Source organism: Chiloscyllium punctatum, chromosome 9 (assembly GCF_047496795.1).
Source record: "Chiloscyllium punctatum isolate Juve2018m chromosome 9, sChiPun1.3, whole genome shotgun sequence".
NCBI classification, from domain to species: Eukaryota; Metazoa; Chordata; class Chondrichthyes; order Orectolobiformes; family Hemiscylliidae; genus Chiloscyllium; species Chiloscyllium punctatum.
Window position 1 is genome coordinate 3,899,306 of NC_092747.1, and position 144,179 is coordinate 4,043,484.

The window sequence follows — 144,179 nt, forward strand, 5'->3', positions numbered from 1 at the left end:
TAGGTTCTTGATTGGTAAGACAATCAAAGGTTACAGGGAGAAGGCAGGAGAGTGGGATTAAGAAACATAACAGTCATGACTGAACGGTGTCTGGACTCAGTGGTCTGAATTGCCTAATTTTGCTGATATATCTTATGTGCTTTTTCTCTCTCCATGCAGCCAGACCTGCTGAGTTTCTCCAGCAACTTCTGTTTTAGTTGAATAAGGCACCCAGCACTGATCCCTGTGGTACACCACTGGACACTGGGATCCAGCCACACAAATAGTGCTCTACCACCCTCCTCTATCTCCTACCCCAAAGTCAAGCCAATCTCATTGGAATAACTCTATGAATGACCAGTATTCTGTCACCAACTCACCCTTTATTTACATGTGCATAGTAAATTACACTGACCCAGCTCCCTCAGAGCCAGCTCTCAGAGTGAGCAGAACCCATGACACTCCTGTTTATATCTGTCAGTCAGGGCTCCCTGATTGAACCAGATTAACAACCACAACAGGGAGCTCATATTCAATGAGATCCACCTGGTTGACCTCATACCAGTCACTAATTTCCTCCCGTTCTATCAGACATATTCCTTTTCCTGTAGATCCTCCTGGGGTGTTTTCACACCAGGTCCGTTTCCTCTGACTCTGCCTTGGATATGGGCCATAACCCAACTCTTGTGCCCAGAGCATCTCAGCAAGAACTTCTGTTGTGTCCACTATACACTCAGAGGTTTCATCGATGCTTGGCAGAGGGAGAGAACTGATAGGTTCTTCAGCGTTGCCGGCTATACTGAGGGGCTGGGTATGTTTAGCTCCTGCCCAGTTTGTGACATTGCAGCTTTCATGTGGTCCTTGTGCTTGTTCAGATCTGCATCTCCGACCTGAACTTTGTATGTCACAGGACTTGACCTTGCATTGACCATGCCTTTTACTCATGCAGGGCCAGTCTCATGGTTTTAATGCTAAATTTCATTCCCTGAGGTAAACTGACTCTCTCGCTTAGAGCGGTCTTGTGTCCAGCATTGACATTCCTAAAGCTGCTTCAGTCTTACCCCTAGGTCCCAGAAGATCTGATTTAACCCTGGTGCAGGGTTTTCTCCCCATTAGCAACATTGCCGGACCTGTCCTAGTTGTGTGAGAGGTGATCCTATAATCAAACATGAACCAGGACAGTTTGGTATCTAGTGAAGCTGTAAGCTGTTTCCTTAAGCTTGCCTTCAAAGTTTGGACTGCTCTTTCTGCCAGACTAATGGACAATGGATGCCATTCGACTTTAGGAAATACTCAAAGTCGCTGCTGGTAAACGATACCCTGTGGTCTGTGGCCAATCCCTCTGGGAATATTGCACAAGATGCTCACAACTTTTCAATCACCATCCCTGTGTTTGACGAATGAACTGTATGCATGTCCAACCACTTTAAGAGTGGGCATCCATGACTAAAAACATAGAGCCCGTGAAAGGACTCGCATAGTTAACATGTGACCAGGTTGAGAATTTACCCAGCCATTCCCACAAATGTGGGAGAGCTGCTGGCAGCAATGTTTATTCTTGTTGGCACTCTGGGCACTGCCCCACCATCACGGCTATGTCAGCATCAAATCCTGGCTATCAGACAACTTCTTGCCAACATCTTCATTTTGGAAACTGCTGGATGACCCTGGTGGAGGTCAGCCAGTATCTGGCGGCGACCTTTGCTCAGGACAATCACTTTTGCTTCCCATAATAATATGCCTTCCTGTTTGGTGATCTGGTCTCACCGAATCCAGAAAGTTTTTAATTCTGGTCATGATAGCCCTTTTGATTTCCCATCACCACCAGAATTTCCCCAGTTGTTTTAGTTTTGCCAGGACAGGATTGTTGTATCCACAGTCTGATATTGTCAGCGATGACTGCAAGGGTCTCCAGAAAATTTAAAACCAGAACAGAGTCTTCCAGTGGGGGCACCACAGATGACATATTTGCGAGTGGGAGGCAGCTCACGGCATCCGCATTTGCCACTTGGTCGCCTAGACGGTGCTCCAACTTGTATGTGCTCAGAATTGGAGCCCTTCACTGAATTTGACCTGAAGCTATGGGCAACACGGCCCTGTCCTCTTTAAGTAGACCTAGCAGGGGTTTGTGATCCATTACTGTTACAAATTTACATTTGCAATTTGCTATTGGCCATTCTTCTCTGCGGAGCCATCAGTGAACCAACTCTATCCCAATACCATATGGAGAGGCGTCACATGTCAGGCCCACATCTCACTTGGGATTGTAGTGGGCAAACACCTTAGACAACAATTGCTGCTTCTTCACTTCCCTAAAGGCTACATCTATGAAACTATTTCCAAGACTGACCCTTTTTCTCTAGTAGATATAAAGGTACCAAAGATGGAGGCCAGGTTACGTATGAATTTTCCGTAATAATTCACCAACCCAAGGAAAGACCTAAGCTCTGGTACAGATGTGGGAGCTGGGACACCTTTGATCGCCCTTACTTTATCTTCCAATGGGTGTAACCTGCTCTTGTCGACTCTGTAGCCCAGGTAGGTCACTTGGAGTGCCTGAAACACACATTTCTCCCCCCTAGAATGTACCCCTGCTTAGGAGAAATGCCTAAAAATACTAAGTTCTCTCAATAGCATGTCATCCAGATATTTGGCAGCCTGGGGTAAATCTTGTAAAATGTTCTTCAGCATCCACTGGCACAGGCTGACGAAAGGACAGTTTCATATCGGTACAAATCCTTATGGGTAATAATTGTAACATACTCTGGGAATCCTAATTTAATCACAATTGCAGGTACACATGGCTCATGTCCAGCTTTGTGAAGGATCGCCCCTCTCACTAGTTTCACGTAAAAGTCCTCTATGTGAGGTCCCTCTGTTCAGGATATGTCCTGAATGAGGCTGCCTGAATGAGGCTGTGTATTTGCCTTCACTCAAGTGGTGTTCCTCAAGCTTAGTTAGCCTGGCAAGGGTATCCACTTCCATCAGCATACACTGCAATTCATAAGCTCCATTTTCTGATGACAAAGCCAGCTGTGGTGCCTGTTTGTAGTCCAGCTCGGCTTCAGCTATTAGGTGCTTTTGCAATGGTCACACCATTAATCCCACACAGCAGTCTCTCAGCGTCTTACTTAGGGTTAAACCAAAATCACATGCTTCTGCCAATCATCTTAACCTTATCAAAAATCCCAATACAGATTCTGCTGGTTATGATTAGATTCTCGAATTGCCGAGTAAAACCAATAGCATCTCAGAATTAGAGGAGACTTGGGTCACAATGTTCCTTAGCTAAATCTCTCAACTAGCGTCAGAGACATGTACAGCATGGAAACAGACCCTTCGGTCCAACCCGTCCATGCCGACCAGATATCCCAACCCAATCTAGTCCCACTTGCCAGCACCCGGCCCATATCCCTCCAAACCCTTCCTATTCATATACCCATCCAAATGCCTCTAAATGTTACAATTGTACCAACCTCCACCACATCCTCTGGCGGCTCATTCCATACACGTACCACCCTCTGCGTGAAAAAGTTCCCATTGGGTCTCATTTATATCTTTCCCCTCTCACCCTAAACCTATGCCCTCTAGTTCTGGACTCCCCGACCCCAGGGAAAAGACTTTGCCTATTTATCCTATCCATGCCCCTCATGATTTTGTTAACCTCTATAAGGTGACCCCTCAGCCTCCAACGCTCCAGGAAAAACAGCCCCAGCCTGTTCAGCCTCTCCCTGTAGCTCAAATCCTCCAACCCTGGCAACATCCTTGTAAATCTTTTCTGAACCCTTTCAAGTTTCACAACATCTTTCCGATAGGAAGGAGACCAGAATTGCATGCAATATTCCAACAGTGGCCTAACCAATGTCCTGTACAGCTGGAACAAGACCTCCCAACCCCTGTACTCAATACTCTGACCAATAAATGAAAGCATACCAAACACCTCCTTCACTATCCTATCTACCTGCGTCTTGAAAAGTTTTTAGTATCTGGTGCCTCTGGGAATGTTAGGCTACCAAAAACTGAAAAAGCTACCTACGCTGTCAGAAGAATTGTTGTTGCTTTTTGTCTTCTCCAATATTGTTTGCCCAGAAAAAATAACACATTATTTCCAAATACTAGCCCCACTCTTTGATGGCAGAATTGAACAAGTCAAGCTTCCCAAAATAGCTTAGAAATGCTTAGCCCATGGTGGCTTAGTAGTCAGCACTGCTGCCTAACAGCACAAGGGACCCAGATTCAATTCCACCCTTGGGCAGTTGTCTATTTGGAGTTTTCATGTTCTCCTGTTGTTTGAATGGATTTCCTCCGGGTACTCCGGTTTCCTCACATAGTCTAAAGATGTGCAGGCTGGGTGGATTGGCCATGCCACTTTTGCCCGAAACGTCGATTTCGAAGCTACTTGGATGCTGCCTGAACTGCTGTGCTCTTCCAGCACCACTAATCCAGAATCTGGTTTCCAGCATCTGCAGTCATTGTTTTTACCAAGTTACCTTTAGTGTCCAGGAATGTGTAGGTTAGGTGCATTTGCCGTGGTAAATGCACGGTTAGGGTAGTGGGGGACTGGGTGGGATGCTCTTTGGGCCTTATGGCCTGATTCCACACTATAGGGATTCTGTGCTTCTAACTCCAACTCAATGACAGCTGAGAGGCCAGTATTTGGTCACCAAGACACTCCAGCTTGTACCTGTCAGCCAGGGCTCCGTGACTGAATCAGGTTAACTGCCCCAATCAGGGACCTCAGATTCTTTGGGCTCCACCCACCTGCTGACGCTCCCTTTACAGCTTGGTTACCCCGGAAACATTCACGTTGCAACACCTGAACAGCACGTGACCTGCTAGCGCGTGACGGGGCGGGGCTTTGCCGCTCCGTGAGCGTGGTCAGTGACGTGTTCGCGTTCCCGCCCCCATCCCTTCCCGGTGTATCGTGACCGCCGATTGGACGGGCCGGCCGAGCCAATGGGAGGCGGCGTTCTTGGGTTACTAGGCTAAAGATGGCGGCGGTGATGGAGCTTCACGGCCACGGGCACGGGCCCGGGCCGCAAGGAGAGGGGCACCGGCTCCCGGGGGACGACGAGGACGAGCCGGTAAGGAAGGCAGGGCGGCTGATGGCCTCCCCGCCCACGCCCCAGCCTGTGGTCAGCTCCGTGAGGAGACTTCTCCCTGTAAGCGGCCGTGGGCCGGGGAGTCCTCCTCACCGACACTGACACGGACACGGACACGGATTCGGAGCAAAGCTGCGGCGCCCACCACCACTCGCCTGTCGTTAGAATGTTGTCACCCGCTGTGATGCCCCTGGTACCTACCACTTGTGATGGCGGCAGATGGTGCCACCATTCCTCCTGATCCTCTCAGGGGGGGGTCAGCAGGTGGTGGAGGAGTGACCACGGCCAAATCTCAGCTGCAGAGCCACTTTTCATGAATCAGAGGTTTACAGTTACATCTCAATAACCACATAAAAGCTGCCATACTCTCACCAGAGCACAGGGCTACCCCCTAATCAGAGGGAGGGATGACTGGTGGTGGTTTGGCCTGAGGGTCACCAAACCTCGAGCAGGGGGGGAGGTTGAGAAGGAGAATCCTTCAGTGGTAGCCTGACCTGATGTGGGAATTGAACCTGGACTGTTGGCATCACTCTGCATTTCAAACCAGCATGTAGGCATATTAATGATCAACAAAACATAGAGAAAATACATGTACCATCAGACCACAAGCCCAACTAACTGTGTCAGTGCTTCACTCAATACTACCCTCTGCTTCTTGCCACTCAGCAAATTGTGGATCTAGTTTGCCAAACTTGCTTAGATCCCATAGCTTTTACCTTTGTTATCAGTCTCAGGTGCTGGGCCTTATCAAGCACTTTGCTGAAATCCAAGTAGGCTACATCAAAAGCACTGCTGTGACACCTGGTTGCTTCTTAGAAAAATTCTGTCATGTATGGCCAACATAACTGCCACTGAACAACACCATGCTGACTGGTCTTGATTAGACCCAGACTCTCCAAATGTGGTGTAATTCTGTCCCTCAGAATTGCTTCCAATTGTTGCTGCTCTGCTGAACTCAGACCAATTGTTCTGTATTTTTCTGGTTCATTCCTTGCTGTTTTCCAGAATAATAATGGCACCAAACTGGCTCTCCTCCAGTTCTCTAGCACCTCTCATATTGACATAGAGGAATTGAAATTCTTTGCAAGCGCCTCTGCTATTTCTTCCCTTTCTTCACTCAACAGCCTGGAGTACATTTTATCTGGCTCTGGAGATTTATCTACTTTTCAGCCTGCCAGACCACTCAAATCATCCTCTGTCTGTGTAGGTGCAGAATTTAATACCTCAATGTGTAACTCTCCCTTTTGGTCTTTAATGGGCCACACTTCTTTTCAATCACTTTATATAAGCCTACAGAAGACTCCCTTTAAGTGAGCTGCCAGTCTCTTTTCACATGCACTCTGCTTTTATTTGTTTTTCACCACTTCTCCAAATCTTTTCCATTCAGTCTGAAACTCAGATTTTCTACTGATGTCTGTCCTAAGCACACTGTTGCTTCTTCATAATTTCTACATCTTTTTTCATCCAGGGAGCTCAGGATTTGTTTGCCCTCCCTTCCTTTACAAGGGAAAGCACCTCAACTGTGTCCAAACCATTTCTTCTTTGAAAGTAGCACATTGTTCAGCTGCTCATTTTTCCTGCCTACCTTGTCTGAGTTGCTGAGATGGTGCAGGAGGAAGGACTGTATTTTCTTGGGACAGAGGACCTGTGGAGGCTAGAAGATCTGGTCTTGAACAGATTTGAGGCCAATTTACATAGAAATGTATGAATTAGAAGCAGAAGTAGGTCATTTCACCTTTTAAGCTTTCTCTGCTAATCAGTAACATCATGGTTATCTATTATGTTCTGAATTCCACAGCCCATCTACCCCCGATTCACCTTTTATTTCCTTTAACTTAATTGTATTCTTATCCTTTGGCGCTCCCTTAAGACCATAAGAGCAAAAGGAGGCCACTTGGCCCATTGAATCCATTTATTCAATGAGATCATGGCTGATCTGATAATCCTCAACTCCACTTTTCCCCTTGGTTATTGATTCCCTTGCTGATTAATAATCTTTCCATCTCGGCCTTGAATATACTTACTGACCCAGCCTTGACAAGCCTCTGTGGTAAAGAATTCAACAAATTCATCACTCTGAGGTTATGCCCTCTGACCTTAGACTCTACTACAAGGAGGAACAACCTCTGTGCATCTATCCTTGTCAAGCTCCTAAGGCTTTGTATATTTCAATTAGGCCTCCTCCCATTCTTCTAAACTCCAAAGAGTGTAGACTCAACCTACTCAACTTCTCCTCATAAGACAGTCCCTCCATATCAAGGATCAACCGAATGAACCTTCTCTGGACTGTCTCCAACGCCAGGATAATTTTCCTTAGATAAAGGGATCAGAGCTGTTCACAGTATTCCAACCATGGGCTGACTCGCACCTTGTATAGCTTTAGCAAGATCTTTATTGGTCAGTGTATGGAGTATAGGAGTTGGCTATACAGGACATTGATTAGGCCACTTTTGGAATACTGCATTCAATTCTGTGTCCCTGTTTTAGGAAAGATATTGTGAAACTTGAAAAGGTTCAGAAAAGATTTTCAAGGATTTTGCCAGGGTTGGAGGGTTTGAGCTATGGGGAGAGGCTGAATAGGCTGACACTATTTTCTTTGGAGTGTCGGAGGCTGAGGGGTAAGCTTATAGAGGTTTATAAAATCAAGAGGGGTGACCAGCCGAGATCCTTTTCCCCATGGTTGGGGAGTTCAAAACTAGAGGGCATAGGTTTAAGGTGAGGGGGGAAAGAGTTTAAAAAGAATCTAAGGAGCAACATTTTTGTGCAGAGGATGGTACATGTTTGGAATGAGCTCCTAGAGGAAGTGGTGGCGGCTGATACAATGGTATTTAAAAGTCATCTGGATAGGAAGGGTTTAGAGGGATCTGGACCAAACGCTGGCAAATGGGGGCGGCACGGTGGCACAGTGGTTAGCACTGCTGCCTCACAGCGCCAGAGACCCGGGTTCAATTCCCGCCTCAGGCGACTGACTGTGTGGAGTTTGCACATTCTCCCCGTGTCTGCGTGGGTTTCCTCCCACAGTCCAAAGATGTGCAGGGCAGGTGAATTGGCCATGCTCAATTGTCCGTAGTGTTAGGTAAGGGGCAGATGTAGGGGTATGGGTGGGTTGCGCTTCGGCGGGGCTGTGTGGACTTGTTGGGCTGAAGGGCCTGTTTCCACACTGTAAGTAATCTAATCTAATCTAATGGTACTAGGTTAGTTTAGGATATCTGATTGGCACGGACAAGTTGGACCAAAGGGTCTGTTTCCGTGCTGTACATCTCTATAACTTTAACATATGAGAAAGGGTCGAGTGACAGGTCACCCCATAAATTAGCCTTTTGTTTCTATTACTTTGTACAATGTCTCTGACCCTCCTCTACCTCCCTCACAGGTATAGATTGAAGACGCTGGGACTGGCGCTGAACCTAGATTACTGAAATTCTCTTGCGTACTCTTTGGGAGCAGGAATAGGTCATATGGATCTTCAGGGAGAAAGTGAGGACTGCAGATTCTGGAGATCAAACTCAAGAGTGTGGTGCTGGAAAAGCACAGCAGGTCAGGCAGCATCTGTGGAGCAGGAGAATCGGCGTTTCAGGCAAGAGCCCTGCATCAGGAATGAATGACACAGCACTGATGAAGGGCTCTTGCCCGCAACGTCGGTTCTCCTGCTCCTCAGCTGCTGCCTGACCTCTGCTTTTCCAACACCACGCTTTCAACTCCATATGGATCTTCAAGCTTGTTTTGCCATTTGATAGCATCATGGTTAATTTGATCACTCCACATTCCTGCCAACCCCAATAACCTTTCACCCCCTTGGGTGTCAACAATCTGTCTGCCTTTGACCTGAAGATATTCAATGATTCAGTTGTAAAAAATGGGGTTTCAAAGACTTGGAACCCTCTGTTTTACCCGAAGGGCAGTGGAGACTGTGTTATTGACTGGCTGGCTAGGTAGGCTATTTGAGGCGATATTTATTGAACTCAAAATTGCTGGAAACATCTGGATGAGTACATAAATAGGAAGGGTTTAGAGGGATGTGGGCCAAGTGCTGGCAAATAGGATTAGATTAAAAATCACACAACACCAGGCTATAGTCCAACAGGTTTAATTGGAAGCACACTAGCTTTCGGAGCGAAGCTCCTTCATTGGTGATTTTTAACTTTGTACACCCCAGTCCAACACCGGCATCTCCAAATTAGGATTAGATTAGGTTGGGATATCTGATCGACATGGACAAGTTGGGCCGAAAAGGTCTGTTTCTGTGCTGTACATCACTATGACTCTATGAAAGTGAAATTAATACAGAGGGATGTTTGATTATCAATGTGGACATGGTGAACGAAGAGACTCCTTCCAAGCTGTAAAAATTGTGATACTTCATCTGGAAACACATGTATGCCTGCTAGGGCAAGGATGGCAAGTTTCCTTACCCAAAGGTCATTAGTAAACCGCATGGGTTTTTAGGACTATCAGTGATAGTTTCATGGCCAGAGTTATAAAGATTCTGTCTATAGAACAACATAGAACAATACAGCACAGAACAGGCCCTTCAGCCCACGATGTTGTGCCGATCACTGATCCTCATGTATGCACCCTCAAATTTCTGTGACCATATGCATGTCCAGTAGTCTCTTAAATGTCCCCAATGACCTCGCTTCCACAACTGCTGCTGGCAATGCATTCCATGCTCTCACAACTCTGTGTAAAGAACCCGCCTCTGACATCCCCTCTATACCTTCCTCCAACCAGCTTAAAACTATGACCCCTCGTGTTAGTCATTTCTGCCCTGGGAAATAGTCTCTGGCTATCGACTCTATCTATGCCTCTCATTATCTTGTATACCTCAATTAGGTCCCCCCTTCTCCTTTTCTCCGATGAAAAAAGTCCGAGCTCAGTCAACTTCTCCTCATAAGATAAGCCCTCCAGTCCAGGCAGCATCCTGGTAAACCTCCTCTGAACCCTCTCCAAAGCATCCACATCTTTCCTATAATAGGGCGACCAGAACTGGACACAGTATTCCAAGTGCGGTCTAACCAAAGTTTTATAGAGATCTCTCGGCTCTTAAACTCAATCCCCCTGTTAATGAAAGCCAAAACACCATATGCTTTCTTAACCCTGTCCACTTGGGTGGCAATTTTAAGGGATCTATGTACCTGCACACCAAGATCCCTCTGTTCCTCCACACTGCCAAGAATCTTATCCTTAATCCTGTACTCACCTTTCAAATTCGACCTTCCAAAATGCATCACCTCGCGTTTATCCAGGTTGAACTCCATCCGCCACCTCTCAGCCCATGTCTGCATCTATGCTCTCTATGCTGTCAGCCCTCTCTATGCTCTCAGCCCTCTATGCTGTCAACGACACCTCCAACCTTTGTGTCGTCTGCAAACTTGCTGACCCATCCTTCAATCCCCTCATCCAAGTCATTAATAAAAATTACAAACAGTAGAGGCCCAAGGACAGAGTCCTGTGGAACACCACTCACCACTGACTTCCAGGCAGAATATTTTCCTTCTACTACCACTCGCTGTCTTCTGTTGGCCAGCCAATTCTGTATCCAGACAGCTAAGTTTTCCTGTACCCCATTCCTCCTGACCTTCTGAATGAGCCTACCATGGGGAACCTTATCAAATTCCTTGCTGAAGTCCATATACACCACATCCATAGCTCAACCCTCATCAACATTTCTAGTCACATCCTCAAAGAACTCGATAAGATTTGTGAGGCATGACCTGCCCCTCAAAAAGCTGTGTTGACTGAATTTAATCAAGCCATGCTCTTCCAGATGGTCATAAATCCTATCCCTCAGAATCTTTTCTAACACCTTGCAGACGACAAACGTGAGACTTACTGGTCTGTAATTGCTGGGGATTTCCCTATTTCCTTTCTTGAAGAGAGGAATTACATTTGCCTCTCTCCAGTCCTCAGGTACAACTCCAGTGGAGAGCGAGGATGCAAAGATCTTCGCAAGTGGCGAAGCAATTGCATTTCTCGTTTCCCAAAGCAGCCGAGGACAAATCTGGTCTGGGCCTGGCGACTTGTCAATCTTAATGTTTGACACAATTTTCAGCACATCAGCTTCCTCTATCTCTATCCATTCCAGCATGCACACCTGCTCTTCAAAGGTTTCATTCACTACAAAGTTTGTTTCTTTCGTAAAGACAGAAGCAAAAAACTCATTTAGGGCTTCCCCTACCTCCTCAGACTCCACACACAAATTCCCTATGCTATGCCTGATCGGCCCTACTCTTTCTCTGACCATTCTCTTATTCCTCACATAAGTGTAAAATGCCTTTGTGTTCTCCCTAATCAGTTCTGCCAAGCCTTTCTCGTGCTCCCTCCTGGCTCTCCTCAGACCATTTTTGAGCTCCTTCCTCACCTGCCTGTAAAGCTCTAGAGCTGAGCTTGACCCTAGTTTCCTCCACCTTATGTAAGCTACCTTTTTCCTTTTGACGAGAAGCTCCACCGCTCTCGTCATCCAAGGTTCCTTTATCTTACCCCTTCTTGCCTGTCTCAGAGGGACATATTTATTCATCACTCGCAACAACTGTTCCTTAAACAGTCTCCACATGTCTATAGTGCCTTTACCATGGAACAATTGCTCCCAATCCATGCTTCCTAACTCATGTCTAATCGCATCATAGTTTCCTCTTCCCCAATTAAATATCCTCCCATTTTGCCTAATTCTCCTCTTCTCCATAGCTATGTAGAATGTGAGGCAGTTGTGGTCACTATCTCCAAAATGCTCACCCACCACAAGATCTGGCTCGTTTCCAAGCACCAAGTCTAGAAAGGCCTCTCCCCTCGTCGGCCTGTCAACGTACTGAGTTAGGAAACCCCCCCCCTGAACACACCTTACAAAAACAGCTCCATTCAAATCTTCTGCTCGAAGGAGGTTCCAATCAATATTGGGAAAGTTAGTCACCCATTACAACAACCCTACTATGTCCACACTTTTCCAAAATCTGCCGACCTATCCTTTCTTCCATCTCCCTGCTGCTATTGGGGGGGCCTGTAGTAAACCCTTAACGAGGTGACTGCTCCCTTGCTGTTCCTAATTTCCACCCATACTGACTCTGTAGGCAGATCTTCCTTGACAATGGAAGCTTCTGTAGCTGTGATACCCTCTCGGATTAGTAGTGCTACACCCCCTCATCTTTTTCCCCCCCCTCCTTATTCTTTTTAAATGCTCTAAACCCTGGGATATCCAGCAACCAACCCCTGAGAAACCCATGTCTCTGTTATAGCCACAACATCATAGCACCAGGTACTGATCAATGCTCTAAGTTCATCACTTTTATTCCTGATACTCCTTGCGTTAAAGCAAACATACTTTAACTGATCCCTTGGTTCCTTCCTAGGAAAATCCTTCCCACTAGCTGGTCTACCTCTTGCTATTGCTTCATCTGCATCAACTCTCACCTCTGGTATACAGCTCAGGTTCCTACCCCCCCTGCCATACTAGTTTAAACCCTCTCGAACTACTCAAGCAAACCTTCCACCCAGGACATTGGTCCCCTTCCAGTTCAGATGCAACCCGTCCTTCTTATACAGGTCCCACCTTCCCCAGAAGGCATCTCAATTATCTACATATCTGAAACCCTCCCTTCTACACCAGCTGCGCAGCCACGTGTTAAGCTGCGCCCGCTCCCTGTTCCTCGCCTCGCTATCTCATGGCACCGGTAGTAAACTAGAGAACACTACTCTGTTCGTCCTGCTTTGCAGCTTCCATCCTAACTCCCTGAAAGCACTTTTTATATCCTCTATCCTTTTCCTGACTATATCATTAGTGCCAATATGTAACACAATTTCTGGCTGTTCGCCCTCCCCTTTTAGAACCTTATTCTCTATTGTAGATTTATTAATTGAAATTAATTATATCCACTGCCTTGAGCTATATTTACATGCTGTTGTGGAGAGCCCACGTAGGTTCATGCAGATGTAATTGTTTAATGGTTTTACCAGTTTTTCAATCAGAATGCAGCCAGTTCCCTAACTGAATCCCCTTTCCTCCCCAGTAACTTGTAAAAGGATTTTCAGAACATGGCATCCGCTATGATTTATGCCTGACCACTTTAGCTTTAGTTCTTGAAAATTTTCTTTTGCTTGTGCACTGCTACTTTCTGTTGTTTTCTGGCTTCTATGTGCAGGCTTGAGTATAGCTGTATTGTGTTGGGGTTTTAAGGAGATTTCTTTGCTTTCACTGTTTATTGCTGACTTAGTTAAGAAGAACAAGGGAGGAGGCAGTGGTGTTGTAATAAGTGTCTGGACTAGTAACCCAGAAACTCAGATTAATATATTTTGAGACCGATTCAAGTCCTACCGTGACAACTGGAAGAACTTAAATTCAGTTAATAAATGTATGTATTTTTTTAAATTCTGGAGTTGGATACTAGTCTGTGGAGCTGTGAAACTGTCATCAAAATCCTGCAGGAAATCTGAAGCGAAAGCAGAAAGTGCTGGACAAACCTGGCAGGTCAGGCTGCAGTGAGTTGTGAGGAGGAGTCATATTTGATGCAAAGTTAATTATTGGTGCTAAGGTAGAGCATCAGCCATAATCTAATCGAATGGTAGGACAGATTCAAGGAGCTGAATGGCTGACTTCTCCTATTTTCTATGTCCCAATGTCTGTAATCTGCTTTGGTACCATAACGTCAACAATTGAGGGGGATGAAACACTGGGCTGGGTAATCTGGAGCCCAGACTATTGTTCAGGGACATGTGTCCAGGTCTCACCACGATGGCTTGTTGCATTTAATTTTATTTAATTAGATCTGTAATTAGCGACATTTACTGTGATTATTTTTTGTAAACCCCATCACTACTGTCCTCTCAGGAAAGAAATCTTTCTTCCTTAACTGGTCTGTCCTGCTTGTGACTTGAGACCCACAGCAATCTGGTTGACTGTTGACTGCCCTCAGTAATGGTCTAGTAACCCACTTAAAGTTCAAAGACAATTAAGGATGCCAACAACTCATGCATTCCATGAAAGGATAAAGAATAAATCCTCAAAGGTATCTGTTTTCTTGAAATTCTTGTATTTGCCCCCACTATTGGTGACTATGCTCTCAATGCTGAGACCCTGAGTTCTGGACTTCACTTCCTAAAGCTGTCCGTCTTCCAATCCCTCTCTGCTCCTTTTAGAGTAGATACTTGGTTGCCTTTACTCACATTGGCCTCATGCAGCTTGGTAGCCAATTTTGCTTTATGTTAAGAGAGCTATACAAATGCAACTTGTTTTGTAGAACTTATATGCATCTGCTGAGGGGGTCAGTTGGCTGGATGGCTGGTTTGGAATGTAGTGCAGTGGGTTCAATTCCCATACCAGCTGAGGTTACCATGAAAGATTCTCCTTCTCAACCCCATCTGAGGTGCGGTGATCCTCTGGTTAAACCACCACCAGTCATCTCTCTTACAAATGAGAAAGCAGCCCCATGGTCCCATAGGACAAGGGCGACTTTACCTTGCATCTGTCAAGGTCATTTTGTGACTGGTCTTTGGCACTGATGTGAAATGATGTTTGAGGTGATGATGTATACAGTCAGTGTTGGAAGTTTTGTTCAGAACCATATGGACTCTTTTATTCTTATCAAGCTTGGCAGCAGCACTGACATCATGGGTTACCACCCTAGCCTCTGGCAGGTTGGCAATCTTTTGTGTATACTGAGTAGTTAATTGGAAGTTTGGAGTCTTCAGTCTCACTGTTTTGAGTGAGGAAGTTGTAGTTTCCAACTGCTATACAGGATTTAATGCAGTAGAGCACTGAAATAGTGTTGCATTCAGAATTTTTTTGGGAAGAACACAGAGTTCTCCCACTGCCCTGTGAAACATAAAACTGATCATCCCATGCGATTGAAACTGACTAACTCATTCACCTCATTGCAGTTTATAGGATTTTATTGCGTCCATGAGCTGTCTACGTAACAGCTGTGAGTACGCTCACAAAGTAATTCATTGACTGTCAAATCTTTTGGAATGTCTTAAGGATGTAATTGACAGTATGCAAATTCAATGTCTTGCAACCTATTTTAAGTGAGAGAGTGGGTCTAACAAGGTTAGTAAATGTCATCTCCTAGAAGTAGCCCTTGACTCTCTTGATCTTCCAGCCTAAATGCTGGGTGTGTTTCTGGAATAGCCATCCCCATTTGGTTGATGGGGCATTGAGTATAGAAGTAGGGAAGTTACGTAGCACTTGTACAGCATGTTGGTGAGGCTGCACTTAGAGTATTGTATTCAGTTTTAGTCACTTTGCTATAGGAATGATATTATTAAAGTAAAAAAAGTGCAGAAGAAATTTACAAGGTGTTGCCAGAACTCAAGGGTCTGAGTTTAAGTGAAAGGTTGGACAAGTTTGGACTTTTTTTTAGAAGCATAGGAGACTGAGGAGGGAATCTTATAGAAGTGTATACAATCATGAGAGGCATGGATAGGGTGAATGCACTCAGTCTTTTTCCCAGAATTGGGGAATCGAAGACTAGAGGGCATCAATTTAAGATTCGAGGGGAAAGAATAAAAAGGAACCTCAGGGACAATGTTTTTACACATGGGGTGACACGCATGTGGAATGAGCTGCCAGCAGAAGTGGTTGAGGCGAGTACATTAACAACATTTAAAATGCATTTGGACAAATACATGGATAAGAAAGGTTTGGAAGGATATGGGCCAAGTGCAGGAAAATGGGGTTAGTGTGGTTGGGTGTTTTGGTCAGCATGGAGCATTTTGAGCCAAAGGGCCTGTCTCTTGCTGTAGGACTCTGACTCTGTGATAGAGAGTGAGATTTTCATTGTTTCTGGAGTCTTGCAAAGTTGCCTTAGAAGTACCTATAAAGTGCAGTCACCGCTGCAATGTAGGCAACATAACAGGCAGTCAGGTGATAATGATCATCTCTTTTTTGTGATGCTGACTGAAGGATAAACTGGGTGAAGAAGCCCTTTACATTTTTTTCAAGTTACTTTGGGCAATTTATTCACAAACCTCCAGTCGATATCATGATTGATTAATAAAACACTTGAAGGCCAGGGCTGTCCTTGGTTAATAGAGTCAGAATTCTAACCCCCACCCCAGACAGACACACACACAGACAAAGACCCACATGCACACATATATTTTGTGTGGTGAATTTGTACTTGCAGAGTTACATTGCACTTTGCTCAAAAGCTGCATGCATTCATGTAGGACTCTGAGCTTAAAAACTGCACGAATTTATGTAAAACTCGGTTATCTCACTTTTTAAACATCAGGTCATAGACAGAGAACACAAGGGGCTAATACCTTCAACATATTGTCTAGCTATCACAATTGTTAACAGCTAACCCACGAATGCAACTTTTAAAAAAAGGTTTTGGGATTTACACATGAAAGAAGTGAAACTATCACTGTATTCTAACAGTTGAAAGGCTGAACAGACAATCAATTTTTCAATGTATAATTTCAGTTACATCACACTGCAAATTTTTGCTATAAATTCTGTGTTACGATCGAGCCCTCCACAATCACCTGATGAAGGAGCGTCGCTCCGAAAGCTAGTGTGCTTCCAATTAAACCTGTTGGACTACAACCTAGTGTTGTGTGATTTTTAATGTCTAATAAGTGTGGGCAGAAACCTGAGCTTTATGGAATGTCACAGGCCAGCCCACTTAATTCTGTTGAAGAAATAAACCTGTGCTGGGACTATGGAGGCCTAACACAGACCCAAAGGGAAAAAGGTTGTGTTCTGTTCCATCTTTGGTTACCTCAGGTCATTCCCACCTTTTGAAGTCTAGTCATTTTTATAGAAAGCACAGCAACCTATTTGTACTGAGGATGTGATAATGACCAGATCTGTTGTTAGTGGATGTTAGTTCATGAATCCATATTGTCCAGAAGTATTCCTCTGAGTCATCCAAATAGTGCCGTGGGTCTTTCTGTATCCACTCGAGGGCAAATAGGGACTCTCGACTGAAAAACAGCAGTTCCAACTTTCTGAATTTTATTTGAATCTACATTCTTCTTACTCTACAGTGAGAGAGCTAGCTGTGAGCCAGGGTGGGACCCTGCTGTTTTAACAATTTAATATTTTAATAATACCATGAGACGTAGGTGTGGAAGTAGACTATTCAAGTTGACTCCACCAGATACTTCCAACTGGGCAAAAAAGCCAACCAAATGTTTGCACTCTGAGTCCTCTTGCTAGTGCTTGAGTGGGTGTTTAAGCTCACTCCAGCTCATGATCCCTAAATAGGTGAATTGTCTTTAACACTAAAACATCTTCTGTCCATAGAATTTTTCCTTTCTAACTATCAAAGAACTACTTGTGCAATTAATTAATTTTTCATATAGCCAGTGTTACTATGTTAACAGAAATGATAGTTATGTTGATCACAATGAGAACTCACGTAAAGAAACTAGATAAATGACCTTATGCATTCGGAGCACAGGAGATCATAAAGCATCTTGAAACTACTACTACGCCATTCAATCCGATCGTGGTAAATCTGATTATTCCACAGTCCTGCCTTTCTTCTGATAACCTTTCATCCTTTTGCTTATCCAGAATCTATTTAGTACTTCTGCCTTAAAAATATTGAAATACTTTGCTTCTGCCATCTTTTGTGGATGACGTTCCTTGCTTCACCTGTTTGTGGTGTGGCTTGAGGGAGGAATGTTAACAGTGCAGCATTTACTTCATATTTTCCTGAAGTGTCATTGTTGGAGCTACAGGGGAAAGATGCCAGAGGATGCATTAGGTAATAAAAAAAAGTCTGAACTTTAATAAATCCAAGAGGGTTAAAGGTTTGTAAATGGCACTGAGTTTACAACAAAAGTTTACATCATGCAGAGCATGTTTGTGTGTTTGTTTTTCCCAATTTGTTTATGACTAAATGTGATATTTGTCATACAAATGTTCTTAGTTTAGCTGAATGTTTGGGCCCTGGGATTAAAATTCAAGAGGTATAGATATCCGATTTTCCACGTCAGCTATGCAGTTATTGATAGAACTTTCACTTCCAAGTTTAGAGATCATTGGAATCCCTCTGCAAAGACTTGGGCACAGAAATCTAGGCTACCATTACATTGCAGTATTGAAGCAGTGCTGCATTGTCTGAGGTGCAGCTTTGCAGATGAGATACTAAGTCAAGGACTTCCTTGCCTTGTCAGGTGAATGAAAGCGATCTCATGGTTCCTAGCTAAAACATCCTGCCCCAAACTTGTATCATTTTGGAAAGCAAGGGAGCTGTGCTGAGTGGACCTGTCAATATTTATCCTTCAGTCAGTCGGTGGTCATTATTGCATTACTCTTTGCAACTCGTTATGTGCAAATTGTCGGTTACGTTGCTATGCTGCAATGGTGAGTACACTTCAGAAGTATTTCTAAGGAAATGCTACACTATCAGGAGTGCTATCTTTGGCTATAAAGTGTTTTGGGATGTTGTGAAACATGCTATGCAATTACAAGTCTTTACCCTATGTCACCCTGATTTATTGTACTGATATTCATACCCTGAAGATAGCAGGGCAGGTAGATGAGGTAGTTAAAAAGGCATATGGGATAGTTACCTTTACTAGCAAAAGCATAGAAGACAGGACCAAGGAGGTTGTGCTGGTACTACTGGTTTGGTCTCAACTGGAGTACTGCATGTAATTCCAGTCACCACATTATAGGAAGGATGTAATTGCATATGAAAGGGTGCAGACAGGATTTAACAGGATGCTGCTTGGATTGGAGGATCTGAGCTGTGAGGAAGGATTGGTTAGACTGGGATTGTTTTCCTTCAAGTAGCAAAGGTTGAAAGGAAAGCTAATAGAAGTGTATAAGATTGAGGGGCATAGGTAAAGTGAATAAGACATTTTCCATTAATAGAGAGGTCAGTACAGAATTGAGTGAATTAGAAGGCATTTTTTCATTAGTAGAGAGGTTAGTAACGAGGGACATAGTTTTGAAGGTTTGTAAGTTTGCAAATGACACCGAAGATTCTGGTATAATGCACAGTGAAGATTATCTAAGGTTACAAAGAAGATCTTTATCAATTGGGTCAATGGGCTGAGGAGTGGCAGATGGAGTTTAATTTGGATTATGTGAGGTATTACATTTTGGTAAAACGAACAAGGGCAGGACTTACACAATTAATGGTAGCGTCTTGGGTAATGTTGTCGAACAGAGACCTAGGAGTTCAGATACACAATTCTTCAAAAATTTACATTGCATGTAGACAGGGTGGTTATGAAGGTATTTAACACGCTTGCCTTCATTGCTCAGACTTTTGAGTATGGAATTTGAGATGTCATGTTGAGGTTGTACAGGATGTTGGTGAAGCCTCTTCTGCAGTACTTTGTCAGTTATCATTGGCAATCCCACACTGATGAGGATGATTCTCATCCAATCATGGTGAGTCTGTATGTGACTGTATAGACCAATGTGGCTTTGTTACATTTGGGACAGAAGGTGGTCATGGGAAAGGATAGCTTGGGTGTTGGTGTGGCAGTGCACTCCTTTCGCTGTTTTTGCCTGGTTTCAGCTTTTTCCCAACTGAAAGTCTTGAGGTGCTCAAAACTTTCCCAGGTGCTTCTCCTCCACTTTGAATGGTCTTGGGCCAGTGACTCCTAGGTGTCTGTGGGAATGCTGCATTTCACCAAAAGGTACTGAGTACAGCTCTGGTTGCCCAGCTGTAAGAATTGGAGAGGGTCCAGAAAATATTTACCAGAATGTTGTCAGGATTGGAAGGCCTTAGTTATAAAGATAGGCTGGGACATTTTTCTCTAGCGCATAGGGGGTTGAAGGGTTACCTTGAAGGTTTACAGGGAGAGTGCGGATAAGTGACGTTGAAATGCCCATTAGCCATGATTGAATGGCGGAGTGGACTCATTGGGCCGAATGGCCTTACTTCCACTCCTGTTTCTTAGGGTCTTATAAAGTGATTAGGGGCATAGCTAAGGTGAATAGCAAGGTTCTTTTCCCTAGGGTAGAGGAGTTCAAACTAGTGGGCATATTTTTAAAGTGAAAGGATAAAGATTTTAAAAAGATGTCTTGGAACGCATAAAGGTGAATAAATCCCCAGGACCTGATCAGGTGTACCCTAGAACTCTGTGGGAAGCTAAGGAAGTGATTGCTGGGCCTCTTGCTGAGATATTTGTTTCATCGATAGTCACAGGTGAGGTGCCAGAAGACTGGAGGTTGGCTAATGTGGTGCCACTGTTTAAGAAGGATGTTAAGGACAAGTCAGGGAACTATAGACCAGTGAGCCTGACATCATGTGGTGGGCAAGTTGTTGGAGGGAATCCTGAGGGACAGGATGTACATGTATTTGGAAAGGCAAGGACTGACTAGGGATCGTCAACATGGCTTTGTGCGTGGGAAATCATGTCTCACAAACTTGACTGGGTTTTTTTCAAGACCTAACAAAGAAGATTGATGATGGCAGGGCAGTAGATGTGATCTATATAGACTTCAGTAGGGTGTTCAACAAGGTTCCCATGGGAAACTGATTAGCAAGGTTAAATCTCACAGAATACAGGGAGAACTAGCCATTTGGATATAGATCTGGCTCAAAGGTAGAAGTCAGAGGGTGGTGGAGGGTTGTTTTTCAGACTGGAGGCCTGTGACCAGTGGAGTGCCACAAGGATCAGTGCTGGGTCCACTACTTTTCATCATTTATATGTAATATGGATGTGGGCATGAGAAGTATAGTTAGTAAGTTTGCAGATGACACCAAAATTGGAGGTCCATTGAATTACAGCAGGATCTTGATCAGATGGGCCAACGGGCTGAGATGTGGCAGATGGAGTTTAATTCAGATAAATGTGAGGTGCTGCGTTTTGGGAAAGCAAATCTTAGCAGAACTTATACACTTAATGGCAAGGATTTTGGATTAGTGGTGCTGGAAGAGCACAGCAGTTCAGCCAGCATCCGAGGAGCAGCAAAATCGACGTTTCGGGCAAAAGCCCTTCATCAGGAATAAAAGCTTGAAAAGCTGTTTGTTGAAATTATGAATTCTCTTTTATTCCTGATGAAGGGCTTTTGTCCGAAACGTCGATTTTGCTGCTCCTCCGATGCTGCCTGAACTGCTGTGCTCTTCCAGCACCACTAATCCAAAATCTGGTTTCCAGCATCAGCAGTCATTGTTTTTATCTACTTAATGGTAAGGTCCTAGGGAGTGTTGCTGAACAAAGAGACCTTGGAGTGCAGGTTCATAACTCCTTGAAAGTGGAGTCGCAGGTAGATAAGATAGTGAAGAAGGTGTTCGGTATGCTTTCCTTTATTGGTCAGAGTATTGATTACAGGAGTTGGGAGGTCATGTTGTGGCTGTACAGGACATTAGTTGGGCCACTGTTGGAATATTGCGGGCAATTGTGGTTTCCTTCCTATCGGAAAGGTGTTGTGAAACTTGAAAGGGTTCAGAAAAGATTTACAGGAATGTTGCTGGGATTGGAGGATTTGAGCTCTAGGGAGAGGCTGAATAAGCTGGGACTGTTTTCCCTGGAGCGTCGGAGGTTGTGGGGTGACCTTATAGAGGTTTACAAAGTTATGAGGGCCATAGATAGGATAAATAGACAAAGTCTTTTCCCTGGGGTGGGGAGTCCAGAACTAGAGGGCATAGGTTTAGAGTGAGAGGGGAAAGATATAAAAGAGACCTAAGGGGCAACTTTTTCACGCTGAGGGTGGTATGTGCATGGAATGAGCTGCTAGAGGAAGTGGTAGAGGCTGGTACAATTGCGACATTTAAAAGGCATTTGGATGGGTATTTGAATAGGAAGGGTTTGGAGGGATATGGGCCAGGTGCTGGCAGGTGGGACTAGATTGGATTGGGATATCTCGTTGGCATGGACGGGTTGGACCAAAGGGTCTGTTTCCATGCTGTACATCTCTATGACTCTATGATATAAGGGACAACATTTTTACAAAGCATGTTTCATATGTGGAATAGACTGCCAGAGGAAGTGGGGTTTCAAGTACAGTTAGAATGTTTAAAAGACATTTGGATGAATGCATGAATAGGAAAGGTTTGGAGGGATACCAGCCAAGCACAGGTGGGACCAATTTGGTTTGGGAACATGGTGGACTAGTTGGACCAAAGAGTCTGTTTCCAAGCTGTATGATTCTAATTTAGAGTATTTTAAATCATGAACGCACTAAAGGAATTATTTTGGTATCTTCTCATTCAAATGTACTAATTGATCACTTTATAGTCTTTGGGATGAAATCTTTGAATTCCCTACCTAATGTCAATGTAAAAGAAAAAGGTTTGCATTTCTCTAGTGCCTTTAACAACTTCAGGCTGGCCCATAGACGTCACAGACATTAAAATGAAGTCACTGGTAATATGAAATATTCTGGAAGCAATCTCATTGCACAAGCACACAGTGAATCATTATCGCCATCAGAAGGCACTGGAAATAAATGCTGACCATGCTATTGACACTCTCAGCCCCAAACTTAAAAAAAAGAACTTTTAAACATATGAGGACTTCAATGTCAACAAAGTAGCCAAGTCTTACACAGGGAGATACCATTATAGGAATGTTAGTTGAGAGGTGGAACTTTGATTGGGATATTTAGGAGAGGGTTTCGCAAAATCTCCCTGTCCTTTGAAACTATTGCTGTGTAAAAATACAATTTAACCTAAACAAATCTTTGCTACTAATATATTTCTGTATCTCTTTCAGATTGATCTCACAGGCCTATCACCAGAGGAGAGATGGAGGTGAGTGACATGTTTAGTTAAATGGGAGATAAAGGCAATGGTGAGGATGCAGAGGAGATCCACAAGGAAGTGGAGCTGTGAATTCCATAACTGCTATGAAAGACTGAATAGGGGGAAGGGCTCTTTTTTTTTTGATATATGAGTAGACTTTTGGTAGTGATCTCACTTCTCTCAATAATGGTGGATTTTGATTGGTACATTGGTAAAATGTTTTCACTTCTCAAAGAGTTAAGATGGCTTTCTTTCTGAATGTCAAGGTGCAGTTCCACAAATACTAGTGGTGCTCTGAAATCTCTGTCAGTTCAATACATCTACAATGAAATGTGAGTTTCGGTAATAGTGACGGGCAGCTATTGGATCATTTCTTAAAAGTATTAATAAAAACCCATCGGCTTTCCCTTTAGGGAAGGAAATCTGCCATCCTTACCGGGTCAAGCCTTGATGTGGCATTGGACCTGCTTGACTTTTACCTACCCTCTGAAATAGCTGAGAAATGCACTCATTTATATTTCAAGAAGCTGACCCGCCACCACTTCCTCAAGGCCATGTATAGGCTGTAAATCCTGGTCTAACCAGCAATGACCCCAGACTCTGGACAAAAAGAAATGCAGTAAATTTGCATTTTAGAGACTAGCTCTTAACCTTTTTCCAAAAAAACAAGTAATGATTGCTGTCAAAGTGGAGATCTGCCCATGCATTCTATTTGACTGTAGGACATCATGTCCTGTTACAGTGGTATGTCTACTCAATATTCACCCAAAATGCCCAAGTCCAGGCATGCTGCCTCATCACAATCCCCCAGCTAAGGCACTGACTCCGCACACGTCATCGGGGATCTTGGAGTCAGTGATTCCACATTGTTTAACCCACCAAGCCTTAATTTTTGTAATGTTATAGTACATTATGAAGTCTACCATGTGGTCAAGGAGGAACTAATTTTTCTCTTTTTGGTTTAGATATAAATAAAATGTTATATTACCTGCCGACAAAATACTCTTACATGAGATTTCTTACGGGAAGTGAGCGCTGTACTGTTTTTTACTTTCCAGAATCCATTAACAAATCTGAGTCCCCTTTTTCTCAACTAATCACTATCTGAATGTAACTCTATTAAAATGCTGCTCAAGTAAAACAATTATTAAACATTAAATTAACTTAATCTCTCAAATCTCATACAGTCTCTTATGCTGTCTTTTGAATCTAATGTCTTCTCACTGAGCTGTTGTCTTAAATTTTTTTTTACTGTTTTTCTATTGGAAAAGGTACCTTTGATAGTGTCTTCTGAGAGATTTCTTTGAGAGTCCTTTCACATTATATGTGCTGTCATGTTCAATGGCAGTTGTTGTGACTAATTTTCAAAATGGCCTTTTTAAATCCCCAAGACTTGTATTCTCTCATTGGTCTGATGTTGTCAATATGATCAAGTTAAAATTCAGTTGATTTTTGGTATCCTGGGCATAATTTTAAATTAATTGGTTAAATTCAAATCCAGTTGTCTTAACATCAAAATACAACCATATGCTGATTGTTACGTATTATCAATTCTCATCACTCTCTGCACCTGTCAAGCTAATCACAGATGCACGTGCTGTTACAATCTCTCCTCAGAAAAGGCACATCTCTCTTAAAGTGACCATTTAGTCTTTCAACTTCGTAACAAAAGGATTAAGAGACTGGGTTCTTTCCTCTTGAATATAGAAGGCAGCTGTGAGAGGGTGATCTATTATCTAACAATAATTAATGACTAACAATTCAAATTATTATATTTAAATAAAATAATATAAATTAAAGTTATTTTGATGCTAGGCACAGAAAGTTCCCACACGTGGAAAGAGCAATCCCAATAGCCATCAATATTATGTAATTTCTAAAACCTTTGTATGGTCATCACAGCAACCCTCTCATCTTTACTATAATGAGCATCCATTTTGCAAGTAGTTGTTACAACATTTTATTTATAAGAGGGAATGAATAGTTCCCCTAGACTATATGTTTGACTCCATAACATGACATCATAACTGTGTTAAGGCTGAGTGAGTTAAACTATGTGGAGCCACAGCTCCACCTAAAAGTAAAAAGAAACTTCTTTACACAGAAAATATTGAGAATACGTAACTGGCTGCCAAGGAATGGTTGAGGCAAATAAAATGTATTTAAAGGGACTCTAGATAAGCTGCTGATGGGGAAGGAACATGACTTTAAGCTGATAGAGTTGGATGGGTTGGGAGAAGACTCATAGGGTGCATAAATGTTAGCTTGGGTAGTTTGAGCTAAAACTGGCCTGTAATTTTGTTTTCATGTGATGTTATGTAATTCCAGCAATTGTGACTCTTCAGTAAGCATTTAATTCATTGCAAAGTTTTATTTTCATTCGTGGAATGTGGGTGTCAATGGCAAGGCCAACATTTAACTATACAAAATGGTGGTGCGGCCACACTTGGAATATTGTGTACAGTTCTGGTCGCCCCATTTCAGAAAGGATGTGGAAGCATTGGAAAAGGTACAGAGGAGATTTACCAGGATGTTGCTTGGTCTGGAGTGAAGGTCTTCTGGGGAAAGGCTGAGAGACTTGGGTCTTTTCTCATTGGAAAGAAAAAGGCTAAGGGGGGATTTGATATAGGCATACAAGATGATCAGAGGATTAGAAAGGGTAGACAGTGGAATACTTTTTCCTAGGATGATGACGTCAGCTTGTACGCGAGGGCATAACTACAAATTGAGGGGTGATATTTTAAGACAGATGTTAGAGGCAAGTTCTTTATGCAGAGAGTGGTAAAAGCATGGAATGCCCTACCTGCAGTCAACTCAGCCACGTTAGAGGGATTTAAACAATCCTTAGATAAGCACATGGATGATTTTGGGATAGTGTAGGGGGACGAGCTGAGAATAGTTCACAGGTCGGTACAACATTGAGGGCCGAAGGGCCTGTTCTGTGCTGTATTGTTCTATCTTCTATTTGTTGCTTATCCTGAATTGCCCTGGGGAAGGTTCGTGGTGAGCTGCCTTCTTAAGCAGCTGCAGTCCTTGAGATGTGTGGTCACCCGCTGAGACAAGTTTTTGATCCAGATTTGTCAATTAATTATATTTAAATTCCATCTGCTGCCATGGTCGGGTTTGAACTTGTGTTTCTGGATTACTGGCCCAGTGTTATTACCGCTGTGGTAGCATCTCTCAACTGCTTTAGGACAACCCGCGGCCACGAAAATGAAAAGAAAACTTGCATTGATGCAAGACCTTTCAAACATTGACATATCCTAATTGTCACTTTCTATTTACTGCGCTTTGTTTTATTGCAGGGTGGAACATGCACGGATGCATGCCAAGCACAGAGGGCACGAGGCGATGCATGCCGAGATGGTGCTCATTCTCATTGTTACCTTGGTGGTTGCACAGATTCTTCTCGTCCAGTGGAAGCAGAGACATGCCAAGTCCTACAATGTAAGGGTGTATTTATTTCATACAAGGCAGCATTAAAAGATGATTGGCAGGTCAGATGATTGGACAGAGCAGAAAGAATTCTAGAGAAAGAGTAAATAGTTGATTAGGAGCAAGTAATTAGTGTCTGTGAAAAAGCTGGCTAGAAGTATAATAACAAATACCAAAAGTTTCTATTGGTATTTTTAAAAAGTGAATGTTGATGATCTAGAGTGAGAATGGGAAATTAATTGTAGATAGATAAATTTTTGTTAGGCAAAGGTGTTAAGGGATATGCAAAAAATAGATCTGTGGAGTTAGGCCATAGATCAGCCATTGAATGATGGAACAGGCTCGAGATGCTGAATGACATACTCTTATTCCTGTTGTTCCTGTGAAATAGATGACGTGAGCAAATTTTTTTTTTCTGTCTTCACTCTTGAGGATGCAAAAATAATTCCAGTAATAGCTGTAAATCAGGAGATGGAAAGGAGAGGAAAGTGGTACTGAGCAACTGAATAACCTGTGAACTTGCAAGTCAGATGGAGCCAGATTAACAGAGATTTAAAATGAGATAGTGGTGTGTTTCTATTAATTTTTCAAAGTTTCTGTTTCTGGATGAGTTCCATGAAATTGAAAAAATTGACATGTCTACTCAAGGAGATAGTGAAACAGGAAAATATAGACCAGTTAGCTTGATATTTTTGAGAGAAGATGTTAATCGATCAATGAGGAGTTTATACCTTGCCATTTAGAATTACTCCAGGTTGTTGCTAAGAATTGTCATAGGGAATTGTGCAAGAAAAATTGCATTTAACCGATTTTTAAGGAGCTGTTTTGAAGGATTAACATGCTGTGGATATCAAAGAGCCAGTAGTTGCTCTGAACTTGGATTCCCAGAAGGCATTTGTAAAAGTGCCACAAAAGTTACAAACTTAGAGCTCATAAGATATAGGAGCAGAAATTAGGCCATTCAGCCCATCGAGTCTGCTCTGCCATTCAATCATGGCTGATAAGTTTCTCAGCCCCATTCACCTGCTTTGTCCCCATATCCCTTGATAATCAAGAACCTGTCTATCTCAGTTTTAAATATACTCAATGACCTGGCCTTCACAGCCTTCTGTGACAATGAATTCCATAAATTTCCCACTCTCTGGCTGAAGAATTTTCACCTTATGGTATAGGGAGTACAGATTAGCATGGATAAAAGCGTGGCCAGCTGGCAAAGGCACGGTAGCTAAATTTGCCAATGATCCAAAGATAGGTAAAGCAGATGTAAAGCAGTTGTAGATAGATATAGATAGGTTGGATGAGTGGGCAGAAATCTGGCAGGTGGTGTACAGTGTGGGAAAGTGTACCTCATTTGTTCAAGCGTTTGAAATATTTTGCCTTTCCAGGGTTATCTGAGGTGTATTGGGCACTTGACAGGACCAAATGAAGGAGTTTTGGGCCCTTTTATGATTTTGTACGATATTGAGTGAGAAATGATCTGATTAGGGTGATCGTTATCCCACAGGATATGAACAAGTTGCTTGGGCCCTATTTACAAGGTTGCTGATAAGACCAATCTTATAATGTATGGAGCTGTGGAAATTTGAACATGCATATTGACCAATGAAGGTAGGTTATTGGGGGTAGTTGGAATGTGAAATTCAAAGCACAAATAGATCAGCTATAACCTTAATGAATGGCAGAACAAGCTCTGTTATGTTGTGTGTTAGAGGTAGTACACAGCATACCTTTAAGAAAGATGCTCACGTCCTATTTAAACAGTGTGTGACCTGAAGGCAGAAAGGTCTCAGGCTTCACCTTAACTGGGAGCCACTTGAAGCATGATGTAATTAGCTTAATATTAACCTAATATTAACTTTTATATAATGACCTAATCTAAATTGTAATACTCATATATTATGAGTTGTGATAAACATCTGTTGAAGCTTTCAGTGCTAAGTTAGCCATGTCCAGTTCTTATGTTATGGGGTCTAGCATAAACATTGCCACATCAGGAACAAATATCCTCCTGGAGGCAAAGCCCACACCAAGGTGGCAGTTCACTAACTATGACATAGCACTATAGACTCAAAGGGTCAAATGGCCTGTTTCTGCTCTTAAGTCATTTGTGTATATGTTACTGAATGAATAACCTGAAGAACAAGAGTTCAAAACCCATCATAGGTAGTTTGAGAACTTAGATTTTAAGAAACCCCCATTCTCTTATTTCACGGGATTGGAGATACAAAAGAGTAGAAACAGCTTCAGTCATATAAACCAATATTGAGACTGCTTCTGAAATAACTGCATCGTTCTGGTCCCAGGCCTTCCGGAGATGTAATGCCCATGGAGTGGATGCATCGCAATTCATCAGAACATTGCTACATTCGTAATAAGGATCATGACTTGGAGGTGCTGGTGTTGGACTGGGGTGGACAAAGTTCAAAATCACCCAACACCAGGTTATCGTCCAACAGGTTTATTTGGAAGCACCAACTTTCAGAGTGCTGTTCCTTCATCAGGAGCAGTGCACCGAAATCTGGTGCTTCCAAATAAACCTGTTGTACTATAACCTGGTGTTGTGTGATTTTTAACACCGTAATAAGGGAGTTAAATTGCGAGAACACATTGCACAGTTGAAACTTGTATTCCCTTGTAGATTAAGTAGTCGTCTAATGGAGACATTCAAAGGATTTGGTAGGATAGATGGAGAGAAACTCTTTTCTCTGGGTAATGGTACTAAAGGATGTAGTTAATTAACAAATCAGCTATGATCTAATTGAATAGTGGAGTAGACTCTGAGTTGGATGTTCTGCAGTAATGGTGACCAATTAATCCTCTTTAGAAAAAAAGCAACTGTCTGTACTAGGTGTGTATGTCATGTGCCTCCAGTCTTAGGCCAATAATAACTTAATTCTTAAAATAATTTCACTGGATATAGGTGTCATTGGCTAGAACAGCATTTGCTTGAGAAGGTGGTGGTGATCTGCTGCAATGCAGCGCTGCAGTTATGGTGCAGGTATACCTGTGGTGCTGGTAGGAAGGGAATTTGACCCATTGACACTGAAATAGTGATGATAATTGCCTTCTGAAGTGCCTTAGCAAACCACCCAAGTAATGGCCAATAAATGATGTACTCATCATGTCTGATTAACAGGAATAAATATAAAAAAGCTAGAAAAGTGTGTGGTGGAGGGTGGGGTACACCTTGTGATTGGAAATATTAGCATAAAGATGTAGAATCCTTCCTTTAATAACGATCACCCTAATCAGAATATGCTCAACGCTACTGAAATGTTTCTTGTCTCGGACTGTAAGAATAACATGTATACTGCAGTGTGAATAGCTCCCAACGGGGTTGATTGCATCAAGGCACAAAAAAGGTAACCAATGCTCAGGGGATAATCAAGGAGAGGAGGAAAGAAGGATCTAGCTGTTTGCTTTTATTCTCCTGAGAATGGTGACATAGTTTACTGGTCCCCTGTTGTCCTTCTGAATCTTTAGGATTTATTGATTGCCCATACTAATTTTTTTGTTGCAGCACCAACAACTTACATTTATATAGCATTTTTAATGTAATGAAATGTTCCAAGGTGTTTCACTGGAGCATTCAAAAACAAAGTAAGACACCAGGTCACTTAAGGAGATATTAGGGCAAAAGCTTGCTCAAAGAAGTAGGTTTGAAGCAGCATCTTGAAGGATGTAAGTGAGCTGGAGAGCTGTAAGGAAAGAATTCCGGAACTTAGGGCTCTGGCAGCTGGAGATATGGTCCTCAATGGTGGGAAAAATTTGACTGGAATGTGCAAGTGGCCAGAATTAAAATGCAGATATCTCGGGAACATTGTGAGGTTAGCAGAAATTGTGGAGAAAGGAAGCAGCAAACTCATGTAGGAATTAGAAAAAAAGGTGGCAATGCTCTGCATCTTAATTTAATGCAATCTTTATTCTAATCACTATTCTTTGTCAAGCAGTTGTTCTCTATAAATAAAAGCAATTTCCTTTCTATGGAACTTCCTATTAAGCTCTGCAGTATTCTGGAGAGAATGAGGGCTGGAGTTCGGAATCAAAAAGTGTGATGCTGGAAAAGCACAGCAGGTCAGGCAGCATCCGAGGAGCAGGAGAGTCAATATTTTGGGCATAAGCCTTTCATCAGGAATGTGGGGGATAAATTCCCCACATTCCTGATGAAGGGCCTTTGCTCAAAACTCCGACTCTCCTGCTCCTCGGATGCTGCCTGACCTGCTGTGCTTTTCCAGCACCACACTTCTTGATTCTGCAGTTTTCTGTTTAGTTGCCCCTTCGTCGCTAGGCCGATGTGAGATAATTAAATCAACCCCTGAACTGCTGTGCTCTTCCAGCACCACTAATCTAGATGTGAGATAATTGACAATAGAATTAGTAAAGGGAGGTCATGCCTGACAAACCTGTTGGAATTTTTTGAAGAGGTAACAAGTAGGTTAGACCAGGGAAACCCAGTGGATGTGGTCTATCTAGACTTTCAAAGGGCCTTTGATAAGGTGCCACACGGGAGGCTGCTGAGCAAGGTGAGGGCCCATAGTGTTCGAGGTGAGCTGCTGGGATGGATTGAGGATTGGCTGTCTAACAGAAGGCAGAGAGTTGGGATAAAAGGTTCTTTTTCAGAATGGCAGCCGGTGACGAGCGGTGTCCCGCAGGGTTCGGTGCTGGGGCCACAGCTGTTCGCATTATATATTAATGATTTGGATGAGGGAACCGGGGGCATTCTAGCGAAGTTTGCCGATGATACGAAGTTAGGTGGACAGTCGGGTAGTACTGAGGAAGTGGGGAGGCTACAGAAGGATCTAGACAGGTTGGGAGAGTGGTCCAGGAAATGGCTGATGGAATTTAACGTGAGCAAGTGCGAGGTCTTGCACTTTGGCAAAAAGAATAAAAGCATGGACTACTTTCTAAATGGTGAGAAAATTAATAAAGCCAAAGCACAAAGGGATCTGGGAGTGCTAGTCAAGGATTCTCTAAAGGTAAACATGCAGGTTGAGTCTGTGATTAAGAAAGCGAATGCAATGTTGTCTCTTATCTCAAGAGGGTTGGAATATAAAAGCAGAGATGTACTACTAAGACTTTATAAAGCTCTGGTTAGGCCCCATTTGGAGTACTGTGTCCAGTTTTGGTCCCCACACCTCAGGAAGGACATACTGGCACTGGAACGTGTCCAGCGGAGATTCACACGGATGATCCCTGGAATGACAGGTCTAGCATATGAGGAACGGCTGAGGATCCTGGGATTGTATTCGTTGGAGTTTAGAAGATTAAGGGGCGATCTAATAGAGACGTACAAAATAATACATGGCTTTGAAAAGGTGGATGCTAGGAAATTGTTTCTGTTAGGCGAGGAGACTAGGACCCGTGGACACAGCCTTAGAATTAGAGGGGGTCATTTCAGAACAGAAATGCGGAGACATTTCTTCAGCCAGAGAGTGGTGGGCCTGTGGAATTCATTGCCGTGGAGTGCAGTGGAAGCCGGGACGCTAAATGTCTTCAAGGCCGAGATTGATAGGTTCTTGTTGTCTAGAGGAATTAAGGGCTACGGGGAGAATGCTGGTAAGTGGAGCTGAAATGCGCATCAGCCATGATTGAATGGCGGAGTGGACTCGATGGGCCGAATGGCCTTACTTCCACTCCTATGTCTTATGGTCTTATAAATGGTGAATGGGAGTTTACTTTTTTTCTGCTGCAAGTTCTGTGTTCTGAAAGATGCTGCCTGAAGGGTCAGTGGAATCTGATCTAATAGGAACCTTCAAAAAGGATCTTGTTAAATATTTGAAGGGAGCAAAATGGTTAGGCTGTGGGGAAAGAGCAGGGGAATCGATTAATTGGATAGGGCTTTCAAAGACACACAGGCTGAGTATTGCTGAAAAGATAGATGTGTTGCTTAAGTATTTCATCTTGCATTCATCAGGACAGTATAAGAATACCAAATTTGAAACTATTGCAACAGTTTATTGTACAGGGGAAAATGGCACTGATTGGTAACTGACTGACCTTACTATGGAAAAAGTAATGGGGAATCTCAGCCAAATTTGGAATTCTTGCATTTCTCCTGAAGAGTGAAAGGGAAAATGTTTTGGCAACGTGCCACTCTTTAAATCAAAATTTAATTTCTGTATTGCCAAATGGGCTGAATGGCCTCCTGCTGTACTGTCAGGTTCCGAGTGAAGTATGTCTTAATGCTATGTGATCTTGTCTCTCCTTGAAACACTCTTCCTCAAGAGGTAGAACATTCAAACACAGTAAAAATGGGCATAATTATGGCTTGAATTATTGTGTGAATGTGAGTCACAAATTCAGACCAGACAGCAAATGAAATTCTTTCACAGTGAGTGGGGTTTAATAAGCTACAAGAATACTTTGGGTGCAGCATAGACATCAAAACAAGCAGAATGCCAGGCTGGGAGAAGCTTTGAATGTTGTTGTGGTTTTGTTCGCCGAGCTGGGAATTTGTGTTGCAGACATTTCATCCCCTGTCTAGGTGACATCCTCAGTGCTTGGGAGCCTCCTGTGAAACGCTTCTGTGATGTTTTCTCCAGCATTTATAGTGATTTGTATCTGCCGCTTCCGGTTGTCCGTTCCAGCTGTCCGCTGCAGTGGCCGGTATATTGGGTCCAGGTCGATGTGTTTGTTGATAGAATCTGTGGATGAGTGCCATGCCTCTAGGAATTCCCTGGCTGTTCTCTGTTTGGCTTGTCCTATAATAGTAGTGTAGTCCCCTTCGAACTCATGTTGCTTGTCATCTGCGTGTGTGGCTGCTAAGGATAGCTGGTCATGTCGTTTCGTGGCTAGTTGATGTTCATGGATAAGGATCGTTACGTGTCTTCCTGTTTGTCCTATGTAGTGTTTTGTGCAGTTCTTGCATGGGATTTTGTACACTACGTTGGTTTTGCTCATGCTGGGTATCGGGTCCTTTGTCCTGGTGAGCTGTTGTCTGAGAGTGGCTGTTGGTTTGTGTGCTGTTATGAGTCCTAGTGGTCGTGGTAGTCTGGCTGTCAATTCAGAAATGTTCTTGATGTATAGTAACATGGCTAGTCCTTTGGGTTGTGGCGTGTCCTCATTCCGTTGTCTTTCCCTTAGGCATCTGTTGGGAAAGACAACTAAATGAGGACATGCCACAACCCAAAGGACTAGCCATGTTACTATACATCAAGAACATTTCTGAATTGACAGCCAGACTACCACGACCACTAGGACTCATAACAGCACACAAACCAACAGCCACTCTCAGACAACAACTCACCAGGACGAAGGACCCAATACCCAGCATGAGCAAAACCAATGTAGTGTACAAAATCCCATGCAAGAACTGCACAAAACACTACATAGGACAAACAGGAAGACACGTAACGATCCTTATCCATGAACACCAACTAGCCATGAAACGACACGACCGGCTATCCTTAGTAGCCACACACGCAGAGGACAAGCAACATGAATTCGACTGGGACAACACTACTATTATAGGACAAGCCAAACAGAGAACAGCCAGGGAATTCCTAGAGGCATGGCACTCGTCCACAGACTCGATCAATAAGCACATCGACCTGGACCCAATATACTGGCCACTGCAGCGGACAGCTGGAACTGACAACCAGAAGCGACAGCGACAAACCACTATAAATGCCGGAGGAAAGATCACAGAAGCGCTTCACAGGAGGCTCCCAAGCACTGAGGATGTCACCTAGACAGGGGACGAAACGTCTGCAACACAAATTCCCAGCTCGGCAAACAGAAACACAACAACGAGCACCCGAGCTACAAATCTTCTCACAAGCTTTGAATGTTTTTCCCAATGATTTGTTTTGGGGCACTACCATTTTACCTCCAGGATCTAGTCCAGGCTGTAGAGGTGAAAGCCTCAGCTTGGTGTGTCTCCAGTCACAAGGGCTCTGTATGGCTCGCTCTCTCTCTCTCTACACGTGTATTGACTGTGAGTGTTATATTAAATATGTCTTCTGTTCTCATGCAGCTCGTGACACTATTCCAGATGTGGGTTGTGCCCCTGTATTTCACAGCTAAACTGCACTGGTGGAGGTTTCTAGTGATCTGGGTGCTGTTCTCATTAATTACAGCATTTGTTACTTTCCGGGCAACACGGAAACCATTGGAGGGAACGACGCCCAGGTAATGTGCTGTGTGAATGAGGCCGATCTGTTGGGGGAATTGTATCCCATTTGATCATTCCCATGTTCTGTGTAAATACCAACTATTTCCTAACTACCATCAGCTCTGAAGAAGTGTCACTGGACCCCAAAAAGCTACCTCTGATTTCTGTCCACGCCTGCTGCCAGACTTTTGCAGTAATTTTTGTTTTGTTTCTGATTTCCAGTTTCCTCAGTTCTTTTGTTTTTTTTCCCCCCCATTTTTTAAATTTCCATTTCTGTTTCAGCTATAGATAATGATCCAGTGTTTTCACATGCACACAGCTATGGCCACAACCCCATGTCCCTGTTGGATGGTCAGGGCTGTGGGGGAACTGCCCTATTAGAGGGTTACTCCTGTGGGAGCGTCACCCTGTCTGAGGGCCAGGGGAACATCATCAGTGTTTTGGATGTTAAACCGATCCTATTGTCCTCGAGGGTCACTATTCTTTGGTATGCTGACATTGTGGAATGTTATATGAATGCAATCTTTCTTTTTGGGCACTTAGTCTAAGTAACAATTCAGTGCAGTACTGACAGAATACTTCCTGACGTCTCCTTCTAAACTTGCTTCTCAATGCTTATTGCTTCTTTGCCTGCTCCTGGCTCCCACTCCCTGCTAAACCTACCCACTCTCCACTCCTCATTTGTTGTCAATCTGTTACTCCAAATTGTCATCGTATCATTAAATCAGGCATCTCATCCTACTGCAAAGGAGAGTTAGTGTTCGCAACATGAATCGGAAGTCTCTTTCTGGTAGTTGATTATTATTGCCAAATTGACGCAATGCTAGTTTATGGTGGGAAGCGTAAGTAACTTGTCCACCTTCAGGAGGAGAGGAATTTTAGTTCTACTAAATAATTAAATTTACAATAGAAAGCTTGTCTCAGTAATGGTGACCATGAAACTCATCGGTTGAATTAAAAGCCACCAGGTTCACTAAGGTCCTAAGGAAAGAAATTGCCTACACGTGACTCCAGAGACAGAGCAATTTTGATTGGATAATTAGGGATGTACAATGCATGCTTGCCTAGCCAGTGATACCCATTTCCTGTGAATGAATGTTTTTTAAAAGAAAACTCGTTGTTTGGCCGAACGAGTCTGTGCTGGTGTTTACTATTCACATGAGCCTCCTCTTATTTTGCTTTATCAGTCTCGATGAGAAAACAGTTAATAGAAGCTGTTTTGTGCTCGAGTTCACCAGGAAACAGAGATAGCCCAACTCGTCTTGCAAGACTTTATACACTTCTTAAAAGTTTGTTCATGGAATATGAGCTTTTCTGGCTATGCCCATATTTCTTGCTATTTCTAATTGACCTTGAAGGTGGTGATGAACTACCACATTGTACCACCGCAGTCCATGGTATAGGAACACCCACGATACTGTTAAGGAGGGAGTTTTGGGATTATGACCCGATAGCAGTGAAGTCATGGCAATTGTATTCCCAGTTCTTGAAATACTGGGCAAAATCAGCAAGTCTGGCAGCATCTATTGGCGAGAAAAGCAGTTAATATTTCAAGTTTGTTAGGAGTTCAACAACCGAGGTTGGGGTCAGATGGAAACTTGCAGATGGTGGTGTTTCCATACATCTGTTTCTATGCTCCTCTAAATAGAGTCATGGATTTGGGAGGAGCATGTTGTAGGTTATACATGCTGCTACCTTTTGTGCGTCAGCGATGAAGGGAGTGAAGTTTGACATTGGTGAGAGGTAACCACTGCCGCTAGTTTGTCCTGAGTGGTGCCAAGCTCCTTGATTGTTGTTAGAGCTGCACTCATCCAGGCAAATGGGAAGTATTCCATCAAGATGCTCATTAATGCTTTATTGATGGGGGAACAGGCTATGGGAAGACAGAGGTGTGTTTCAAACTACAGAATTCCTCGTCTTGCACCTATTTTTGTAGCCACAGTATTTATGACCAGTTCAGTTTCTGGTCACTTATGACCCTGAGGATGATGGTAATCATTGTCTCTTTCTTTCCTCTTATTCCAGGCTGGTTTATAAATGGTTTCTCCTACTCTACAAATTAAGCTACGCTAGTGGGATTGTGGGCTATGCTGGAGTAATGTTCACCCTCTTTGGCATAAATTTATTATTTAGGTAAGGATATTAACATTTAATTTCCTTTAATAAAACTTGATTGAATATGTGGATCAGTTGTCAATCTTTCAGTTGTCAAAAGTAGTTATGTAGCCTTGAGGTAAGTGAACAATTCTCTGTTGTGGAGATGCAATAAACACAGCAGCAAAGTCAAATAAAGGAAAAATTGCGAAAAGCTGTTTGGTAATGTTATTGTTTCATATCCTGGGATTCCTGGGTTTCACAATTGTGAAACCACCATTGTCACATTGACTGCAGAGGTTGAAAGATCTCCACCTTCACCTTCACAGGAATGCTGGAATGGGAAGTAAATACAGGCCTTGCCACTGATAGCAACATTCCTGCGCCAAGGTTAAAGGTTAAAGAATAATACATTGCTGGGTTCCTTAGGTCACTAGACAAAGGAGGAAAAGTAGACCATTCAGCCCATTGAGTCTGCTCTGCCATTCGGTGAGATCATGGCTGATCCGATAATCCTCAACTCCATTTTCCTGCCTTTTCCCCATAACCCTTGCTTCCCTTACCTCAGCCTTGAATATACTAAAAGACACAGCTATGCCAGCCCTCTGCATTAAAGAATTCCACAAATTCATGTCTTGTTAATCGTTAATATATTGTGAAAGGTTGAGCTGTCGGTATTGTGATGTCCCATGTTCTGTGAAAAGCCTTTCGTGAAATGTCCCATTTAGACCAAACAGGAGCTGGGGAGTACTCAGACTAATAATTTGGTTTCCTGGTAATGCAATCAATAGGCATAACCCGAGGTTGCTGTGGCTAGGAACAGCCAAGAAGCAAGGATAAATGGAAAACCTGTGGCACTGTTATTCTTTAACCTGTCTTTATGGAATACAAAAACAAAAACAGAAGTAACTGGAAAAGTGCAGCAGATCTGGCAGCATCTGCAAAAATAAAACAGTTAACATTTTGGGTCTGAGGAAGGGTCACCGGACCCGTGACATTAACTTTAATTTCTCTTCACAGATACTGTCAGACCTGCTGGAACTTTTCCAGCAACTTCTGTTTTGTTTCTGATTTATAGCATCCATAGTTCTTTTCGGCTTTTATTCAGGAAATGGAATACTTAGGTGACAGAATACAAACAAAGTTTCCTTTGAATGGAACGGTTTTCTGTTTGGCAGTTTTTAAACAGACGCTGGTGTTGAAAGCAGATCTCTGACAGTAGAATGGAATGAAGACTGTTAGTGTTTGCTATATAATTGGTAAGTGCAGAGAGCTGAAGACAGAAAGGGCAAGGGAATGTGGACTAGGAACAAGATCCATCAATGTTTGTGGTTAGAGCTTAACAAACCACTTAAAGGAGTTGGAGAAGAGACTCTGGAAATTCTGTGCCATAAGCACTGTTAAGACATGAGTAAGGGAACGTTTATGGATATGTGTGAAATGTGGCTCAGGACTTCAGAAGGAATATAGCTTTTACTGGAAATAATTGAGTGAGAGATCTTGTATAACAGAGACTCAGTTGGAAAGACTGAGAGAAGCATTTAGTCCCAACTGGTGCAGGGGGAATGTGAGTGATTGTAACTACATAAGGAGCATCTTGTATTGGCTGCTGAAAATGAAATCATCCTTTCATTTAAAGTATTATTCACCTTTTAATTTGAATAATGTTGATTTTTTTTTTAGTTGGTTTGTTACAGTAAAAAGTTTTAAATTGTAATCTTGTCCAGCAGTTTTCTTTTGTTATTGTGGAGATACCTTACCTCATTTGTTTTTAAAAGTTTACCGGTCTCTCAGGGTCATATCATCATTCCTCAGTTGGGTTTAGACTTATTTACCCATAGGGCCTTTCAATGAGAGTGGACTTCAATCAGCTATAAGCAGGTTTTGATTGTCTATTCCAGAAGTGAAAGGAGGTGCAACGCTGCATTATGCTGCTTCCTGGGCAAAAGCAAAAGCTGAGTGATTGTAGATTAGAGATTTCCTGGGACCTACAGATGTTCACAGCTTTATCTTTGTCTTATACTCATGAATATAATTTTTCAATTGGAATTTTGAATACATAAAATGGTTACAACACAGAGAGGGACTTTGCTGGCTCTCTGCAAGAGCACTCACCTAGTTCCACTCTCTCTCTTTTCTCCCCCACCCCTACCTCCCCTGCAGTCTGTTTCTCTTAAGATAATTAGCCAGTTCCTTTTGAAAGTTCGAATTGAATGTGCTTCCACGACACACTCAGATTGTGCAGATCCTTCCAGATCCCAACACTCCGTGTAAAGATGTTTCTCCACATTTTGCCTTTAGTTCTTTTATCAATCATCTTAAATCTGTGCCCCCTTGTCTTCCATCCTTCCATCAATTGGAACAGTTTCTCCCACTCGACTCTGTCCAGACTATTCATTACTTGAAATACCTCTGTCAAATCTCCTCTCAACCTTCTCTTTAAGAAGAACAGCCCCAGATTATCCAGATACATACAAAGGAAGAGGAGCAGTACACCATTCAGCCCCTTAAGCTTGCTCTAGCATTTAGTTAGATTATGGCTGATCTATTTGTGTGTCGAATTCCTATCTACCCATATAACCATTGATCCTCTGCTTTAAAAATATTCAATGATCCCTCCTCCAGTGCCCTCTGAGGCAGTGAGTTCCAAAGATGCACAACTGCGAAAGAATTTCTGCTCATCTCAGTCATAAAATGCAAACATTAGTTTTAAAGGTATGCCTCTTAGTTCTGGATTCATCCAGAAGAAGAAACTTGAATCTATATCCACCTTATCAAGACCATTCAGTTTCTTACACATTTCAATCAAATCATCTTTTGCTTTTCTAAACTACAATGGAAGTAAGGCCAGCATGCTAACCTGTATTCATCATTGTTCATTCCATGTACCAATCCAATAAACTCCTAGAATCGCCTTCAACACATTTACATCTTTCCTTAACCAAAACTATTCAGTTTTTGAGATCTGGCCTCTGCCATTTCCCTGTGTAACTGAAGCATATCATCCTTAGTTTTGTGTTCAATTTCTCTCAATGAAGAATGGCAAACTGTATTACGCTTCTTGATTATCTTCTGTTCTCCATTCTCCCCAGGCGCCTGAAGACCCTCATTCCTGGAACTGTTCTCATGAATCTGTTCTGTTGACCCACTAAAGCTTTCCAATCTTTCCTAAAGTATTATACCCTGAAATGAGCACAGTACTCCAGTAGAGGGTGAATCTGTGTTGTACAGGGTTCACCTCAACTTCCTTATTTTTCTACACAGGACTTGAGAGCTTAACCTTGAAATGTTGACTCTCCTGTTCCTCGGATGCTGCCAGACTGGCTGTGATTTTCCAGCACCGCACGTTTTTGAATCTGATCTCCAGCATCTGCAGTCCTCACTTTCCCCTTCAAAACGTTAGCCATCTTCTGTCCTCAGATGCTATGAGAGTTGCCAGCAATTTCTGTTTTGCTTGTTCCTTACCTTTTGCCCTGCAAATTTTCTAAACCACGTGTGCCCCTTTTCCTTGACCTGTCTCTCAACTTTCTCTGTCTGCCCTGTCACCTTTTGTAGATTCATGTGCATTTATCCCAAGATTACCTCTGCTCTTGCACCCCCTTTAGAATTGTACTTTTATTTTGATTTCTCTGTCTTATGTTTTCTATTAAAATGAATCCACCACTCTTCTCTGCACCAGATTACATTTGCCTCTCTCCACACATCCCAACAACCTTCAAATGTTTATTCAATTCACTATTGAAGTTATAATTGAACCTGCTTTCACCAGCTTCTGCCTTGAAGCAGTTTTTCTTTATTCCTTCCTCCAAAAATTAAGGATGATTTTCAACTCCATATAAAGGTGAAAGGTATTAATAAATCTGAGACAGAATTCAGGAAAATGTGAATTCAGAAGACTGTGACACATTATAAAAAGGTAACTTAGAGTCATAGAGTTGAACAGCATGGATGTAGACCCTTTGGTCCAACATGTCCATACCGACCAGCTATACTAAATTAATCTAGTCCCTATTTGCCAGCACTTGGCCCATATCCTTCTAAACTCTTCCTATTTATGTACCCATTCAGATGCCTTTTAAATGTTGTGATTGTACCAGTCTCTACTTCCTCTGGCAGCTGTTTCCTTCTACATGAAAAAAATGTTCCTTTGGTCCTTTTTAAATCTTTACCTTCTCACCTTAAACCTATATCCTCTAGTTTTGGTCTTCCCTACCTTGGAAAAAATACCTTAGCTATTTACCCTATCCACACTGCTCATGACATTCCAAACCTCCATAAGGCCACCCTTCAGCCAATGATGGTCCAGGCAAAATAGCCTATTAATCCTCTCCCTATAGTTTAATCCCTTCAACCATGGAACATCCTTGTAGATCTTTTCTGCATCCTTTCAAGTTTAACAACATCTTTTCTATAGCAGGGAGACCAGAATTGAATGCAGTATTCCAAAAGTGGTCTAACCAATGTCTTATACGCGACATGCAACATAACCTCCCATCTCTTATACTTGATGCACTGACCAATAAAGGCAAGTGTACCAAACACCTTCCTCACTAACCTGCCTATCTATGATTCCATCTTAAAGGAACTATGAACTTGCCTTACCAAATGAAGTACTTCACATTTCTATAAATTGAACTCCATCTGCCATACCTTGGCCCTTCTGATCAAGATCCTGTTGTACTCTGCAATAACTTTCCTGGAGGGTTTTAACAGGTTTAGCAGCCTTAAAAGAGGATACATGTGCAGGCCAAATGAGATTTATCCCAAGTTGTTCATGGAGGCAATTTAGAGAGATTGCAGGGGCTGAGACAGTAAATTTGAAATTGTTTCTAGCCGCAGGTGAGATGCTAACAAACTGAGGACTGCTAACATTGCCCCGGTGTTTAAAAAAAGGAGAGGAAAGGACAGACCAGATGATGGTAGAGAGATGTTTCTGTGACTGGAAGTCTGTTCCAGTGGGATTTTGCAGTGCTGGGTGCTGGGACCCTTACTGTCTATGTAGTACACTAATTACTTGGATTTAAATGTAGGGGATATGATCAAGAAGTTTGCAGATAATCTGTGAACTCCAGAGTGGGGTAAATGGAGAGGAATATTGCTGTAAACTGCAGGAGGATAACAGTCGAGTGGTCATGTGAGCAGAGCAGTGACAAATTGAATTTAACCTGGAAAAGGGTGAGGTAATGCATTTGTGGGGGTGGGGGATTTGCTAACAAAGCAAGAGATTACACTGTGGTTATTTTGGAACTGTATAAAATGCTGGTTAGGCTACAAGTAGAGTACTGCAGGTAATTCCAGTCACCACGTTACAGGAAGGATGTGATTGCATGTGAGAGGGTGCAGGTGGGATTTACCAGGATGCTGTCTGTGTTGGGGCAGTTGGAGGTGGGGGGGGGCGTGGTTTGAGCTGTGAGGAAGAGTTGGTTAGGCTGGGATTGTTTTCTTTGGGGTAGCAATGGTTGAAAGGAAACCTGATAGAGGTGTATAAGATTGGGCAAAGGTAGAGTGAATAAGGCATTTTCCATTACTAGAGAGATCAGTAATGAGGAGCATAGATTTGAATGTTTGTAAGTTTGCAGATGACACCAAAATTGGTGGTGTACTGGACAATGAAGAAGGTTATCTAAGATTACTAAAAAATCTTGATCAATTGGGTCAATGGGCTGAGGAGTAGCAGACGGAGTTTAATTTGGATAAATGTGAGATATTTCACTTTGACAAAACAAACAAGGGCAGGATTTATAAAGTTAATGGGAGGGTCCTGGATAGTGATGTGATGGAACAGAGACGCCTAGGGTTCATGTAAATAATTCTTTGAAATTTGCATCACATGTAGACAGTGTGGTTAAGAAGGTGTTTAACACACTCTCCTTCATTGCTGAAAACTTATGCGTAATGGAGTAAGGACGTCATGTTCAGGTTGGATGGGACAGTGGTGTGGCCTCTTCTGGATTATGTCCAATTCTGGTCGTCCTGTCATTGGAAAGATGTTGTTTAGATTGGAGAGGGTTCAGAAACGCTGTACCAGGATGTTGCTGGGAATAGGAGGTTTAAGTTATAAAGATAGGCTAAGACAGTTTTTCTAACTGGAGCATATGAGGTTGAGGGTTGCCACGAGGGATGTTGATCAGGTGAATAGCAAGGTTTCTTTTCTCTAGGGTGGGGGAGTTCAAAACTAGGGGGCGTGTTTCTAAAATGAGAGGAGAAAGATTTAAAAAGGACATGAGGGACAACTTGTTTTTGCACAGAATGTGGAACGAACTGCCAGAAGAAGTGATAGATGCAGGTATAGTTACAGCATTTAAAAGACATTTAGATAAGTACGTGAATAAGAACAGTTTGGAGGGATATGAGCCAGACACAGGCAAGTGGGGCTACTTTAGTTTGGGAATGTGGTTGGCATGGATAAGTTCGAGCAAAGGGTCTGTTTCCATTGTGCATTGTGATTCTATAAAGTCAGCAGTAAGTAGGAAGACTAAGAGGAGAGTTGAGGATAAATCTTTTCACTCAGAACGTGGTGAGTTCCAGACTCTCACCACCTAAAAGCGTGGTTGAGTTAGAAACACTCATAATATTTAAGCAGTATTTAGATATTCAATTGCAATGTCATAGCTTCCAGGGCTGTGAGCCGTGAGTGGAAAATGGGATTAATGTAATCGGGTCTCTGAATGGTGTAGGCATGTTATGCTGAATGGCTTTCTTCTGTGCTGTAAAGGTCTGAGAGTATTGGAGTGAAAGAAGCATAGATCTGTTTTGAGGGAACCTGAATAAACATGAGCAAGGAAAGGATGTGGTGATACACTGCAATGGGGTTGGGAGGAGGCTTGACAAGTGTAAACACCATAGAGACCTGTTGGGCCTGATTCTGTTGGGTAAACACCATAGTTTGTTGTGTGTACACTTGAGCTGTAATGAAGCCATAGAGCCTGTGGATGGCGGTGTTTCTCCCTGAAGAAGCCCAGGCTGCCTGCTGTCAAATACAGTGAGACGTGGCACAAATGCAGCCTGTTGCAGCTGTAGAGGAACACCCGGAAGGGTGAGGCCTGTGAGAGTCAGCTACTTACTGAGGGGATCGAGGAGAAAATGATGCGCGATTCCAACACCCCCCACCCGGAACCTTAACCGATAAAGAAAGTGACTGGCAGACTAGAAACACTAGGGGAGGGAGTAATTGCAATGTATTGATGTTAGAATTGATTGCAGTTGGACTATAATGTTTTAATGGACAGCACTTGAACACACAAGGAACAATAGAAGGAAAGTAGAGGGTGCAAAAGAAGCATTACAAACAAAATTAGATGTTTCTGGAGAAACTCAAGAGACCTGGCAGCATCAATGGAGAGCTAACATTTAGAGTCCAGTGACACTTCCAGATCTAGCAGCAGCTAAAAAATGGTGCAATGATGCTGACGGAGTGCGATGGGAAAAGGAATGAGTGGGTAGGGAAAAGACAGAGAGATAAAAGGGTAAGCAGACAAAAGTATTTAAAAAGCCAAGAAAGAAGAGAAGCTGGATAGGTGATAATGGGAACTATGAACTGCATTGCAGGGGTAGGTAATAAATGATGGAGGTTATTAAACTCGATGTTGAGTCCTGAAGCCTTTAAGGTGCTTAATGGAAGACAAGATGTTGTTCTTTCAGCTTGTATTCACAGGAGCACTGCAGTAGACCTGCAACAGAAATGTTGGCTAGGAAAGACAGTGATATGTTGAAGTGGCAGGTAACTGGAAAGCTCAAGATAATTTTTATGGACACAAGGTAGGTGTTTGGCAAAAATGATCCCTCAGCTTGGGATTCTGCGATTCTGCTCCTCCTCCTCTCCCCCCCCACCATTGTAGAGGAGACCACATTGTAAGTGGTGAGCAGATTACATTGAATAAAATGCAAGTAAATCGCTGCTTCACCTGGAATGTGTGTCTGGAGGCTTGGATATAAAGGAGAGAGGGAGGTAAATGAGCTGATGTTACATTCTGCATTGCATGGGAAGGTGTTTAGGGGAGGAGGAAGAGTGGCCATGGGTGTCCTGGAGGGAGTGGTCCCTATGGAAGGTTGACAAGGGAGGAGAACGGACTGTGTGTCTGGTAGGGGTGTCACACTGGAGGTGACAGAATTGGTGGCTAATGATCTTCTGGATGTGAATGCTGGTGGGATGGTAGGTGAGGATGATATCTGTGTTGTGGGAGGGAAGAGAGCGCGTGAGGGCTGAAGTGCAGGAGATGAGTTGAACACCACTAAGGGCCATGTCAATCATGGTAGCAGTGAATCCTTGTTTGAGGGAAAAGATTGACATGTCTGAGGCTGATGGGGAAGGTGGCATCATCAGATCAGAAGCAACGGAGACTGCGAAACTGGGAGAATGGAATGGAGTCCTGACATGAAGCAGGTGTGAGATGCATTGCAAGGCTCCATTCTCAAGGAATACTCAAAACTCAATATTATTCAATCCTCATAGGAACCATATTTTACTAAGTAAACAAGGGGCACAGTAGGTGGCTCACTCAGTGCTGAGTCACAAGGTCGTGTGTTCAAGTCCTACTCCAGAGACTTGAAAATATAATTAATCTTAGCACTCCCTGTGTGGGACTGAGTGAGCGGTTTTCGGATGATATTTTTAAAAAAAATCCCTGTCCTGTCAGTTGAATCATAGAATCCTTACAGTGTAGAAACAGGCCATTTGGCCCAACAAGCCCACACTAACCCTCCAAAGAATAACTTATCCAAACCCATTCCCCTACCGTATTACTCCTGTTTACCCCTGACTAATGCACCTAGCCTACACGTTCCTGAATCCTGTGGGCAATTTAGCATGGCTAATCCACCTAACCTGCACATGTTTGGAGTATGAGGGGGAAACCAGAGCACCTGAAGGAAAATCACTCCAACACTGGGAGAATGTGCAAACTCCAAATAGACAGACGTCCAAGGCTGGAATCGAGCCCGAATCCCTGGCGCTGTGAGGCAGCAGTGCTAACCACTGAGCTGTCTTGAGATCCTGTGCAGGCCAAGTATTTCATTGGTTGTATAGCACTTTGAGGTGTCTGGAAATTTTGAAAGGTTGAATAGAAATGTTTCTCAAATCCTTATTTCTAAAGGCTATAAACTGTACACAGCCTGAAAGAAACAAATCATAATTTGCAGACGTTGAGGGCCAAAATCAGAATCTAACCTGCAGATTTAACATTAGTGAACAAGGGATCAGTCTGTGAAACATGCTTTCTGGAAAGCTGGTGCATCTAGTTTGAATCATACAGATGCAAATTTAATGTGCTGCTTTCTGAAAATAAAATATTGGTTACGATATGACTCCATTTTACATGTTTCCACTCTGCAGTTTTAGAAGGAGAGCAAGAGATAATGGAGGCCAGCTTTCGTCACTGAACCAAAAATTCAGAGACTGAAATAATCCCCTGGGTGCACAGCAGATGATGAAATTTGAATTTTAAAAGAACTGATTTAAGCTTATAATGCTGATGACCATGATACCATTCTTGATTATTGTAAACGCCCATCTGGTTCACTAATCAAGCAATTTGTCATTTTCATGGAATCGGACATTTCAGGTAGTGCCACAGCCATCACCATCATCATCGCTTGGTATGTCCTTTTTGACTGGCAGGACAACCCTAGCAAAGGTGGCGGGAAGGTGGAGAAAGCTTGTTGAGGGTGAAGTCAAGCCGAACAGTACAGTACTTACTGAGTGAGTGCTTTTACATTGAGACTTCTAAAGTATCCCACTGTGCCACGACCTTTGCTGGGTCTGTCCTGTGTTACAACACAGGGATAACAAGCCATACTAAATCAACCTCAATATCACTAAATTTAAAACACCTCATGATCATCAAAGTTGCCCAATTGTTTGTAGCTGGACTTTACAAAGAAGCAATCGTGGACATCAAGTTTATAACTTAATAAATTTTTAATTTTAATAATGTAACTTTAGCAGGACACAGATAAACAATGCTGCAGGTAAAGATGTCCTGAAGCATGGTACATTGGCAAGACCGAGCAGACGTTATGACGACAGTTGAATGGACACTGTGCAGCCATCACCAGGGAGGAGTGTTCCCTCCCAGTTGCGGAACACTTCAGCAGTCTGGAACATTTGACCTCAGATCTTCGGGTGACCATCCTCCGAGATGGACTTTGGGACAAGCAACAACACAAATGGCTGAGCAGAGACTGATAGCCAAGTTCAGTACCCATGGGGATGACCTCAACCGTGACCTTCGGTTCATAGGTGACCCCACTGCTCTATATGCTCTGTGTTGAAGGAATAGGTGTGTACTGTATCTTTGAGAGACAGGAAGCTGATAAGGGCTGAAAGCACAGAGTATGCTGAACAATTTAAAAATATAACATTAAGTTGACACAAATAGTTGGTGCTATGTTGCCATGGTACAAAAATGAATTCAAATTCGGCAGGTTCATAGCTCCTTGAAAGTGGAGTCACAGGTAGATAGGATAGTGAAGGCGGCGTTTGGTATGCTTTCCTTTATTGGTCAGAGTATTGAGTACAGGAGTTGGGAGGTCATGTTGCGGCTATACAGGATATAGGTTAGGCCACGGTTGGAATATTGCGTGCAGTTCTGGTCTCCTTCCTATCGGAAAGATGTTGTGAAACTTGAAAGGGTTCAGAAAAGATTTACAAGGATGTTGCCAGGGTTGGAGGATTTGAGCTATAGGGAGAGGTTTAACAGGCTGGGGCTGTTTTCCCTGGAATGTCGGATGCTGAGAGGTGACCTTATAGAGGTTTATAAAATCATGAGGGGCATGGATAGGGTAAATAGACAAAGTCTCTTCCTTGGAGTGGGGAAGTGCAGAACTAGAGGACATAGGTTTAGGGTGAGAAGGGAGAGATATAAAAGAGACCTAAGGGGCAACTTTTTCACGCAGAGGGTGGTGCGTGTATGGAATGAGCTGCGAGAGGAAGTGGTGGAGGCTGGTACAATTGCGACATTTAAAAGGCATCTGGATGGGTATATGAATAGGAAGGGTTTGGAGGGATTGGCCGGGTGCTGGCAGGTTGGACTAGATTGGATTTGGATATCTGGTTGGCATGGACGGGTTGGACCGAAGGGTCTGTTTCCATACTGTACATCTCTATGACTCTAAACAGCAAGGCCATCTAATTAATATCCACAATCGAAAGCCCAAACTTCATTGATTGTAACCCTCAATCTCTCTCAGGCAATCAGATGGGCACACACAGTTAAGGGATAAATCATAAAGAAAATAAGAGTTGTAATTTGCCAGTTCAATAAATACTTGGCCTGATGGATACCAGGCCTGTTGAAGTCCTTGGAGAATCATAGGGGAGTAAAGCTATGCGTCTTGCTTGAATTCCTAAGTCATTGGTTAATATAAACAGTTTTACTAGACGTCTAGAAATATTTAGGTAAAAACAAGGACTGCAGATGCTGGAAATCTGTTTAGGTCAGTTGGCTGGTTTATTGGTTTGCACAGCACTGTGGGTTCAATTCCCATCACTGGTTTGAAGTTACCATGAAGGACCCTTCTAGAAATAATTGCTTATTTCTTACAGGCTTGGATCCTTTCATCAGAACATTTAACAAGTTTGTAACTGGAGAGAAGTTAGAGATTGAGAGAATTTCCTGAAGCTCTAACATCGCCCTGTCTCCTGCCAAACCTGGTTAGAATCCATTTTCCTCTTTCCAAACAGCATATCCTATGGTTGGCGGTTAGCACCTCCCTTGTTTGATCAATTCAACATTTAAGTAGCTGCCACCCCTCAATAAAACAATCCCTCAGTTCATGTACAGTGTCCTTAGGTCAATAATTAAGTTGCCTGACTTCCCAGGCTAATTCCCAGCAGAAAGCATCTGCCTTTGCTCTCTTCTAAAACAAGCTGCTGTTCAAAGTTAAAATCTTAACTTCAGCTCAACTCCAAACCTGAAACTTTTTAAAAAGTTACATAGTGATAATCTGTACACCTGCCAGAATGATGATTGTTGTGTCTGGGACGTTGTCATGCTCTCAGAATCATGCCTTACAGATAGTATCAAGCTGCTGATGGACTAATCTGTGAGACAGCTCTCCCAATTTTGGCATTAGTCCCCCAGATGTTAGTAGGGAGGACTTTACAGAAAGTGCAGTGTCTGCACTTGTCACTCCATGGCAAGGTGGGCAATTGAACAACTCGCTGGAGGAGGATATCCCTATCCTCCATGATGCAGAATCCCACATTGCGGAAGATTAAGTTGAAACTTTCACAACAATCTTCAGCCAGAAGTGCTGAGTGGGTGCCCCATTTCTGCCTCCCCTGGATGTCCCCAATAATATGAATTCTCATCTTCAGCTGATTTGAATCACTCCACATTGATGTTAAGAAATGGCTGTAGACAGTGGATATTGAACAGGATATGGACCTGGAGCAGTTTTTTTAGATTAGATTAGATTCCCTATATCGTGGAAACAGGCCCTTCGGCCCAACCAGTCCATACCGACGCTCTGAAGAGTAACCCATCCAGACCCATTTCCCTCTGACTGATGCACCTAACACTAAGGGCAATTTAGCATGGCCAATTCACCTGACCTGCACATCTTTGGACTGTGGGAGGAAACCGGAGCACCCGGAGGAAACCCACGCAGACACTGGGAGAATGTGCAAACTCCACACAGATAGTCGCCCGAGGCTGGGATTGAACCTGGGACCCGGTGCTGTGAGGCAGCAGTGCTAACCACTGAGCCACCGTGTCGCCCTTAAAAAAAATATAGAACGCTTCACAAATTTGTGTGTTATCCTTCTGAAGGCTTGTGCTCCAGAAATTGCTGGAACCGTAACCAAGTTGTTCTAGTACAACTACAGCACACTCATCTAGCCAACAATGTGGAAAATTGCCCAGGATGTCTTGTATTCAAAATACAAGACAAATCCAACCCAGCCAATTACCATCGTTTCAGCTCAATCATGAGTAAAGTGATGGAAGTTGTCATCAACAGTGCTAACAAGCAGCACCTGCTCAGTAATAACTCGTTCACTAACTGCAAGTTTGGGTTCCCCCAGGGCCATTCAGCTCCTGACCTCATTCCAGCCTCGGTTCAAACATGGACAAAAGAGCTAAATTCCAGAGGGGAGGGGAGGGGAGAGGGCCAGCCATTGACATTAAGGCTGCATTAAACAGTGTGGGTTCAAGAAGCCCTAGCAAAGCTAGAGGCAGTGGGAAATAGGGCAAAATTTCTTTGCTGATTGGAGTCAAACCTGGCAGAAAGGAAAAATAGTTGTGATTGTTGGAGATCAATCATCTTATTTCCAGGATGTCAATGCAGGGGTTGCTCAGGGCAGTGTCCTAAGCCCACCCATTTTCATGTGCTTCTTCAATGACCTTGCCTCCATCAGAACATCACAAGTAGGAATCTTTACATTGTTGAGCACCATTCACAAATCCTCAGATGCTGAAGTAATCCATGTCCAAAAGCAGCGAGATCTGAATGATATCTAAGCTTGGGCTGGTAGATAACATTTTTGCCACACAGGTGCCAGGCAATGACTATCCCAAGCAAGAGAATCTTAACCAATGCCTCTTGAAATTCAAAGGTGTTATCGTCATTGAATTTCCCATTATCTAAATCTTGGGGTTAACATTGTCCAGTAACTGAACCAGCCATATAAATACAGTGGTTATAATAGAAGATCAGAGACTTGGAATTCTGTAGTGGGTAAGGTCACGATCTGATTCTTCAAAGCCTGGCCTGCCCAGTGATACCCACATCCTGTAAATCAATAAAATAAAATCATCAAATTAACAGGACTGAAGACAGTAGACTTGCCTGGATCTGATTACCTTCATCCAAAAGTTTTAAAGGACATGGCCAAAGACAAAATGCAGGCATTAGATGAAGTATTTCCGAATTCACTGAATTCCTGGTAGATTGTAGTGAATTGGAAAACTGCTAATGTTACACATCTATTCAAGAAGGGAGGTAGACAGAAAGTAGGAAACCTACTAATAGGCCCATTAGCTAACATCTGTAGTTGGGAAAATGCTGGCGCCCATTACTAAGGAAGACATAGCTGGACATTTAGAATAGCTTGGCTCAATCAAACAGAGTCAACATGGTTTTGTGAAGGGCGATCATGTTTGACAAATTTGCTAGCACTCTTTGAGGATATAATGAGCAGCTGTGATAGATGAGTATTGGTTTTCAAGAAATCATTTAAGATGCCATGTAAAGCTCAAAATAGGAGCTTACAGTATTAAGGGTAATGTATTAGCATGGATTGAGGATTGGTTAACACCTGGCCAACAGAGAATCAGGATTAATGGGTCCTTTTCAGGTTGGAAAGAAACTATTGGAGTACCATAAGGGGTAGTCCTAGAGCATCAATTATTACTATCTATTAATGACCTGGAAGAAGGGGGCGGGTTATAATGTGTCCAAATTTGCTGATGACATAAAAATAGATGGTATGGCATGTTGTAATGAGGATAGTAGGAACTAGCATGAGCTATAGATAAATTGAGTGAATGGGTAAAAATTTGGAGCGTAATGTAGGATTGTGAGGTTGTGAACTTTGGCAAATATGAAAAAACAGACTATTTTTTATTTGGAGACTGACTCCAAAACATGGCAGCACAGGGCAACCCAGGTGTTCCTGTGCAAAAACAAAATGTTAGCATACAAGTGAAAGCAGTAATTATCGCAAGGGGGTTGGAGTTTTATAAACAGGCAAGTCTTGTGGTAATTGTACAGAGTGGTGGTGAGGGTGTGCACCTGGAATGCTATGTACAGTTTTGGACCTTATATTTAAAAAACAATGTATTGTTCAAAATAGATTTCACTTGGTTGTTCTTGGCATGAATGGGGTGGACTTATCAAGAACAGCTAAACATGTCAAGCTTTTTTTTTAAGAAGTTATTCACTTGTGGGAGGTAGGGGCCACTGGCTGGGCCAGCGTTTATTGACCATCCCTAGTTGTCAGTGAGTAGGTGATGCTGAGCTGTAACTCAGGATGGGCAAGAAATGCTGGCCTGGCTAATGACACTCTCATCCCATGAATGAATTTTTAAAAAATAGAACAAACAAAAGTGATGTAATTGAAACATACAAGATTGTAAGGATAGACATTGAGAGGATATTTCCACCGATGGAGCATCTCAAGCCAAGGGACATAGTGACGCATAAAGGGAAAACTTATTAAAACTGTGATATGGATAAACTTATTCTCCCAGATGGTATTGAATATCTGGAATTCTCTATTCCAAATGGTTGTAGAGGCTAGATTCCTGAAAATATTTAAAGAGCAGGTAGATAGATTGTTTTGAAATCTCAGGGAAATTGACGGCTACACTGAGCTGGCAGGAAAGTAGAGTTGAGGTCTGAGACAGATCAGCTGTGGTCTGAATAGCAGGACAGGTTTAAGGGGCTGAATGGTCTATTGCTATTTCTCATATTTTGTTTGGGAGAAACAGATTGATTTTGCCCCTGTGGTTCCCTAAAACACCCTTACTGCGAGAGTTTTCTTTTTCATGTCTTGTGTCTGTTGTAGACTCATCCTGATTGATGTAATAGTCCCAGCACTCCAGTATGGCGTCACAATCAGGAAGGTAGATGGGGAACTAGATGTTCTGTGACCTTTTTTATGTTTAAGGAATTCCTATATTGCCTTTGTCCTCGTCATGGATGATTGATTCCTTGACGTGTGCATTTTTCTGCTTCTGGGATTCACTAACATGCATGAGACCGTCTCAAAGAAATCTCTAAAATACATGTGCCTAAAATTTTCTTTTGATAGCTGTGGGATGCAAATCTGTACCTTTAGGGACATCGACCACTTTACTGAGTGTAAAGTGCATATAAACATGATGATTTACAGAACAGCAGGTCAAAAGTATTTCATTCTCTAAGTGCTTCGACAATGTGAAACGTGCTACACACAGCAATTTTTTTGTGAACTTTGTTCTAAAGGGCATTTGAGTTTCCAGAACTGCATTTGACAGAATTTCTGTTTGTCTTTTCCCCAGAATAAAACCAGAAGATGGAATGGACTTTGGAGTATCGCTACTATTTTACGGGTTGTATTATGGAGTGTTGAGTCGTGACTTTGCAGAAATGTGTGCAGACTACATGGCGTCAACAATAGGGGTAGAGTGACCTTAGAGGCCCTAGCCTCTCTTGTCAGCTGTTTTCCATTTGTATAGCTGCATTAATGGTTTTGTACTTACCCTCCACTGAGTGGTTAGATGATGAGGGGAAGATTTTATTGCCTCAGAGGAACAGGAGGATTCCATGAGAACCTCGTCTGCTCCACTATTCACTTAGTGGTTTGGCTGATCTCTAGCACTTGCATTTGCCCTTTTTTTTTAACCCTTTATACCATTATCCACAAAACACTATCTATGTCAGCCTTAAACATTAGTTAAACCACTGCCTCCATAGTCTTTTCTTGGAGGGAAGAGTTCCAGATTTCCACGCCGTTTTGGTTGAAAAAGTGCTTCCTGAATGGCCTAGCTCTAATTTTAAGATATTGCGCCCCCCCCCCCCCCCCCCCTACCCACAGGACTCTTTCTTTCTCTATGACTTCATCCTTTTCTTTCTTTCCCTTGCGCTGTCTCTCTTGCTCTCCTCCTCCCCTCCTCCCATATCTATTTTTGTTGCTTGCTCATTCTTTTCTTTGTATTTCCTATTTTGTGCTCTCTCACTCACACACACACACACACATTCCCACCCCCCCCCAATGATTTTTCAGACTTTACAACTTCAGTCAGCCTGATAACATTATCCTTTCATCTTCTAAAGAAAGCAAACCAAGGTAACATACCCTATCCTCACGTTTTAGACCTTTCCAACCTTCTCGTCAACCTAGTGAGTCTGGGATCTGCAAAAAGAATTCCCCTTCGTCCACTGCAGCACAAATCCTGGCGGCATGCTCCTGAACCACATCTGTCCTGTCACTGAGGTGTCCCTCCCAGACACCCAGTATGGCTTCTGGCTTCCGGCTTCCTGGGATTCTGCAGACTTGATTAGATTAGATTACTTACAATGTGGAAACAGGCCCTTCGGCCCAACAAGTCCACACCGCCCTGCTGAAGGACAACCTACCCATACCCCTAACCTAACACTATGGGCATTTTAGCATGGCCAATTCACCTGACCTGCACATCTTTGGACTGTGGGAGGAAACCAGAGCACCCGGAGGAAACCCACGCAGACACGGGGAGAACGTGCAGGCAAATCTTCAAGGCTAGGCAGATCCAGGAAAAATGTCAGGAGCAAAGTCTAGAATTGTTGCTCCCTTCATTGACCTGACCAAGGTGCTTGATTCTCCAAATTTTGAAGCTCTATGGATGGTCATCCATTGTTGCAATGCCCATTTGATGTTTGTCACTATCCTGAGACTACTGTGTAACATTATACCTGCTTTGTGGAGGGTCTGAAACAGACCTTTTCCATCCAGACCAAGATCAAACCACATTGTTTGATTGGTCCCTAACATCTACCTGAGCATCCTTATCTACTTCATCCAAGATGTCTTACCACCAGGTGTCAGTATCCAGTATCATTGTTGGTTGCGCCTGTGTGAAAACAAAACTCATCACTGTGGGCATTCATAGCCTTGAGTTTGAAGATGACTACTGCATGATGGTCACTCTGCACAGGGCAGGACAAGGATTTTCTACCAATCTTCCCTGGGTCAGTTGAGCATACCCTGCATCATCTATTTTGATGAGCTAGCTCTGGATTTCATGCAACATTTCCTCGCCTAAGGAGCTACTATCAAGCTGCAACCACATGTCTTTGATGACAGAAACCTGTGGAAGTCAGGATCTTGGTTAGAAGACCTTTTAAGATCCTGGTCTATAAGATTGTTGATGAATTTCCTGTACTACAGTGAAACCTGGATTGTCTACCAACATCATATTAATATCCTTGAAAGCTTTCACCAGTACATTGAATCCTAGGGATCAAATGGGAAGACACACTGGGCCAATGTCCTGCATGAAACTGTCTACCAGCATCAATGTCCCACTCCTGAAGAACCAACTCCAATAGATGGGCATTGGCAACCAGATACCCAGAAACTTCTTCCCTGCTCTCCATTGGTCCCGCTTTTAGCATTAAAGCCTTTGATAAGTTTCTGCTTGGTAGATTAATTAGTAACGTTAGATCATGTGGGATTCATGGTGAGCTTGCCAATTGGATACAAAATTGGCCTTCTGATAGGAGACAGAAGACGGTGGTGGAGGGTTTTATTTTAGACTGGAAGCCTGAGACTAGTAGTATTCCACAGGGATTGATATTGGGTCAACTTTTTGTCATTTTTATAAATGGTTTGGATGAGAATACAGGAGGCTTGGTTGGTAAGTTTGTGGATGACACTAATATTGATATAGTGGACAGTGAAAAAGCTTATCTAAGATTGCAAAGAGATCTTGATCGATTGTGTCATTAGGCTGAGGAGTGGCAAATGGAGTTTAGAATAATAGAATCCCTCTACATCTCCATCCGCCATGACCAGGGCCTCCAAGCCCTCCGTTTTTTTCCTCTCCAGACGTCCCCAACAGTACCCTTCCACCAACACACTCATTCGTTTGGCCGAACTGGTCCTCACCCTTAACAATTTCTCCTTTGAATCCTCCCACTTCCTCCAGACCAAAGGGGTAGCCATGGGCACACGTATGGGCCCCAGCTATGCCTGTCTCTTTGTTGGCTACGTAGAGCAGTTGATCTGCCGTAATTACACCAGCACCACTCCCCACCTCTTCCTCCGCTACATTGATGACTGCATTGGCGCCACCTCGTGCTCCCACGAGGAGGTTGAGCAATTCATCAACTTCACCAACGCATTCCACCCTGACCTTAAATTTACCTGGACCATCTCTGACACCTCGCTCCCCTTCCTGGACCTCTCCATCTCCATTAATGACGACCGACTTGACACTGACATTTTTTACAAACCCACCGACTCCCACAGCTACCTGGATTACACCTCTTCCCACCCTACCTCTTGCAAAAATGCCATCCTGTATTCCCAATTTCTCCGCCTCCGCCGTATCTGCTCCCAGGAGGACCAGTTCCACCATAGGACACACCAGATGGCCTCCTTCTTTAGAGACCGCAATTTCCCTTCCCACGTGGTTAAAGATGCCCTCCAACGCATCTCATCCACATCCCGCATCTCCGCCCTCAGACCTCACCCCTCCAACCGTAACAAGGACAGAATGCCCCTGGTGCTCACCTTCCACCCTACCAACCTTCGCATAAACCAAATCATCCGCCGACACTTCCGCCACCTCCAAACCACCACCAGGAATATATTTCCCTCCCCACCCCTTTCTGCCTTCCACAAAGACCATTCCCTCCGTGACTACCTGGTCAGGTCCACGCCCCCTACAACCCACCCTCCCATCCTAGCACTTTCCCCTGCCACCGCAGAAACAGTAAAACCTGCGCCCACAGCACCTCCCTCACCTCCATCCAAGGCCCTAAAGGAGCCTTCCACATCCATCAAAGTTTTACCTGCACATCCACTAATACCATTTATTGTAGCCGTTGCTCCCGATGCGGTCTCCTCTACTTTGGGGAGATTGGGCGCCTCCTAGCAGATTGCTTTAGGGAACATCGCCGGGACACCCGCACCAATCAACCACACCGCCCCATGGCCCAACATTTCAACTCCCCCTCCCACTCTGCTGAGGACATGGAGGTCCTGGGCCTCCTTCACCGCCGCTCCCTGACCACCAGACACCTGGAGGAAGAACGCCTCATCTTCTGCCTCGGAACACTTCAACCCCAGGGCATCAATGTGGACTTCCAGCAGTTTCCTCATTTCCCCTTCCCCCACCTCACCCTAGTTCCAAACTTCCAGCTCAGCACTGTCCCCTTGACTTGTCCGGACTTGTACTACCTGCCTGTCTCCTTTTTCACCTATCCACTCCACCCTCTTCTCCCTGACCTATTACCTTCATCCCCTCCCCCACTCATACATTGTACTCTGCTACTTTCTCCCCACCCCAACCCTCCTCTAGCTTACCTCTCCATGTTTCAGGCTCACTGCCTTTATTCCTGATGAAGGGCTTTTGCCCGAAACGTCGATTTCGAAGCGCCTTGGATGCTGCCTGAACTGCTGTGCTCTTCCAGCGCCACTAATCCAGAATCTGGTTTCCAGCATCTGCAGTCATTGTTTTTACCATAGTGTGGAAACAGGCTACTTGGCCCAACAAGTCCACATTGATCCTCCAAAGAGTAACCCACCCAGATCCATTACCGTACCCTATTACTCTACATTTACCCCTGATTAATGCGTGGGTTTCCTCCGGGTGCTCTGGTTTCCTCCCACAGTTCAAAAGATGTGCAGGTTAGGTGAATTGGCCATGCTAAATTGCCTGTAGTGTTAGGTAAGGGGTAGATGTAGGAGTATGGGTGGGTTGCGCTTCAGCGGGGCGGTGTGGACTTGTTGGGCCTAAGGGCCTGTTGCAACACTGTAAGTAATCTAATCTAAACTATACATCCCTAAACACTATGGGCAATTTAGCATGGTTAATCCATCTAAGGTGCACATCTTTGGATTGTATGAGGAAACCAGAGCACCTGGAGGAAACCCGTGCACACACAGACAGTAACCCAAGGCTAGAATCAAACCCGGGTCCCTGCCGTTGTGAGGCAGCAGTGCTAACCACTGAGCCACCATGCTACCTCTTAATGTTTAATGTGGATAAAGGTGAGATATTGCATTTTGATAAAGCAAACAATGACAGAACTTGTACTATGAATAAAGGGCACTGGTATGTTGCAGAATAGAGAGACCTAGGGGTTCAGGTGCATAATTCTTTGAGATTTGCACCACAGGGTGGTTAAGAAGATGTTCAGTGTGCTTGCCTTCATTGCTCAGACCTTTAAATATAGGTGCTGGGACATCATGTTTAGATTGTGCAGGATGTTGGTTATGCTTCTTCTGGAGTACTGTGTGCAGTTCTGGTTGCCCTGTTATAGGAAGGGTATTATTAATCTGGAGAGGGTTCAGAAAAGATTTACCAGGATGTTGCCTGAAATGGAGGGTTTGCGTTGTAAATGTAGGCTGGGACTTTTTTCACTGAAGTGTAGGACGTTGACGATTACCTTATGTGCGTTTATAAAATCATGAAGGGCAAAAATCTTTTCCCTAAGGTGGGGGAGTTAAAAACTAGGGGGCATACTTTTAAAGTGAGAGGAGAACGTTTCAAAAAAGATATGAGGGACAACCATTTTTTTTAGAGTGGTTAGTGTGTGGAATGAACTGCCATGTACAGTTACAGTATCTAAAAGACATTTGGCTAAGTACATGAATAAGAATGGTTTGGACAGATTTGGGCCAAAAGCAGGCAAGTGCGACTAGTTTAGTTTGGGAACATGGTCAGCATGGAGCTGAAGGGGCTGCTTCCTTGCTATATGACTCTATTGGCCAAAGGAAAAGAAATAAGGATGCATTCAATGTTGCCATAAAACGCTGAGACATTGACACCATTGGCTGGGAGCAGAAAGTGGCATCCAATCCAACAGGGTACAAGCCACTTTGTGGCACTGATTTGACTGCAAGGTATAAATGTGGGGGCAGAGAAAGGAGAAGGAGGCCAAACCAGGGCTACAAATTCTATTTTTGCACACAATAGCTTGTCCCATTGCACAAAAACTTGTTGATCTAAGGTTTGGTTACTCGGTGATCAAAGGCTCATCTAGCCTGATGGGCATTATACTCAATTTTGAGAGACCACTACCAGAATCAAATCTGTACCTTCTAATCTCTGTATATTTATCATAGAGTCATAGAGATGTACAGAATGGAAACGGACTCTTCGGTCCAACCTGTCCATGCCGACCAGCTATTTCAACCCAATCTAGTCCCACCTGCCAGCACCCGGCCCATATCCCTCCAAACCCTTCCTATTCAATTATCCATCCAGATGCCTTTTAAATGTAACTGTACCAACCTCCACCACATCCTCTGGCAGCTCATTCCATACACGTACCATCCTCTGTGTGAGAAATTTGCCCCATAGGTCTCTTTACTATCTTTCCCCTCTCATCCTAAACCTATGCCCTTTAGTTGTGGTCTCCCCACCACAGGGAAAAGACTTTGTCTATTTACCCTATCCATGCCCCTCATGATTTTATAAACCTCCATAAGGTCACCCCTCAGCTTCTGACGCTCCAGGGAAAACAGCCCAAGCCTATTCAATCTCTCCCTGTAGCTCAATTCCTCCAACCCCAGCAACATTCTTGTAAATCTTTTCTGAACCCTTTCAAGTTTCACAACATCTTTCCGATACGAAGGAGACCAGAATTGCACGCTATATTCTAACAGTGGCCAAACAAATGTCCTGTATAGCCACTTTCTGTTTTCCTAGTTGAATATACCTCTGAACACCTCGTGACTATGCCTGTTTAGCCAGACCGTTTGGGTTTGGTGGTGAATTCTCTATTACAACTGGAATGAGAGGAATGCCTTGATGATCATGCCCCACTGCTTCACCACTCATATCATTTATTTGTTGATTCAGTTGCCAACTTGGCTAATTCCACTCGTTGCTACTACTATCCAGAATAAAAGAAAAATAACCAGACTTTGTTAATAAACTCAAAATACTTCAAATATTATGAGCAAAACTTATTCTTAACTCCGGTGGCAAAATGTGGTCAACATTTGATCTGTGATTCAGAATTAAAACTATGTCCCCTAAATCCCACATCCCGATACACGCTAATAATAAAACCAAATTGATGCACAGAATTTCTTTTTAAATAATTACAGAACAGAAAACCAAGGTTTTGAAGCAAAGGAGAAAATGTGGTAATTCTTTTATCTGCTGAATTTCCTGTTGATGAAGCTGAATTGCTGAGTGTTGTAGTTTGGTGATAAATGTCCAGTTCTGTTACCAGACAACTTGGATTTGGAATTGTTGAGAATTGTCCATAGATCCTACTTTGGGGTTTACCAGCAAGACAGAAATATGGGTGTTTGGGAACCAATCCACTAGGTTGCTAGTGACATCCCCTAACAAACAAAATTTCTGGAGAGTGCAATTTCTGGGATGTCTGTTTGCCCTCTGCTGAGTTTGCAATATACAGTTCTAGGACCTGAGAGGATTAATTAGGACAGAGCACTAGTCCTCAATGCCAGTCCTTTTCTGTAATTACAGCAATAGGCCCCATTTATTGTTGAATTTTTTTTGGCTTTTCCGACATCACCTGGTTTCCAATGAAAGTAGCAGTTGGTTTAAAATAGACATTAAACTGTGGACTCTGTGTTACTCCGGTGCTGTAACAATGTTGTGATTCTGTGACAATGCAGTAAAATGTTCACTTGCAGAAAAGTGCTTGAAAAACAAATTAAGAATACGCCAGATCGAAATTCCCCCAATTTGTTTTCAAAAATGTGGAAACCACAGCAATGTATAAAACTCATTAGAAGCTCAAATATTAAAGGTAGACTCGCCATCATCCCAGAGGATGATAGGCTGCTCTCCCATTAAAGAGAGAGAGACACAATTGTTATGAGTTTAACCTGAAGAACATCATGCCTTAGGCAGGGGGTGAGGTTGAGAAAGTGGGACTTCATGGTTATCTCAGCCAGTACAAGGGTTGAACTTGCATTGTTGGCATTACTCTGTGTTACAAAACAGCCATCCAGCCAGCTGTGCTAACCCAGGCCCTGATCAAACATTTAACAGGAAAAAGTGGAGACTGCACATGTTGGAGTGCCAGTTGAAAAGTGTGCCACTGGGAAAAGCACAGCAGGTCAGGCAGCATCCGAGGAGCAGGAGTGTCGGGCATATGTCCTTCATCAGGACAACATTTAACAGAGCAATCAACAACATACTGACTTTAAAATCCTAAAATGTTCCACATTTCTTCTGAGGAGCAGTTGTGAAACACAATTTGACTCTAAATGAGATATTAGAACAGGTGATCAAAGATATTATCAGAGGTTGTTTTTAAGTGTCTTCAACAAGGAGAAAGAGATGGCGTTTACAAAGGAATTTCCATTGCTTAGGGCCCTGGTAGCTGAAGATATGACTAGAAACAATGGAGCAGTTTAAATCCAAGATGCGCAATGTGTTGGATGAGCAGAAGTCCTGAGATCTTGGAGGGTTGTGGAGCTGAATGAGATTATTGAGATTAGGATGAGGGCATGGAGGGCTTGAAAGTATGGGTAAGAATTTTAAAATTGAGATATTGCTAGACAAGAAGCCACAGGGTGATGGACAGATAAAACTTTGTGCACATTATGAAACACTTGACAGGAGTATTAAATGTGTTTTAGTTTATGGAGAGTGTGTTGCAGGAAGCCAGGCCAAAATAGTATTAGCGCAGTTGAGGCATTTCATCAATTTATTGCTTTGTTTAAGTATTCATGATCTTGCACCTTGACTCAGCAATATCACATTCATCTCCCAGCAACTTCACCATGTCAGAGATGCTGAATCTTTTTAGCTGTTCTGTTGAAAACGGCACTGCATTGTTCACAGGGATCCAAGCAACATTATCCCTTAACCAGAACCTCAAGAAACAATTTGGTAGTATTCTTTGATAAGTCAACAGTGAAGTTTGATTAAGCCCTTACAGTAGATTTTATAAATGGGGAGTTTTGGAAGGCATTCAACAAAGTTCATTGGGACACATGGGAGGATTATGATGAAGATGGAAAGCCGTGGAAGTCAGAGCAAAGTGGCAGCACCTGCTCACTTTGGGTTCTGCCAGGTCCACTCAACTCCTGACCTAATTTCAGCCTTGGTTAAAACAGAGTCAAAAGAGCTGAATGCCAGAGGTGAGGTGAGACTGAAAGCCACATTGAAGCCGCATTTGGCCGAGTGTGACGTGAAGGAGCCCTAGCAAAAGTTTTATCAATGGGAATTGGAGCAAATTCTTCACTGATTGGAGTCCTGTCTAGAACCTGGATGATGATTTTGGTTGCGGGAGGTCAGTCATCTCAGCTCCAGGACATCTCTGCAGGAGTTCCTTAGGGTAGTGTCTGAGACCCAACCATCTCAGCTGCTTCATCAGTGATGTTCCCTCCAATATAAGGTCAGCATTTGCGGATGAGGTCTTGTTCGTGGTTCAGTCTCTTGCACTCAAAGGTTCCTTTGCTGTTGCTTGTAAATCAGGTGAACATTATGCATAGAATCCATGTGATCATCAGTGTAAGGGAAATTTCTCGGTATTCTAGGCCAGGCAATACCACCAAAACAGGTCCTTGGGACATTGGAGGTGAAGTAAAAAGAAAAGGTTTAAATAGTGACATGGTGTTGAAGCTGAGTCTTATCAGTTGGCTCATGATGTGGGACTGGATTAGTGGTGCTGGAAGAGCACAGCAGTTCAGTCAGCATCCAACGAGCAGCGAAATCAGTCATGATGTGGGACACCTGTGCTTGCAAAAAACTACATGTATTCATATACAGGGCTTAGTCAACAACAAGTGAAAAGAATTTGTCCAGGCATTCTGTCTTTTCAGTTGAACAAAAACATTTGGGGAGCACTGTTTCCTGGTGCCTACCTCACGGCATGACAGACTAATCAGAGTCCAACTATCAGCCAGTTAGTACCTTGTTTTTCGTACAATGTAAATTGTTGTTCCCTTTGAGATTTGACACTCTTGTCATTCTGTCCTAATTGGCTGCAAGACAAAAGGCTTTGATCACATGTCTCTTTCTTTCAGCAATGTTGAGTTTCATTCTACCAAGCAAAAAGAGCCACTTTTATATCTCAACCTTTCATGACCTTGAGGTGTCCCCAAGTGCTTTCCAACCATTTAATTTCATTAATTGTCATCATTGTTATAATGTAGAAACAAGTTATTTCTGAAAGCTCTGTCCAAGTTGCAGTTGTGCTGTTGTTTTTTGAAGTGTTTGTTGTGTGTTGCAGTACTACAGTGCATCAGGGATGCCAACCAAACACCTCTCTAATGAAATCTGTGCAGTCTGTGGACAAAAAATCTTTGTGGATGTCAACGAGGAAGGCATCATAGAAAATACCTACATGCTAACCTGTAACCATGTGTATCCTTCATAGTGCGGGAGATACGCCAAGGAGCCAAATCTGACACTTGTTGAAATGATTGCTTTTCTTTTTTATTTTGCAGTGTCACCACAACAACACCTTACCAAAGAATCTTTGCAATGCAGTAATACAATATGAGGTTAGTGCACAAAGGAATTGGCACAAGTTACTGCATTTGGCCTCTGGACTGCTAGTTCAGGACTTCACACTCCAGCATAAGTGCCCATATGTTGATAGCTCTCTGGGAAGAACAGAAACTACATCTCCCCTTTTGCTGCTCTCTGGCCACTACCCACTCATGGGCCTCAGTCCCTTCCTTGCTCCATCCTGCTCTTGGGCTTCATCTGTCCCTCCATCTCTGTCCTGCTCTCAGGTCTCTGTTCCTCACTCCATCCTGCTCCTAGGCCTCACTCCTGAGGCAACCCTTTCTGTCATCTCCCTGTTTAAAATGATGACAGCGCTTGATAGGCTAAATAGATATGGAGAGGAAGGATGAGTTATGAATTAGAATATAAGCTAGACCATTCAGGGTTATGTCAGGAGGCAATTCTTTGCACAAAGGGAAATAGAAGTCTCTTCCTCTGCTTCCTCCCCGCAATATTATGGATTAGAAAAATTCTGCAGGCAGAGTGGAGTTAAATCATGATTAAATTGAATGACAGAACGGATTCAAGGGGCTGAAAGGCCTCATCCTGTTCCTGTGTACAAAACGTTCATTTCTTGTGGCAGGTGTCAACTAGATTCTTGTCAGGGACCAGTGTTCCAATGGACATTCGTCTATATGCCCATCCCCAGCACTCCACACAGCCTCCACCTGCCTGGGAACATTGCAATTCCTCAGCTTGCCTTCTTGGCAGAGTGCAGTGAGCAATCCTGAGCTCATGTTAAAACAGGTGCAACTTGTACTGCTTATGACTGTGATGTGTGCACCATTTGTCAGTTTTGCACAACGCAAAAATTTATGAGCAAAGTGTAACTTCCTCACCGGAAGTACATTTGTGCAGCTGAATTTGGCTTCTGCACTAGAAATCTTACATATATGTGCCTCTTGCTGTGCTTCTGTTTTAGAAGTTCCCGCCTTCCCACTATGAAGCTTGAGGTTTCTTATATTTACAGATATAATGTCATTTTTTAGTTTGTCTTTCTACCCATTAGAGTGTTTGGGAAGCCTACACAGAAATCCCCATCAGTCTTTCCCCTATAGAGTCCCTGCAGTTGTTGTTCAGAGAAATTAAATATTTTGTTCTTTTTTTCTAGTAATAAAGTTTGTCCAGGCCCCATGGCCCACTGGGCAGTCACATTTGATCCCAGCTTTGAAACCAGGCAGGAGGATTTTTTCATCTCGCTGAAAACCCCCTTCCCTCTAGTCTGTCCAAAAATGTACACTTCCCATCTTCTCCATTCCCCATTCTCTTTAGAATAACTCTCCAATTTTTACCCCTTGTCCTTTGTTGTGTATTCTTTAAAGTTTGTCATAAAATGCTTATCTCATTGCCTATCATCCATTTACATATTTTCTCATTTACTCCGTCATTCGCCATTCCATCCCAGTGCCCCAGCATTCTCCTACCCCCGTTGGTCTCCCCATCGATTGTTTCCTCATCATCTTTGTCATTCTCTCTCTCTCTCACCCACCTCTGTCGTTTATTTTCACTGTCTGTATCTCTCTGTCCATCTGCCTCTGTTTTCCCATCTTTCATTGTCTCTTTCTCTTGCCTCGAACCGCATTCATTCTCTCTCTAACCCCAAACCCCAACCTCCCTCTCTCTCCACCCCCCCTACTCTGTCTTTCTGTCTCTTCTCCCCAACTGAAAATGTGTTGCTGGAAAAGCGCAGCAGGTCAGGCAGTATCCAAGGAGCAGGAGAATTGACGTTTCGGGCATGAGCCCTTCTTCAGGAATGAGGAAAGTGTGTCCAGCAGGCTAAGATAAAAGGTAGGGAGGAGGGACTTGGGGGAGGGGTGTTGGGAATGCAATAGGTGGAAGGAGGTTAAGGTGAGGATGATAGACTGGAGTGGGGGTGGGAGTGGAGAGGTCAGGAAGAAGATTGCAGGTTAGGAAGGCGGTGCTGAGTTCGAGGGATTTGACGGAGACAAGATGGGGGGAGGGGAAATGAGGAAACTGGAGAAATCTGAGTTCATCCCTTGTGGTTGGAGAGTTCCTAGGAGGAAGACGAGGCACTCTTCCTCCAACCGTCTTGTTGCTATAGTCTGGCGATGGAGGAGTCCAAGGACCTGCATGTCCTTGGTGGAGTGAGAGGGGGAGTTGAAGTGTTGAGCCACGGGGTGGTTGGCTTGGTTGGTCCGCGTGTCCCAGAGGTGTTCTCTGAAATGTTCCGCAAAAGTAGGTGGCCTGTCTCCCCAATATAGAGGAGGCCACATCTGGTGCAGCGGATGCAATAAATGATGTGTGTGGAGGTGCAGGTGAATTTGTGGCGGATATATCTCCAAACCAAAGGAGTAGCCATGGGCACCCGCATGGGCCCCAGCTATGCCAGCCTCTTCGTAGGATATGTGGAACAGTCCATCAGCTACACTGGCACCACCCCCCACCTCTTCCTCCGCTACATCGATGACTGTATCGGCGCTGCCTCGTGCTCCCACAAGGAGGTTGAACAGTTCATCCACTTTACCAACACCTTTCACCCCGACCTCAGCGAATCCTCTTCTCCCCAACTCCCCAGGCCCCCACCCCTGTCATGTTCTCTTCCTTTCTCCCCTACTGGCACTCCCTCTCTGGCCCACCCCTCCCCCAATACCCCGATCCCTGTCATTCTGAAAGCACAATAGCCAATGACGTTGTGATTAAAATTAGGGATACTCAGGGAGCCAAATCTGTGGGAGTGCAGAGTACTCAGAGGGTTGTGGGGCTGGGCGATATGACTGAGATGAACAGGGGTGAAGCTAGAGAGGAATTTGAAAGCAAGAGTGAAGAATTTTATATTGTCAATTCCACTGGATTGAAGTTGCTGTTAATCTTCTGTTTGTTACAGGTTCATGCTCATTGCAGGCTGAGCCACATTTTCCTTAACCACTGTTCTCCAGATTCCATGAATTCTGCATCCGAGGTTGGTGCATCGTCGGGAAGAAACAAACCTGTCCATATTGTAAAGAGAAGGTGGACCTAAAGAGAATGTTTAGCAACCCGTATCCTTTACCCATGTTGTCCCATTGTGAAAAGGACAAAGGGATAGACCTGGAAATTATGGAGAGAATTCTGAGAATTATTTCTGCATTTAGAGCGACACAGATTAATCAGGGATCATCAGCAAGGATTTTTAAAGGGAAGGTCATGTTTGACAAATTTGACTGAATACTTTGAGGAGGTAACCAGGAGTGATGATGGTAATGTATTTGATGAGGTCTACATGGACTTTTAGCAAGGCTTTCAACAAGGTCTCTCATGGCAGGCTGCTCAAGGAAGTAAAATCCCATGGATCCAAGGCAACGTAGTATGTTTGATCCAAAATTGGCTTTGAGGCAGGAACCAGAATGTGCTGGTAGAGACATATTTTGGTGACTGAACGTCTGTACCCATGGAGTACCACAGGTCTCAACGCTGGAGTCCTTGGTGTTTGTGGTGTACATTAATGATTTGGATTTAATTGGAATGTGTACGATCAAGAAGTTCATGGATGACCAGAAAGCTGTGGGGTGTTAAATAGGGGGCGGGATAGCGGTAAACTGCAGGGGGATATCAACAGACTACTTAGGTACACAGCAATGGCAAATGAAATTCAACCCAGAATATGAGGTACAGCACTTAGGAGGGCTAGCAGGGCGAAGGATCACACAATGAATGATAGGGCCCTGGAAAGTACTCAGGATTAGATTGACCTTGGCGTGTAATCAGGGATCCCTGAAGATGTTAAAGCATGTGGGATATTTGCCTTTATTAGCCAAGACAGAATACAAGAGCAGGGAGGGGATGCTGAAACTATAAGACTGCAACTCTAGTCCTGCTTGCAGTTCTAGTCGCATTATAGGAAGGATATGATTGCAATAGAGTGGGTGTAGAGGAGAATTGCCGGAATGTTCTTTGGGTTGGAGGGTCTGAGCTGTGAGGCAGGATTGGTTAATGTCTGTTGTTTTCCTTGAATTGGTGAAGACTGAAAGAGGACCTGATAGAGGTTTACAAGATAGAGGAGTGTAGATAGAATGGATAGGAAGGCACTTTTTCCATTCGTAGAGGGATCAGTAATCAGCACTTGGATTTAGAAGGCTAAGCAGACAGTTGAGATTTTCTTTCACCCAGAGGGAGTGTGGAACCCACTGCGTTAAAGAAACTCTCATAACATTTTGGGCAGTATTCAGATATTCACTTGCCAAAGGCGGAAAAATGGAATTAGTGTAGTCAGAACTTTGACTGATGTGGACACAGTGGACCAAATGTTTTTATTTTGTTGTAAATGTTTGCCTCTGTAAGTTAGCTGATGCAAGGGCAGAAAGAGTGAATGTTCATGGTCATCTCTTTTGCTGATGTTTTGATTCTCTCACAAATTATGTTTTTGATTTTTCTTTAGTTTCTTAAAAATAAGAGACTGCCAGCTGGTACCCCCCAAAACACGCTCAGTGCGCATGTGCAAAACAGGCCTGCCTGCCTGTGACATCATTCTGTCCCAGCTGATTATTTTTATTGTACTACTACTTTATTCATCCAGGGGTTGTGGGGTCATTATTGACCAGGCCAGCATTATTGCCCATCTCGTAATTGTCCAGAGTAGGTCACATTGCTGTAGGTCTGGAGTCCCATATATCCCAGACTGAGTGAGGATGGCAATTTTCTTCCTTAATGAGCATTAGTGAACTAGTTGGGTTTTTCTGACAATCAGCAATGATTACATGGTCACCATTAGGCCAACTGTTTATGCCAGTTTTAAAAACTGAATTTAATTTCCTCCATCTGCCATGATGGGATTCAAGCCTCATGTCTCCAGAGCATTGGTCTGGGGTTCTAGATTGCAGGTCCATGACATTACTGCTACATCATTATGTACCCTATTATTTGAGAACTACCATGGTTTACTGGCTGGGCATTTAATGATGTGTATAGGTGCAGAATATTTCACATTTGCAATGTAAGTATTTGAAGGCTGTCAGAAGACAGCCATAAAGGAAGCTCAATGTTTGATTTATACAGTAAAACTCACTCTAGTCATTAAATGCTCCCAAAACAGATACAGTGTGAGGTTATATACAAGAGTAAAACTCTTCCTACACTGCACCCATCAAACAGGCATAGCACAAAGTTAGCCACAGAGATCCATCTCTACTGTCCCCATCAAACACTCCCAGGACAGGGACAGGCACATTCTAGCTATGTGATTTTTTACTATTTCCGTTGTAGGGCTGTCGGTTATTCTCAGAAGATGCAGATGCTGATAATTCGAGTGAAAGATTTTTAAATTGATTTTATTGCACCCTTCTGCTGCTCAGTAAATACCTTAGTCACTTTGCATGTTATGCTTCAGTGAACTTTCCTAAAGTTCAGCACAAATAACTATTTGCACAAAGAGCTAAGAAGGAAAACCTGATTATTTCAAATTACTAACTTGTAAATGTGTTGCATTGACATGCCAGACAAAATAGTTTGTAGAGTCCCTATCACTAATTCTTGGAACAGTTTGGTTAGATCATTGCTGAGTCTCACAGTGTGGGAGATGTTACTGTCAACAAAGAGTTTCTATCAAGCAGCTGTGTTCTCCTTTGAAACTAATCTCGAGCATTTGAAAAAAGCAAGAGTTTACAATCTGGTGCAGGGGGAGAATGTAAGAATATAAACGATATGATTTTTGTGGTTGGGTCATTTTTGTTTCAAAATTGACAGGAAGCCAGTGCTTCCTGGCACCTTGCTGGCACTGGCTAAGTGTTCGACAAAATAATATTGCTGTTTATGTGTTGAATGTGTGCCACTGAGGAACTGAATGAAATGGAAACCAATGCACCCCAACAATAAAGACAGAATTTGCATTTATATAGCACCATTCACAGCCTCAATTTCCCAAAATGTTCTTTGAAGTGTTGTAACATATGCCCTGTTGTAACATAAATGCAGAAGCTCATTTGCATAAACAGCAATATGATAATGGCCAGATAACCTTAACAATGTTGACTGAAATATTGGTCCAGGATGTTGGGGACCGCTGCCCTGCATTTCTTCTGCAAGAGCAGGGATAAGTGCTGAGTAAATTCCTGAGACTAAAGGCTGACTTGTCCCCTGAATTTGATGGCCTGTATCCTAGGGTACAGGCCTAGAAGAAGTCTAGAAGGAGAAGTAGCGGCAGCGATATTGGATTCAGTGGTTGTGATATTCCAGAATTCTCCACTGGAAGGTCTTAGTGGATTATTAAACCAGGCGGGTAACACCCCTATTCAGGAAAGGACAGAGGCAGGAAGCAGAAAGCCATGAGCCAATTAGCCTAACATCTGTCCAGAGAAATTCATGAATCCACTGTTAAGGAGTTATTCGCAGAACTTTTTATAAAAGCTTGCAATCAGACAGGGTCAACCTGATTTTGCGAAAGAGAAATAGTGGATAAAGAGGACTCAATACGTGTGGTGCATTTGAATCTGTGAACGATATCATATTAGCATGAATAAAGTGACTGAATAGCCTTACCCCAGTTATTTCTCATGATCATAGAAAATAATGGTCATCGGAGCAGAGCAAACAGGGCTTCAATTTAACATCTCGTGTGAAAGGCGCCTCTCTAATAATGCAGCATTCCCTCAGTACTGCGCTGGAATGTGTCACCCTAGATTATGTGCTCCGGTTTATGGAGCAGGGGCTTAAACCCATGGTTTCCACCCTTCTGAAGAGAGGCCAGATCGGCTCAGGATGGGGGAGTCCAGAACTAGAGGGGCATAGGTTTAGGGTGAGAGGGGAAAGATATAAAAGAGACCTATGGGGCAACGTTTTCACACAGAGGGTGGTATGTGTATGGAATGGGCTGCCAGAGGATGTGGTGGAGGCTGGTACAACTGCAACATTTAAGAGGCATCTGGATGGGTATATGAATAGGAAGGGTTTGGAGGGGTATGGGCCGGGTGCTGGCAGGTGGGACTAGATTGGGTTGGGATACCTGGTCGGCATGGGCGGGTTGGACCGAATGGTCTGTTTCCATGCTGTACATCTCTATGACTCTAAGGTTGAGTGGGCTTTTGAAGAAAACATTTTTCACCCAGAGGGTGGTGGGAACCTGGAACTCACTGCCTGGGAGTGTTAGATCCTTGGCATGTGACTCTTATACCTAGCATGTTTTTCCAGTCATTAATCAGATTATAGGTCATCCCTTCACTTGCTATTCACTGTTCACACTTTACTCACACAGACTGACACTCTTGATGAGCCTTCCCTGATGAAGGGCTTTTGCTCGAAATGTCGATTCTCCTGCTCCTCAGATGCTGCCTGACCTGCTGTGTTTTTCCAGCACCACACTCTTGATGCTAATCTCCAGCATCTTCAGTCCTCACTTTCGCCTGTCTTTTGATCTTGTCCACTCCAGTCCAGCACCAGCACCTCCACATCATCCTGTCTTCATTGTCAATCTTAGCATTAGTGCCAAACTGTTCCCTCTTTCCTGTATCCCTGTACCCTTACTTAAATAATAGAAAATTTAAATAACAGAAACTAACTACTTAGTATGTGAAAAAACAAGTATTTTCTTTCTCAAAGCACTTCAAAACTGTGACCTCTGTTTCTCGCTTTTTCTCATGAGCAGGAACAGTTTTTCCATGTCTATTCTGTTCAAGTCCTTCATGCTGTTGAAAATTTCTATCAAATTTTCTTTTTGTTGTTACTCTCCAATCTATCCTTTATAACTGATTTGTTATCCCTGGGTTCATTCTTCTGCCCCTCTCCAGTGCATCCAGAATTGTACACAATACTCCAGATGAGGTCTGAACAGTGTCCTATATGAATTCATCATAGTCTCCTTGCTAGAGTCCCTACCATGTGGAAACAGGCCTTTTGGCCCAACAAGTCATCACTGACCCTCCAAAGAGTAATCCCCCCCCAGATCCATTCCCCCACCCTAAAACTCTACATTTACCCCTGACTAATGCACTTAATGTACACATCCCTGAACACTAAGGGGCAATTTAGCATGTCAATCCACCTAATGTGCACATCTTTGGATTGTAGGAGGAAACCCAGGTAGACACAGGAATAATGTGCAAACTCCACACAGACAATCGCCCAAGGCTGGAATCGAACTCTGGTCCTTGGCGTTGTGAGGCAGCTGTGGTAACCACTGAGTCACTGTGCCGCTCTTGTACTTGCTACTCTATTAATGAAACCAAGAACATGCATGCTTTATTAAGATCTCTCTACCTGTCCTGCCACATTTTAATGATTTATATGCACATGCACCCATCTTCAAATCCATTAGTACTTTAGAGTAGACTGCTCTGCCATTCAATATGCTCATAACTGATCTGATTTTAACGTCAAATCTATGTTCCTGCATACCCCTAATAATCTTTCATATCCTTAGTAATGAAGAATCTGTCTACTTGTACCTTAAATACTTAAGATTCTACATCCACTGCCTTTTAAGGAAGGGAGTTCTGAAGTCTTCCCTCTGAGAGAAAAGAATGTTTCTCATCTCTGGTTTAAACAGATGCCCCTTATTTTTAAACTATGACAGTAGGCCTAGATTCCTCCCCAAGAGGAGGCATCCTTTCAACATCGTTCAATTTGTACTGTCTCTCCATATTCGTTGTGTCAAAGTTTATCACCTTGTATTTCTTTGCATTGAATTTCATCGATTATCAATCTATCGAACTTGTCAACCACTATGTTAGCTGCCAGACTTTCTTCAAAGTCCCCTTTTGCTTCTGTTATTTGCTTTTTCACCTTCGTTTTCACCTTCACTTGTGGGATGAGGACACCACTGGCTGGCCAGAATCGTTGTCCATCCCAGGCTGTCTTTGAGAAGGTGGTGGTGAGCTCTCTTCTTGACCTGCTACATTCCATGAGTTGTAGGTAAACCCACAATGCTGTTAGGGAGAGAGTGTCATGGTTCTGAACTAGTAACACTGCAGGAACGGCAGTATATTTCCAATTCAGGATGGTGAATGGCTTGGAGGGGGACTTGTAGGTGATGGTGTTCCCATGTATGTGCTGTCTTTGTCCTTCTAAGTGAAATTGATTGTGGGTTTGGAAAGTGCTGCCTTAAGGATCTTTGAATTTCTGCACTGTATTTTGTAGATAGTAGTACATACTGCTACTGTGCATCCATGGTGGAGGGAGTGGATGCTTGTGGATGTGGTGCTAATCAAGTGGGCTGCTTTGTCCTATAATGTGTCAAGCTTGAATGTTGCTGGGACTGCAGTCATCCAAGCAGGTGGGGAGTTCTCTATCAAACTCCTGACTTGTGCCTTGTAGATAGTGAGTTAAGGAGATGAGTTGCTCTCTGCAGAATTCTTAGCCTCTGACCTGCTGTTGTAGCCACTATGTTTAAAGGTGAGTCCAGTAGAGTTTCTGGTCAATGATAACTCCCAGGATGTTGACAATTTGTGATGGTAATACCGTTGAATATCAAGGAGTGAGTAGATTGCCTCTTATTCTGAATCTTCTATATTCAGCTTCGGGGTAACTTTCAAAGAGAAATCAGATACATGAGAAAGAGACATTTTTGGAGCCCTGGGGAAGAGGCAGTGGAGTTTGTCATAGAGATGTACAGTATGGAAACAGACCCTTTGGGCCAACTCATCCATGCCAACCAGATATCCTAATCTAATCTAGTCCTATTTGCCAGCACTTGGCCCATATCCCTCTCAACTCTCCTATTCATATACCCATCCAGATGCGTTTTAAATGTTGTAATTGTACCAGCCTCCACCACTTCCTCTGGCAGCTCATTCCATACACGCACCACCCTCTGCATGAAAAAGTTGCCCCTTAGGCTCCTTTTAAATTTTTCCCCTTTCACACTAAACCTATGCCCTCTAGTTCTAGATTCCACCCACCCCGACCCGGAAAAGACTTTGTCTATTTAGCCTATTCATGCCCCTCGTGATTTTACATGCCCTCTATAAGGTCACCCCTCAGCCTCCGATGCTCCAGGGAAAACAGCCCCAGCCTATTCAGCCTGTCCCTGTAGCTTAAATCCTCCTTGTAAATCTTTTCTAAGCCCTTTCTGGTTTCACAGCATCCTGTTGTTTTAGAAAGCTATCACATTTCCTTGTGCTCTGCTTAATTTTGTATTTCTGCAAAATTTTATTCTCAGAAAATGGAATGTTATCATTTAGAGGAATTGTGCAGAGGATTCTGGATTTCCTCATGCCTGATTCAAAAAAGCTTAGTACACATATACAGCAAATAATTGGAAAAGCTAGGAGAAGGGGTGGGGGGGGGGGGATTTCATTAGCAGGGGGTTTGAGTTTGAAGAACCACGAGGTTATGCTGCAGCTCTATAGAGCCCTGATTAGACCACATTTAGAATATTGTGTTCAGTTCTGGTCGCCTCATTATTGGAAGGATATGGAAGCTTTCGAGAGGGTGCAGAGGAGATTTACCAGGATGCTGCCTGGACTGGAGGGCATGTCTTATGGGTTGAGGGAGCGAAGGCTTTTCTCATGGAGTGAAGAAGGGTGAGAGGCAACTTGATAGAGGTGTACATGATGATGAGAGGCTTAGATAGAGTGAATAGTCAGAGACTTTTTCCCAGGGCAGAAATGGCTATCACAAAGGGGCATAATTTTAAGCTAATCGGAGGAAAGTTTAGGGGAGTTGTCAGAGGTGGGTTCTTTACACAGAGTGGTCGGTGCATGGAATGCACTGCCAGCAGTGGTAGTAGAGTCAGAGACGTTTGGGACATTTAAGCAACTCTTGGATAGGCACATGGATGATAGTAGAATGAAGGGTATGTAGGTTGATCTCAGGGTAGGATAAAAGCTCGGCACAACGTCAAGGGCCAAAAGGCCTGTACTGTTCTATGTTCTAGTATTATCTTTTATCACAAAGGGAATTAAAAATAAAAGTATTGAGGTTATGCTTCAATATTCAGGGCACCGGTGGTAGCAGATCAGGATCACTATGCACAGTATCGGTCACCTTATTTAAGGAAGGATGTAAATGTGTTGGAGGCAGGCCAGAGAGGCTTTGCTACTCAAACCTGGAATGGATAAATTCTCTTTGAGGAATGGCTGGACTGGCTAGGTTTGTATCCACTGTAGTTTAGAAAAGTAAAAGTAAATTTGATTGAAGCATATAAAATCCTAAGGGATCTTTACAGGGTGTGGAGAGGATGTTTTCTCTGTGGGAGAAAGTAGAAATAGTGACCACTACTTAAAAATAATGAATCACTTACTGAAGACCAATGAGATTATTTTTTCCCCCCACAGAGTATGAGAATTTAAACTTTGTTTCCACTGCCTTTTGAGAAAAAAAGAGTCTTTGAATATTTTAAAGATAGAGATGGAAGTTTTAATCAACAGCCTGGTGAAATGTTATCCGGAACAGTGGGAATGTGGAATAATCAGATCAGTCATATTGAGGGACCAAGTGGCCACCTACAGCTACGAATGTGCCTGGATGTTACTTCAAAAGATCATTTCACCCATACATACGCACCCAAATCTTTCTTGACTCGACCCTGCCCCAGGATTGGGAGAAGTCTGCAAAAACAGACTTGCAACTAATTCAGGGAACATTGGTGAAAAATTCCCTTCCAACCTCAAAACACAGCATCAAGAAAGCCCTAGATCCATTTGATTATTAACCGAAAACTTTTCTTCACAATCTTAGTAAATTTCCCAACCAAGCTTCAGATTGTTTCTCATTAACCTGATAGTTCTTGCTCCATAACTCAGAGCTCCTAACCAAGCAGGTTTATTATTCCATTAGGACCAAGTTATAAGTTAGTGGCAGTAATTGGGGGTCATCATGAACAGGAACCAGTGTGAGGAGGAGAATAAAGAGGAGGTTTGAAAGGTCCTTTTCACTGGACCACAGTCTATTGTTTAGATTCTGTGGTATATGAGTAAAGACGCCATGCTGCATTCTATGGGGCCTTGGTGAGACATCATTGGAGTGTTATGTAATTTTAGAGTCCTAACCTCAGGCAGGGTATATCTGATGGTGAGTCAGTGCAGCAGGGGTTCACCTGACTCATCAGTTAGATGACAAGATTGTTTTATGAGTAGAAATTTTATGAAGAAACCAGGTTTGTACTCCCTAAAGTTTAAAAAAAATTTGATCATATTGATATTTACAAATCCGTACAGGGTGTGACAAGGTGGATGAAGGTAGGATGTTTCATCTGGCTGATGAGTCTAGAACCAGGGGATGCATCTCAGAATAAGGGGGTAGGCCCATTTAAGATTGAGATGAAGATGAATTTTTGGAACACATTACCCCCGAGGGCTGTGGAAATTCAATCATTAAGTAGATTCAAGACAGAAATCATTAGATTTCTGGAGACTAGTTATGTCAAGGAAAATGGTGATTGAGTAGGAAAGTGCTGTTGAAGCAGATGATTGACTGGTGTTCACAAGTTCGAGACTGAATGACTTCCTCATGTTTGTCAGTTCCTATGATTAAGTTTCCCCAAGGCGTAAAGAAGTGAGTTTGTCTTCCTGGGCTTATGGAAACAGTTGATCACAGTGAAGGGTGACCCTCTGGGTATCCTTCCATCTGTCACCGACCTGATGAGGAAGAAATCATTGAGTTTTCCTTTGCTGTTAAAATGTGTTAGCAAGAGGAGACTGCTTGCCCAGACCTGGTTCTCTGAGCAACTGGAGCAGCTCTGTCTATATTTGAAAGTCTCAAGAATCAACTATTCATTTTTCTGTCCTTGATATCCTGGATTCTCTTCAAGCTCAGGAACATTGATTGATAGATCATTAATAAGCAAGGGGTTGGAAGATCGTCAGGGGTGGGCAGGAACGTGGAGTGATCAGAACAGCTAGGATTTTATTGAATGAAGGAGCAGGATCGAAGGACTGAGTGGCCTAGTTCTGTTACTAATTATATGTTGAAAAGACTAGAGGCTTGATAGCAATTTGCAGAAATCTTTGAGTAAATTATCTAAAGCCAGTATATGTTCACCATCTCTAATTGTCGTTGAGATGATGGTGAGATACCTTGCTGGTAACTTAATGGTTTGTATTTTGGGGGTAGTTAAGAGTCAACCACATGGGAGTGTCTGGAGTCACCTATAGGCCAGTCCAGGAAAGGATGGCAGATTTCTTTCCCTAAAGGACATCAGTGCTCCAGATGAGTTTTTACAACAATGATAGTTTCACAGTCACCATCACTGAAACTAGCTTTACATTGCAGATTTTAAAAATTAATTTGATTAAAATAAACTCTCCAGCTGTCGTGGTGCGATTTGAACTTGAGTCCAGACCATTTGCTCAGTCTCTTGGATTACTTAATACAGTTACTGATCTATTATGCAATGGCTTTTTATAGGCTGAGCTTTTTCAGGATCTGATCAGAAACATTTGACCACAATCACTTGTTTCACTGTGGCCTGCCACATCTCTCCGTTGTATTCTGTAACTTGCCATGGGCATTATTTCAGGAGGTGAAGTATCTACAGGCACTAAGCAGCATTCCAGATTCTAAACCTCTAGGAAATCTTAAAATTCACTATTTAAAAGCCAGAGCCTATTATATAAAACATCCAGCCTTTCAAAATATCCCTTATTTTTATTTCTCTGTAATTGTCATTTTCCCCGTTCCTGGCCCCTACCCTCCCACCAAACCCCTCTGGTGAGGCTAGATTTTCCCTTTGCCTTCTCTGATAGAGGGATGACTCTTCAGCTGACCCCCAAATTGACAGGATCATGGAATAGTACAGCACAAAGGAAGGCTATTCATCCCATTGTGTCCATACTTGCTCTTTTGACAAGTAGCAATCCACATAGTCCCACTCCCTGGCTGTTTCCCCATATCCCAGTGGCTTTTCTAATTCCTTTCGAAAGCCACTGTTGGATGCAGGAATGGGCTGTCAATCTCCCCTCCAACCCCTGTTTCTCCCTGGACAGACTTGTTCCAAAACAAACACTGGGTTCCACTTAGACTCAGTAGCAGAGGTCAGAGTGAAGTGATGACCCTTTTGAACTGAGATGAGGAGGGATTTCTTCAGCCAAAGAGTGGTGAATCTGTGGGACTCATTGCTGCAGAGATCTGTAGAGGCCAAGTCATTGAGTGTATTTAAGACAGAGGTAGGTAGGATCGTGATTGGTAAGGGGCTCAAGGGTAATGGGGAGAAGGCTCAAGAATGGAGTTGAGAAACATTTCAGCCATGATCCAGTGGCAGAGGTGACTCAATGGGCTATACGCCTAATTCTGCTTGTGTTTTTTATGGTCTTGTATCTTGTTCACTGGGATAGAGAAACCCTGGTCATGCATTCACTTGACAACTGGAGACAGAGGAATAAAATCCTAATTTCCATGACCCAGTGCTTTTTATTCAGCTGTCACACTGGAATGGCTTCTGAAATTGCCATCAGTTGGTGATTGAGTGAATTTAGAAAGACTTCAGTTACTACAAAGGTTTTCATGTCAACTACTTATTGCCTTAGCATCAGTCACACAGAGAATCTTCGTACACTTAGCACAAGTATCATTTTCACAAAGCAGTTTCATTTGGGCTATAATAGGTTGTTAGAATTCCCATAGGACTGCAAAGCATGAGCATAATTTCCCCTTCTGGAGCTCACAGTCTTGTTCCTGGAAGTCCCAACAAATCGCATGTAGCTTTTGGCCAATGAGTGTAATCAGAATAAAGTACACTGAGAATTCTGAGGAAGTCAGTTCCCATACTTAGACTGTCACTGTGCAAATGTCAGTCAGCAGCTCCCTGGAAACAGAACAATCACTGTTTTTAGTCAGGGCAATGGGGTTACATGGGGGATAATTGACATAATTTATTTTAGCCATTAAATTGCATGCAGTCAGTACGAGCTGCTGCTTCTAGGAGATGAAAAAGATTCTTTGGTGTGCCACCAACTCCTCATACCTGCAGTCACAGGCCTCTGTTTAAAGCGTGTGTCGTGAAGGAGGGGAGGGCATTAAACTGATTATATCTGTGCTAGTTCATTGAGTTATATAATTAGTTGCAGTCTACCCTTTCCTTATCCAAAAGCTTTGCAAGCTTTTTCTTCCTGTTTCAAGTATTTATCTAATTCTCTTTTGAAAGTTACTATTTGACCTACTTCCTTTGTCCTTTCATTTAGTGCTTTCCAGAACTTAGCAGCTGTTTGCATATCTCTGGTTGTGCCATTTATCTCGAATCCATGTTCTCTGGTTATTGAACCCAATGCCACTGGGTTCTCCCTCGTCATTTTTGTCAATCTCCCCTGTTCTCGGGATAGCAATCACAACTCCTCCTGTGTCTAAAGTTTGGGAGAAGATTTGTAGCTCGGGTGCTCGTTGTTGTGGTTCTGTTCGCCGAGCTGGGAATTTGTGTTACAGACGTTTCGTCCCCTGTCTAGGTGACATCCTCAGTGCTTGGGAGCCTCCTGTGAAGCGCTTCTGTGATGTTTCCTCCGGCATTTATAGTGGCAGGTCCACATCGACCTGGACCCAATATACCGGCCACTGCAGCAGACAGCTGGAACTGACAACCGGAAGCGGCAAATACAAATCACTATAAATGCCGGAGGAAAGATCACAGAAGCGCTTCACAGGAGGGTCCCAAGCACTGAGGATGTCACCTAGACAGGGGACGAAAGTCTGAAACACAAATCCTCCTGTGTCTCCATGCAACTAAAGTAAGTCATCACTGATACAATTTTAGCAAATCACCTTTGCACCCTCTCCATTGTCTTGACCTCCTTTCTGGGATCTGAGGTCCAAATACTGATTGATTGAATCATAGAATGCTTACGCAGGTCTGAACCCCAGCTCTCTGTAAGCACAACTCTCCTAGACCCACTCCCTGGTTTTTTTTCCCCCAAATGTTTACTCTCTGGATAATGACCTAATTCTCTTTTGAGAACCACAATTGAATCTGCCACCACTGCCACCAAACACTTCCAATGTATTCCAGACTCTAACCTCTTGTTGTGCAAAAGGTTTTCATCATGTCGCCATTGCTTTTTGTTTTTCCTCTTACCTTAAATCGGACCCCTCTTATTCTAGACCTTTCCGCCAATGGGAACAGTTTCTACTATGTGTCCAGATCTGTCATGGTTTTGAAATCGCATATACCACATCTCCTCTCAAACTTCTCCCAACAAAGCAGCTCTTACTTCTCCAATCTATTTATGTAACGAAGGCTCCTCGGTTTTGGAACTGTTCTTAATAGTTTTGCACGCTCCTTAATCTTTTATCTCTTTCCTAAAGTTTAGTACCTTGAATTAAATGCAGTGCTCTGGTTGAGGCTGACTTGGTGTTTGAACAAGTTTGCCTTTAATTTACTTGCTCTTATACACAATCTCTTCCTCTTTTTATAAAACCCAAGATCAAATATGCTTCTGTACATAGAAGATTTCTATTCTGTGTTTGCATTAAACGAAATCTTCGCCTTAAAGTAATTAGCGAAATGAAGTTGTTTGTGTGCATCTAGAATATTAGAATATGGGGGAAGGGGTGGTGAATGTTTCAATGACACAGAGCCCTGGTTCAACCATACTGGAATCGTCGGGCACAGTTCTGGGACTTATGCCTTAGGAGAGAGTGCAGAATAATCGGAATGATACCTAGACTTGCAGTTAAATTCCACAAAGAGGTTGTGCACTTTAGGTCTGGCAGTATCTCTAGAGAGAAAAAAACAGTTAACATTTTGAGCCTAATGGCTATTCTTCTCAAGAAGAGTCATACTGGGTATCAAAACATTAACTTGGTCTCTCTTTTCAAAGATCCTGCAAGACCTAGAGTTTCTTCTTCTGTTTTTATTTCCTGTTTTCCAGTAGTTATAGTATTTTAATTTATTTGTACATATTGGGTTGTATTCTCTGAAGTATAGAAGGTTTAGGGTGATATGTTTGGTGTTAACATGATATTAAGGAGAACCGAGAATGTAGGTGGAGAGAAACTATTACTGCTGCTCTGAGTATCTAGGGCTAGAGGGGGGACAGATCAAAAGGTAAGAGCCAGATCTTTCAAGAATAAAATTAGGAAACACTTCTCCACACAGAGGTTGGCAAACGTTCAGAATTCTTCTACAAACTGCAGTTGATGCTAGAGCACTTATTAATTAAAGCCTAATATCAATAAACTTTTGTTAATTAATGGCATTATGCGATATGGGGCAGAAGTAGATTTAGGATGTGCAGTCACAGATCATTGATCCCATTGAATGATGGAACATTTCCGAAGGGCTAAATGGCCTACCTCTGTTCCTAGTTCCTGCATGCCTCACAAAAGTTGTAGTGATTGAAAGGATTGTGCACAAGGTATGGTTACCACCAAGGGTCCCACACTGTCTTCCTTATGAGCCCAACATTCTGCAGACAAAAGGTGCCACTCATCATTGGCACAGCTCTGCTCTAGCTATCACTGGCTGTTAAAAAGCAGAATTGGTCAGTAGAGGGCATAGGTTTAGGGTGAGAGGAGAAAGATTTAAAGGGCACCTAAGGGACAGGGTGGTGTTTGTATGGAATGAGCTGCCAGAGGAAATGGTGGAGACTGGTACAATTACAACATTTAAAAGGCATCTGGATGGGTATATGAATAGGAGGAGTTTAGAGGGATATAGGCCAAACGCTGACAAATGGGACTAGATTAATTTTGGGTATCTGGTCGGCATGGATGAGTTGGACCGAAGAGCCTATTTCCATGCTGTATATCTCTATGTCTGATTCACAAATTCCATCTTTTACTTTCAGCATGATTATGAGACTCCTCGCCTCACATGGTGTTTTTATTCCCCATAGAAACGGTAAACTTGAGCACTTGTATTGACTGATGAGTGGCAGGCTATTTGCGTGAGACGTTTGGGTCTAAACATTGAACACGTCAAGTAGGCTTGAGGTCACAAGGCATTGATTTGCGTAACTCACTGAACGCAGCACTGTAAACCTGTTGTCAGGATTCAGGAAGTTGTCTTGTCTGTTCCCTTTTCTCGGTTTGCCTGTTTCAAACATGCAATTTCTTTAACTAATATTTCACAGCTGGGAGCGACCTCATGTCATGTACGGCCAGCTGCTGGATTGGCTGCGTTACTTAGTTGCTTGGCAACCTGTGATCATCGGACTGGTTCAAGGCATCAACTACAGTCTGGGACTGGAATAGACTCTCTCCCCATCTTTTTTTGTCTCCCCCATCCCTCCTCTGCAGCCTTCATTCCCCCTCCCCCACCCCCACTCCACCCCCTGACTCCAGTTTTGAGGAATGTACCAGTGGGATGTTTCATTACTCTCAGTTGGACAACTTCATCCACAAAAGTAGGAGGAGGAGAGAATGAAGGACACTCCCCACCCCCCCACCCCCACCTCACCGCCCCAAACCCAGTGGGACATGGGGCTATTGGCTCATGGATTAGTGAGTTTCCACAAAGTAATCTTCCCCATTTCCCTCCAAAAAAGAATGAAGATTTAAATTAAAGCAACTCTGTTACCTCTTTTCCCACCCACAATTGACAACAACTGTTCCTCCAAAGAAGGCTCAAGGGGCTGAAATGGTCTGCTTCTATCCCATTTAACTGGTTCCCAAGGGGCTGAATGGGTCCCTTTAGTTCCTAATGTGACAGTGAAGTTCTTGAATTGTAAGCTTGAGAGTTGTTTTCTTTCTTGACTCTGGATAACCAGCAAGGCCAGTGGTCCTGAAATTCTGTGATCTTCTCTAAGTGGTCTCAGTGGTTACTTGCTGTGTGTAGGTCCAGGGTAGGACGGGTGAGTTAGCACAAGCCAGGCATGCTCCTTCGAACACAACTTAATCTTCATAAACAAAGCATTCAACCTTTTAGAGGGTGAGGTTCAAGGGGTAGACCCATGGATGAGTGGGCTATAATATTGGGGAGTTATTACAGAAACTGAGGGTATAATTTTGGAGTAGCAAATATAGGAACTGGGACTGTACCATTGGGAGCGGCTGTTACAGGAACTGGGTCTGTAACATGGGGGTAAATGTTACAGGAACTGGGTCTATAACTTTGGGGCAGCCATTATAGGAACTGAGGCTATAATATTGGAGCAGCAAATACATGAACTGGGTCTGTAACATGGAGGGCAGCCGTTACAGGAACTGGATCTGTGACATGGGGGTGTAGACTTTACAGTAACTGGGTCTGTAACATGGGCAGATGTTACAGTAACTGGGTCTGCAAAATGGGAAGCAGCCATTACAGGAACTGGGTCTGTAACATGGGGAGCAGCCATTACAGGAACTGGGTCTGTAACATGGGGGCCAGATGTTACAGTAACTGGGTCTGTAACATGGGGAGCAGTCGTTACAGGAACTGGGTCTGTAACATAGGGGGGAGGGTAGCCGTTAGAGGAGCTGAGGCTATAATATTGGAGCCAGAAATACACAAACTGGGTCTGTAACATGGAGGGCAGCCATTACAGGAACTGGGTCTGTAGCATGGGGTGGGGGAGCAGTCATTACAGGAGCTGGGTTTAGATTTGCATTTGAGTCAGATCGAACATTATTCCCAGTTTTTGTGAGAAGATTCATTGGGGAATGAAGTAATATAATTCCTGAGCTGAGGAAATTTACTGGAGCAAGTACCATTCAGCAGACGTTGTTTTCTGCTGCGCTAAAATATTGCCTTAAAGTTGGGGGAGGAAGGGGAGAGAGAAAGAGCCTTTTAGGATGGAATTAAAAACTGAAGTGGGTTGGGTTGATAACAGCAGGGTCAAAGAATTCGGGGGGAATATGTTGAAATCCATCCTTTTTATACTAGATATATATTTAAAAAAAAACCCTATTTTTACACTCTGATCTTTTATATTGGATTGTATGGGGGTTAGTCAACAATGCACTGGATTGCAAGCTCACCCTTTCCCCTAGCCCAGGATCACTGCACCAATATGGAAATGGCCAGTGAATATATTTGACCACGTTTTGTACTCCTCTGGGCAGATGCAGAGAAATGGGTGAGTTTATGTAAGCTTGCCTGCCCTCTGGTCCTTTCTCATGTTGTTGGGTGACCACGCTGCCAGGGTATGTGAAAGTAATGCCGTTGTGTTCCTCCTAGTGAGGAATGAGGTGGGTTCCTCCATGGAAAGAGCTCTGCAGTGTAATGTCAACCTGAACGGCTAAACGAATGGCCAGTCTCCCTTGAATTGAATGACCTTGGGTAGCAATAAAAGTTGTTGGGGCCCCTTGTCTGACGAGGGAAAAGGGAAGCAAGTTATCGACTTCTCTTCATTGTCCAGCAACCAGCCCCTTGCACCCCAGTCCTCCTCACTATCAAGCCTGTGTTTTTGGCAGAGGGGATCTCAGGTGACAGTCACATGAGGAACCATCACCAGACCGAGTACCTGAGTTCCGTAGTTTCCTGGGGAATCCACCCATGATCTTACAAGAGAGTCTGGGAGGTATGTGGAGATGGGGCAGAACTGGAGGAGAAAAGGAATCCGAGAAAAGCCATGGGTGAGCAATTCTCCAACTCTGGCTCAGCAAGAAATCGCTCTGTTCACTAATTGGCAGCAATCAGTTAGATTGCTGTCTGACCCTGTCCACTGATTGGTATTAGAGCGATGTATGGTATTTCATTTGGTCACTTATCGACCAATGTTCAGTTGGGGCCACGAGCAAGGTGAAAAAAAATTATTTCAGTCAACATTGGCTGCATTGTTTGTTCTTCTTCCCCTTCTCCCTTAGACCCTACCACCTTAGTAAACTGGTTTGGTCAGTATCGTCACTGATGAAACAGGCTACCATTTCTTTGGTGTTCTGGATCTGTAAAACAAAAAGGTGCAATTCATATCAATAAACAGTGTACAGGTTACGTTCTGACCCAGCTTTCAAGTTGATGCATCTAAATAGAGATTGTGAGATTTCATGAGTTGAAGTAATCGAGAAATGCACAATGGGTCTGTCGACATCTCGAAGAGCGAAGAGGAGTTCATATTTCAGGTAGGGATATTCGGTCATTGCACAGTCAACAGAGAAAGTAGACAACAAAGTGTGTGGAGTCAGAGGACAGATGTCATAACAGGTATCTTACCAACTTTGAGACACAAAACCGAGTGGGATAAAGGGAATGTGTAGCAGGCAGTGGGAAGTAGTCTTCCATGAGGATCAGTGCTAGGACCATTGCTATTCGCCATTTACATTAGCAGTTATACTTTGGAATCAAAAACATAGTTTCTAAATCTGCTGTTAATACCAAATTTTTTTTTATTATTTGTGAGACAGGAGCGTTGATAACTAGGCCTGCATTTACTGCTTATCCCTAGTTGCCATGGGGAAAGTGGTGGTGAGTTGCCTTTTTGAGCTGCTGCCTTTATGGGCAACATAGCGCTCACTGGTTAGCACTGCTGCCTCAGCGGCAGGGACCCAGGTTCAATTCCTACCTTAGGCAACTGTCTGTGTGGAGTTTGCACATTCTCCCCGTGTCTGCATGGGTTTCCTCTGGGTGCTCCATTTCCTCCCACAACACAAAAATGTGTAGGGTAGGTGAATTGGTCATCCTAAATTGCACGTAGTGTTAGGTGAAGAGGTAAATTTAAGGGAATGGGTCTGGGTCGGTTGCTCTTCAGAGGGTTGGGGTGGATTTGTTGGGCTGAAGGCCTGTTTCCACACTGTAAATAATCTAATCAAACTGCTGCAGCCCATTTGATGTTCTAGGAATTTGATCCAGTGGCTCTGAAGGAATAATGATCTATTTTAAAATCATGATGGCAAGTAGCTTGGAGGGCAACTTGCAGGTGGTAGTATTCCCATGTATCTGCTGCCTTTGTCCTAGGTAGGATATGGTGTGCATTTGGAAGGTGCTGTCTGAGGATCCTTGGTGAATTTCTGAGGTGTGTAGGTGGTACACACTGCTAACACTGTCATAGTGAAGGGAGTGAATGTTAAAGTGGACTGATTTGTCCTGGATGATGATGAGTTTCTTGACTGTTGTTGGAACTGCATCCATCCAGGCAATTGTGATATTCTATCACATTACTGACTTGTGTCTCTTAGATAATGGACAGGCTTTGGGGTATCAGGTGGTGGGTTATTCGTTGCAAGATTCCCAATCTTTGACATGGTCCTGTATTTATATGGATAGTCCTGTTTAGTTTCTGATCAATGGTAACCTCCAGGTTGTCAGTAGTGGGAAATTCAATGATGGTAATGCCATTGAATGTTTTTGGTGATAGTTAGATTCTCTCTTGTTGGAGATGCTCATTGACTGTTATTTTTGTAGCATGTATATTACTTACCATTTTTCAGCTCAAGCCTGGATATTGTCCACATTTTGCTGCATTCAGACATGGACTGCTTTTTTTTTATCTCTGAGGAATCACAAACGGTGCTAAACTATGCATTCATGGGCGAACAATCCCCACTTCTGACCTTATGATAGACAGAAGGTCTTTGATGAAGTTGCTGAAGATTGTTGGGCCTAGGGCATCACCTTGAGGAGCTTCTGCAGAGATGTTCTGGAGCTGAAATGACTGTCTTACAATAACCGTGGCATCTTCCTTTGTACTAGGTGTGAATCCAACCAATGGAGCGATGTCCACAATACTCATTGATTCTGATTTTGCTAAGGTTCCCTGATGTCATGCACAGCCACTTGTGTCTTGATTTTAAGAGCATTTACTGTTACTCTACAATGCTGGTCTTGGTTCTGCTACACCCAATCACTAATGTTACCGGTAATTAAACAACTAGCAGGCAAAGGAATCTCCACAAATATCCCCATTTCACTTGGAGGAGCCTAGCACTATATGTGGAAAAACTTAAGCATGCACAACAATCTTCAGCAATGTGCTGAATGGATGATCAGTCTCCTCCTCTTCCAGAGGATCTCCATATCCCAGTTGCCAGTTTACAAACAATTTGATTCACTCCATGTGAAATCAAGAAATGGTTGGAGGCACTGGAAATTGCAATAGCTATGTGCATTGATAACATTACTGGAGGTTTGAGTTTGATAGTGTGTGTTTCTTGTTTCACGTGTTATGTACCAGGCCAGAACCTCTCAAAATTTTAAGAAGGTAATCTAGACCCTAACCTTTTCTTATTTTAAAGGGAGATGTGACATGGGTGTTCCAGGTGTGGTCAAACCACTCGGCTTGAAGCAAAGCAGAATTTATTTAAACACTACAGTTGCAACACGAACAAAAGAGAGCAGATGTTTAGAATAACTTTTGGAAAACGTAACCAACCCAATACAGCCAGTGTTGGAGAGGCTGAATAGGCTGGGGCTGTTTTCCCTGGAGTGTTGGAGGCTGAGGGGTGACCTTTATAGAAGTTTATAAAATCATGAGGAGCATGGATAAGATAAGTAGACAAGGTCTTTTCCCTGGAGTTGGGGAGTCTAGAACTAGAGGGCATAGGTTAGGGTGAGAGGGGAAAGATTTAAAAGGGACCTAAGGGGCAAAGTTTTCACACAGGGTGGTGTGTGTATGGAATGAGCTACCAAAGGAAGTGACAGAGGCTGGTACAATTGCAACATTTAAAAGGCATCTGGATGGGTATACGAATAGGAAGGGTTTAGAAGGATATGGGATAAGTGCTGATGAATGGGATTAGATTAGGTTAGGGTACCTGGTTGGCATGGACAAGTTGGACCGAAGGAAATGTTTCTGTGCTGTACATCTCTGGATTCTACTACTAATTAACTGTTGAGAGTGTGTTACTGGAAAAGTACAGCAGCTCAGGCAGCATCCGAGGAGCAGGAGAATCAACGTTTCGTGTCGGAATCCTTCATCAGGAATGGTGAAGGGCTCCGGTCCGAAACGTCGATTCTCTTGCTCCTCGAATGCTGCCTGACCTTCTATGCTTTTCCAGTAGCACACTCTACTCTGGTCTCCAGCATCTGCAGACCTTATTTTCTCCCACTAATTAACTGCTCCAATCCAGTGACATCCCATAAACACCCTTTGGCAAAAAGGTAAATTCAAACACAGATTCTTGCAGGCAGGAGGAAGCAACTTACAGAGAGAGCTTTCAGAGGGAAGGCAGAGGAATTCTTTCCTGAAGCTTACAACTCCCCTGGACACCCATCTTGTGACTGCTGCAGCTAAAACAAACTAGAAAAAACCTGAACTGGGAGAACTGGCTGCTCCCCTTCCATTGTTAAACTCGTATCTTTGGCACTTCTGCCTTTATGACCTTTTCAAAAAAAAACCAAGGACAAAATAATCTTTCAGGTAGTGTTCTTTATTTGTTAAAGTGACAGCAGCATCACGTACCAATATACAGTGCAAAGGGTTGTTTTGCATGCTACACAGGCAGTTTGTACCATTCAAGTGCACCAGAGTAGCAGAATAGAGTGCCGAATATTGTATTACAATAAGAAAGATCAGAATTAACATTGAGAGATCCATTCAAAAGTCTTATAACAGCAGGCAAGAGGCTGTTCTTGCATCTGCCTGTACTTGTATTAAATATCTATATCTTCTGCCTGACAGAAAAGTATAACTGGGGTGGAAGGGGTCTTTGATTATATAAGCTGCTTTCCTAAGGCAGCAGGAAGTATGGATGATGTCAGTGGGTTGAAGACTGCTTTGTGTAATGGCCTGTACTGTGTTCATGAATCTCTAATTTCTTGCGGTCATGAAGAGAGCAATTGCCATACCATACTGATGCAATCAGTTAGAATGCTTTTTTTTTGGTCCATCTATAAAAACTGGGAAGAGTCCTTGTGGACATGCCGAGTTTCCTCAGCCTCCTGAGAAAGTAAAAGTGTTGTGCTTTCTTAACAACCATGTCAACGTGTGTGGACCAGCATAGATTGTTGGGGATCATCCCTCCCAGGATGCTCTTGACCATCTCCGGCTCAACACCATTGATGCAAACAGGGGTGTGCCCATGAATCAGCTTCCTGAAGTTAATGACTAGCTCCTTTGTTTTTGTTAATGTTGACAGAGAGACTGCTGTCTTTAAATCATGTAGCTAAGCACTCAATCTCTTTCCTATATTCTATGTCGTTGTTTGAGATCTGACCTACAATGGTGGGGTCATCAGCGAATCTGCAGGAATTATTTTGAGGATGTCATGAGTAGAGTTAATAGGGGGGAGCCAGTGGTTGTAGTTTAGTTAGATTTTCAGAAGGTTCCACAAAATAGAGTGTGTAAAATTGAAGTGTATGGGATTGGGATTAGTGTATGGAGATGGAGAGAGACCTGGGTGGTGCACAGGAAACTAACAGCAGGAATCAATGGATCTTTTCCAACTAGCAGGCAGTGACTAATTGGGTGCCATAGGAATCAGTGTTATGATGCCAGCTATTCACTATACAGGGTATATATTACTGATTTAGATGAGGGAACTAAATGTAATCCTTCAGATTTATTGATGACAAAACCTGATGGGAGGGTGGGCCATAGGAGTACGCAAAGCTGTTTGAGTGAATATAGAACGTAGAACAGTACAGTAAAGGCCATTCGGCCCACGATGTTGTGCTGAGCATTTATCTTAATCTAAAATCAACCCACACCCCCCTCAATTTGCTGCTGTCCACTGCTTATCCAGCAGTCACTTAAATGTAAAGTCTCTGACTCTATTACTACCGCTGGCAGTGCATTCCACACACCCACCATTCTCTGTGTTAAGAATCTACCTCTGACAGCTCTCCTAAACCTTTCTTCCATCACCTTAAAATTATGACCCCTTGCGACAGCCATTTCTGCCCTGGCTATCTACTCTATCTATGCCTCTCGTTACCTTGTACACCTCTATCAAGTCACCTCTCTTCCTTCTTCATACCAGAATGAAAAGCCCAAGCTCACTCAACCACCAATCCAGGCAGCATCCTGGTAAATCTCCCCTGCACCCTCTCTAAAGTATTTACGTCCTTCCTGTAATGAGGCAACCAGACTAGACACAAATTTCCAAGTGTGGTCTAACCAGGGTTTTATAGAGCTGCAGCAAAACCTTGCAGCTCTTAAACTCAATCCCCTGTTAATGAAAGCCAAAACACCATACACCTTATTAACAACCCTATCAACTTAGGTGGCAACTTTGAGGGATCTATGGACATGGACCCCAAGATCCCATTGTTCCGAGTGATTTCAGCAAGTTGAGTAAATGGGCAAATGGATGGTAGATGAATATAATGTGAGGTTATCCACTTTGGTAGGGCAGATTACCAACTAAATGGCACTATGAGACCTGGGTGACCTTGTACACTAGACAGTGAACATAAGCAGGAGACAGTGAGGTGCTGGAGATCAGAGTTGAGTGTGTGCTGCTGGAAAAGTACAGCAGGTCAGGCAGCATCTGAGGAGCAGGAGAATTGACATTTTGGACCAAAGCCCTTCATCCTGATTCTCCTGCTCCTTGATGCTGCCTGACCTGCTGTGCTTTTCCAGCAACACTCTGTCAACAGTGAACATAAGCATGCAGGTGAAGAAGGCAAAATGATGTGCTGGTCTTGATAGTGTGAGGATTCATGTACAGGAGCAGGGATGTCTTACTGCAATTGTACAGGGCCTTGGTGAGATCACACCTGGATTAGGTATGCAGTTTGGCCTCCTGAGGAAGGATGTTCTGACACGGAGGGATTGCAGCAAAGATTTGCCGGATTGATTCGTAGGCTGGCTGGATTGATTTATGCCGAAAGACGTGACCAACTATACAAGGTAGATGCAGGAAGGGTATTCCTGATCACACAGTCCAGGACCAGGGGACATGGCCCAAGGATATGGGTTAGGCCATTTAGGAATGAGATGAGAAATTTCTTCACCCAGAGAGTAGTGAGCCTGTGGAATTCTCTGGCATAGAAAACTGTTGATGCCAAAATACTGAATGTTTGTTTTTGAAAGCGGAGTTTGATCCCTTTAGCCCTAAGAACTGTATCTAATATTGCAGAAAGAAAACAGGAACAGGGAATGTGTTGGGTGATCAGGTGTGATCGTATCAAAAACAGAGCCAAATGCCCTGCTGTTCCTGTTTTCTATATTTCTATGATTTGTAGTCCAGAATTAGCCATGCTCCAACCTGTTGGAATACACTACAATACTAGTAACTACCCAACAATGTGGAAAACTGCCCAGGTAATTGGAATCTTACTGAACTACATTTCAAGTATTGTGACCGAGTTTGGGCCCCATATCTCAGGAAAGATGTATTGGCCCTGAAGTGGGTCCAGAGGAGTTTCGTGAGAATGATCCCAGGAACAAAAGGCTTAACATATGAGGAACGTTTGAGGACTCCAACTCTATATTCAATGTAGTTTAGAAGGATGGGGGAGGGGGATCTGATTGAAACTTTTTACAGAATACTGGATGGCCTGGACAGTGGGAAGATGTTTCCATTGGCAGGAGAGATGAGGACCTGAGGGCACAGCCGTAGAATAAAGGGAAGGTCCTTTAGAATGGAGATAAGGAGAAACTTCTTCAGCCAGAGAGTGGTGAATCTGTGGAATTCATTGCCACAGAAGTCTGTGGAGGCCAGATCATTGAGTATATTTAAGATTGAAATAGGTTCTTGATTGCCAAGGAGGATCAAAGGTTACAGAGACAAAGTAGGAGAGTGTGAGAAATCTATTAGCCATGATTGAATACGATGTTGCAAGACAGGATTTGAGGAGCATAATTTGGGAGCACAGGCTGTCAGGGAAGGATGTCGTTGAAATGTGGAGCTTTTTCAAGGAACAGATACGACGTGTCCTTGATATGTATGTACCTGTCAGGCAGGAAAGAGATGGTCATGTGAGGGAACCTTGGTTGACTAGGGAGGTTGAATGGATTGTAAGGAGGAAGAAGGAGGCTTACATAAGGTTGAGGAAACAAGGTTCAGACAGAGCATTGGAGGGATACAGGATAGCCAGGAGGGAGCTGAAGAAAGGGATTAGGAGAGCTAAGGGAGGGCATGAAAAGTCTTTGGCGGGGTAGGATCAAGGATAATCCCAAGGCCTTTTATGCGTATGTGAGAAACATGAGAATGACGAGAACGAGGGTAGGTCTGATCAAGGACAGTAGTGGGAGACTGTGTATTGAGTCGGAAGAGATAGGAGAGGTCTTGAATGAATACTTTTCTTCAGTATTTACAAATGAGAGGGACCATATTGTTGAAGAGGAGAGTATGAAATGGACTGGTAAGCTAGAAGAGATACTTGTTAGGAAGGAAGATGTGTTGGGCATTTTGAAAAACTTGAGGATAGACAAGTCCCCCGGGCCTGACGGGATATATCCTAGGATTATGTGGGAAGCAAGAGAGGAAATTGCAGAGCTGTTGGCAATGATCTTTTCATCTTCACTGTCAACAGGGGGTGGTGCCAGGGCACTAGAGAGTGGCGAATGTTGTGCCCCGTTCAAAAAAAGGAATAGGGATAACCCTGGGAGTTACAGGCCAGGTAGTCTTACTTCGGTGGTAGGCAAAGTAATGGAAAGGATACTGAGGGATAGGATTTATGAGTATCTGGAAAGACACTGCTTGATTAGGGACAGCCAGCACGGATTTGTGAGGGGTAGGTCTTGCCTTACAAGTCTTATTGAATTCTCTGAGGAGGTGACCAAGCATGTGGATGAGGGTAGAGCAGTGGATGTAGTGTACATGGATTTTAGTAAGGCATTTGATAAGGTTCCCCATGGTAGGCTTATGTGGAAAGTCAGGAGGCATTGGATAGTGGGAAGTTTGGCCAGTTGGATAGAGAACTGGCTAACCGGTCAAAGTCAAAGAGTGGTGGTAGATGGTAAATATTCAGCCTGGAGCCCAGTTACAAGTGAAGTTCCGCAGGGATCAGTTCTGGGTCCTCTGCTGTTTGTAATTTTTATTAATGACTTGGAAGAGGGAGTCGAAGGGTGGGTCAGTAAATTTGCAGACAATACGAAGATTGGTGGAGTTGTGGATAGTGAGGAGGGCTGTTGTCAGCTGCAAAGGGACTTAGATATGATGCAGAGCTGGGCTGAGGAGTGGCAGATGGAGTTCAACCCTGTCAAGTGTGAGGTTGTCCATTTTGGAAGGACAAATAAGAATGCGGAATACAGGGTTAACGGTAGGGTTCTTAGTAAGGTGGAGAAGCAGAGGGATCTTGCGGTCTATGGCAACTTTCAAAGATCTATGAACATTCAGGTGGATAGAGCTTGTAAGGAGGCCTATGGTGTATTAGTGTTCATTAGCAGAGGGATTGAATGCAAGAGTCGTGAGGTGATGTTGCAGCTGTACAGGACCTGTACATTTGGAGTACTGTGTGCAGTTCTGGTCGCCTCATTTTAGGAAAGATGTGGAAGCTTTGGAGAGGGTGCAGAGGAGATTTACCAGGATGTTGCCTGGAATGGAGAATAGGTCGTACGAGGATAGGTTGAGAGTGCTAGGCCTTTTCTCATTGGAACGGCGAAGGATGAGGGGTGACTTGATGAAGGTTTATAAGATGATCAGGGGAATAGATAGAGTAGACAGTCAGAGACTTTTTCCCCGGGTACAACAGAGTGTCACAAGGGGACATAAATTTAAGGTGAAGGGTGGAAGGTATAGGGGGGATGTCAGGGGTAGGTTCTTTACCCAGAGAGTGGTGGGGGCATGGAATGCGCTGCCTGTGGGATTGGCAGAGTCAGAATCATTGGTGACCTTTAAGAGGCAATTGGATAAGTACATGGATAGGTGCTTAAGCTAGGACAAATGTTCGGCACAACATCGTGGGCCGAAGGGCATGTTCTGTGCTGTATTGTTCTATGTTCTATGAATGGTGGAGCAGATTTGTTGGGCTGAATGGAGCAGAAATTAGGCCAATGTTTTATGGTTTAAAGCAACCAAGACTTCAACCTGGCCAGTTTTCACCCAGTCATCAGCAACGTGATGTAAATTGTTGTTGACAATGTTGCACTGTGGCACCTGCTCACCAATAACATACTCAGTAACACCCAGTTTGGAGTCTGCCTGGGCCACTCAGCTCCTCACTTCATTGCAACCTTTGTTCAAGCAAGGTGACACAGCCTTTGGCATCAGCATACCACCCCAGTGCTTCCTCTGAGTGGAGTTCAACATGTAGGAAGTCCTAGCTCATCAGTGGGGGTGGGTCAGGCAGTACAGGATAATCAGCAGGAGGTTTCCTTGCCCATGTTTAGCCTGAGACTTCATGGGCTCAGGAGACAATATTAAGGGCTCCCAGGGCATTTCCTCCTGACTGTATATCACTCTGCTGCCTAAAGTGTGGAAACAGGCCATTTGGCCCTACAGGTCCACAACAACCCTCTGAACAGTCACCCACCCAGACCCATTCCCCTACCTTATTACTTCACATTTACCCTGACTAATGCACCTAACTAACACATCCCTGAACACTAGGGGTAATTTTAGCATAGCCAATTCACCTAACTTGCACATCCTTGGTCTGTGGAGCACCCGGAGGAAACCCATGCAGACACTGAGAGACTGTGCAAACTTCACACAGACAGTCACCCGAGACTGGAATTCAGTCCAGGTCTCTGGCGTTGTGAGGGAGTAGTGCTAACCACTGAGCCGCCATGCATCAAATCCTGCAACTTGCCAGGACCAACAACACAGCACTGATAACGCAGGCATCAATACCTGCAGCAGCTTGTAGAACACTTATTAGCAACCTGGGCTATTGGAACGTCACTTCCAGATTGCTGCCTTCACTTCAATCCAGAGAGGACAGCTGTGTCAGTATTCCACATGCAACACTACCACTGCGAAATAAGTCATGTTTCCTTCTGTGGAAAGCAATCTGATGTCATCCTCAGTAGGACTCTCACCTATTGTCCTCAGCTCATGAATGTTGACCAAAAACTTAATAAAAGTGCGAACCTGAAATAGGAGTAATAGTAAATGGGAATTATTCTAGTATTATAACATGTTTTCCTAAGGAAATATCAGCCAAGTGGCTACACTGAAGTGCACACTATATGTAGGCAAAAGTAATTAGCTACGGTGCTATGGGTCTCCCTGAAGATGAGGCTTCATGTAAATGCAAGTTCCTTTTTATTCCATAACTTAAATGGAGAATTATAGATCAGATCACAGTAAACATCAAAATCAATCGTGCAATATTACCAACAGTACTTGATTTATACTCTAGGTTCACCACAGTTCCACAGCAGCAAAAATCATTGTTATTGACCCACGCACTGGAAACAAGAAAGGTAACAACAGCTTTATTGACCCTGCAAAACCCTCTTACTATCTTCTGGGGGCTAGTGCCCAAATGAGAAGAGCTGTCTTACAGACGAGTCAAGCAACAGTCTCACATAATCATAATAATGGAATCATATCTGACAGACAAGGGCCCAGATACCACCATCCCTGGATATGTTCTGTCCCTCCAGTAGGACATTCCCAGCAGAGGTGGCAGCACAGTGGGATACAGTCTGGAGGGAGTTGCCCCGTGAGTCCTCAACATTGACTCTAGACCCATAAAGTCTCTCAGCTTCAAGGTTAAACATGGCCAAGGAAACCTCCTGCTGGTTACCACATTCTGTCCTCCCTCAGCTAATGAATCAGTCTCCTCCATATTGAACAACACTTGGAGCAAGCACTGAGGGTGGAAGAATGTACTCTGGGTGGGGATTTTCAATACTGGATTAGTGGTGCTGGAAGAGCACAGCAGTTCAGGCAGCATCCAACGAGCAGCGAAATCGACGTTTCGGGCAAAAGCCCTTCATCAGGAATAAAGGGCTTTTGCCCGAAACATCGATTTCGCTGCTCGTTGGATGCTGCCTGAACTGCTGTGCTCTTCCAGCACCACTAATCCAGTATTTGGTTTTCAGCATCTGCAGTCATTGTTTTTACCTTGGGGATTTTCAATATCCCACCACCAAGAGTGGCTCAACAGTAGTACTAGTGATTGAGCTAGTTAGTTCCTGAAGGACACCAGATGGAGTCCAATCTGAATAAATGTGTGGTATTGCATTTTGGTACAACAAACAAGGGTAGGACTTATACAATTAATGGTTGGGCCCTGGATAGTTTGGTAGAACAGAGGGACTAAGGGTTCTGGTACATAATTCTTTTAAGTTTGCTTCACATACAGACAGATTGGTTAAAAAGGTGTTTAGCGTGCTTGCCTTCATTGCTCAGTCCTTTGGGTATTGGAGTTCAGAAGTCATGTTGAGGTTGTACATTGGTGAGGCCTCTTCAGGTAGGGCTGAAGATGAGGTGTCAACCTGGTGAAGCTACAAAACAGGGCAACTTGCATGCCAAACAGCATAAGCAGCAAGTGATAGGTCCAAGCAATCCTTTAGATCAGATCTAAGTTCTGCAGACCTGCCATATCCAGTTGTGAATGGTGGTGGACAATTAAACAACTCACTCCTCAATAATGGAAGAGTCCAACATGTAAGTGCAAGAGATAAGGCTGAAGCGTTCACAACAATCTACACCCAGAAGTGCCAAGTGGATTTTCCATCTCAGTGACCCCCAGAATTACAAATACCAGTTTTCAGCCAATTGAATTCACTCCATGCGGTATCAATAAATGGCTGGAGGCACTGAATACTGTAAAGGCTATGGGACCTGAAAACATTCTGGCAATGGTGCCCAAAGACTGTCTGCTCCTTAGCCAAGCTATTCCAGTATAGTTACAACACTGGCAGCTACCTGGTTATGTGGAAGGTTGTCCAAGTATTTCCTGTACATAAAACACAACACAATTCCAACCCAGCCAATTACAACCCCATCAGTCTACTCTCGATTATAGTAAAGTGATGGAAGGGGTCATTAACAGTGCTATCAAGCAGCACCTGCTCAGCAATAACCTGCTCAGTGACCCCCAGTTTGGGTTCTAAAAGGACCATTCACCTCCTGACCTCATCACAGCCTTGGTTCAAACATGGACAAAAGAGCTAAATTCCAGAGGGGAGTGGAGAATGACTGCCCTTGACATCAAGGCTGCATTTCGCTGAGTGTGGCATCAATGTGCTCAAGCAAAACTGGAATCAATGGGAATTTTTGTAAGGGGGGGGGGAGGTTTGGGGTGGGAGGTTTGGGGTGGGGTGTGGTGGTGTGATAGTAGTATTTCAAAGGAAAATGGTTGTAGTTGTTGGAGTTGTTATTTCAGCTCCAGGGCATGTCTGCAGGAGTTCCTCAGGGTAGCGTCCTACACCCAACCATCTTCAGCTGCTTCATCAATGACCTTCCCTCCGTCATAAAGGCAGAAGTGGGGATGTTTACCAATGACTGGGCAATGTTCAGCACCATTCATGACTCCTCAGATACTAAAGCAGTCCATATTCAATAATATATTCAGGCTTGGGCTGGCAAGGGGCAAGTAACGTTTGTGCTATGCAAATGCAAAGCAATGACAATCTGCAATAAAAGACAATCTAACCACCATTCCTTGACATTGAATGGCATTGCCATTACTGAATCCCACACTACAAACATCCTGGGAATTTTCATTGACCAGAAAGTCAACTGGACTTGCCATATAAATACAGTGTCTACAAGACCAGGTCGGATGCAAGGAATACTGTGGTGAGTAACTCACTTGCAATTCTACAAATACAAATTTACCCCATAAACTGATATGTGTGCGCATGCAGGAGAGACAGCGTGAGTGTGAGCGTGTGAGTGTGTGTGTGTGGATGTGAGTGCATGTGAAAGAGTGTGTGTATGTGTGTCTAAGCTTGGTATGTGATGGGATATAAACCTGTGAGGGGATGCATGAGAGAGCTTCTGTATAAGAGAGGGTCTGCGTGAGTGTGTAAGTAACTTGGAGAGTGTGTGTGTGTGTTACGACACGGGGTAAACCCCTCTGCTAATTTAAATCCGACACACATAGGAGCTCACCTCACACCGTAATCTGTTAAATTTCAAGAGGCAAAGAACTATCCTAGAGGTCACGATTTAAACTGAAAATGAACATTTTTATTCTTTTAAGTCCAAAAGAGAACATTAAACAACTATTTATAATTCCTTTCTTGTAAACATATCTTTTACCTCCCACTCTACAATACTGGTCTGATAAAAATAAAAACTCTGATTAAGATTTACAAAAAAAAATCATGCTTCAAAACCAGCCAGCGTTAATTTTCCTCTGTATTTTCCTGGGTCATCTTTGCTTCGGTCTTCTGCTGAACAACTTTTCTTATGGACATGTACCTTTCAGACAACTGTTCAATCTTGAGTGTCCTTTGCTGCTCTCCCCCAACTGTTTAAAATGTCGTTTTATACCCCAAATCATCAGATTATTTCATTGGTTTGATGTCATCCCAAAAAGTAAAATTCAAATTTGATTGGATTCTGGTCTCTGGAGCATAATTTAAACTGATTGTCATAGAGTCATTGAGATGTACAGCATGGAAACAGACCCTTCAGTCCAACCCGTCCATGCCGACCAGATATCCCAACCCAATCTAGTCCCACCTGCCAGCACCCGGCCCATATCCCTCCAAACCCTTCCTATTCATATACCCATCCAAATGCCGTTTAAATGTTGCAATTGTACCAGCCTCCACCACTTCCTCTGGCAGCTTCCATACATGTACCACCCTCTGTGTGAAAATGTTGCCCCTTAGGTCTCTTTTATATCTATCCCCTCTCACCCTAAACCTATGCCCTCTAGTTCTGGACTCCCACACCCCAGGGAAGAGACTTTGTCTATTTACCCTATCCATGCCACTCATGATTTTATAAACCACTATAAGGTCACCTCTCAGCTTCCGACCATCCAGGGAAAACATCCCCAGCCTATTCAATCTCTCCCTATAGCTCAAATCCTCCAACCCTGGCAACATCCTTGTAAATCTTTTCTGAACCCCTTCAAATTTCACAACACCAGAATTGCACGCAATATTTCAAAAGTGGCCTAACCAATGTCCTGTACAGCCACAACATGACCTCCCAACTCCTGTACTCAATACTCTGACCAATAAAGGAAAGCATACAAAATACCTTCTTCACTATCCTATCTACCTGTGAGTCAACTTTCAAGGAGCCATGAACTTGCCGAATTTGAATTTGTTTTTGTACCACGGCAACACATCACTAACTATTTGTGTCAACTAAATGTTACATTTTTAAATTGTTCAGCATGTTCTGTGCTTTCAGTCCTTGCCAGCTTCCTGTCTCTCTTAAAGGTACAGTACACACCTACACCTTCATAACAGAGTATTTAGTGCAGTGGGGTCACCTGCAGTGTGACAAGGTCACGGTTGAGGTCATCCCCATGGGTACTGAACTTAGCTATCAGCCTCTGCTCAGCCATTTGTGTTGTTGCTTGTCCCAAAGTCCGCCTTGGAGAATGGTCACTCAAAGATCCGAGCCAAATGTCCCTGACTGCTGAAGTGTTCTCCAATTGGGAGGGAACACTCCTGCCTGGTGATCGTTGCACAGTGTCCATTCACCCAATGTCGCAGTTTCTGCTTGGTCTGGCCAATGTACCATGCTTCAGGACATCTTCACCTGCAGCATATGAAAAGGACAAAGTTGGCCAAGTCACATGAGCACCTGCCATCTACATGGTGGGTGGTGTCCCCATGTGTAATAGTGGTTTCCGGTCAACACTCTGACACATGTTGCAGCAGCTGCTGTGACAGGGTTGCACGGTGTTGTGGTCGATGTTGACTTGAAGGCTGAGCAGTTTGTTGCAAACACTGATCTGTTTGAGGTTCGGTGGTTGTCTAAAGGCAACAAGTGGAGACGTGGGGAAGGTCTTGGTGAGGTGCTCATCCTCATCGATAATGCGTTGCAGGCCGCGAAGAACATGGAACAGTTTTTCGGCTCCCAGGAAGTACTGGACAACAAGTACCGGTACCCTATTGTCTCCTGAGGAGGTCGTTAACGCTCCTTGCTGTGTCACATCTGAACTGGCGGTCAATGAGTTGAGCACCGTACCCTGTTCATATGAGGGCAACCTTGAGCACTTTCAAGGGTCCATTTAGAAGAGTATTCTGTCACACTTCTGACTTGGGCTTTGTAGATGGTGGACAGACTTCGGGCAGTCAGAAGCTGGTTACTTAATCTTAACAAGTATTCTTAATATTCACTTCGCAAAGAAGTTTCTCCTGAATTCCCTGACTGGGTTTATCATTGATTGTATTGTATCTATGGTCCTTAGTTCTTGCTCCCCTCCCACCCCCTCCCTCAGTGTCTGCAGCATTGAAATCCACTCCCAGTCTCCTACTATGAGTCACTAATCTCTCAATGAGGAATTGTTATTTGAAATAATTGGTGACCGAGACAAGAGCTGAAAATCACTGGACGGTCAACTGACTCAACACCGACATTGTTGACGAGAGTGGGGCACTGGAAAAGCACAGCAGGTTAGGGAGCATCCGAGGAGCAAGAAAATCAACGTTTCAGGCAAAAGCTCTTTCCTTGTCCTCGGATGCTGCCTGACCTGCTGTGTTTTTCCAGCACCACACTCTTGACTCTAATCTCCAGCATCTGCAGTCCTCACTTTCGCCCACTGACAGTGCTATGTCAGATTCAATCATATTACATAATGCAATTTAACCACAATGATCTCAGGTCCAGTTGAGCTTTACATCATTCACTGTCTTGTGATGCAACTTTGATGTAAAACTCAGCCCTGGCTATTCAGCACACACCCTTGAGTCAGAAAGTCATGGGTTCAAATTGCAGAGCTGAAATTTGACAAAAGAAATCCATGCAAACTCTCAGTACAACACTGAAGGAGTGCTGCACTGTTGGTACTGAGGGAATGCCACACTCTTGGAGGGTCAGTGATGTGGGAGAACCGCAATGTCAGAGGATCGGTACTAAGGAAATGCCACACTGGCAGAGGGTCAGTGCTGAGGGAGTGCCGTGTTTATAGAGGGTCAGTGCTGATGGAGTGCCGCACTGTCAGAGGGTCAGTGCTGAGGGAATGCCACACGGTCAGAGGATCAGTGCTGAGGGAGTGCCGCACTGTCAGAGGGTCAGTGCTGAGGGAGTGCCGCATTGTCAGAGGGTCAGTGCTGAGGGAGGGCCGCACTGTCGGAGGGTCAGTGCTGATGGAGTGCCGCACTATCAGAGCATCAGTGCCGAGGGAGTCTGCACAGTCAGAGGGTCAGTGCTGGGGGAGTGCCGCACTGTCGGAGGGTCAGTGCTGAGGGAATACTGCACTGTCAGCGGGTCAGTGCTGAGGGAGTGCCGCACTGTCAGAGGGTCAGTGCTGAGGGAGTGCAACATTGTCAGAGGATCAGTGCTGAGGGAGTGCCGCATTGTCGGAGGGTCAGTGCTGAGGGAGCACCGCACTGTCGGAGGGTCAGTGCTGAGGGAATGCTGCACTGTCGGAGGGTCAGTGCTGGGAGAGTGCCGCGCTGTCAGAGGGTCAGTGCTGAAGGAGTGCCGCACTGTCGGAGGGTCAGTGCTGAGGGAGTGCTGCACTGTCAGAGGGTCAGTGCTGAGGGAGTGCTGCACTGTCAGAGGGTCAGTGCTGAGGGAGTGCCACACTGTCGGAGGGTCAGGACTGAAGGAGTCAATACTGCTTTCAAATTATCATGGCCACTGACATTCTTTTGTACACTCACATTTCTTGCTGTTCTTTAATAAATGTTTCAAAGGTGACACAGCAATGTTGACATTTCGAATGAACTTACGATCAAATTCTTTCACGCTGATATATCATGAAGTTTTCTGTTTCTGTCCTAGGCATGGGCAAACCAATAATGACCTTTAGTTTTGTTTCTCTCAGTGTGACTTGGTCTTGTCCCACCGTGTGGCCCAAATAACTCAGTTTTACTTTGATTTACAAATTATTCGTAACTGATTTGTTCAAATGTTGGAAATGTTCTTCCTCCTGTTTGGATGTATACAACCAAGTCAACTAAATATACAATACAATTGCACCATCCTTTGATGACTTGGCTAATCATTGATAAATTGCTAACGTATCTATCACTCCACATGACATGACTTTATATTGATAAAGCTCAGTTTGGTATAACAAAAGCTGATAGTTCCTTGACTGTAGAGTCAACAGAACTTGTCATTATCCTTTTGACAAATCAATTTTTAAAAAAATTCACTCATGAGATGTGAGTATTGCTGACTGGGCCAGCATTTATTGCCTGTCCCTAGTTGCCCCCTTGAGAAGGTGGGGGTGAGCTGCCTTCTGGAACCGCAGCAGTCCATGTGCTGTGGGTAGACCCACAATGCTGTTAGGGAAGGAATTAAGTTCTCTCTGTTCCCATCAAATACTCCCAGAACAAGGACAAAATGGGGTTAGATGCAGAGTAAAGCTCTCTTTACACTGTCCGCATCAAACACTCCCAGGATGGGGACAGCATGGGTTAGAGACAGAGTATAACTCCCTCTATCCTGTCCTCCATCAAACACTCCAAGAGAGAGACAGCACTGGTTTAGATACAGAGTAAAGCTCTCTCCACACTGTTCCCCCCATCAAACACTCCCAGGACAGGGACAGCACAGAATTAGATACAGAGTAGAGCTCACTCTACACTGTCCCCATCAAGCACTCCCAGGACAGGAACAGCATGGGTTTAGATACAGAGTAAAGCTCACTCTATGCTTATCCATCAAATACTCCCAGGACAGGGACAACACAGAGATAGAGACAGAGTAAAACTCTCTCTACACTGTCTCCAACAAAAACTGCCAGGACAGGGACAACACGGGGTTAGAGACAGTGTAAAACTCTCTCTATACTGTCTCCAACAAAAACTCCCAGGACAGGGATAGCATGGGGTTAGATACAGACTAAAGCTTCCTCTACACTGTCCCCAACAAACACTCTAGGACAGGGGCAACATGGGATTAGATACAGAATAAACTCTCTCTACTCTTTGAAACTGAAACTAAAGGTTCCTATATTCTTTTAAACTGAAAGTAACGCTGCTTCAACACCATCCCCATCAAACACTTCCAGGATAGGTACAATGCAGGATGAGATACAGATTAAATTTCCCCAACTATTTCAAATTAAAATTAAAGCTCCCTCCTCACATCGCTTCGAACACTCCAAGGATGGTACAGCACACTGTAAGGATATACAGCATAACGGTCCCTCTACTATTTTAAACTAAAAACAAAATTCTGTCTACTCTTCTAAATTGAACCTAAAGTTCCCTCCACATTCTCCCCATCAAATGTCCCCAGGACAGGGACAGATATAGAGTAAAGCTTCCTCGACCCTGTCCCAATCAAACACTCCCAAGACAGGAATTGCATGAGGTTAGATACAGAGTAAAGCTCCCTCTCTACTGTCCCCTTCAAACACTCCCAGGACACGGACAACATGGGATTAAATACAAAATAAAGCTCCTTCAACACTGTCCCCCATTAATCACTCCCAGCAGTAAAGCTCCCTCTAGTGCTCTCACAATATATTCCTAACTTTGCAATTAATTTCTGACTTGTTTGATTCCTGATACTGAGGTATTTGCATCTCCACATGTAGAAGACATGGAAAACACAACTGATACATAAAGTCTTCTCAGTCAGTCGCCAAGGGTCCTCTGTGCATCCCAGTCACTAGCGTTCATTAATCTCCTGGAATACATATTACACCTTTACCACAGTATAACATTACAGAACTTCATTTTGCAGCAAAGTTTGGAGAACACTATGGCATTGGAAGGGAAAATTAGGCAGACATGGGTGAGAGCATGGAATGATTTGAAAACAAGGCTGACATTTTAAAAATTAATTCAGTGAAACACTGGGAGCCAATTAGGTCAATGAGCACAGGCAGTGAACGGGAACAATTTTGGGGCTGTGGGACTTGAATTCGACGGGAAACAGATTAGAATGAGCTTCAGAATATCACAATGACTGAGAGGTCCCTCACCAACTTGTAAGCAGGCAATTTTCTGTCAATGGCTTATGGCAAAACTGCACAATATAAATGCTGACCACTTGCTGCGTGTCATTTGAAACTCACTGAGCCAACAACACAAGATAAAATTAACCTCCTGAACTTTAGTCCTGTTCTGGGATTGGATAAGCAGCTGGTTAAAGCTGCAATTTTCTTCACCAGACTAATTTTAAAGCATCTACTAAAGTCTGTAGATATTGCCAGCAGATACTGTCTGTCCTCAGGTTTACAGTTTCTTATCCTTACTTTGACATCCTTCCGTGACCCTGTCCTCTCCCAATCTCCACCTTCTGGATCTCTACTTTCCTTTAATTCTGGCTTCTTGAACCTCCCCAGATTTTAATAATTCCTCCATGGACAGACATGAGTTCAAACTGGCTCTGAAGCTTTGGAATGTTCTCACAATTACAGCACAAGAACAAGCCCTTTGGCCCCACATGTCTGTACTAACGTTGGTGCCATCCTAAACTAATCCCATGGATTATGCTATCCTTCCATTCCCTGCCTATTCATGTGTCTGTCTAAAAGCCTTTTAAACATTGCTATTGTATCTGTTTCCACCACCTCCACTGGCAGTATGTTCCAGGCATCTACCACCCTCTTTGTAAAAAAAATCTTGCCTTGCACATCTCCTTATCCCACCTCACCTTAAACCAATACCTCTTAGTATTTGATGCTTCCATCCATGAAGTGGGAAACAGGATCAAAATCCAGGTTCAAAACTGTATCAGTGACTGAGACAATTATCTCTTGACAAAGTGACACTCACAGCCCTCCCATGGAATGACTGACATAGAATCACAGAATCCCTCCAGTTTGGAAGCAGGCCATTCAACCCATCAAGTCCACACTGATCCTCTGAAGAACATCCCACTCAGACCCACACACCACCCCAACCTATCCCTGCCACCTGCATTTCCCAAGGCTAACCCACCTAAACTTGCACATAATTGGACATGTTCTAAGTATAAGGCAGAAGAAAACAAACCAATACATGGTAAGGACAAGCCAGGGAACTATAGACCAGTGAGGCCTGACCTCGGTGGTGGGCACGTTGTTGGAGGAAATCCTGAGGGACAGGATGTACATGTATTTGGAAAGGCAAGGACTGATTAGGGATAATCAACATGGCTTTGTGCATGGGAAATCATGTCTCGCAAACTTGGTTGAGTTTTTTGAAGATGTAACAAAAGGGATTCATGAGGGCAGAGCGATAGATGTGATCTATATGGACTTCAGTAAGGCATTCGACAAGGTTCCCCATGGGAGACTGGTTAGCAAGGTTAGATCTCACAGAATACAGGGAGAACTAGCCATTTGGATACAGAACTGGCTCAAAGGTAGAAGACAGAGGGTGGTGGTGGAGGGTTGTTTTTCAGACTGGAGGCCTGTGACCAGTGGAGTGCCACAAGGATCGGTGCTGGTTCCTCTACGTTTCGTCATTTATATAAATGATTTGGATGTGAATATAAGAGGTCTAATTATTAAGTTTGCAGATCACACTAAAATTGGATGTGTACTGGACAGCGAAAAAGATTACCTCCAATTACAACAGGATCTTGATCAGATGGGCCAATGGGCTGAGAAGTGGCAGATGGAGTTTAATTTAGATAAATGCGAGCAGCTGCATTTTGGGAAAGCAAATCTTAGCAGGACTTATACACTTAATGGTAAGGTCCTAGGGAGTGTTGCTGAACAAAGAGACCTTAGAGTGCAGGTTCATAGCTCCTTGAAAGTGGAGTCACAGGTAGATAGGATAGTGAAGAAGGCGTTTGGTATGCTTTCCTTTATTGGTCAGAGTTTTGAGTACAGGGGTTGGGAGGTCATATTGCGGCTATACAGGACATTGGTTAGGCCACTGTTGGAATATTGCGTGCAATTCTGCTCTCCTCCCATCGGAAAGATATGAAACTTGAAAGGGTTCAGAAAAGATTTACAAGGATGTTGCCAGGGTTGAAGGATTTGAGCTATAGGGAGAGGCTCAACAGCCTGGGGCTGTTTTCCCTGGAGCATCGGAGGTTGAGGGGTGACCTTATAGAGGTTTACAAAATTATGAGGGGCATGGATAGGATAAATAGACAAAGTCTTTTCCCTGGGGTGGGGGAGTCCAGAACTAGAGGGCATAGGTTTAGGGTGAGAGGGGAAAGATATAAAAGAGACCGAAGAGGCAACTTTTTCACACAGAGGGTGATACGTATATGGAATGAGCTGCCAGAGGATGTGGTGAAGGCTGGTATAATTGCAACATTTAAGAGGCATTTGGATGGGTATATGAATAGGAAGGGTTTGGAGGGATATGGGCCGGGTGCTGGCAGGTGGGACTAGATTGGGTTGGGATATCTGGTCGGCGTGGACGGGTTGGACCGAAGGGTCTGTTTCAGTGCTGTACATCTCTATGACTCTAAGTCATGTGGCTCCAATATGAAAACGGAAGTGGTTTCAATAAGATATAAACACACAGTTCAAAAATTCTGTTAGAGTTCCAACATCAGCACGGTAAACTCTTCAACTCAGTTCAGCTGCAGTCAAACCACCAATGACAATCAAAACCTTCAGCAATCGCCAGACTGGTGAGAATTTAGATTTCTCTTTCTTAGATAAAAATTTTCAAAAAATGCAGGCAGTAAAATAGAATAACATTCATAAATTAACATCAGAGTAATGCCTCTGTTACTGCTGCGCTGTTAAAAATGTTCAAATTAGGAAGTGTTTTGACAGCACAGAGGGAGAAACTTTCTCCACACAGAGATCTGGAATGTATTGCCTAAAGGGGCAGTGGAAGAAAATCCAATAGGAACTTGCAGAAGGGAACTGGAAATTGTTTGAAATTGTTATCACATGTTAATGTAACAGCTCTATTAACATTTTAAAGGGAAATAATTGCAGGATTGTGGGGAAAGAAGAAGGAGTGGAAATAATTAGAAAGCTCTCTCAAAGTAACATAGGCTTGATGGTCCAAATGGCCTCCTTCTTAATGTAGCAGAGGGATTCATTCAGCCTATTAAGTCTGCTCTGGATCTCCAGATGAGCATTCAGTTGGTCTCATTCTGTCTTCTTCCTTATCACATTTAAAAATTCCCTTTTCAAAGGCTACTATTGAGTTTGTTATGCACTGCTGTAAACAGCCAGTCATTTTATGAAGATATTTTTGGTAGCACAGAACTTTAACCTCACTGAAAGCAGAGATGTTGCTGAAGCTTTCTGCCTTTCACTCATAGGAACAGGAGTAGGCCATTCGGCCCCTCAAGCTTACTCTGCTATTCAATAGGATTTTGGCTGATCTGACATTCCTCATGTCCACTTCCTTACATTTTCCCTACAATCCTTGATTCCCTTGACTGATCAAGAATCTATCGATCTCAGTCTTAAATTTACACAAGGACTCTGCCCCCACAGCTCATTGTGGCAAGGAGTACAAAGACTCTCAACCATCTGAGAGAAGAAACTCCCCCTCATCTCAGTCTGAAATTGGTGCCCCTTTATTCTGAGACTGTGCCCTCTGGTCTTAGACCCTCTCATGAGGGGAAACATCCTCTCAGCATTGACCCCGTCAAGCCCCTTAAGAATCCTGGATGTTTCAATGAGATCCCCTCTCATTCTTCTAAAGTCCAGGGAGTAGAGTCCTGATCTTCACTCATACGACCATCCCTCCACACCAGGGATCATCCTTGTGAAAACCAAAAGAACTGCGGCTGCTGTAAATCAGAAACAAAAACAAAAATTGCTGGAAAAGCTCAGAGGTCAGGCAACATCTCGGAAGAGAAAGCAGAGTTAACGTTTTAGATTGAGCAACTCTTCCTCAGAATCTAAGTGATCAATCAAGCTCATCACATGACTCATTTATGCTTGCATATGACCTTCATTCAGGCCCGCTGTGGTAGTGTCCCTACCCCGGACTGGGAGGGCCTGGTTCAAGTCCCCTCTGCCCCAGAGGTGTGGAATAACATCTCTGAACAGGTTGATTTGAAAGATATTTAAAATTTTTAAAAATTCAACATCCATTCATATGCAGGCGCCCATTCTCTGAAAGGAAAAGCAAAATCTTTTGAAACTTGCACTTTTTCTGACTTACCAAAACCTCAGGGAATCTATTACTTAATGCTTTCTGCATGGCAACTAATCAAGGTTTATTGGCAATTTCAATCAATACCCTCATCATCTGTAGTAAATATTGTTTGAATATTCCTATTTGATTTAATATTCATGAATTTATATTGACGGATGCAAAATGAAAAGCTTTGACAACACGTTTCTCAATTCAGCAACATTCAAGTTCTGCAGTCCCAAGAGTCAGTGCACCACTCCCTCAACACTGACCCTCTGACAGTGCAGCACTCACTCAGCACTGACCCCCCGACAGTGCGGCACTCCTTCAGTACTAACCTTCCAATAGTGCGGCACGCCCTCAGCACTGACCCTCCGACACTGCGACGCTCCCTCAGCACTGCCCCTCTGACTGTGCAGCAGTCCCTCAGCACTGACCCTCCGACAGTGTAGCGCTCCCTCAGCACTGATCCTTTGACAGTGCGGCGCTCACTCAGCACTGACCCTCCAACACTGCGATGCTCCCTCAGCACTGACCTTCTGACAGTGCGGCACTCCCTCGGCACTGACCCTCCGTCAGTGCAGCGCTCCCTCGGCACTGACCCTCCGACAGTGCGGCAGTACCTCGGTATTGGCCCTCCGACAGTGTGGCGCCCCCTCAGCACTGACCTTCCGACAGTGCGGCGCTCCCTCAGCACTAATAGTCCAAGAGAAGTAGAGGAAAATATTGCGAGGATGATTCAGGAGAAGAGTGAAAGTAGCAGGGTGGTTGTTATGGGGGACTTTAACTTCCCAGATATTGACTGGGAAAGCTATAGCTCGATTTCGTTAGATGGGTCGGTGTTTGTCCAATGTGTGCAGGAGGGTTTCCTGACACAATATGTAGACAGGCCAACAAGAGGTGAGGCTATACTGGATTTGGTTCTAGGTAATGAACCAGGCCAGGTGTTAGACTTGGAGGTAGGTGAGCACTTCGGGGGCAGTGACCACAACTCGGTGACTTTTACTCTAGTGATGGAGAGGGATAAGTGTGCACTGCAGGGCAACAGTTATAGCTGGGGGCAGGGAAATTATGATGCGGTGAGGCATGACTTAGGATGCGTGGATTGGAAAAATAGGCTTCAAGGGAAGAACACAAATGATATGTGGAGCTTGTTCAAGGAACAGCTAATGGGTGTCCTTGATAAGTATGTACCAGTCAGGCAGGGAGTAAAGGGTCTTGTGAGGGAGCCGTGGTTTAACAAGGAATTGGAATCCCTTGTGAAAGGGAAGAGGGCGGTCTATGTAAAGATGAGGCGTGAAGGTTCAGTTGGGGTGATTGAGAGTTATAAGGTAGCCAGGAAGGATCTAAAGAGAGAGCTAAGAGCAGCGAGAAGGGTCATGAAAAGTCCTTAGTTGGTAGGATTAGGGAAAACCCAAAGGCTTTCTATAGGTATGTCAGGAATAAAAGGATGACTAGGGTAGGTATCGGTCCAGCCAAGGATAGTAGTGGGAAGTTGTGTGTGGAGGCGGAGGAGATTGGTGAGACACTAAATCAATACTTTTCGTCAGTATTCACTCAGGAACAGGACATTGTTGCCGATGTGAATACTGAGTCACAATTAATTAGAATGGACGGCTTTGAGGTATGTAGGGAAGCGGTGTTGGAAATTTTGGAAATGATGAAAATAGATAAATCCCCTGGGCCTGATGGCATTAATCCTAGGATCCTCTGGGAAGCTAGGGAGGAGATAGCGGAGCCATTGGCCTTGATTTTTATGTCGTCGTTGTCTACGGGAATAGTGCCAGAAGACTGGAGGATAGCGAATGTGGTCCCCTTGTTCAAGAAGGGGAGCAGGGATAGCCCGAGTAACTATAGGCCAGTCAGTCTCACTACTGTTGTGGGCAAAGTCTTAGAGAGAATTGTAAGGGATAGGATTTATGAACATCTGGATAGGAATAATGTGATCAAGGATAGTCAGCATGGTTTTGTGAAGGGCAGGTCGTGCCTCACAAACCTTATTGAATTCTTTGAGAAGGTGACCAAGGAAGTGGACGAGGATAAAGCAGTAGATGTGGTGTAGATGGATTTTAGCAAGGCATTCGATAAGGTACCCCATGGCAGGCTAATGCAAAAGCTACGGGGGTATGGCATTGAGGGTGCATTAGAGGTTTGGTTTAGGAATTAGCTGGCTGGAAGGAGACAGAGGGTAGTAGTTGATGGTATAGGTTCATCTTGGAGCGCAGTTACTAGCGGTGTTCCACAAGGATCTGTTTTGGGACCATTGCTGTTTGTCAGTTTTATAAATGACCTGGAGGAGGGGCTTGAAGGCTGGGTGAGCAAGTTTGCGGATGACATGAAAGTCGGTGGAGTTGTGGACAGCGAATAAGGATGTGGCAGGTTACAGCGGGATATAGATAAGTTGCAGAGCTGGGCAGTAAGGTGGCAAATGGAATTCAATGTAGCTAAGTGTGAAGTTATTCACTTTGGTAGGAGTAACAAGAAGATGGATTACTGGGCTAATGGTAGACTACTTGGTAGTGTGGATAAGCAGAGGGATCTTGGTGTCCATGTACACAGATCTCTGAAAGTTGCCACCCAGGTAAATAGTGCTGTGAAGGCGGCATATGGTGTACTGGGCTTTATTGGTAGAGGAATTGAGTTCCAGAGTCCTGAGGTCATGTTGCAGTTGTATAAAACTCTGGTGCGGCCTCATCTGGAGTATTGTGTGCAGTTTTGGTCGCCATACTATAGGAAGGATGTGGAGGCACTGGAACGAGTGCAGAGGAGGTTTACCAGGATGTTGCCTGGCATGGTAGGAAGATCGTATGAGGAAAGGCTGAGGCACTTGGGGCTTTTCTCATTGGAGAAAAGAAGGTTTAGGGGAGATTTGATAGAGGTGTACAAGATGATTAGGGGTTTTGATAGGGTTGACAGTGAGAACCTTTTTCCGCTAATGAAGTCAGCTGTTACTAGGGGACACAGCTTTAAATTAAGGGGTGGTAGGTATAGGACAGATGTTAGGGGGTAGATTTTTTACTCAGCGGGTTGTGAGTTCATGGAATGCCCTGCCAGTAGCAGTGGTGGACTCTCCCTCTTTATGGTCATTTAAGCGGGCATTGGATAGGCATATGGAGGATAGTGGGCTAGTGTAGGTTAGGTAGGCTTCGGTTGGCACAACATCGAGGGCCGAAGGGCCTGTACTGCGCTGTATTTTTCTATGTTCTGTGTTCTATGATCCTCTGACAGTGCGGCCCTCCCTCAGCACTGACCCTCCGACAGTGCGGCGCTCACTCAGCACTGACCCTCTGACAGTGCGGCACTCCATCAGCACTGACCCTCCAACAGTGCAGCACCGCCTCAGCACTGACCCTACGACAGTGCGGCCCTCCCTCAGCACTGACCATCCGACAGTGCGGCCCTCCCTCAGCACTGACCCTCCGACAGTGCAGCACCCCCTCAGCACTGACCCTACGACAGTGCGGCACTCCCTCAGCACTGATCCTCCGACAGTGCAGCACCCCCTCAGCACTGACCCTCTGACAGTGCAGCACCCCCTCAGCACTGACCCTCTGACAGTGCAGCACTCCCTCAGCAGTGACCCGCCGACTGTGCGGCACTTCTCAGCACTGACCCACTAACAATGTGGCACTCCCTCAGCACTGACCCTCCAACACTGCCCACTCCCTCAGCACTGACGCTCCGACAGTGTGGCACTCCCTCAGCACTGACCCTCCAACAGTGCAGCACTCCCTCAGCACTAACCCTCTGACAGTGCGACACTCCCTCTTCACTGACCCTCCGACAGTGCATTGCTCCCACAGCACTGACCATCCGACAGTGCGGCACTCCCTCAGCACTGACCCTCTGACAATGTGGCACTCCCTCAGCATTGACTCTCCAACAGTGCAGCACTCCCTCAGCACTGACCCTCTGACAGAGCGGCGCTCCCTCAGCACTGACCCTCTGACAGTGTGGCACTCCCTCAGTACTGACCATCCGACAGTGCGGAGCTCCCTCAGCACTGACCCTCCGACAGTGCAGCACTCCCTCAGTACTGACCCTCCTACAGTGCGGCACTCCCTCAGCACTGACCATCCGAGAGTGCAGCGCTCCCTCAGCACTGACCCTCTGACAGTGTGGCACTCCCGCAGTACTGACCCTCCGAAAGTTCACCCTCCCTCAGCACTGACCCTCCGATAGTACGGCACTCCCTCAGCACTGACCCTCTGACAGTGCAGCACTCCCTCAGCACTGACCCTCCAACAGTGCGGCACTTCACAGCACTGACCCTCTGACAATGTGGCACTCCCTCAGCACTGACCCTCTGACAGTGTGACACTCCCTCAGCACTGACCCTCTGACAATGTGGCACTCCCTCAGCACTGACCCTCTAACAGTGCGGCACTCCCTCAGCACTGACCCTCCAACAGTGCGGCACTTCACAGCACTGACCCTCTGACAATGTGGCACTCCTTCAGCACTGACCCTCCGTCAGTGCAAAACTCCCTCAGCACTGACCCTCCGACGGTGCAACACTCCCTCAGCACTGACCCTCTGACAGTGCAACACTCCCTCAGCACTGACCCTCTGACAGTGCAACACTCCCTCAGCACTGACCCTCTGACAGTGCAGCACTCCCTCAGCACTTACCCTTTGACAATGTGGGACTCCCTCAGCACTGACCCTCCGACAGTGCAGCACTGCCTCAGCACTGACCCTCTGACAGTACAGCACTCCCTCAGCACTGCCCTCTAACAGTGCGGCACTCCCTCAGCACTGACCCTCCGACAGTGCGGCACTCCCTCAGCACTGACCCGCCGACAGTGCAGTGCTCCCTCAGAACTGACCCTCCAACAGTGCAGCACTCCGTCAGCCCTCACCCTCCGACAGTGCAGCACTCCCACAGCACTGACCCTCCAACACTGCAGTACTCCCTCATCACTGACCCTCCGACAGTGCGGCACTCCCTCAACACAGACCCTCCGACAGTGCGGCGCTCCCTCATCACTGACCCTCCGACAGTGCGGCGCTCCCTCATCACTGACCCTGCGACAGTGCAGTGCTCCCTCAGCATTGACCCTCTGACAGTGCGGCGCTCCCTCATCACTGACCCTGCGACAGTGCGGCGCTCCCTCAGCACTGACCCTCCGACAGTGCAGTGCTCCCTCAGCATTGACCCTCTGACAGTGCGGCACGTCTCAGTACTGACCCTCTGACAGAGCGGCGCTCCCTCAGCACTGACCCTCTGACAGTGTGGCATTCCCTCAGTACTGACCATCGGACAGTGCGGAGCTCCCTCAGCACTGACCCTCCGACAGTGCAGCACTCCCTCAGTACTGACCCTCCTACAGTGCGGCACTCCCTCAGCACTGACCATCCGAGACTGCAGCGCTCCCTCAGCACTGACCCTCCGACAGTATGGCACTCCCTCAGTACTGACCATCCGACAGTGCAGAGCTCCCTCAGCACTGACCCTCCGACAGTGCAGCACTCCCTCAGTACTGACCCTCCTACAGTGCGGCACTCCCTCAGCACTGACCCTCTGACAGTGCAGCACTCCCTCAGCACTGACCCTCTGAGAGTGTGACACTCCCTCAGCACTGACCCTCTGACAATGTGACACTCCCTCAGCACTGACCCTCCAACAGCGCGGCACTCAGGGTCAGTGCGGCACTCCCTCAGCACTGACCCTCCGACAGTGCGGCGCTCCCTCATCACTGACCCTCCGACAGTGCGGCGCTCCCTCATCACTGACCCTGCGACAGTGCAGTGCTCCCTCAGCATTGACCCTCCGACAGTGCAGTGCTCCCTCAGCATTGACCCTCTGACAGTGCGGCACGTCTCAGCACTGACCCTCTGACAGAGCGGCGCTCCCTCAGCACTGACCCTCTGACAGTGTGGCATTCCCTCAGTACTGACCATCGGACAGTGCGGAGCTCCCTCAGCACTGACCCTCCGACAGTGCAGCACTCCCTCAGTACTGACCCTCCTACAGTGCGGCACTCCCTCAGCACTGACCATCCGAGACTGCAGCGCTCCCTCAGCACTGACCCTCTGAGAGTGTGACACTCCCTCAGCACTGACCCTCTGACAATGTGACACTCCCTCAGCACTGACTCTCCAACAGCGCGGCACTCAGGGTCAGTGCGGCACTCCCTCAGCACTGACCCTCCGACAGTGCGGCGCTCCCTCATCACTGACCCTCCGACAGTGCGGCGCTCCCTCATCACTGACCCTGCGACAGTGCAGTGCTCCCTCAGCATTGACCCTCCGACAGTGCAGTGCTCCCTCAGCATTGACCCTCTGACAGTGCGGCACGTCTCAGCACTGACCCTCTGACAGAGCGGCGCTCCCTCAGCACTGACCCTCTGACAGTGTGGCATTCCCTCAGTACTGACCATCGGACAGTGCGGAGCTCCCTCAGCACTGACCCTCCGACAGTGCAGCACTCCCTCAGTACTGACCCTCCTACAGTGCGGCACTCCCTCAGCACTGACCATCCGAGACTGCAGCGCTCCCTCAGCACTGACCCTCTGAGAGTGTGACACTCCCTCAGCACTGACCCTCTGACAATGTGACACTCCCTCAGCACTGACTCTCCAACAGCGCGGCACTCAGGGTCAGTGCGGCACTCCCTCAGCACTGACCCTCCGACAGTGCGGCGCTCCCTCATCACTGACCCTCCGACAGTGCGGCACTCCCTCAACACTGACCCTCCGACAGTGCGGCGCTCCCTCATCACTGACCCTCTGACAGTACGGCGCACCCTCATCACTGACCCTCTGACAGTGCGGCGCTCCCTGATCACTGACCCTCCAACAGTGCAATACTCCCTCAGCACTGACCCTCTGACAGTGCGGTACTCCCTCAGCACTGACCCGCCGACAGTGCAGTGCTCCCTCAGAACTGACCCTCCAACAGTGCAGCACTCCGTCAGCCCTCACCCTCCGACAGTGCAGCACTCCCTCAGCACTGACCCTCCAACACTGCAGTACTCCCTCAGCACTGACCCTCCAACAGTGCGGCGCTCCCTCATCACTGACCCTCCGACAGTGCGGCACTCCCTCAACACTGACCCTCCGACAGTGCGGCGCTCCCTCATCACTGACCCTCCGACAGTGCGGCGCTCCCTCATCACTGACCCTGCGACAGTGCAGTGCTCCCTCAGCATTGACCCTCTGACAGTGCGGCGCTCCCTCATCACTGACCCTGCGACAGTGCGGCGCTCCCTCAGCACTGACCCTCCGACAGTGCAGTGCTCCCTCAGCATTGACCCTCTGACAGTGCGGCACGTCTCAGCACTGACCCTCTGACAGAGCGGCGCTCCCTCAGCACTGACCCTCTGACAGTGTGGCATTCCCTCAGTACTGACCATCGGACAGTGCGGAGCTCCCTCAGCACTGACCCTCCGACAGTGCAGCACTCCCTCAGTACTGACCCTCCTACAGTGCGGAGCTCCCTCAGCACTGACCCTCCGACAGTGCAGCACTCCCTCAGTACTGACCCTCCTACAGTGCAGCACTCCCTCAGCACTGACTTTCTAACAGTGCAGCACTCCCTCAGTACTGACCCTCCTACAGTGCGGCACTCCCTCAGCACTGACCCTCTGACAGTGCAGCACTCCCTCAGCACTGACCCTCTGAGAGTGTGACACTCCCTCAGCACTGACCCTCTGACAATGTGACACTCCCTCAGCACTGACCCTCTGACAATGTGGCACTCCCTCAGCAATGACCCTCTAACAGTGCGGCACTCCCTCAGCACTGACCCTCCGACAGTGCGGCGCTCCCTCATCACTGACCCTGCGACAGTGCAGTGCTCCCTCAGCATTGACCCTCTGACAGTGCGGCGCTCCCTCATCACTGACCCTGCGACAGTGCGGCGCTCCCTCAGCACTGACCCTCTGACAGTGTGGCATTCCCTCAGTACTGACCATCGGACAGTGCGGAGCTCCCTCAGCACTGACCCTCCGACAGTGCAGCACTCCCTCAGTACTGACCCTCCTACAGTGCGGCACTCCCTCAGCACTGACCATCCGAGACTGCAGCGCTCCCTCAGCACTGACCCTCTGAGAGTGTGACACTCCCTCAGCACTGACCCTCTGACAATGTGACACTCCCTCAGCACTGACTCTCCAACAGCGCGGCACTCAGGGTCAGTGCGGCACTCCCTCAGCACTGACCCTCCGACAGTGCGGCGCTCCCTCATCACTGACCCTCCGACAGTGCGGCACTCCCTCAACACTGACCCTCCGACAGTGCGGCGCTCCCTCATCACTGACCCTCTGACAGTACGGCGCACCCTCAGCACTGACCCTCTGACAGTGCGGCGCTCCCTGATCACTGACCCTCCAACAGTGCAATACTCCCTCAGCACTGACCCTCTGACAGTGCGGTACTCCCTCAGCACTGACCCGCCGACAGTGCAGCACTCCGTCAGCCCTCACCCTCCGACAGTGCAGCACTCCCTCAGCACTGACCCTCCAACACTGCAGTACTCCCTCAGCACTGACCCTCCGACAGTGCGGCGCTCCCTCATCACTGACCCTCCGACAGTGCGGCACTCCCTCAACACTGACCCTCCGACAGTGCGGCGCTCCCTCATCACTGACCCTCCGACAGTGCGGCGCTCCCTCATCACTGACCCTGCGACAGTGCAGTGCTCCCTCAGCATTGACCCTCTGACAGTGCGGCGCTCCCTCATCACTGACCCTGCGACAGTGCGGCGCTCCCTCAGCACTGACCCTCCGACAGTGCAGTGCTCCCTCAGCATTGACCCTCTGACAGTGCGGCACGTCTCAGCACTGACCCTCTGACAGAGCGGCGCTCCCTCAGCACTGACCCTCTGACAGTGTGGCATTCCCTCAGTACTGACCATCGGACAGTGCGGAGCTCCCTCAGCACTGACCCTCCGACAGTGCAGCACTCCCTCAGTACTGACCCTCCTACAGTGCGGAGCTCCCTCAGCACTGACCCTCCGACAGTGCAGCACTCCCTCAGTACTGACCCTCCTACAGTGCAGCACTCCCTCAGCACTGACTTTCTAACAGTGCAGCACTCCCTCAGTACTGACCCTCCTACAGTGCGGCACTCCCTCAGCACTGACCCTCTGACAGTGCAGCACTCCCTCAGCACTGACCCTCTGAGAGTGTGACACTCCCTCAGCACTGACCCTCTGACAATGTGACACTCCCTCAGCACTGACCCTCTGACAATGTGGCACTCCCTCAGCAATGACCCTCTAACAGTGCGGCACTCCCTCAGCACTGACCCTCCAACAGTGCGGCACGTCTCAGCACTGACCCGCCGACAGTGCGGCACTCCCTCAGCACTGACCCTCTGACAATGTGGCACTCCCTCAGCACTGACCCTCCGACAGTGCGGCACTCCCTCAGCACTGACCCTCGGACAGTGCAACACTCCCTCAGCACTGACCCTCTGACAGTGCAACACTCCCTCAGCACTGACCCTCTGTCAGTGCAACACTCCCTCAGCACTGACCCTCTGACAGTGCAACACTCCCTCAGCACTGACCCTCTGACAGTGCAGCACTCCCTCAGCACTTACCCTTTGACAATGTGGGACTCCCTCAGCACTGACCCTCCGACAGTGTGGCACTTCTCAGCACTGACCCTCTGACAGTGCAACACTCCCTCAGCACTGACCCTCTGACAGTGCAGCACTCCCTCAGCACTGCCCTCTAACAGTGCGGCACTCCCTCAGCACTGACCCTCCGACAGTGCGGCACTCCCTCAGCACTGACCCGCCGACAGTGCAGTGCTCCCTCAGAACTGACCCTCCAACAGTGCAGCACTCCGTCAGCCCTCACCCTCCGACAGTGCAGCACTCCCTCAGCACTGACCCTCCGACAGTGCGGCGCTCCCTCATCACTGACCCTCCGACAGTGCGGCACTCCCTCAACACTGACCCTCCGACAGTGCGGTGCTCCCTCATCACTGACCCTCCGACAGTGCGGCGCTCCCTCATCACTGACCCTCCGACAGTGCGGCGCTCCCTCAGTACTGACCATCCGACAGTGCGGAGCTCCCTCAGCACTGACCCTCCGACAGTGCAGCACTCCCTCAGTACTGACCCTCCTACAGTGCGGCACTCCCTCAGCACTGACCCTCTGACACTGCAGCACTCCCTCAGCACTGACCCTCTGAGAGTGTGACACTCCCTCAGCACTGACCCTCTGACAATGTGACACTCCCTCAGCACTGACCCTCTGACAATGTGGCACTCCCTCAGCAATGACCCTCTAACAGTGCGGCACTCCCTCAGCACTGACCCTCCAACAGTGCGGCACTTCTCAGCACTGACCCGCCGACAGTGCGGCACTTCACAGCACTGACCCTCTGACAATGTGACACTCCCTCAGCACTGACTCTCCAACAGCGCGGCACTCAGGGTCAGTGCGGCACTCCCTCAGCACTGACCCTCCGACAGTGCGGCGCTCCCTCATCACTGACCCTCCGACAGTGCGGCACTCCCTCAACACTGACCCTCCGACAGTGCGGCGCTCCCTCATCACTGACCCTCTGACAGTACGGCGCACCCTCAGCACTGACCCTCTGACAGTGCGGCGCTCCCTGATCACTGACCCTCCAACAGTGCAATACTCCCTCAGCACTGACCCTCTGACAGTGCAACACTCCCTCAGCACTGACCCTCTGTCAGTGCAACACTCCCTCAGCACTGACCCTCTGACAGTGCAACACTCCCTCAGCACTGACCCTCTGACAGTGCAGCACTCCCTCAGCACTTACCCTTTGACAATGTGGGACTCCCTCAGCACTGACCCTCCGACAGTGTGGCACTTCTCAGCACTGACCCTCTGACAGTGCAACACTCCCTCAGCACTGACCCTCTGACAGTGCAGCACTCCCTCAGCACTGCCCTCTAACAGTGCGGCACTCCCTCAGCACTGACCCTCCGACAGTGCGGCACTCCCTCAGCACTGACCCGCCGACAGTGCAGTGCTCCCTCAGAACTGACCCTCCAACAGTGCAGCACTCCGTCAGCCCTCACCCTCCGACAGTGCAGCACTCCCTCAGCACTGACCCTCCGACAGTGCGGCGCTCCCTCATCACTGACCCTCCGACAGTGCGGCACTCCCTCAACACTGACCCTCCGACAGTGCGGTGCTCCCTCATCACTGACCCTCCGACAGTGCGGCGCTCCCTCATCACTGACCCTCCGACAGTGCGGCGCTCCCTCAGTACTGACCATCCGACAGTGCGGAGCTCCCTCAGCACTGACCCTCCGACAGTGCAGCACTCCCTCAGTACTGACCCTCCTACAGTGCGGCACTCCCTCAGCACTGACCCTCTGACACTGCAGCACTCCCTCAGCACTGACCCTCTGAGAGTGTGACACTCCCTCAGCACTGACCCTCTGACAATGTGACACTCCCTCAGCACTGACCCTCTGACAATGTGGCACTCCCTCAGCAATGACCCTCTAACAGTGCGGCACTCCCTCAGCACTGACCCTCCAACAGTGCGGCACTTCTCAGCACTGACCCGCCGACAGTGCGGCACTTCACAGCACTGACCCTCTGACAATGTGACACTCCCTCAGCACTGACTCTCCAACAGCGCGGCACTCAGGGTCAGTGCGGCACTCCCTCAGCACTGACCCTCCGACAGTGCGGCGCTCCCTCATCACTGACCCTCCGACAGTGCGGCACTCCCTCAACACTGACCCTCCGACAGTGCGGCGCTCCCTCATCACTGACCCTCTGACAGTACGGCGCACCCTCAGCACTGACCCTCTGACAGTGCGGCGCTCCCTGATCACTGACCCTCCAACAGTGCAATACTCCCTCAGCACTGACCCTCTGACAGTGCGGTACTCCCTCAGCACTGACCCGCCGACAGTGCAGCACTCCGTCAGCCCTCACCCTCCGACAGTGCAGCACTCCCTCAGCACTGACCCTCCTACAGTGCGGCACTCCCTCAGCACTGACCATCCGAGAGTGCAGCGCTCCCTCAGCACTGACCCTCTGACAGTGTGGCACTCCCGCAGTACTGACCCTCCGAAAGTTCACCCTCCCTCAGCACTGACCCTCCGATAGTACGGCACTCCCTCAGCACTGACCCTCTGACAGTGCAGCACTCCCTCAGCACTGACCCTCCAACAGTGCGGCACTTCACAGCACTGACCCTCTGACAATGTGGCACTCCCTCAGCACTGACCCTCTGACAGTGTGACACTCCCTCAGCACTGACCCTCTGACAATGTGGCACTCCCTCAGCACTGACCCTCTAACAGTGCGGCACTCCCTCAGCACTGACCCTCCAACAGTGCGGCACTTCACAGCACTGACCCTCTGACAATGTGGCACTCCTTCAGCACTGACCCTCCGTCAGTGCAAAACTCCCTCAGCACTGACCCTCCGACGGTGCAACACTCCCTCAGCACTGACCCTCTGACAGTGCAACACTCCCTCAGCACTGACCCTCTGACAGTGCAACACTCCCTCAGCACTGACCCTCTGACAGTGCAGCACTCCCTCAGCACTTACCCTTTGACAATGTGGGACTCCCTCAGCACTGACCCTCCGACAGTGCAGCACTGCCTCAGCACTGACCCTCTGACAGTACAGCACTCCCTCAGCACTGCCCTCTAACAGTGCGGCACTCCCTCAGCACTGACCCTCCGACAGTGCGGCACTCCCTCAGCACTGACCCGCCGACAGTGCAGTGCTCCCTCAGAACTGACCCTCCAACAGTGCAGCACTCCGTCAGCCCTCACCCTCCGACAGTGCAGCACTCCCACAGCACTGACCCTCCAACACTGCAGTACTCCCTCATCACTGACCCTCCGACAGTGCGGCACTCCCTCAACACAGACCCTCCGACAGTGCGGCGCTCCCTCATCACTGACCCTCCGACAGTGCGGCGCTCCCTCATCACTGACCCTGCGACAGTGCAGTGCTCCCTCAGCATTGACCCTCTGACAGTGCGGCGCTCCCTCATCACTGACCCTGCGACAGTGCGGCGCTCCCTCAGCACTGACCCTCCGACAGTGCAGTGCTCCCTCAGCATTGACCCTCTGACAGTGCGGCACGTCTCAGTACTGACCCTCTGACAGAGCGGCGCTCCCTCAGCACTGACCCTCTGACAGTGTGGCATTCCCTCAGTACTGACCATCGGACAGTGCGGAGCTCCCTCAGCACTGACCCTCCGACAGTGCAGCACTCCCTCAGTACTGACCCTCCTACAGTGCGGCACTCCCTCAGCACTGACCATCCGAGACTGCAGCGCTCCCTCAGCACTGACCCTCCGACAGTATGGCACTCCCTCAGTACTGACCATCCGACAGTGCAGAGCTCCCTCAGCACTGACCCTCCGACAGTGCAGCACTCCCTCAGTACTGACCCTCCTACAGTGCGGCACTCCCTCAGCACTGACCCTCTGACAGTGCAGCACTCCCTCAGCACTGACCCTCTGAGAGTGTGACACTCCCTCAGCACTGACCCTCTGACAATGTGACACTCCCTCAGCACTGACCCTCCAACAGCGCGGCACTCAGGGTCAGTGCGGCACTCCCTCAGCACTGACCCTCCGACAGTGCGGCGCTCCCTCATCACTGACCCTCCGACAGTGCGGCGCTCCCTCATCACTGACCCTGCGACAGTGCAGTGCTCCCTCAGCATTGACCCTCCGACAGTGCAGTGCTCCCTCAGCATTGACCCTCTGACAGTGCGGCACGTCTCAGCACTGACCCTCTGACAGAGCGGCGCTCCCTCAGCACTGACCCTCTGACAGTGTGGCATTCCCTCAGTACTGACCATCGGACAGTGCGGAGCTCCCTCAGCACTGACCCTCCGACAGTGCAGCACTCCCTCAGTACTGACCCTCCTACAGTGCGGCACTCCCTCAGCACTGACCATCCGAGACTGCAGCGCTCCCTCAGCACTGACCCTCTGAGAGTGTGACACTCCCTCAGCACTGACCCTCTGACAATGTGACACTCCCTCAGCACTGACTCTCCAACAGCGCGGCACTCAGGGTCAGTGCGGCACTCCCTCAGCACTGACCCTCCGACAGTGCGGCGCTCCCTCATCACTGACCCTCCGACAGTGCGGCGCTCCCTCATCACTGACCCTGCGACAGTGCAGTGCTCCCTCAGCATTGACCCTCCGACAGTGCAGTGCTCCCTCAGCATTGACCCTCTGACAGTGCGGCACGTCTCAGCACTGACCCTCTGACAGAGCGGCGCTCCCTCAGCACTGACCCTCTGACAGTGTGGCATTCCCTCAGTACTGACCATCGGACAGTGCGGAGCTCCCTCAGCACTGACCCTCCGACAGTGCAGCACTCCCTCAGTACTGACCCTCCTACAGTGCGGCACTCCCTCAGCACTGACCATCCGAGACTGCAGCGCTCCCTCAGCACTGACCCTCTGAGAGTGTGACACTCCCTCAGCACTGACCCTCTGACAATGTGACACTCCCTCAGCACTGACTCTCCAACAGCGCGGCACTCAGGGTCAGTGCGGCACTCCCTCAGCACTGACCCTCCGACAGTGCGGCGCTCCCTCATCACTGACCCTCCGACAGTGCGGCACTCCCTCAACACTGACCCTCCGACAGTGCGGCGCTCCCTCATCACTGACCCTCTGACAGTACGGCGCACCCTCATCACTGACCCTCTGACAGTGCGGCGCTCCCTGATCACTGACCCTCCAACAGTGCAATACTCCCTCAGCACTGACCCTCTGACAGTGCGGTACTCCCTCAGCACTGACCCGCCGACAGTGCAGTGCTCCCTCAGAACTGACCCTCCAACAGTGCAGCACTCCGTCAGCCCTCACCCTCCGACAGTGCAGCACTCCCTCAGCACTGACCCTCCAACACTGCAGTACTCCCTCAGCACTGACCCTCCAACAGTGCGGCGCTCCCTCATCACTGACCCTCCGACAGTGCGGCACTCCCTCAACACTGACCCTCCGACAGTGCGGCGCTCCCTCATCACTGACCCTCCGACAGTGCGGCGCTCCCTCATCACTGACCCTGCGACAGTGCAGTGCTCCCTCAGCATTGACCCTCTGACAGTGCGGCGCTCCCTCATCACTGACCCTGCGACAGTGCGGCGCTCCCTCAGCACTGACCCTCCGACAGTGCAGTGCTCCCTCAGCATTGACCCTCTGACAGTGCGGCACGTCTCAGCACTGACCCTCTGACAGAGCGGCGCTCCCTCAGCACTGACCCTCTGACAGTGTGGCATTCCCTCAGTACTGACCATCGGACAGTGCGGAGCTCCCTCAGCACTGACCCTCCGACAGTGCAGCACTCCCTCAGTACTGACCCTCCTACAGTGCGGAGCTCCCTCAGCACTGACCCTCCGACAGTGCAGCACTCCCTCAGTACTGACCCTCCTACAGTGCAGCACTCCCTCAGCACTGACTTTCTAACAGTGCAGCACTCCCTCAGTACTGACCCTCCTACAGTGCGGCACTCCCTCAGCACTGACCCTCTGACAGTGCAGCACTCCCTCAGCACTGACCCTCTGAGAGTGTGACACTCCCTCAGCACTGACCCTCTGACAATGTGACACTCCCTCAGCACTGACCCTCTGACAATGTGGCACTCCCTCAGCAATGACCCTCTAACAGTGCGGCACTCCCTCAGCACTGACCCTCCGACAGTGCGGCGCTCCCTCATCACTGACCCTGCGACAGTGCAGTGCTCCCTCAGCATTGACCCTCTGACAGTGCGGCGCTCCCTCATCACTGACCCTGCGACAGTGCGGCGCTCCCTCAGCACTGACCCTCTGACAGTGTGGCATTCCCTCAGTACTGACCATCGGACAGTGCGGAGCTCCCTCAGCACTGACCCTCCGACAGTGCAGCACTCCCTCAGTACTGACCCTCCTACAGTGCGGCACTCCCTCAGCACTGACCATCCGAGACTGCAGCGCTCCCTCAGCACTGACCCTCTGAGAGTGTGACACTCCCTCAGCACTGACCCTCTGACAATGTGACACTCCCTCAGCACTGACTCTCCAACAGCGCGGCACTCAGGGTCAGTGCGGCACTCCCTCAGCACTGACCCTCCGACAGTGCGGCGCTCCCTCATCACTGACCCTCCGACAGTGCGGCACTCCCTCAACACTGACCCTCCGACAGTGCGGCGCTCCCTCATCACTGACCCTCTGACAGTACGGCGCACCCTCAGCACTGACCCTCTGACAGTGCGGCGCTCCCTGATCACTGACCCTCCAACAGTGCAATACTCCCTCAGCACTGACCCTCTGACAGTGCGGTACTCCCTCAGCACTGACCCGCCGACAGTGCAGCACTCCGTCAGCCCTCACCCTCCGACAGTGCAGCACTCCCTCAGCACTGACCCTCCAACACTGCAGTACTCCCTCAGCACTGACCCTCCGACAGTGCGGCGCTCCCTCATCACTGACCCTCCGACAGTGCGGCACTCCCTCAACACTGACCCTCCGACAGTGCGGCGCTCCCTCATCACTGACCCTCCGACAGTGCGGCGCTCCCTCATCACTGACCCTGCGACAGTGCAGTGCTCCCTCAGCATTGACCCTCTGACAGTGCGGCGCTCCCTCATCACTGACCCTGCGACAGTGCGGCGCTCCCTCAGCACTGACCCTCCGACAGTGCAGTGCTCCCTCAGCATTGACCCTCTGACAGTGCGGCACGTCTCAGCACTGACCCTCTGACAGAGCGGCGCTCCCTCAGCACTGACCCTCTGACAGTGTGGCATTCCCTCAGTACTGACCATCGGACAGTGCGGAGCTCCCTCAGCACTGACCCTCCGACAGTGCAGCACTCCCTCAGTACTGACCCTCCTACAGTGCGGAGCTCCCTCAGCACTGACCCTCCGACAGTGCAGCACTCCCTCAGTACTGACCCTCCTACAGTGCAGCACTCCCTCAGCACTGACTTTCTAACAGTGCAGCACTCCCTCAGTACTGACCCTCCTACAGTGCGGCACTCCCTCAGCACTGACCCTCTGACAGTGCAGCACTCCCTCAGCACTGACCCTCTGAGAGTGTGACACTCCCTCAGCACTGACCCTCTGACAATGTGACACTCCCTCAGCACTGACCCTCTGACAATGTGGCACTCCCTCAGCAATGACCCTCTAACAGTGCGGCACTCCCTCAGCACTGACCCTCCAACAGTGCGGCACGTCTCAGCACTGACCCGCCGACAGTGCGGCACTCCCTCAGCACTGACCCTCTGACAATGTGGCACTCCCTCAGCACTGACCCTCCGACAGTGCGGCACTCCCTCAGCACTGACCCTCGGACAGTGCAACACTCCCTCAGCACTGACCCTCTGACAGTGCAACACTCCCTCAGCACTGACCCTCTGTCAGTGCAACACTCCCTCAGCACTGACCCTCTGACAGTGCAACACTCCCTCAGCACTGACCCTCTGACAGTGCAGCACTCCCTCAGCACTTACCCTTTGACAATGTGGGACTCCCTCAGCACTGACCCTCCGACAGTGTGGCACTTCTCAGCACTGACCCTCTGACAGTGCAACACTCCCTCAGCACTGACCCTCTGACAGTGCAGCACTCCCTCAGCACTGCCCTCTAACAGTGCGGCACTCCCTCAGCACTGACCCTCCGACAGTGCGGCACTCCCTCAGCACTGACCCGCCGACAGTGCAGTGCTCCCTCAGAACTGACCCTCCAACAGTGCAGCACTCCGTCAGCCCTCACCCTCCGACAGTGCAGCACTCCCTCAGCACTGACCCTCCGACAGTGCGGCGCTCCCTCATCACTGACCCTCCGACAGTGCGGCACTCCCTCAACACTGACCCTCCGACAGTGCGGTGCTCCCTCATCACTGACCCTCCGACAGTGCGGCGCTCCCTCATCACTGACCCTCCGACAGTGCGGCGCTCCCTCAGTACTGACCATCCGACAGTGCGGAGCTCCCTCAGCACTGACCCTCCGACAGTGCAGCACTCCCTCAGTACTGACCCTCCTACAGTGCGGCACTCCCTCAGCACTGACCCTCTGACACTGCAGCACTCCCTCAGCACTGACCCTCTGAGAGTGTGACACTCCCTCAGCACTGACCCTCTGACAATGTGACACTCCCTCAGCACTGACCCTCTGACAATGTGGCACTCCCTCAGCAATGACCCTCTAACAGTGCGGCACTCCCTCAGCACTGACCCTCCAACAGTGCGGCACTTCTCAGCACTGACCCGCCGACAGTGCGGCACTCCCTCAGCACTGACCCTCTGACAATGTGGCACTCCCTCAGCACTGACCCTCCGACAGTGCGGCACTCCCTCAGCACTGACCCTCGGACAGTGCAACACTCCCTCAGCACTGACCCTCTGACAGTGCAACACTCCCTCAGCACTGACCCTCTGTCAGTGCAACACTCCCTCAGCACTGACCCTCTGACAGTGCAACACTCCCTCAGCACTGACCCTCTGACAGTGCAGCACTCCCTCAGCACTTACCCTTTGACAATGTGGGACTCCCTCAGCACTGACCCTCCGACAGTGTGGCACTTCTCAGCACTGACCCTCTGACAGTGCAACACTCCCTCAGCACTGACCCTCTGACAGTGCAGCACTCCCTCAGCACTGCCCTCTAACAGTGCGGCACTCCCTCAGCACTGACCCTCCGACAGTGCGGCACTCCCTCAGCACTGAACCGCCGACAGTGCAGTGCTCCCTCAGAACTGACCCTCCAACAGTGCAGCACTCCGTCAGCCCTCACCCTCCGACAGTGCAGCACTCCCTCAGCACTGACCCTCCAACACTGCAGTACTCCCTCAGCACTGACCCTCCGACAGTGCGGCGCTCCCTCATCACTGACCCTCCGACAGTGCGGCACTCCCTCAACACTGACCCTCCGACAGTGCGGCGCTCCCTCATCACTGACCCTCCGACAGTGCGGCGCTCCCTCATCACTGACCCTCCGACAGTGCGGCGCTCCCTCAGCACTGACCCTCCAACAGTGCAGTGCTCCCTCAGCATTGACCCTCTGACAGTGCGGCACGTCTCAGCACTGACCCTCTGACAGTGCGGCACTCCCTCAGCACTGACCCTCCAACAGTGCAGCACCCCCTCAGCACTGACCCTACGACAGTGCGGCACTCCCTCAGCACTGACCATCCGACAGTGCGGCCCTCCCTCAGCACTGACCCTCCGACAGTGCAGCACCCCCTCAGCACTGACCCTACGACAGTGCGGCTCTCCCTCAGCACTGACCCTCCGACAGTGCAGCACCCCCTCAGCACTGACCCTCTGACAGTGCAGCACCCCCTCAGCACTGACCCTCTGACAGTGCAGCACTCCCTCAGCAGTGACCCGCCGACTGTGCGGCACTTCTCAGCACTGACCCACTAACAATGTGGCACACCCTCAGCATTGACCCTCCAACAGTGCAGCACTCCCTCAGCACTAACCCTCTGACAGTGCGGCACTCCCTCTTCACTGACCCTCCGACAGTGCATTGCTCCCACAGCACTGACCATCCGACAGTGCGGCACTCCCTCAGCACTGACCCTCTGACAATGTGGCACTCCCTCAGCATTGACTCTCCAACAGTGCAGCACTCCCTCAGCACAACCCTCTGACAGAGCGGCGCTCCCTCAGCACTGACCCTCTGACAGTGTGGCACTCCCTCAGTACTGACCATCCGACAGTGTGGCACTCCCTCAACACTGACCCTCCGACAGTGCGGCGCTCCCTCATCACTGACCCTGCGACAGTGCAGTGCTCCCTCATCACTGACCCTCCGACAGTGCGGCGCTCCCTCATCACTGACCCTGCGACAGTGCAGTGCTCCCTCAGCATTGACCCTCCGACAGTGCGGCGCTCCCTCATCACTGACCCTGCGACAGTGCGGCGCTCCCTCAGCACTGACCCTCTGACAGTGCAGTCCTCCCTCATCACTGACCCTGCGACAGTGCGGCGCTCCCTCATCACTGACCCTGCGACAGTGCGGCGCTCCCTCATCACTGACCCTCCGACAGTGCGGCGCTCCCTCATCACTGACCCTGCGACAGTGTGGCATTCCCTCAGTACTGACCATCCGACAGTGCGGAGCTCCCTCAGTACTGACCCTCCTACAGTGCGGCACTCCCTCAGCACTGACCATCCGAGAGTGCAGCGCTCCCTCAGCACTGACCCTCTGACAGTGTGGCACTCCCGCAGTACTGACCCTCCGAAAGTTCACGCTCCCTCAGCACTGACCCTCCGACAGTATGGCACTCCCTCAGTACTGACCCTCCGACAGTGCGGAGCTCCCTCAGCACTGACCCTCCGACAGTGCAGCACTCCCTCAGTATTGACCCTCCTACAGTGCGGCACTCCCTCAGTACTGACCCTCTGACAGTGCAGCACTCCCTCAGTACTGACCCTCTGAGAGTGTGACACTCCCTCAGCACTGACCCTCCGACAGTGCAGCACTCCCTCAGTACTGACCCTCCTACAGTGCGGCACTCCCTCAGCACTGACCCTCTGACAGTGCAGCACTCCCTCAGCACTGACCCTCTGAGAGTGTGACACTCCATCAGCACTGACCCTCTGACAGTGTGACACTCCCTCAGCACTGACCCTCTGAGAGTGTGACACTCCCTCAGCACTGACCCTCTAACAGTGCGGCACTTCTCAGCACAGACCCTCTGACAGTGCAACACTCCCTCAGCACTGACCCTCTGACAGTGCAACACTCCCTCAGCACTGACCCTCCGACAGTGCAACACTCCCTCAGCACTGACCCTCTGACAGTGCAACACTCCCTCAGCACTGACCCTCTGACAGTGCAACACTCCCTCAGCACTGACCCTCCGACAGTGCAGCACTCCCTCAATACTGACCCTCCTACAGTGCGGCACTCCCTCAGCACTGACCCTCTGACAGTGCAGCACTCCCTCAGCACTGACCCTCTGAGAGTGTGACACTCCCTCAGCACTGACCCTCTGACAATGTGACACTCCCTCAGCACTGACCCTCTGACAATGTGGCACTCCCTCAGCACTGACCCTCTGACAGTGCAACACTCCCTCAGCACTGACCCTCCGACAGTGCAGCACTCCCTCAATACTGACCCTCCTACAGTGCGGCACTCCCTCAGCACTGACCCTCTGACAGTGCAACACTCCCTCAGCACTGACCCTCTGACAGTGCAACACTCCCTCAGCACTGACCCTCTGTCAGTGCAACACACCCTCAGCACTGACCCTCTGACAGTGCAACACTCCCTCAGCACTGACCCTCTGACAGTGCAGCACTCCCTCAGCACTTACCCTTTGACAATGTGGGACTCCCTCAGCACTGACCCTCCGACAGTGTGGCACTTCTCAGCACTGACCCTCTGACAGTGCAACACTCCCTCAGCACTGACCCTCTGACAGTGCAACACTCCCTCAGCACTGACCCTCTGACAGTGCGGCACTCCCTCAGCACTGCCCTCTAACAGTGCGGCACTCCCTCAGCACTGACCCTCCGACAGTGCGGCACTCCCTCAGCACTGACCCGCCGACAGTGCAGTGCTCCCTCAGAACTGACCCTCCAACAGTGCAGCACTCCGTCAGCCCTCACCCTCCGACAGTGCAGCACTCCCTCAGCACTGACCCTCCAACACTGCAGTACTCCCTCAGCACTGACCCTCCGACAGTGCGGCACTCCCTCAGCACTGACCCTCCAACAGTGCAGCACCCCCTCAGCACTGACCCTACGACAGTGCGGCACTCCCTCAGCACTGACCATCCGACAGTGCGGCCCTCCCTCAGCACTGACCCTCCGACAGTGCAGCACCCCCTCAGCACTGACCCTACGACAGTGCGGCTCTCCCTCAGCACTGACCCTCCGACAGTGCAGCACCCCCTCAGCACTGACCCTCTGACAGTGCAGCACCCCCTCAGCACTGACCCTCTGACAGTGCAGCACTCCCTCAGCAGTGACCCGCCGACTGTGCGGCACTTCTCAGCACTGACCCACTAACAATGTGGCACACCCTCAGCATTGACCCTCCAACAGTGCAGCACTCCCTCAGCACTAACCCTCTGACAGTGCGGCACTCCCTCTTCACTGACCCTCCGACAGTGCATTGCTCCCACAGCACTGACCATCCGACAGTGCGGCACTCCCTCAGCACTGACCCTCTGACAATGTGGCACTCCCTCAGCATTGACTCTCCAACAGTGCAGCACTCCCTCAGCACAACCCTCTGACAGAGCGGCGCTCCCTCAGCACTGACCCTCTGACAGTGTGGCACTCCCTCAGTACTGACCATCCGACAGTGCGGAGCTCCCTCATCACTGACCCTCCGACAGTGCGGCACTCCCTCAACACTGACCTTCCGACACTGCGGCGCTGCTTCAGCACTGACCCTCCGACAGTGCAACGCTCCCTTAGCACTGACCCTCTGACAGTGCAACACTCCCTCAGCACTGACCCTCCAACAGCGCGGCACTCAGGGTCAGTGCGGCACTCCCTCAGCACTGACCCTCCGACAGTGCGGCGCTCCCTCATCACTGACCCTCCGACAGTGCGGCACTCCCTCAACACTGACCCTCCGACAGTGCGGCGCTCCCTCATCACTGACCCTCTGACAGTACGGCGCACCCTCAGCACTGACCCTCTGACAGTGCGGCGCTCCCTGATCACTGACCCTCCAACAGTGCAATACTCCCTCAGCACTGACCCTCTGACAGTGCGGCGCTCCCTGATCACCGACCCTCTGACAGTGCAGCACTCCCTCTTCACTGACCCTCCGACAGTGTGGCACTCGGGGTCAGTGCGGCACTCCCTCAGCACTGACCCTCCGACAGTGCAGCACTCCCTCAGCACTGACCCTCCGACAGTGCGGCACTCCCTCAGCACTGACCCTCCGACAGTGCGGCACTCCCTCAGCACTGACCCTCCGACAGTGCGGCACTCCCTCAGCACTGACCCTCCGACAGTGCGGCACTCCCTCAGCACTCACCCTCCGACAGTGTGGCACTCCCTCTGCACTGACCTTCTGACAGTGCGGTACTCAGCACTGACCCTCCGACAGTGCTGCGTTCCCTCAGCACTGACCCTCCGACAGTGCGACGCTCCCTCAGCACTGATCCTCCGACAATACGGCACTCCCTCAGCACTGACCCCCCCTCAGTGTGGCACTCCTTCCACGCTAACCCTCCGATAGTGCGGCACGCCCTCAGCACTGACGCTCCGACACTGTGACGCTCCCTCAGCACTGCCCCTCTGACAGTGCGGCACTCCCTCAGCACTGACCCGCCGACAGTGCAGTGCTCCCTCAGAACTAACCCTCCGACAGTGTGGCGCTCCCTCAGCACTGACCCTGCGACACTGCGACGCTCCCTCAGCACTGACCCGCCGACAGTGCAGTGCTCCCTCAGAACTGACCCTCCAACAGTGCAGCACTCCCTCAGCATTCATCCTCCGACAGTGCAGCGCTCCCTCAGCACTGACCCGCCGACAGTGCGGCACTCCTTCAGCACTGACCCTCCAATAGTGCGGCACACACTCAGCACCGACCCTCCGACAGTGCAGCGCTCACTCAGCACTGACCCTCTGACTGTGCGGCACTCCCTCAGCACTGACCCTCTGACAATGTGGCACTCCCTCAGCATTGACCCTCCAACAGTGCAGCACTCCCTCAGCACTGACCCTCTGACAGTGCCGCACTCCCTCTTCACTGACCCTCCGATAGTGCGGCGCTCACTCAGCACTGACCCTCTGACAGTGTGGCACTCGGGGTCAGTGCGGCACTCCCTCAGCACTGACCCTCCGACAGTGCAGCACTCCCTCAGCACTGACCCTCCGACAGTGCGGCACTCCCTCAGCACTGACCCTCCGACAGTGCGGCACTCCCTCAGCACTGACCCTCCGACAGTGCGGCACTCCCTCAGCACTGACCCTCCGACAGTGCAGCACTCACTCAGCACTGACTCTCTGACAGTGCGGTACTCCCTCAGCACTCACCCTCCGACAGTGTGGCACTCCCTCTGCACTGACCTTCTGACAGTGCGGTACTCAGCACTTACCCTCCGACAGTGCTGCGTTCCCTCAGCACTGACCCTCCGACAGTGCGACGCTCCCTCAGCACTGATCCTCCGACAATACGGCACTCCCTCAGCACTGACCCCCCCTCAGTGTGGCACTCCTTCCACGCTAACCCTCCGATAATGCGGCACGCCCACAGCACTGACGCTCCGACACTGTGACGCTCCCTCAGCACTGCCCTTCTGACAGTGCGGCACTCCCTCAGCACTGACCCGCCGACAGTGCAGTGCTCCCTCAGAACTAACCCTCCGACAGTGTGGCGCTCCCTCAGCACTGATCCTCTGACAGTGCAGCGCTCAGTCAGCACTGACCCTCCGACACTGCGACGCTCCCTCAGCACTGACCCGCCGACAGTGCAGTGCTCCCTCAGAACTGACCCTCCGACAGTGCAGCACTCCCTCAGCATTGACCCTCCAACAGTGCAGCACTCCCTCAGCACTGACCCTCTGACAGTGCCGCACTCCCTCTTCACTGACCCTCCGATAGTGCGGCGCTCACTCAGCACTGACCCTCTGACAGTGCAGCACTCCCTCAGCACTGACCCTCCGACAGTGCGGCACTCCCTCAGCACTGACCATCTGACAGTGCAGCACTCCCTCAGCACTGACCATCCGACAGTGCAGTACTCCCTCAACACTGACCCTCCGACAGTGCAGCACTCCCTCAGCACTGACCCTCCGATAGTGCGGCACTCCCTCAGCACTCACCCTCCGACAATGTGGTGCTCCCTCAGCACTGACCCTCCGACAGTGCGGCACTCCCTCAGCACTGACCCTCTGACAGTGCGGCACTCCCTCAGCACTGACCATCCGACAGTGCAGTACTCCCTCAGCACTGACCTTCCGACAGTGCAGCGCTCCCTCAGCGCTGACCATCCGATAGTGTGGCGCTCCCTCAGCACTGACCCTTTGACCATGTGGCACACCCACACAGCACTGACCCTCCGACAATGCGGTGCTCCCTCTTCACTGACCCTCCGACAGTGTGGCACTCCCTCAGCACTGACCCCCCGACAGTGCAGTACTCCCTCAGCACTGACCTTCAGACAGTGCAGTGTTCCCTCAGCACTGACCCTCCGACAGTGCAGCACTCCCTCAGCACTGACCTTCCGACTGCAGCGCTCCCTTAGCGCTGACCCTCCGATAGTGCGGCACTCCCTCAGCACTCACCCTCCGACAATGTGGCGCTCCCTCAGCACTGATCCTCCGACAGTGCGGCACTCCCTCAGCACTCACCCTCCAACAGTGCAACACTCCCTCAGCACTGACCCTCTGACAGTCCGGCACTCCTCAGCACTGACCCTCCGACAGTGCAGCACTCCCTCTTCACTGACCCTCCGACAGTGCAGCATTCCCTCAGCACTGACCCTCTGACAGTGAGGCACTCCCTCAGCACTGATCCTCCGCCAGTGCAGCGTTCCCTCAGCACTGACCCTCCGACAGTGCAGCACTCCCTCAGCATTGACCTTCCGACTGCAGCGCTCCCTCAGCGCTGACCCTCCGATAGTGCGGCACTCCCTCAGCACTCACCCTCCGACAATGTGGTGCTCCCTCAGCACTGACCCTCTGACAGTGCGGCACTCCCTCAGCACTGACCCTCTGACAGTACGGCGCACTTTCAGCACTGACCCTCCGACAGTGCGGCACTCCCTCAGCACTGACCCTCCGACAGTGCGGCACTCCCTCAGCACTGACCCTCCGACAGTGCGGCACTCCCTCTGCACTGACCCTCTAACAGTGCGGCACTTCTCAGCACTGACCCTCTGACAATGTGGCACTCCCTCAGCACTGACCCTCCGACAGTGCGGCACTCCCTCAGCACTGACCCTCTGACAGTGCAACACTCCCTCAGCACTGACCCTCTGACAGTGCAACACTCCCTCAGCACTGACCCTCCGACAGTGCAACACTCCCTCAGCACTGACCCTCTGACAGTGCAACACTCCCTCAGCACTGACCCTCTGACAGTGCAACACTCCCTCAGCACTGACCCTCTGACAGTGCAACACTCCCTCAGCACTGACCCTCTGACAGTGCAACACTCCCTCAGCACTGACCCTCCGACAGTGTGGCACTTCTCAGCACTGACCCTCCGACAGTGCGGCACTCCCTCAGCACTGCCCTCTAACAGTGCGGCACTCCCTCAGCACTGACCCTCCGACAGTGCGGCACTCCCTCAGCACTGACCCGCCGACAGTGCAGTGCTCCCTCAGAACTGACCCTCCAACAGTGCAGCACTCCGTCAGCCCTCACCGTCCGACAGTGCAGCGCTCCCTCATCACTGACCCTCCGACAGTGCGGCACTCCCTCAACACTGACCCTCCGACAGTGCGGCGCTCCCTCATCACTGACCCTCCGACAGTGCGGCGCTCCCTCATCACTGACCCTCTGACAGTGCGGCGCTCCCTCAGCACTGACCCTCCAACAGTGCAGTGCTCCCTCAGCATTGACCCTCTGACAGTGCGGCACGTCTCAGCACTGACCCTCTGATAGTGCGGCACTCCTTCAGCACTGACCCTCCAACAGTCGGCACTCCTTCAGCACTGTCCCTCCAATAGTGCGGCACTCCCTCAGCACTGACCCTCCGACAGTACGGCGCACCCTCAGCACTGACCATCTGACAGTGCGGCCCTCCCTGATCACTGACCCTCCAACAGTGCAACACTCCCTCAGCACTGACCCTCTGACAGTGAGGCACTCCCTCAGCACTGACCCTCCGCCAGTGCAGAGCTCCCTCAGCACTGACCCTCCGACAGTGCAGCGCTCCCTCAGCACTTACCCTCCGACAGTGCAGTGCTCCCTCAGCCTTGACCCTCTGACAGTGCGGCACGTCTCAGCACTGGCCCTCTGACAGAGCGGCGCTCCCTCAGCACTGACCCTCTGACAGTGTGGCACTCCCTCAGTACTGACCATCCAACAGTGCAGAGCTCCCTCAGCACTGACCCTCCGACAGTGCAGCACTCCCTCAGTACTGACCCTCCTACAGTGCGGCACTCCCTCAGCACTGACCCTCCGACAGTGTGGAGCTCCCTCAGCACTGACCATCCGAGAGTGCAGCGCTCCCTCAGCACTGACCCTCTGACAGTGTGGCACTCCCTCAGTACTGACCATCCGACAGTGTGGAGCTCCCTCAGCACTGACCCTCCGACAGTGCAGCACTCCCTCAGTACTGACCCTCCTTCAGTGTGGCATTCCCTCAGCACTGACCATCCGAGAGTGCAGCGCTCCCTCAGCACTGACCCTCTGACAGTGTGGCACTCCCGCAGTACTGACCCTCCGAAAGTTCACGCTCCCTCAGCACTGACCCTCCGACAGTATGGCACTCCCTCAGTACTGACCATCCGACAGTGCGGAGCTCCCTCAGCACTGACCCTCCGACAGTGCAGCACTCCCTCAGTACTGACCCTCCGACAGTGCGGCACTACCTCAGCACTGACCCTCTGACAGTGCAGCACTCCCTCAGCACTGACCCTCTGACAGTGTGACACTCCCTCAGCACTGACCCTCTGACAGTGTGACACTCCCTCAGCACTGACCCTCTGACAATGTGGCACTCCCTCAGCACTGACCCTCCAACAGTGCGGCACTTCTCAGCACTGACCCTCCAACAGTGCGGCACTTCTCAGCACTGACCCTCTGACAATGTGGCACTCCCTCAGCACTGACCCTCCGACAGTGCGGCACTCCGTCTGCACTGACCTTCCGACACTGCGGCGCTCCTTCAGCACTGACCCTCCGACAGTGCAACGCTCCCTTAGCACTGACCCTCTGACAGTGCAACACTCCCTCAGCACTGACCCTCCAACAGCGCGGCACTCAGGGTCAGTGCGGCACTCCCTCAGCACTGACCCTCCGACAGTGCGGCGCTCCCTCATCACTGACCCTCCGACAGTGCGGCACTCCCTCATCACTGACCCTCCGACAGTGCGGCGCTCCCTCATCACTGACCCTCTGACAGTACGGCGCACCCTCAGCACTGACCCTCTGACAGTGCGGCGCTCCCTGATCACTGACCCTCCAACAGTGCAATACTCCCTCAGCACTGACCCTCTGACAGTGCGGCGCTCCCTGATCACCGACCCTCTGACAGTGCAGCACTCCCTCTTCACTGACCCTCCGACAGTGTGGCACTCGGGGTCAGTGCGGCACTCCCTCAGCACTGACCCTCCGACAGTGCGGCACTCCCTCAGCACTGACCCTCCGACAGTGCGGCACTCCCTCAGCACTCACCCTCCGACAGTGTGGCACTCCCTCTGCACTGACCTTCTGACAGTGCGGTACTCAGCACTTACCCTCCGACAGTGCTGCGTTCCCTCAGCACTGACCCTCCGACAGTGCGACGCTCCCTCAGCACTGATCCTCCGACAATACGGCACTCCCTCAGCACTGACCCCCCCTCAGTGTGGCACTCCTTCCACGCTAACCCTCCGATAATGCGGCACGCCCACAGCACTGACGCTCCGACACTGTGACGCTCCCTCAGCACTGCCCCTCTGACAGTGCGGCACTCCCTCAGCACTGACCCGCCGACAGTGCAGTGCTCCCTCAGAACTAACCCTCCGACAGTGTGGCGCTCCCTCAGCACTGATCCTCTGACAGTGCAGCGCTCAGTCAGCACTGACCCTCCGACACTGCGACGCTCCCTCAGCACTGACCCGCCGACAGTGCAGTGCTCCCTCAGAACTGACCCTCCGACAGTGCAGCACTCCCTCAGCATTGACCCTCCAACAGTGCAGCACTCCCTCAGCACTGACCCTCTGACAGTGCCGCACTCCCTCTTCACTGACCCTCCGATAGTGCGGCGCTCACTCAGCACTGACCCTCTGACAGTGCAGCACTCCCTCAGCACTGACCCTCCGACAGTGCGGCACTCCCTCAGCACTGACCCTCCGACAGTGCAGCGCTCCCTCAGCGCTGACCCTCCGATAGTGCGGCACTCCCTCAGCACTCACCCTCCGACAATGTGGCACACCCACAGCACTGACCCTCCGACAATGCGGTGCTCCCTCTTCACTCACCCTCCGACAGTGCGGCACTCCCTCAGCACTGACCATCCGACAGTGCAGTACTCCCTCAACACTGACCTTCCGACAGTGCAGCGCTCCCTCAGCGCTGACCCTCCGATAGTGCGGCACTCCCTCAGCACTCACCCTCCGACAATGTGGCGCTCCGTCAGCACTGACCCACCGACAGTGGGACGCTCCCTCAGCACTGACCCTCCAACAGTGCAGCACTCAGGGTCAGTGCGGCACTCCCTCAGCACTGACCCTCCGACAGTACGGCGCACCCTCAGCACTGACCATCTGACAGTGCGGCCCTCCCTGCTCACTGACCCTCCAACAGTGCAACACTCCCTCAGCACTGACCCTCTGACAGTGAGGCACTCCCTCAGCACTGACCCTCCGCCAGTGCAGTGTTCCCTCAGCACTGACCCTCCGACAGTGCAGCACTCCCTCAGCACTGACCCTCCGATAGTGCGGCACTCCCTCAGCACTCACCCTCTGACAATGTGGCGCTCCCTCAGCACTCACCCTCCGACAATGTGGTGCTCCCTCAGCACTGACCCTCCGACAGTGCGGCACTCCCTCAGCACTGACCCTCTGACAGTGCGGCACTCCCTCAGCACTGACCATCTGACAGTGCAGTACTCCCTCAGCACTGACCTTCCGACAGTGCAGCGCTACCTCAGCACTGACCATCCGACAGTGCAGTACTCCCTCAGCACTGACCTTCTGACAGTGCAGCGCTCCCTCAGCGCTGACCATCCGATAGTGCGGCACTCCCTCAGCACTGACCCTCCGACAGTGTGGTGCTCCCTCAGCACTGACCCTTTGACCATGTGGCACACCCACACAGCACTGACCCTCCGACAATGCGGTGCTCCCTCTTCACTGACCCTCCGACAGTGTGGCACTCCCTCAGCACTGACCCCCCGACAGTGCAGTACTCCCTCAGCACTGACCTTCAGACAGTGCAGCGTTCCCTCAGCACTGACCCTCCGACAGTGCAGCACTCCCTCAGCACTGACCTTCCGACTGCAGCGCTCCCTCAGCGCTGACCCTCCGATAGTGCGGCACTCCCTCAGCACTCACCCTCCGACAATGTGGCGCTCCCTCAGCACTGATCCTCCGACAGTGCGGCACTCCCTCAGCACTCACCCTCCAACAGTGCAACACTCCCTCAGCACTGACCCTCTGACAGTGCGGCACTCCTCAGCACTGACCCTCCGACAGTGCAGCACTCCCTCTTTACTGACCCTCCGACAGTGCAGCATTCCCTCAGCACTGACCCTCTGACAGTGAGGCACTCCCTCAGCACTGACCCTCCGCCAGTGCAGCGTTCCCTCAGCACTGACCCTCCGACAGTGCAGCACTCCCTCAGCACTGACCTTCCGACTGCAGCGCTCCCTCAGCGCTGACCCTCCGATAGTGCGGCACTCCCTCAGCACTCACCCTCCGACAATGTGGCGCTCCCTCAGCACTGACCCTCTGACAGTGCGGCACTCCCTCAGCACTGACCCTCTGACAGTACGGCGCACTTTCAGCACTGACCCTCCAACAGTGCGGCACTCTCTCAGCACTGACCCTCCGACAGTGCGGCACTCCCTCTGCACTGACCTTCTGACAGTGCGGTACTCACTCAGCACTAAACCTCCGACAGTGCTGCGTTCCCTCAGCACTGACCCTCCAACAGTGCGGCGCTCCCTCAGCACTGACCCTCCGACAGTGCAGCAGTCCCTCAGCACTGACCCTCCGACAGTACTGCGCTCCCTCAGCACTGATCCTCCGACAGTGCGGCACTCCTTCCACGCTTACCCTCCGATAGTGCGGCACGCCCTCAGCACTGACGCTCCGACACTGCGACGCTCCCTCAGCACTGACCCTCTGACAGTGCAGCAGTCCCTCAGCACTGACCCTCCGACACTGCGACGCTCCCTCAGCACTGACCCTCTGACAGTGCGGCACTCCTCAGCACTGACCCTCCGACAGTGCAGCACTCCCTCTTCACTGACCCTCCGACAGTGCGGCACTCCCTCAGCACTGACCCTCCGACAGTGCGGCACTCCCTCAGCACTGACCCTCCGACAGTGCAGCACTCCCTCTTCACTGACCCTCCGACATTTCAGCACTTCCTCAGCACTGACCCTCTAACAGTGCGGCACTCCCTCAGCACTCACCTTCTGAACAGTGCGGCACTTCTCAGCACTGACCCTCTGACAGTGCGGTACTCCCTCAGCACTGACCCTCTGACAATGCAGCACTCCCTCAGTACTGACTTTCCAACAGTGCGGCACTTCTCAGCACTGACCCTCTGACAGTGCGGTACTCCCTCAGCACTGACCCACTGACAGTGCAGCACTCCCTCAGTACTGACTTTCCAACAGTGCGGCACTTCTCAGCACTGACCCACTGACAATGTGGCACTTCCTTAGCACTGACCCTCTGACAGTGCAGCACTCCCTCAGCACTGACCCTTTGACAATGTGGCACTCCCGCAGCACTGACCCTCTGACAACGTGGCATTCCTTCAGCACTGACCCTCCAACAGTGCAGCGCTCCCTCAGTACTGACCTTCCTACAGTGCGGCGCTCCCTCAGCACTGACCCTCTGATAATGTGGCACTCGGTCAGCACTGACCCTCCAACAGTGCGCTGCTTCCTCAGTACTGACCCTCCGACAGTGCGGCACTCCCTCAGCACTGACCCTCTGACAGTGTGGCACTCCCTCAGCACTGACCCTCCGGCAGTGCGGCACTCCCTCAGCACTGAATCTCTGACAGTGCGGCCCTCGCTCAGAACTGACCTTCCGACAATGTGGCACTCCCTCAGCACTGACCTTCTGACAGTGTGGCGCTCCCTCAGCACTAAACCTCTGACAGTGCGGCACTTCCTCAGCACTGACCCTTCAACAGTGCGGTTGCTCCCTCAGCACTGACCCTCTGAGATTGTGGCACTCTCTCATTCCTGCATAGGAAGTTTCAGTCTGAACGCTCATCCTAAAGTTGGTCTTGAAGCCAGAACCTTTTGGCTTGAGCTGCGAGTGTGACTGGTCAGTTCTAAAACTGATGAAGTCACAGTTGATAATTTGCATTTGTCATCATTTTCTGAAAATACTTAATTTTTTTTTCTTCAGGGCAGGAAGCTCTCTGCCTAATCGTCATATCTCTCCTGATGCTGTTGAATGGACTCGTCTCTGCTTACATTTTAAGAGATGGAGTCCAAGACCCAGGTAACTATAGAGAAGTAGACAGCAAAACCCCGAGGACAACAAAGCCCCTACTCAGACAGAATGTTGTTAGAAAAATACTGCTTTAGTTCTGAGCACTGAGGTTTGCTTCATTGATGTAGAAAACACATTTACTTGCCCAGAGTCCACGCCAGCAGGGAAGGACTAACAACTACCAACAATGTCCACACTGGCTGGAGGAATATGATTAACATTACTCTCATCCTCCACCTCCCTTTCTCTTAGTCAAGTAAAATACTACAGGTGCTGGAAATCAGAAATAAAAGCAGACAGTGCTGTAGAGTTACAGTTTCAAGTGCAAATTCACTCATAAGGAATTGTACTGGACAATTAACAGAAACATTAGCTCTGTTTCTCACTCCACAGTTGCTGCTTGACCTGCTGTGTTTCTTTTTTATTCACTCACAGGACATGGGCATCACTGGCTGGGCCAACATTCATTGTCTCTGTCTTTACTTGCCCTTGAGAATGTGCTGCTGAGCTGCCTTCTTGAACTGCTGCCGCCGATGTGCTCCCACAGTGCCACTGGGGAGGGAGTTCCAGAACTCCCTTCCAAATGCTGCGCAACCATGTCATCAAAAAGCAAACTGCAGGAATAATAAGTCGAGAAATACTCTCAGAAACTCCTTTTGCTGACTCCTAGCTCCCATAGTGATCAAGACCAGTCTAAGGAATCAACTAGACGACGCTAACAGCCTTTGCTTCACCCCTCCCCAACTACCAAATTTCAATATTTTTATTTCTAACAAAATGGAGATGTTCAGAGGAAATGCACATCCGTCTTCTTTTTGTGTCGTTGTGGTTTTGCTCCAGGATCACGCACAGCAGTGTCCTGTAGACTGATCTCTGATCCCTGGGGAATGTAGGTGGATCCCGGGTGGGGGATACCAAGCCCAGCATCAGCACAATGTCCAGAGCAGTCCTAAGAGAGTGCCACACAGACTGATATGCAGCGTTTCAGAGGCAGTGTTAAAATGAGGCCCCCATATATTTGCTCAGGTAGATGTAAAAGACCACACTGCCACTATTTCAAAGACGAGGTGAATTCTCCCAGGAACCAGTATTAATTCCCCCAACTGAATATCATTATAATCAGATGACCTAATGGCACAGTACAGAATCCCTGTGTGTGTCTCTCTCTCTGGGACAAGGAAAGTCCATCTGCCCTGGAGCTGCATCATTACATGTCCAGACAGGTTTTTAAAATTCACTCATGGGACATGGACATGGACATGGCTGGCTGGGTCAGTATTTATTGCCCTTACCTAGTTACATAGAACATAGAACATTACAGCACAGTACAGGCCCTTCAGTCCTCGATGTTGCGCTGACCTGTGGAACCAATCTGAAGCCCATCTATCCTACACTATTCCATTTTCATCTATATGTTTATCCACTGACCATTTAAATGCCCTTACAGGTAGTGAGTCTACTACTATTGCAGGCAGTGCATTCCACACCCTTATTACTATCTGAGTAAAGAACCTACCTCTGACATCTGTCCTGTATCTATCACCCCTCAATTTAAAGCTATGTCCCCTCGTGTTTGCCATCACCATCTGAGGAAAAAGGCTCTCACTGTTTACTCTATCTAACCCTCTGATTATCTTATATGTCTCTATTAAGTCACCTCTTAACCTTCTTCTCTCTAATGAAAGCAGCCTCAAGTCCCTCAGCCTTTCCTCGTAAGACTTTCCCTCCATATCAGGCAACATCCTAATAAATCTCCTCTGCACCCTTTTCAAAGCTTCCACATTCTTCCTATAATGCAGTGATCAGAACTGTACTCAATACTCCAAGTGTGGCCGCAACAGAGTTTTGTACAGCTGCAGTATGGCTCCAAAACTCAATCCCTCTCCAATAAAAGCTAACACACCATATACCTTCTTAACAACCCTATCAACCTGGGTGGCAACTTTCAGGGATCTATGCTCATCCACACTACCAAGAATCTTACCATTAGCCCAGTACTCTTTATTCCTGTTGCTCCTTCCAAAATGAATCACCTCACACTGTTTCACATTAAACTCCATTTGCCACCTCTCAGCCCAGTTCTGCAGCTTTTCTATGTCCCTCTGTAACATCCTTCAGCGCGGTCCATAACTTCACTGACCTTACCTTTGAGAAGGCGGCCTTCTTGAACTGCAGCAGCTCCATTTGATGTTGGTAGACCCCAATGACCTTAGGGAGGGATTTATAAACATTACAATCACACAATCTGGATCATTATCACTTTGCTGCATGTGGGATCTTGCTATGCACAGACTAGCTGCAGTATCTACCTAAATGTGACAGTGAGTGCAAAGTGTTCTAAGTTTGCTGTGGTGGTAAAAAGTGGTTAAATAAAACCAAATCTTTCTTCCTTTCTACCTTCTCTATGATGAGATTTCTTTCCCATCAGCAACATGAACAGCTCTTACATGCAGCAACCAGCCCAGTCAGGAACACACTGCAGAGTCTCATGTCTCTCTAGGAACACATTTTCAGGGGCTCAGCAAATACTGCTCACCATGGATACTGTGAGAAGTTATTGCCTTCTTTTCAAATCACAGTAATCCATCAGTCTGTCAAAGCAGTTTGAAATGATGCTGTCATACAGCAGCGCCAATTTAAAACTGGGATGGGGAGGAATTTCTTCTCTCAGAGGGTTCAGAGTCTTTGGAACTCCTTGTCACAGAACGTCCTTATGTATATTTAAGGTGGAATAAATTCTAGATCAGTTGAGGAATCAAGGGTTGTGGGGAAAGGTCAGGAAAGTGGACATTTTGTCAGCCCTGATCCTATTGAATGGCAGAGCAGACTTAATGGGCCAAATTCTGATTTTATATTGTCTTGTGGGGCCATGTCAGAGAACAGTAAAGAGTCAACCACTTTGGGAGACACATAGCCATGGTAGGATGGCAGATTTCCTTTCCTGAAGGTCATTGTGTACCAGTTGTTTTTTACAACAAGCTGACAGTGTGAGGTCATATTCACTGATCCCAGCTTTTTATTGCAATGTCAATGATCAAACTGAGCTACTGGTTGGGCTCATTTCTCTCAATCCAGTCAGACAAGTGTTACACCACTGTAACCTGTGCCAAGCTTTTTAACTTGCCTCTTGTGAGATGCAGCCTAGACCCCAGAATTTGGGAAAATCCCCCCTTGTTGAAAAAAAAATGGCCAACTCTCCAGTCTGTATGAACCTCAGGAAAGAGATATTGTTAAGGATCTAACTGTACAGATTACCCTAAATAATGCAATAAGAAAAGGGTCATAATCTAAAGGCATGTTGCACAATCTGGACTTACATTTCCTCAAATTTAGAATTTGATTTAATTTATTGTTGTCACATGCACCTAAGTACAGTGAAAAGTTTTGTTTTGTGAGCAGTACAGGCAGACCATAGCAACAAGGACATATAGATCATGGGAGACTAGACAGAGCGAGGGATACAGGGTTACACTGAACAGAGGTGCACAAAGCAAGGTCAATGTCAGATTTGAAGTTAGAGAGGTCCACTCAGCAGACCAATAATAGCTGTTCTTGGAGCCATTGGTGCATGGGTTCAAGCTTGTGTCTTCTGCCTTACAGAAGAGGGTGGAAGAGAGTATTATCAGGGTAGGAGGGGTCTTTGATAATGTTAGCAACCTTTTTGCAGCAATGAGAAATGTAGATGGAGTCCATGGATGGAAGGTTGGTTTGCCTGATGGTCTGGGCTGTGCACACAACCTTCTGCAGTTTTGTATGGTCCTGGGCAGTCGCCATTCCAGGCCATTATGCAATGTGCTTTCTATGGTGCATTTGTAAAGGTTGGGTGAGGGTCCTTATGGACATGCCAAATTCCTAATCATCCTGAAGAAGAGGAGGCATTGTTATGCCTTCTTGACCATCGCATGTACATGGGAAGTCCAGGGCAGATTGTTGGTTAATGTCACTCCGAGGAACTTCCCGACCCTCTCCATCTCAGCTCTGTTGATGTTGATATTAGTGTGTTTTCCACCTTTCTTCCTGATGTCAGTGATCAATTCTTTTGTCTTGCTGACATTGAGAGAAAGATTGTTATGATTGCGCAATGACACCGAGCACTCTATGCCTTTGTATTCTGACTCAACATTGTTCGATATTCACCAACAACAGTGCTGTGTGTGCGTGCGTGTACCTAACATTTGAGCCAGGCCATTCAGGAGCGATGACAGAAGGCACCTCCTCTTCCATGGCCATTCTCCCTCTAATGCAGCATGTGTAGGGATAAGGAGCTTCAGTCATGTACATAGATTGGAGAAGCTGGGACTGTTTTGCTTGGGAAAGAGAAGGTTGACAGGAAGTTTTAATGAGGTATTCAAAACCAAGAGGGCTTTGGAGAGGGGTGATCAATTCCCTTGGGTAGAAAGATCAAGAATGACAGGGCACAGTTTTAAGGTAATTAGCAAAAGAAGCAATAGAGACAAAAAATAAATTCACACAGCAAGCAGTCAGGATGTGGGAGGTACTGCCTGAAGCTGTGGTGAAGGAAGATTTAATCAAGGCTTTCAAAAGATAATTATCTGAGAAGGAAGTCAGGCAGAAAAGAGACTGTTCATTCAGACAGCGGTACAGAATTGATGGGCTGAACGTCCTTTGTGTGGCAACAATTCTTTGCTTCTGTGACAAAGGAGCTTGGAATTCTAACTCTCTCTTCCACCTCCAAAAGCTATAGAGAGTGGAAGTAAATTTTCAATTATCAAACAAAGATCTTTGGCCAAACTAAAGGTAGGAAGGAGGTAAGATCCTAATTGAGTGAGGTTTAATGGAACAGAGGACCAGGCACAATGATCACCTTCTGTTACAGCACTTTGTGGAAGGTGGATTTTGTTTATGGCCCAAATTCATCTCTTGAGCATGTCTAAATGAATTGCTTCTGTTCCCACAGGGTCTGATGCATATGGTCCTCCAAAAATCATTGTACCCAGTGGAACGACTGTCAAAGCTGAGCTAGGTAAGTATGACCACTGTATGCACATTACATCTTGATTTGAGAACCACCACTGTAACTGACAGCCCTATGGGCACTGGTGTTGAACTGACAGAGAGCTAGAACACTTCACATTCATTCTGGGAATGTGCTGACTGTGCTGAGCTAACTGGGATGTTGCACCTTGTGTCTGCTTCTTCAACCTGATGTAGGGACAGGGAGGCAATTTCAGAAAGGGCAAGATTATAAAGAACCAGTGACTGCTTGGATCCAGCACATAACCCTCTCTGCTGAGGAAGAACAGTGGGTTCAGGTATGAGTTCAGAGATTTGATCAGAAGTTTTTACGTTCAGAGCACTACTGACAGTGTGCCACACTGTTGGAGGGTCAGTGCTGAGGGAGTGCCACACTGTTGGAGGGTCAGTGCTGAGGGAGTGCCACACTGTCGGAGGGTCAGTGCCAAGGGAATGCCGCACTGTCGGAGGGTCAGTGCTGAGGGAGTGCCGCATTGTCAGAGGGTCATTGCTGAGGGAGTGCCACACTGTTGGGAGGGTCTGTGCTGAGGGAGTACCACACTGTCGGAGGGTTAGTGCTGAGGCAGTGCCGCACTGTCGGAGGGTCATTGCTGAGGGAGTGCCACACTGTCAGAGGATCATTGCTGAGGGAGTGCCACACTGTCAGAGGGTCAGTGCAGAGGGAGTGCCACACTGTCGGAGGTCAATGCTGAGGCAGTGCCGCACTGTCAGAGGGTCAGTGCTGAGGGAGTGCCACACTGTCGGAGGTCAATGCTGAGGCAGTGCCGCACTGTCAGAGGGTCACTGCTGAGGTAGTG

At 47.3% G+C, this 144,179-nt stretch overlaps 2 protein-coding genes across 4 annotated transcripts in view; both read left to right on the forward strand.

Moving 5' to 3' along the window:
* Positions 1-4,925: 4,925 nt before the first annotated feature.
* LOC140481087 (E3 ubiquitin ligase RNF121) lies at positions 4,926-83,219 on the forward strand. The gene is made up of 9 exons (XM_072576732.1): positions 4,926-5,063; positions 22,704-22,741; positions 26,038-26,179; positions 34,143-34,297; positions 36,306-36,413; positions 52,358-52,478; positions 62,232-62,365; positions 65,410-65,511; positions 80,437-83,219. Exons 1-9 carry the CDS (start codon positions 4,971-4,973, stop codon positions 80,555-80,557), a joined length of 1,014 nt encoding a protein of 337 aa, XP_072432833.1. The 5' UTR covers positions 4,926-4,970; the 3' UTR covers positions 80,558-83,219.
* Positions 83,220-104,579: 21,360 nt separating this feature from the next.
* Positions 104,580-144,179, forward strand: part of LOC140480977 (interleukin-1 receptor type 2-like) — a 52,388-nt gene continuing 12,788 nt past the window's right edge. For 2 of the 3 annotated variants that reach the window (XM_072576584.1, XM_072576586.1), the window contains exons 1-3: positions 104,587-104,683; positions 138,301-138,396; positions 143,306-143,371. In XM_072576584.1, coding sequence (XP_072432685.1) covers positions 104,650-104,683; positions 138,301-138,396; positions 143,306-143,371 — 196 coding nt within the window. In that variant the 5' untranslated portion in view covers positions 104,587-104,649. Of the gene's footprint in view, positions 104,684-138,300; positions 138,397-143,305; positions 143,372-144,179 lie in introns of all 3 variants that reach the window. The other variant, XM_072576585.1, reaches the window with a different exon arrangement.

What these genes read in the sequence shown, in the direction of transcription:
- LOC140481087 (XM_072576732.1), top strand. Translation starts at nt 4,971, where the DNA reads ATGGCGGCGGTGATGGAGCTTCACGGCCACGGGCACGGGCCCGGGCCG. An exon ending in GGGACGACGAGGACGAGCCG is followed by an intron (nt 5,064 to 22,703) that starts GTAAGGAAGGCA and finishes TATCTCTTTCAG; the next exon opens with ATTGATCTCACAGGCCTATC. An exon ending in GGCATAAATTTATTATTTAG is followed by an intron (nt 36,414 to 52,357) that starts GTAAGGATATTA and finishes TCTTTTCCCCAG; the next exon opens with AATAAAACCAGAAGATGGAA.